This window comes from Rhinolophus sinicus, linkage group LG02 (assembly GCF_036562045.2).
Source record: "Rhinolophus sinicus isolate RSC01 linkage group LG02, ASM3656204v1, whole genome shotgun sequence".
NCBI lineage: Eukaryota > Metazoa > Chordata > Mammalia > Chiroptera > Rhinolophidae > Rhinolophus > Rhinolophus sinicus.
In genome coordinates, this window is record NC_133752.1 from 195164047 (window position 1) to 195296967 (window position 132921).

The window sequence follows — 132921 nt, forward strand, 5'->3', positions numbered from 1 at the left end:
GCCTAACTTTTCCCTAAGCCTCCTGTCTTAGATTGGGTTCCTTGGAAACAGAAGCGGAGTCTTCAAGATGTACATGCACAACCCTTGTTGGGCAGCACCGTCAGGAACCATCCCATGAGCCAGTAAGAAAAGCTGGACTGTCCATAAGTTGTACTTTGATACAGCTGGGAGCCTTAGCCAACTCCACAGGGAGCTCAGGAGCTGGGGTAGTCCTTCAGAGTTGCCCTAATTAAGGTAAGGGGGCCAGCCCATTGTACCCATGTATGGACTGGCCCATGGCAGAGGAGAGCACAATCTTAGGCATGGCAGCTCCTCCCTTCAGGGACGGGAGTCTCAGGTAAGAACTCAGCTGTGAGCCGTCACAGTGACACTCCCTGGCAGCTGGAGACATGGCACCTCAGCCCTGGCAGGATTCTGGGTGATGCACCACGGCACCCACTACAGTCGTCGAGGGCAGGCAGCCTGTTTCATTCTCCTCTGCTCTCTGCACATCTGATTTTTTCCCCCTGCTACTTAGGCGGCAGGGGTGGGTGATGGTCATACCCACAGCTCCATTCTAAACACAAGCCCCACCGAAAAAACCAACAAGCCAGTTTTAAAAAGCACAAACAACTTGACATTTCTCCAAAGAAGATATACATGGCCAATAAGCACAAGGAAAAGTGCTCAACATCATTAGTCATTGTGGAAATACAAATCAAAACCACACGAGGTACCATCTACACCTCCTAGGATGGTTATAACCAGAAACACAGAAAATAACAAGCATTGTTGAGGATGTGGAGAAATCGGAATCCTGTGTATTATTACTGGTGGGATTGTAAAATGGTGCAGCCCCTGTGGAAAATAGTTTGGCCGTTTCTCAAAAGATTAAACACAGAACAACACTTGACCCAGCAATACCCCTCCCATGTGTATATCCGAAAGTATTGAAAGCAAGGATTCAGACAGACGGACTCGTACACCAATGTTTGTAGTTGCATTATTTACAATAGCCAGGACAGCTTTGGTTTGCCCAAGAAATACTGCTTGTACACATATCTTGACGCACACGTGCAACAGTTTCTCTGGGTTTTATACATAGGACAGGAACTATTAGGTTACAGAGTATCAATCTTTAGCTTTAACAGTTGATGCCAAATTCTTTCAAGTGTCCCAATTTATACACCCCTTCAGTAGTTTCTTTTCTTTTTTTTAAATTTATTGGGGTGACAATTGTTAGTAAAATTACATAGATTTCAGGTGTACAATTCTGTAATACATCATCTATAAATCCCATTGTGTGTTCACCACCCAGAATCAGTTCTCCTTCCATCACCATATATTTGATCCCCCTTACCCTCATCTCCCACCCCGCAACCCTTCAGTAGTTTCAATCGCTCCACATACTACTCAATACCAGTGTTACCAGACTTTCTAACTTTTCCCGATCTACGGGAAATGGTATGAACCAGTCTCTAGTGAAGTAAACAGAAAAACTCTAGGTATTGGAACAGAGGGAATTTAATAAGGGAATCTTACATAAGGACCATGTTGGCACAGAAGGAGCAAACTAAGAAAAATTGCAAGATTAATCCTTACAAGAAGCTGACACAGCTCCTGGGACTGAAGCAACAGTAGAGGTCTCCTCCATCACAGGCTGCTGGGAGCTGACTGAGGCGCACCTGACGTTTTTTTGGGAAGCACAGAAGGGGGTCCTCTTTGGTGCCGTTACTATAATGCTGGAGGTACTCTCACTGTTTCTGGTACCTTCGCTCTAGCCTCCGAGAGCACCTCTTTCTAGCCTCTGGCTCAATGAACTTTTACTGTTTACTCCTAACTATTTCCTGTCCTCATCTGGACAGTACACACCAGTACCACTCACCCAGGTCAGAGCCCTGGAGTCACCCCGAGGCCCTCCTCTGCCAAATTCCTCTCCACTCCTCAGCCTGTTCTATCTGTGCCCTCTCCTTCTTGTCATTATGGACTGCCCAGTGAAAGGGATGGCGTCTCTCTGGTCCAGCTCCCAGCAAAAACCACCTGCTCAGGAAATGTTTCTTTGATGAATCTGACAATATAAGGGCTGGGGACAGATGAACCACAAGTTCCCTTCCAGTTAGACATCAGGCACAAAGAGAGAGAGTGGCTTCCCTTTCTACCACGAGGCAACAGGAGGACAGTGGTGGCTGTGCTGAGTGTGGTTGTACCGGGTGTTGAACTGAAATGTTTTCATACCTGATGGTAAAGAGCCTCTGTGCGCCCTTCCCCGGGGGCTCCCTGGGACCCTCCGCAGCAACAATGGGTCAATGGGACCTGAGCCTGGAGAGCGATGGCCGTTTGAATATCACTCTGAAGGGTGACTTTAGGAGGAGAGTTGGCCTCACTGAGTCCAAGATCTGTTGGTTTTGGTGAACTTCATTTTGTGACTTTTTTGTTTTTAAGGAGGGTGCAGCTCACAGTGGCCCATGGGGGGATCGAACCGGCAACCTTGGTGTTATTAGCACCCGCTCTAACTAACTGAGCTAACCAGCTGCCCCTATTTTGTGACTTTTAAGGTCTAATTGAAATGAGATGAAAACCCAGGGTCCCTGAGCAAAAGAACTAAAAGAGCAGCCGTGGATATTCTCAGAAAGGCCTGCTACTTAGCCCCTCGAAAAAGAGCTTTTGTTGCTTGAGAAGAAAGAAAGAACCGTCATTTCCCTCCACCACCTCAGTCACCTTAGGACTCTGAGGAAACAGGTTAGGCGCACTGCCACGGGGGTGTGATGAGACAAAAAGGAGAGGGAACAGCTAGCCTGCCAGAGGGTGCTTAGGCCACTGTGCCTTATGCCAGTAAGACAGGGCGGGTGGCAGCCACTGCCTGAGGGCAGTGGAATATGGAGAGCTCATATGACTATGCATGACAACCTGGGGACTGGGTATCAGCAAATGATTTTTAGTAATTCCAGAGTGTTTGCCCAGCTGCCCTGGAGTCTGTCACTCACCCTGAAGCCACTGGCACCAGGACCAGGAAAACCACAGGGACACAGCATTTCTGTCCGTTTGTCACTTTCAGGCATTCAATGTCCTCCCCTGTCCCCACAGGCTCACCAGCCACTCCTTCTGTCCCCTCAAGCTGGGCCATCACCAAGTGGCTTCATTTCTGGCCATACACTATATTCCCGCCTCAGCACAGGCATTCTGGAACCTGCGCCCAACCCAAGAGGATCTGCTCAGTCCTTTGTTTCTCTTCTTTTTAATCTTTGAATAGTTTGGCATGTGTTTCTTAAAATCAAGGACAGTCTCTTACATGATCACAAAGCAAACGTGTCAAAATTGGGAAATTAACATTTGATAAAACAGTTATCCAACCCACAGACTTTATTCAGATTTCACCTGTTGTCCTCGTCCACTGTAAAACGAATTTTTCAGGTCCAGGATCCAATCCAAGGTCACCTGTTACATTTCAGTTGTCCCGTGTCTTCAGCCTTCCTTTTTTTTTAGGTGTAATGCAACTTCATCACTTTATTCAAATCTTCAAAATAGTCTTTAGTCTACATTTTTAGTATAAAAAAATCCACAAGTTAAGTGCACCACAGTGTAGAGAGACGTACGATGCTGAACTTCCGTAACAGTCAATGGTACAAACATCACATGTACAGAACATAAAATTTAGATGAACTGAAATTATAAAATAAAATCCAATTGCTGAAAACAAAAATCAAGATATTAATGATCCCTGAAATATTCTTAACCCTAATGAGATTTCACTGGGCCCAAGTCATTTTGTAGTGGGCCATTCACAATATCACCCCATTAACCCAGCTTAGGAATTCTGGGGAACCATGAGGGGCTGCATGAGACGCTTGGACAGTAAAAGGTAACCAATTTTTTTTATCTGAAAATTCCCCTTAATTTGGCTGTGAAACCATCAGGCTTCTGCAATGCGTCCTCCTCCCTGCCCTCCCCTCCCCCATTCCAAAATATTGTTTATAGTAGTTTGCTTTGCTATCCTTTGTTCAAACAGGCTGAGTTTTTCTGGCACCAAAGCAAACTTGGGTTTGATTCACGTGTGAAAAGACAACCTAAGAGGAGGGTCCAAAAGGCACCCTTCAATTTTGCTTGAGGAGATGCAAAAGCAGAAGTAATGGGTCTGATTGGGGCCCAGAGGGGGTTCAGAGGATCCTTGTGAAAGACTAGTTACAAGATGACAAGTGGGGTGAAGTGCAAGGAGAGAAGGAAATCAGTCTGACTGGCTTTCTGTCCTGCACCATTGATTCAATGGAGATTGGCGGGAGGGCATGGAAGACGAGGGTTGAGGGTGAGATGTGGGACCAAGGATGGAAAGGAAAAGGCAGGCCACTAATGCGTTTCCTTTATAACAAGTAATATGCACCAAAGACTTAAAGGAGATTAAAGACCAATCAGAATAATTTGGCAACTTTAATTCTTAGGAAGATCAAAGTTCCCTCCAAACCTAATTTGATGTTTTATTACTAAAAGCAAAGACCAGTATGGTACAGTATTACTCCAGAGGAATTAAAGGAAGAGCCTTAGGGCTGCTTTACCCACATTCATTTTATGAATGGATACATCCCTTACCTCAAAATGCTTTAGGGAGGTACTGCTACCATTACATGGTTCCTTATTAAGTTTGGAAAGTGCCTGAAAGTTTGGGCACCAGAAAGACACCTCAACAACATGTGTCTAAACGGCAACTTCAGGTTAATATGACAAAAGCAGTTACATTGTGAGAAGTGTTGAAGGTAATGTGATGTCTTTCTCGGCACAGAGGTGGCCTTGGTTCTTCACCAGATGGTGTAGCCACCATCTGTGCCACCCATGAAGTAGTTTCCCTTCCACTGAGTTACGAGGACATTGGCTCCCTGCATGACTGCAAGCTGAGCAGCATTGGGAGGGCATCCAGGGGGTGGTGGAGGAATGTTGCCAGCAGTAGCCCCAGCTCCCAATCTGGCACCTGCGTCATACCCTCCTTCCACCAGCACTGTGGAACCAGGTGGGTGGATGGGGCCAACTGGATAATAAGCCATGGGGACTGTGGAACTTAAACGTCCCACAGCCACAGACTGGGCCATGGGCAGATACAGGGAGGCGCCAGGAAATGCAACTGACATGGTGGGGATGGTGGCAGCCCCTAGGTGCACCAAGCTCCGACGACAGAGCTCTGAGGAGGCAGGTGAAGCATCAGTACAGGCTGGAGCCTGAGGGAGATGCAAAGTCTGAGGCGACACAGGATGGCCAGGAGGCTGCACAGGGAGGTTGGCTGCATTGGATATTGACCTTTGCTGTTCATGGTGGCTGCGGGGCTGGTTTGGTTTGGCGTCGCAGACGGTTATTTTTTTCGTTCTCTTCCTGTTCGTGTTCACTTCCGTGTCACCTCTTCAGCGTTCCTTTATCTGGATCAATCTTAGTGTTTCTCGGTCCTTCTCAACTTTGATATTTTGAAAAGATGGGACCAGTTATTTTATAGAATGTTCCGTCCCTCGATTTGGGTTCATCTGATATTTCATTCGGTTCAGGTTACACGTAGGTGGCAAGAACACCCCAGAAACGACACTGTGTTCTCATTGATCTTAGAGGGCGGCAGTTGACTGTGACTTGTTCCCATACTGGGGATGTGTTGGAAGATTAACAGTTTCCCTTTGTAATTAATAACTAACCTGGGTGGAGATTATCTGAAGATTATCATGTGAATATCCTGCTCCTTATAGTACATTGAGGGTTCTTGCTGGAATCAAATTACTAAAACGATTGCCTGATTGTGATTTTTAAACTCAATCATTCCTTCTGCATTTCTTAGTTAACATTTTACTGTAAGGGCCTTTTCCTTCTCCCTGACTTACTTAGTTCTGTCAATATGGGTCCATGGATTCTGGTTTTATTCAGTGGGTGATATAATCCATTACTATCATTACTTATTTTGATGCTCAGATTGTTCCAGATTTGGCCAGTGGGAGCTCCTTCAAGCTGGTTTCTGTTCCCGTCATTCTTTGAGCACTGAGCTTTTGCTTGTGAAACAAGATGGTCCAGGCTTACTCTCCCAGCTCCAGCCTTGGACTCAGTCATTTTGCTAAGGACCCTTGATTCTTGTTAGTGGGGAGTGATATTAAAACCCGAGCTCTGGAAGCGAGGTGTGCTCATTGCGACCAATGTGTCGTCACTCTTGTCCTTTCAGTGGCCAGACTGGGGAAAATAGCCATTTCATATAATTCTTGCCTTTCACAATTTTATATTTGTAGCTCCTTTCTCTCACCATGAGAAGCCTGGCTCCCAACAAAATCAATATATTTACTCCTTTGCTCAATTCTGCAATGAACACGAATTAGCCTCAGAATTACCACACCCACACCACCATTAACCAAAAAAACCTACTAACCTATTAAGTAAAACTTAAGTTTTCTTTGCAGTTCTTTTGGTCCTTTTATCTTCAGACTGAGGGGAGTGAAAATACTGTGGCTAAAAGCTACTTGGACTCTTTTCCATTTTTCTTTAATATGGTTGTTACCCATTTGATATACAGTTAAGTTTATTTGTTTCTGTTTGTTTCCAACTTTGAAGTTAAAAAAAAATCCTTGTTGATTTAACCTTTGGCATTTTAATTATGATGTGTCTTGATGGGGGCCTCTTTGGGTTCATCTTGTTTGGGACTCTCTGTGCTTCTGGACCTGGATGTCTGTTTCATTCCTGGGGCTGGGGAACTTTTCAACCATTATTTCTTTAAATAGGTTTCTAGTCCCTTTCTCTCTTTTTTCTCCTTCTGGGATCTTTATGATTCGAATGTTGGTGTACGCTTGATGTTGTCCTAAAGGTCCCTTAAACTATCCGCATTTTTTAAAATTCTTTTTCCTTTTTGCTGTTCCGATTGGGTGTTTTCCACTACCTTGTCTTCCAAATTGCTGATTCAATCTGCTTCATCTAATCTATTGATTCCATAACATATATTCTTCATTTCAGTTATTGTATTCTCCATTTCTGACTGGTTCTTTTTTATGTCTTCTGTCTTTCTGTTGAAGTTCTCCCCGAGTTCATTGAGCATCCTTAAAACCAGTGTTTTGAACTCTGCATCTGGTAGATTGCTTATCTCTGTTTCATTTAGTTCTTTTCCTGGGGTTTTTGTCCTGGTCTTTCGTTTGGAACGTATTTCTCAGTCTCCTCATTTTGGCTGTCTCTCTGTGTTTGTTTCTATGAATTAGGCAAAACAGCAACCTCTCTCGGTTGTGAAGGAGTGATCTTGTGTAGGGGCTAACCCTTTGTCGATGTCATTGTCTATAACCTTTCCTCACCTGTGGGGGATCCTCCATGTCCCCAATTTATACATTCATTCATTCACAACAAATATTAAGGCTGGTTTGCAGCAAGGAACTGCTGAGGACAAACGACATGGTGGGAACACGGTGGATGCCGCCAGGGTGAACATTAACCATTAAACAGTCACCCCACCGTTAGCCCTACAGTGCAAGCCAGTGAGCACCCAGGGGGTGTCCCGGGGCTGCTCCCCAGTCCTTTGCCAACTCCTGGGCCCGCAAGGGGCTGGGGGTGGCCATGGGCACTGCCCTGGGGATCCTGCCACCTGATGAGACAAGTGAAGAGTTAACAGGAGCGAGCTTGTGGGCTAACAGGAAGAAGCTGACCGGTAGCCGCTTGGCTCTGAACCCCTGGCTAGCACTGCACCTGAAAACTGACAAGCGCTTACACCCATCATAGAGAGGAACAGAACAGTTCCCAATTGCAACAGCAGCCCCCTGCAAGCTGACACCCATCATAGATGGGAATAGGACATTCCCAGGAGAAGACAATTGTAACGGCAGCCCCCTGCAAGCTGGCAAGCACCCTACATCATTTTTAGAGAAATATAAAACTCTAGCTAAACAGAAACGGGTGCAGCTGTTTCTCTCAGACTGCCCTGGCAAAACTTCTGCTAGTAGCTACAAACAGAAATCTCTCTCTCTCTCTCTCTCTCTCTCTCTGACTTTTAATACATCTTTTCTTACTCTTGTAGAGTCCTGTAAATTCTTTTACATTCTGCGACGACCAGGGGTTAATTCTATGCCAATACACCACCCACAAGTCAAACTGAGCCTTCTCCACTCCCTGCGAAACCGCTCAGGTGTAACCCCCAATATGGATGTCCTTTGGCCACTGACCCCAGAATCCCCAGCGGCTCTGCTCACGACTCCGCTGAGCCAACCTTTTGGGTGGTTTCCCTAACGCAGGCGGTGCCTCGGAGAGCGCCCAACTCCTGCAGGCGAGAAGCTAGGGCCAGGTCACGTTGGCGGGCTGGGAGGGAGCCTGGGCAGAGATGCAGGGCAGGCCTAGGGCTGGCGAGATGAGCTGGGCCTCTGTGGGGCAGGGGCGGGGCCTCCGTGGATACGGGGCGGGGCCTCCGTGGGGCGGGGCGGGGCCAGATAATGATCTCCCTGTCCCTGGGCTCGACTTTCCAGCGTAGAGTGACTGCGGCTGTACCACCAAAGGACGCGTGCGATGGGTGAAGACGTTGTACCCAGGGGCCGTTAGACAGAAGTGGGGGAGGCTACGTGCGCTTCCATCCGTCCATCCACCTACTTGGGACCAGGCCTCCCTTCTGGGAGTCACGTCTCTTTCTTCAGCAGCCTGGGAAGCGGGCTGAGCCCCACCCGCGGGGCTGGGGCACGGGGTGGGAGGGTAATGGTGGCCCCAGTACATGGCCGCAGGTGGCCTCGCAGGGTTCTGGGAGGCCCCGGTTAGAGAAGCAAGCCCATGGGGGCTTAGGGGCGCGCAGGTCTCCAGCCCATGGGGAGGGCCAGCAGGGTAAAAAGGGAAGCTCTGGACCGTGGAGAATGCAGCCCGGACCAGAGTGGACCTGAGACAGCGTGGTCAGGACAAGGGGTCGGGTCACGTTAAATCCTCAATCCGCCTCGTCCTTCCTGGGACGTTGGCCATGGACTGCACCTCCCTATGCCTCAGTTTCCTGGTCTGCGAAGGGAGAGTAATAGTGATCCAGCTTAACTGTGAGGATGTGGGGAGAGGGACCACCCCATCTGGCCCTCAGTGAAGACTGAAAATGTTGGCTGTTGTTATTACTGTTTACTCCAGTTTTACAGAAAAGGAAACAGAGGCTGGGATTTTGTTTTTGTCTTTGTTTTTCAGTAATTTGCCCAGAGTCACGCAACCAGCAAGTGGCAGAGCCCAGACCTAGCCAAAATCCCTAGCCTATTCTAGAAAGTTCTGCTGTGAAACCCTCCCAAGGTTTTCCTCACCCAGTGGACCCAGTTTATTTTTCCCTCCTCTGGGGATCCCCACACCCACCTCTGGCTCTTTCCCCATAACCCCCTGGAGGTGGCCCAGGAGACCTGAACCCCTGCGTAGCATTGGTGCCCTGGACATATTAGGGCTTAGGAGGGGCTCAGGAAGGGGGGCTTCATGACTGAGTGGGTGGCTCTGTCTGTTGTCAGGTCTGTTCTCAGAGCTGAGGCTGGCTGTACCCTGGGGCCACATCGCTGCCAAAGCCTGGGGCTCCCAGCATGGCTCCCCTGTTCTCTGCCTGCACGGCTGGCTGGGCAATGCCAACTCCTTCGACAGACTCATCCCTCTTCTCCCAAAAGGTGTGTTGGGGGCTGAAAGGAAGCGGAGAGGCCAGGTGGCAGGACAGCAGGAGAATGACAGAGGGGAAGACAGCTGACCTAGACACCTTCTTCTACCTCCTTTATCTCTGTCTCAGGCTTTTATTACGTTGCCATGGATTTCGGGGGTCATGGGCTCTCGTCCCACTACAGCCCAGGTCTCCCGTATTACCATCTAAACTTTGTGAGTGAGATCCGAAGAGTTGTAGCAGGTGAGTAAGAGGTGGAGTGTGTGTGTGTGTGTTGGAGGGGTGCTCTGGGACACCCCCTCTTATCAATGAAGTGGGGTGTGGTAGCCAGGAAACAACACTGGCCTGGGGGTGACCTGCCAAGAATTCATGGGTAACTTTGGGAAAGTTGGAGAAGGCTGCCAAGAAGACTTCACTTTCTCCTGGGGGCTCCACTCCTAAAGTGGAGCTAGGGCCCCGCTAAGCTGGTCTCCTGAGTGGGGCACCCAGGTGCTGGGGAGGGATTTCCCGAGCACAGGGACTGCAGGACAGAGGGTGGGGGAGGCGGGGCCCATGCAGACCTGCTCTGTGTGCTTTCAGCCTTGAAATGGAATCGTTTGTCCCTCATGTGCCACAGTTTTGGTGAGTTCACTTTGGCCAGTTCACCTGACCTGGGCTCCCATGGTGGGGCTGCGAAAGAGGGAGAGGAGTTGGGGCACAGGTACCTCTCCCCTGCACTTCTGGGAACTGCAAGGAGAGATGAGGAGGTTCTTTAGACACTGACTTTGGGTCCCCATTTGCCCTCAGGCCTCTCCTCTGAGGAACATGTGGCCCCCGTAGGTAGCTATCTCCCAATGTGACCTTCTGAGTGGTCAAGTCTGATGAAGGGGCCACCTGGCCCCAGGGAGCCCCAGTTTGACAGCATATACAGAGCCTGTCTACTGACGGGAGAGAGGAACCAGGCCCCTGGCCTGAGGGTGGGTCAGCCCCTGGGAGGAGGTTCTGGGAGGATTTTGATTGCTGGGGCGCATCAGCCAGACTACTCTTCTGTCCCCCAGGTGGCAGTGTAGGTGGAATGGTGAGTAGATGGCTTCACAGTGACCACCGCTGGCCCCCGAGGGTGCGCCTTGTGGGGTGGGAGAACAGGAGGAAGAGGGGGAAGTTACCTGGGAAAGGAAGTGCCTCCTCAGATCCGTTTCAAGCCAACATTTTATTAGCTAGCGCTGGTTTGCTGTGTAGATTGCAGTAATAATTCCTATCATGGAGCGGTAAGTGGAAATGCAGACTCTGGTGGAGTTCAGAGCTTTGACAGCCCCCGGCCCGTCACAGAGAACCCTGGAGTCCAGCCATTGCCAGGGCTTGGAGCTCTGTGCTGGGTGTGGATTGCGTGGGGGGGGGAGGGAGGGGGGGAGGTGGGGGGCGGGGCACAGAAGGAAGGTCCCTGGAAGGGATAGAAGAGTTTTGTTCTAGCCTCTTGGTCAGCACCCTCCCCCCAGCCTGAGAGATGTTTCAGGAAACACCAGTGTCCCCAGAGAAGAGTTTGAGTCCCTTTTCCTTCAAGTTCCTCTCCTATTCATTCTTCCCTTTTTGTGTCACATCCTAGTTTTCCTGTATCTTCCCTGAGATGGTAGATAAACTCATCTTGCTGGATGCAGTCCCTTTCTCCCTGGACTGTAATGTAAGAATGGCGGCTTATGTGCATGCCCTCAGCCCTGTCTCTTTCAGTGGATACCAGGGAGGTGGGAGGAGGTGGCAAGAGGGCAGACAAGGGGAATCAGGGGGCCCCCCAACAGAGAAAACAGGGTGATATTATACTGCTTGTACCCTTAGGAGTGGGCAGGGAAAGGGTGCTGGGGCCTTTGTAATACTTGGAAGCCCTGTGTGTGGCCTGGGATCTGCAGAATGCCAGGTCGATCATGAAGTGACGGGGTGGGAGAGGGTAGGAGGAGTGGGCTGAGGAAACTCTGGGGGCATACAGCCTGGCCAGCCCATCCACACTCAGGCTCAAATGGCTTTGTGATGTGTGAACATTGCACAACTGCACACAACAGCCCTGAGTGTGGGCTGATAGCAAAAGTGCTGCCCCCCCCCATCCCTTGGCACCACCACCAATGACAACAACCAGGGCTGTCCCTGCATCTGAGTGCTGGCTCTGCCCTTTACCTGCTGTGTGACCCTGGGCAAGTCACTTCACCTCTCTGGGCCTCAGTTTTCTCACATAAAATGAGATTGGACTAGATGACCTGGGAGGTGCAGGTGCCCTGCCAGCTTCTGTCATTCTATTCCCGAGGGCTCAACCTTTTCGGTTGTGACAACTCCTTCATCAGTTTCAGTTTTCTTGTCTGTCAAATGACCACAAGCTCCATAAGGGCAAGAACCATCGCTGTCTTTTTATCACCACGTGCCCAATCCTGGCACATAGTAAGTGCTCAGTAAATGTTCGTTGAATGGATGGGTGAATAAGTCATGAGTTATTGTGAGGATCCAATGAGTCTGGGTCTCACTTCTTTACGTGTTTCACCCACTGAGTTGACAAACATCCCACGGCTACTCCACGCAGTGCACTGTGGACAGGGCCAGGCTGTTCCCAGAGTGAGCTGGGCTGGAAAGGGGTACCCTGAGGGGAGGCTGGAAGCCTCTGCACTGCACTCCCCGCCAGCCTCTGCGCCACTGTTCAGAGTGATAACATTAGTTAAACCAGATGAAACGGCCAACCCTGGATAGTTCCTGACTTATGGACCCTAATATCTCACCTTTGCAAGCACTTGGCAGTTGACAGAGATTTCCTTCCCCCTCCTTCATCCAGTCTGACCCCTCCAGCTGTCCCCCGCCGCAGGCAGGGCTGGGATGCCTGTGACTAGGCAGCCAACTTGCTCCGGACCACAGTGCTAACTAGCAGGGGCTTGTCCGGTGCCACCCCTCACTGGGTCAGAATGAATCACCAGCTAAGAGGGTGCACAGCTGAGGGGCTGCTGAGGGCAGAGGGTGGAGCTGGGGGAGGGGCTGGGTCCTTTTATCTGCAGGTGAGAGCCCCGCCCACCCAGCAGAACCACGAATATTTAGGAAATAGAGAACTTTGTCATCTACAAGCGGAACCTGATAGAGCACACACTGCAGATGGAGAAATCAGCCAAAAAGCCCTCAAGCGTTATCAGCCGGGAGGAGATGCTACACAGGTGGGTGCCCTCAGGTGAGAAGGGGGTGAGGGGCGGCCTGGGGGGAACTGCAGGACACCAAGGAAGGAAATCTTTGGGGCCCGGAAGAAGCTTCTTTCTCCTACTCGCAAATCCAACTAAGCCTGTTGCTCTCTGCCCACCCTGGGCGTCAGGCTTCCTGGCACTCCTCAGATGCCCAGCTTTGGCTTTATCAGCCATTTGTCCTCCCCACTCTATATCTGTGCCCTGGAGCCCTGTCCACCCACTTGCTGGTCCCCCTTCCGCTCCCTTCATGCACACTCTCTCCTTCCACAGCTTTCCTCCCCGCTCTGGCTCCCACCTGGACCTCGCTCTGCGCCCCTTGCTGAGGTCCCTGCTCCTCCTTTGGGCCTCAGCTGCTGGCACTTCTGGAAGCCTGCCCTGACTCCACCTCCCTGCCCTGTAGGTCATCTCAGGTCTGTAGGTGGTGGCTAAGGCTGCTTGGTCACACTTGTGCCTCCAGCATGCGCCAGTGTGCCTGGTTGTCAGGGCTCTGTAATGATGTGTTGCCTAAAGGAGTGAACACACACACACACACTCCCTGCTGATGTGAACGTCCCCTCCACACACGCCCCTGCCCTCCTCTCCTCTCCATCTGGCCTCTCCTCACACAAGGCTCTCAGTGTCCTTCCGTCTCCCCCAGGTTCCTGCAGAATAACAGCCAAATAAACAAGGAGTGTGGGGAGCTCCTGCTGCAGAGAGGAACCACACAGGTGGCCACAGGTAAGGCAATCACCGTCCCAGGCTGTGCTTATTGGCACTGTTCTTGGTGAGCAATGACAGTGACTAAGCTCGCTTTGGATCAGGCATAATCTATGTGCTTGCAAACAGTATCTCATTTAATCTCCCGACCACCCTATCACATCCCCTTTAGAGCAGGACGGACTGAGGCTTGGAAAGGCCAAGTGACTTGTGCCAGGGCAGACAGTACTGCACGTCCCAGGAAGCCACGTCCTGTGGGACCTTGGTCAGGCTTCTTGGGACCAAGTGTTGGGGAATGTCAGCCCTGCTGTACTGGTCCTGTGTGGTGGGCACCGGTGTCCAAAGCTAGGCTGTGAGGATGCCCTGTGCGGCCAAGCGACTTCGAAAAGGTTTTACAAAACGGAGAAGTGGAGTTGGTGGTCATCTGGCTTCAAGCAGTGTCGACCCGTATCTTCTGCACTTTGTTCTCTGATATGTTCCTCCACCAAGAGCGTGCTCAGTGCCAGGCCTGAGCTGGGCTGCAGGGAGCAGGAACTGACACCGCCCTCTCCTGGGGGGGTCAGTGTCTCTTCCAGCACAACTCCAGAGGGTGCCATTCACAAGTGACCTCGCTGGAAATGACTCTCCCAGGACTTGAGCAAGGAGGAGGCCGGGCAGGAAGCACATTCTAGGAGGAGAAATGGACGCTAAGTCAGTAAACAGACAAATCAGTAGATGTTTCATTATAACTGGAATAAAAGGAATGTAGCAAGTGCTCTGGAAGACACCCGTGGGCAGGCCTGCTCCTGGAAGGGACTCTCAGGTGAAGGAAAAGCCCAGGCAGACAGTGTGGTAAGATGGAACATGCACTAAATTGAGCGCAAAGACCAGGGTTCGATTCTTGACTTTGCCGGCTCAGCCATCTTGGCGAGTCCCTCCTCCAGTTAGACGCCTCTGGTTTCCTCGGATGACAGGTCTTGTGGTTTTTGTCCTCCTAGGCTGATTGGATCAAGCAAGGTGGTGAATGTGACTTCAACCAAGGAGGCAGGGGTCAAAAACCTAAGAGCCTATGGGAGCTGGGCAAGTTATGGAATAATCCAGCGGCAGCGAGCGAGGCAGTGGGCAGTGGAGGGGATTGTGGAACTGGCCCAGCCACGGCTTATCATGTGGAATCAGTCTAGGATGGCCCAAGTCCTCAGCTGCTCCTCTGTGCTGGGTTATTTTCTAGTAATTAACAATACTCTGTGAGGTCAACTGGACTACACGGTACCTAAGGCTGTGTTGGCCTCAGCTGCCAGTTCGCAAACTGTCGTGGGGGCCTGTCGTCGTTATTATTTCTGAGACTCTGTCCGCTCCTCCTCCAAATGCATCTTGGAAAAGGGAGGTCCAGGGCACAGGGCCATGGGTCCAGTCTTCCCGACGTGCCCACACAGATGGGTGGCTCAGAAGTGGGCTAATCTGGAATCAGACGTGCTCTGGCCAGGCTGCGGAAGCCGATTAGGCCAGGCTGGGCTCACATGAAATGGTGACACTGAACCAACTCAACTGTCAAGGAGAGTGGGAGAGGAGGGCGGGCTGGGAAAGGGGTGCAGGGGGAGTGAGCAGGTGACTGGATCGTTGTGTTGCAGCCTTTGTGGCCCTTTAGGGCCCGGGGTTAACTTAAAAGACTGGGGTGGGTTGACACTGGGGGAGCTGATGTTCCAGGCTCCCCGAGTCCTTTTCCTCAGGCCCCAGAGAGCCCCCGACAGCCCCCATTCTGTTCTGGAGCAGGGCAGAGGACTGGGAACTTCCATCGTTCAACCTGACGTCTCCAAAATCCGCATTCACCTCCTAGGGCTGCCAGCCCGCAGAAGTGCGCTGGACTGGACAGCTTAAACAGCAGACATTTTACTCCTTCCCTGTCCTGGAGGCCAGAAATCCAAGGTCAAAGTGTTGGCAGGGCTGTGACAGACTGTTTACGCCTGTCTTCTGGCGGCCTCACGTGTTTGTTGGCATTCTCCCCAGTCTGTACGGAGTGTGTTAGGTGACAGCAGGCTGACGGGCTCCGCGTGGGGCACAGCTTGCAGTAGGCTCTCCAGATAGGACACGCCAAAGAGGTGCAGGTGAGGGAGCTGGTCACACAGAAATCTAGCAGGAATGTGATCCAGGCAAAGGGAGCCACCGGGAAAGGCTTGGGAGGCTTGAACTTGACCCTGCGGGTGGGTGAAACCAGGAGGCAGTGAGCCAGTGTAGGGAGAGGCCAAGTCCTTATCTTATCTGCATTCTTATCTGAGTCCTGTCTTAATACTGGCCTAGACCTTCTGGAAACAAGCTGGTGGTGTTGGCTTGAAAGAGGGATGAGTCCAGCTCTGGTTGGGGTTCCCTAATGACAAAGGACACGCCAGTGTCAGCATCCGGGCCCTGCAGCCTGCCCACCTTGGGGGACGCTCAATCCTCACCACAGGCTGGATGGGCCTGGGGTTGCAAGCAGGATTTGTTTGGGTTGTACAGTTTAAACACAAAATTTTGGCATGAGGGGAATTTTGAATAGGTTGTTCATATTTAAAATAGAAAGATGTTATGTAAAAATGGAGATTTTCAGCTTCTTTTGAAAAATGGGAAGACCTGGCAACACATTGTGTGTTCTCCACAGGCAACAATGGCTGGCAGACTCCGCTGCCATGGCGTGTGAGTGGGCACTGCACTCACTCTGCCCGGCTTCTGCTGGCATCTGAGTCTGTGACCATGGTAGTTCCCAGCAGACGAAGGGGGAGGGAACGGGTTGAAAGGTTCTCTGAGGTTTCCATCCAGGGCTGATATCATCCAAAGAGTCCTACGTTGAACCACCAGTCCTGGACCCCTGCCCCGGGCAGCCTGTGTGCTCCTGCCTGGGGATGACTGAGAGAGCAGAACCGGCCTGCCGAGCACTCCTAGAGTAAGCCTGGGGGGGCTGGGGACAGATGCTAACCAAGTCACATCACGTTCATGGTTACCTAACCTGGGGGAGGGGCGCCCAATCTGTGGGAGCCCTGCCCAGGGGCCCAAGGATAGTGAAGGTGTGCCCAGCGAGGTGAGGAAGACAAGATGGCATGGGGAGCGGTCCAGACCCAGGAAACACAGGTGCTGACATTGGCCTCTGCGTGGTTGTGGAGGGAGCTGGCAAGACAAGTTAGTGGGAAATCCTGCCCGTGGCAGGAGGAAGCCATCCAGTTTGAGGACCTGACAGAAGGTCAGGAACTTCGAGAGGGGAGGCGAGTGGCTGCCATGGGGGGTGGAGGGTAGAGGCTGGACGGGGCAGGGCTCAGTTAGCTACCATTGGTTGATGGTTGATTGTGGTGTTTATTCCAAAAGCAAAGGGAAGCTCTTGGAGGGTTATAACTGGACGGTGGGAGGTGGGGAGGAAACAGCCTCCAGCCCTGCTCTACTCCCCCAGGGCTGGCTTGCTCTTTCTGCTGACCAGCCCCCATCCCGAAGCTCTCCAGGAGACCACCTTGAGTCCCCTCATGAGAACAAAAGACTCTCCTGTCACCCAGGAGATTCCAAGGAGCTCTGTGTCAGGTACTGGGTTCAAAGACCAATTAGAGTAAAAGATGCTCCTTAGGAAATACAGGTTTAGGAGCTCTGCCAGGAGCCAGGGACAAATACTAAGATGTATTTCTTATCCTATCTCACTATTACAGCCTCTAATTATTGGCTGTGGCGGGAGAGGGGGTCTAGGGTTCTGATAATATCTCCTGCATTCAAAACTCTATTCTTATAAAATGTTCCGTTCATGTAACTTTTCGGGGCTCTTGAAACTCTTGGAGGTGGCGTGTCTCCTGAGCCACCGGCAGGCCTGAGGAGTCCAGCTGTGCTGGTGCAGGGTCTGTCCCTCCGGCCCAGGCCCAGCCTCCCTCCTCCTTTTCCTTCTGGGGAAACAGAGGTGCGGACCTCGGCCTCTGCGTGGCTGACAAGACAAGTTAGTGGGAAAGGCCAGTTGCACGGCTGCTGGCACGTGGTGTCCCTGGGATCTGAATCTGATTGAGAAAAGGACTGAGCACTAATGTCTCTCACTCCACAAACACCGGGGCCACTTGCTCTTCGATCTGAGGGCTGGACTCCTTATTTAAGGGACGTCTGGGCTGGCACGCTGGTCTGAGAAACAGTTCTTGCAATACAAAGGCCACTGTCACAGGGGAGGCAGACAGAGAAGCAGCTGGGCTGTGGGGGTGCCCGGGCAGTTCAGGATGTGTCAGAGCAGGAAGAGGGGTCGCAGGGAGGAGGAGCCAAGGCCTCAGGACCGAGCAAACAGCACAGTGGGGGTCCCCAGATACTTTGGGGTTCACCCCACCCCCAAGAGAACCCCCACTGTAAGCTTTTTCACATCCTCTGAGTAACTGGAGCCCAGGCCCAGAGGAAGGAGGAGGGCAGCGAGACCAGGCGTCACCAGGGTCCTGCACAGACAGCAGGGGCCTGTCCTTTGTGCAGGGAGGTCATGGCCAGAGCTGAGGGTGGCCCAGGGGCCTCAGCCTTGGTTCATTAGGCGGACATATCTAGAAGTACAGTGACCAGAAAATCTTCCAGTTACATGGTCCTTCCAGTTACATGGTATTTTGAGTCACAAATGCCTGACCAAGAACCTCTGTCAACAATTAATCATCTAGATGTATCATCTAAAAGTTCCATCATCTCTAGAGGGGGGACCTAATCATTATGGGAAATAGCTCGCCTTCACGTTTCCATAATTGTTTCTTTCTTTCTCGGAAAGCCACTTCGCATTCAAACATCAGTCTTGCAGGGGGAGTCCCAATGCCTCTACCCCGGTGGACCCTTGCCCAACATGTCCCTCCACCTGAGGGGTTGATGGCATGTCCTAAGGGCTGAGCAGAGCTGCCCTTCTGTTTTTACTTCTTACTCTGATATTACTTTCTGAACAGGTCCTGGATCACAGGGTTTAAAAACCACTATATAATTACGGGCCCGTCTTGCTGGGTCTCACCCCATTCCCATCCATCTTGTTCCTCAACTCACCCCTTTTAAATTGGTTCCCATCCTTCCAGAGTTTTCTTAGGTAAGTACAAACGTGCAAATATATGCCCTCATTGCCCTCGTTTACGCAGCAGGTCCCACTGTAGCCAGTTCTGCGGCCTCCGTGCGCCTCACTATAGATCCGGGAGACTGGGCCTCATCCTTTGCACAGACGCAGAATGTCCCCCACATGACCTAGAAGCTAATTTAGCCAGTTCCCTCCAGGGAGACACGGGTGGTTTCCAGTCTGCCTTGTTAGGAGCAGGGCTGCACTGCGCAGTGGAGCTCCTGGTTTCGCAGGTTTAACAACCCATAGAAGGTGGGCACCACACAACTGAAAACCACACTGAGGTCGCACTTCTCCCCTGGTGAGGGTAAAGGCATTGCCAGGTGCCCTCCAGGGCTGTCCCTTAGCTGCCCGGCCTGCGATGGATGAGAGACCTATGTCCCTGGCTGTCACACGATTGGAATTTTTCCCATTTGACAGGTGAGATCTCAATGTGGTTTTAATTGGTTTTCATGGTAAGGATTAGTATCTCTTGTATTTTTTTCTGGCAACTGTATGTTTCTGTTCTCCTGCCCATCTTTCTGTTGGGCTGCTGGTCTTTCCTCAATTTTTAGGAACTCTTCATATGTTGGGGAGATTGAATTACAAATACTTTTTTCCCAGGTTGTCATTTATCTTTTGGCTTTGCTTAGAATATTTTTTCTCTTGTTTTTTCTTGCAATGCAGAATTTAATGTAATTGAGTATGTCTTTTTTACGGTGTCTGCATTTTGAATCTTGGTTTAAAGCTCATGTTTGATTCTAATACTGTTTGAGATTGAGTGTCTGCATTTAAATATTTGCTACATTGGGTTTTTATCTAGTGTACAGGGTGAGGTCTGGATCTGCCTTCATCTTTTTCCACACGGCTCCTCAGGTGCCTAACGCCAGTTTTTAGAAGTCTCTGTCTTTGCCCTCATGGACGTAAGCGGCTGCCGCATCATACCCTGACTGCCCATCTCTGGAGCTCTGCCTTGCGATGCGCCTGGCAGCCTTCTTAGCAGGACTACGCAGTTAAATTAGTGAGGTCTCACCGCGTGTTTTGCTATCTGTAGGACACTCTTCTTTCAGGCCTCTTTTTCAGAGTTTTTCTGCTATTGTTGTTTGCTTAGTTTTCCCTATGAACTCCAGAATTGGGTACTTTACTCCCCCCTCCCCCAAATCTTGTCGGTGTATCATGTATGTCTAATACTAATGTTAATAATAGTAACAACACTTGTGCCCATCACCCAGCCAAAACCACAGAACAGCACCCGTTCCTTTGTACCCTGACCTTCCCCACCCCTGCCACCCAGAGGCAAATACCTGCTTATTCACTCAGCAAGCACTTTTGAGCCCCTGCTGTGTGGCAGGTTCTGGGGACCCCGCTGTGAATACGAGACCAAACCCCTTGTCCTCAGGGAAGCTCCGTCCTAGCAGAAGAAAGAAGAAGCAGAGAAGTAAATGACAGAGTGTGTGAGAAAGTGCTGAGTGTTATGGAGAGAAATAGACCAGAAGGAGATGGGGAGGCTGCAGTGAGATGGTCGGGGAGGCATGGCGGGAAAGGTGGTATTTGAGCAAAGACTTGTGGAAGGGACGGAGCCGCCTGATTCTGGGCGGCACGATTGTGGGTTTTACCCAGTTGACGTCTGCCATCTCCCCACTGGAGAGGGTCCCAAAGGACCACCCCACAGCTCACTTGTCCATCCCGCTAACAGCAGGCAACCTGCACGGTCTGTGCTTCTATGCCCTCCGTGACACTCCTGCAGCCATTTCTCAAGGGGACATTTCCCAGGCGTGGCATTGCTGGGTGTCTGCCGTCCCTAGTGAGGCCAAGCTGTCCACCATGGGGATTGTGGCAGAGAACCAAGGCTCCACCTGGACCTGGGACCACCCAGGCCTCTCAACCCCTCCAGCCTTCCTTTTACCTCTGTTTCTCTTTGACAAGTGAACACTCGACTCTTAGTTACCGGTTATTTCCTGGTGTTTAAAGATCTGCACAATCATTTTAAGGTTCTCAGAGGACACGTGTTAACTGTTCCCACCACCATCCTCCTGGGCCGCAGGCACCTGTGTGGGCCGCACTGGTCCACAGCCACAGGGCTGTGGACAAGCTCTGAACCCCGAGGACGTCAGGGATGGTCCCTGCCAGTCCAGGCTGAAGAAATGAGCCCCAGCTGGAGGCCCCAGGGTCCCCAGGGAACTCACCCCACCAGGCGGTGCTGAGGTCAGTCTCTGTGCTTTCCTCCCAGGTCTGACGCTCAACAGAGATCGGAGGATCACGTTGGTGAGTACAGCTGTCTTCCTGCTCCATCCACGCTCTGCCTGTCAGCCTCTCTTTTTCTTCTGTGGTAAAATATACGTAGCATGATACTTATTTTTTAAACCATTCATAAGTGTACAATTCAGTGGCATTAAGTACATTCACGAGGTTGTGCACCCATCACCCTCCCCCAAACCTTCCCTCATCCCCAATATGAACTCCATACCCATAAACACTCACTGCCCATCTCCCGCCCCCGCCCCTGCCCACCACCATTCTGCTTTCTGTCTCCAGTGTGACTACGCTAGGGATCTCATGTAAGTGGAATCATGCAGCGTGTAGCCTGTGTCTGGCTTCCTTCCCTTAGATAATATTTTCAAGGTTTATCCGTGTGGTAGTGTGGGTCAGCATTCCTTTTATGGCCCAATAATATCCGGTGGAGGGATGTGCCGTTCATCCATTGGACACGTGGGTTGTTCCCGCCTTTTAGCTACTTGTGAACGATGCTGCCGTGAACGCGGTGGGAAAGCAGCAGTCCGAGTCCTCTTCCAGGTCTTTCGCATCTACATCTAGGAGTGGAACTGCTTGTCCATGATAATCCTGGGTTTTACCTTTTGAGAAACCACCAAATGCGTCCCCAGTGGCTGCACCATTTTACGTTCCCACCAGCCACATGAGGGTCCCAGTCTCCCCACAGCCCTGTTAACACTTGTCATTGTCTGTCTTTTTTGATGATAGCCACCCTAGTGGGTGTGAAGTGGTGTCCGGTCTCTTCTGAATCCTCGCTCTCCTTATGGCAAGGACTGGGGGCGAGGGAGAGGTCCACCAGCCAGCAGATTCCTGAAGTTAAGATGTGTCCCAAACCGGGCAGGAGTGGGGCTTGCTCTGCACCTGGGAGAATGCAGGGCTGTCCAGGCTTGGGGCCCCCGAGACGGTGCCTCTGGTGTGTGTGCTAATCCACAGGGCAGCTCCAGAGACAGGAGCTGTTGTCACCCACATTTTACCACCAGGAAACTAGGTTGAGACAGCACAGCTGGCGGGAGGGGCTTCACACCCAGGAAACAATTTAAAAAACAAACCATGACTGACACACAGGTGTCCACAGAGCAAAACGTGAAAGTTGGCTGCATAGATTGTGTCAGGTCATGTCACAGGTCAACTTGCAGTCCCATCTGTGTGTTGTCATGTGTGTTGTTATGCAGGGTGTCCTGCAGGGTCTCAGCTCCCGCTCCCCGCACAAGAACACAGGACATGGTGAGGCCAAAAAGGACCACGGAGCCATAGATAGGGGAGTCATACCACTATAGTCTCGCTGGCGGCTGGGTTGGAGACACAGGAAGCAGGAGCCACAATATCGGCAACCTTCCATCCACTTCTCTGCCATCCAACCTCACTTGCTACCTGCAATCCGCCGTGCTAACTGCAATCCGCTCTTGCTAGCTCAGCCACCATCTTCTTGCTAGCCCCCATTTGCTGCTAGCGTAGCCACGGCAGTTATATTAGTGGCCAATGGCTCACTGGTTACAGCTGACGGCCAACTAGCCACAGCTGATGGCCATCCGATCACAGTTGATGGCCACTTACTACCTGAGCCAGCACCTTTCCACGTGAGGCCGAGAGCCTGGAAACAGCACTTCTGGCTGTCCCCACACGTGTCTATGTACATAGACACGGACTTGTTTTAGGGCCTTTCTGGCCTTCTTTAGGTTTTTACATAAATGGTTGCAAATGCGTAAATGAATTAACTGAAGGGCAGCCGAGAAGGGTGTGGTCAGGAGTTTCTTAGAGCAGGTGGGACTTGTGCTGGGCCCAGGGCGGTGGGATCCAGGTGGGTAGAGAAGGGGAACATTCCAGGTACTTGCTGTCACAGTGGCAAAGACTGGGAGTCAGCTCAGTGCATCTGCTGAGTCTGCTGAGATGTAGGTGGGGTGGGGTAGGGGATTCCTCTAGTGAAGACTAAAAGGAGAGGGGCTGGATAACAAAAGGACTTAGGGCTGGAGGTGTGACAGGAACACTTGTAGAAACTCAGCTGTGTCCCCCACAGGGAGGCTGTGTGACCTTAGGCAAGGCACTTACCCGGAGTCTCAGTTGTCTTGTGGGCAAAAAGGAAGTTTGTTCATTTTACTCATTATTCACTCATGCTGACAGTTAATGAGCAGCTGGGAGGTGCCGCCCCTGGGGTCGCTGACAAGCCGAGGTCACGGGGACTGGCCTTAGCACAGTGCTGTCACTACAGGTGCTCACAGATGCTGCTCTTACTGCAATTGTTTGACGGTGAAATGCTTTGCACGAGACAGTCATTAGAGGTAGGAAGCTCTGGCCTCCAAGGTCGCTGAAATCTGCTGCCCAGACCCGGCTTGGACGTGAGGTGTCCAGGACATCCACCAAGCGGATGGGAAAGTTTGAGTTTTGTTTTTGAGCTGACTGGGATTTGTTCTTTTTCTTTTTTTTTTTAGTTTTTAAATGTTAACCATTTTCTTTTTTTTTAAGAATACTATTTTTTTTTTTGTTTTTAGATTTTATTGGGGAAGGGGAACAGGACTTTTATTGGGAACAGTGTGTACTTCCAGGCCTTTTTTCCAAGTCAAGTTGTTGTCCTTTCAATCTTAGTTGTGGAGGGCACAGCTCTGCTCCAGGTCCAGCTGTCGTTGCTAGTTGCAGGGGGCACAGCCCACCATCCCTTGCGGGAGTCGAATCGGCAACCTTTGTGGTTGAGAGCACGCGCTCCAACCGAGCCATCCAGGAGGCAGCTCAGTTCAAGGTGCCATGTTCAATCTTAGTTGCAGGGGGCAGAGCCCACCATCCCTTGCGGGACTCGAGGAATTGAACTGGCAACCTTGTGGTTGAGAGCCCACTGGCCCATCTGGGAATCGAACCGGCAGCCTTCGGAGTTAGGAGCATGGAGCTCTAACACCTGAGCCACCAGGCCGGCCCTGGGATTTGTTCTTAAGAATGGTGTGAGCATGGGCCAGTGAGCTGCGCCCTCCACAACTGGACTGAGGGACAATGAGTTGGAGCTGATGGGCCCTGGAGAAACACACTGTTCCCCAATATTCCCCAATTAAAAAAATTTTTTTAAATGAATGGTGTGAGGTGGGAGCATTTGAGATCTTGCTCCCCAGCATTTGTCAGTTTGGCTCAAAAACCTCTGCCGTAGGGAGTGGGGCAGAACAGCCAGGCTGGGGGCCCAGGCCGGAGCTGAGTCCTGGCGCCATCTCCTGTTAGCTGCTGACTGTGACACAGACTTTCTGATCTTCGCCGAAGCCCTTCACACAGGCAAGACCCACCTGTCATTTCCTCATCAGGCGCTGTGCCTTGGGAGGGGTGGTAACATGTGGCACGTCCGGGTCCTCGGTAAAGCTTTGCTCATCTGTTGCAGACGATGTGCGAACCTGTTGCTGGAAAAGCACCCAAGGTCATTGTGGCCTGAGGAGCAGGAGATGGCTGGGAGGGGGGTCAAGGCGGAACAAGGGCAATGGGTTTTGAGGGCTGTGACCAGAGAGGTGTGCGCACGTGCGAGTTTGTGTCGAGTTTTATATCCACTGCGATGGTGTAAGAGTATTGGGCATGACTTAACAGTCAATCCTTACGGGAGCTTTCCTGAATGAAGCCACTCAATACACATTTATCCTGTCAGGCGCGAGCTGAGAGCTGCGGACTCAGGCCATTCTGGTGCCATCAGAGGGTTCTCAGACGCCAGCACAGTCCAGTAGACGAATAATGTGACTTCATGTAACTTTACGTCTCTAGTAGCCGTATTAGAGGAGTAAAAAAAAACAGGTGAAATCATGTCCAGTACATTGAAAAATCAGTATCCAAGATGTTATCATTTCAGCACGTAATCCGTATAAAACACTATGAAGATAGCTGACACTTTTCCCACTAAGTCTTCAAATTCCAGTGTGCAGTCTACACCGACAGCGCATCTGTGTGGACTAGCTCCATTTCAGGCACTCACAGTCACCCGGGGCTGATGGTTCCGTGGCACAGCACAGCACAGCCCATCTTAAATGGTTATGATGGTGCTCAGGGCTGATGGAGGCCGGCAGGGACCGTGAGGGCATCATGGTGCGTGCATTCTACAGTGGCTTAAGCAAATCTTTCTATGGAAACTGTGCAGGCCCGGGGCTGGCTGGGCAGCACTGCAGGGCAGCCTGTGGATAGGGAAAGGGGCTGTGCAGGGGCCACACCTCAGTCCTAACTCTAGGCCCAGAAGTAGCCCGAGTCCCTTCTCTGCATTTAGTCGCAAGGCCACACCTGACTGTAAGGGAGCCTGGGAAACGGCATCTGTTTGGGCAGCCATGAGCCCAGGAAGTACAAATTTAGGGAAAAGTCTGGCCCATGGCAGTCAGAGGCCTCTGTTGGGGAGGTGATGTGGCTCCGTCCTGGGGTAGATGGTGAGGTGGCCCCACCAGGCCCCCCACTGTCCCCAAGAGACAGGCTTTGCAGCCACAGCAGTGCCTGGTGCCTGGCCGAGAATTCACTATGGTTCTGTCTCTGCAGCTGGAGAATGCCTTCGATTTCATCAGCAGGGAGCAGTTTGAGCACTACATCACAAAGCTACCAACCCGCACCCTATTCATCAAGTAAGTCTGCACCTAGCGCCTCAGAGCCGGAAGCGCCAGGAACCTCCGGTTCTCCGGGAGACCTCGCTGCCACCTTTCTGGGGAAGTCCCCAGCCGCTGGTGTGTGGAAGGCAGGCACAGCGCTGGGAGGGCTTGGGAAGCAGGGGCAGGGAAAGGACTACACCCCTCTTGACGAGGTGTCTGCAGGGCCCATCGCAGGGCAGTCTGGCTAACAGTGGTCTGGCCCTTGCCCATCCGTCCTCCAGTTACCCCGCACCCCTCCGCTCCCCAGGCCGATGTGGTTCCTCCCTCTGCCTTCCTCCCCTCCCCCACCCAGCCATAAGGCCACCGCCTCTGGGTCCCACAGCAGTGAACCCCCTTTAATGTGGCAGAGACACCACTCCCTACTCCACTGCAGCCATTCTGGCCGTGGCATGCCTGAGGCAGGAACTGTGATTTCCAGGGACACATGTGTGTCGCTGGTACTGAGCACACGGTTTAGAAAGCATGGACTCCAGACATGCAACACACACTGCACACCCACTCAGACGGCTAGACTCAAAGTGAGAGAACAGACGGCAAGCGCCTGGAGGAGGCAGAACACTCACGCTGCTGTGGGACTGCCAAGTGGTGCGGCCACTTTGGGACACAGTCCAGCAGCTTCTCAAGCCAGTAAGTTACCACGAGACCCTCTGCCCCAGCAGTGCCACTCCTAGGTGTGTACCCAACATGTACGCGAAGGCTCACAGCAGCATTATTCACAACACCCAAAAGGTGAGGCGACCCAAACGTACGTCCGTGAACAAGCGAAATGGGGTCTAGCCGGCCAGTGGACTCCTCTTCAGCCATAAAAAGGAACGCGCACTGTCGCGTGCTGTAACATGCGTGAACCTTCTTACGCAGTCAGACACAGAAGTCCACATACTGTATGATTCCATCCGCATATAAGTCCCAACAGGGAAATTATCTCTAGAGACAGAAAGTCAATTAGTGGTTGTGTAAGACTGGGAGGTGTGTGTGTGTGTGAGAGAGAACAGCTTTGGGATTTTTCTTTTTGAGGTAATGAAAATGTTCTACCGTTGACAACTGACTAATTACACAACGGAGTATACTAAAAACCATGAATCATACAATTAAAGTGGGTGAAATTATCTCAGTAAAGCTGTTAAAAAAAGAAAAAAAGCATAGATTCCAGAGCCGTTCAGATCCTGACTCTGCCATGGAGTGGCCGCGGGTGGGTCCTGGGACTCTGCTGAGCCCAGCTGGTGCCGGCCATGGTGGGCCCTGAGTGCGAATGGGTGTATCTGAATTCAAAGGGACTCAGCCGTGGGCAAGTCAGAGGGCAGCGCAGGCCCGGGCAGAGGGCACTGCGTGGAAGCAGACCTGAGATGAACCCTGGTTTTCCAGAGCAAACCAGGGATATCATGGTGTGAGAGAGAATGCCGCTAACAAGGAGACCCTGCGTTTCATGCTTGACAAGTTGAAATCTGTTTTAAAAGAGGTACGTGCAGGGGGCTCAGGGTAGCTGGGGTCTAGGAGGGGGGCATCAGGCACTTGGCTCCACTGCACCCGTCTCTTGTCTTGCACTGGGATTCCCGGTCTGGCTCAGCTCCAGGCCTAACAGCTGGCCCCGCAGGAGCTACCAGTCCTCAGTCCAGCTGGGGCCCATGTGAGAGAGCGCAGGTACACTGTTCACTGGCAGAGTCTCCCAGTTTTACTCACATATCCCCGGACCAAGCCCAACTCAACCAGAGGCCATCCCACAATTTTCTAGGGTCCCAAATGGGAGCAGTTGACTAGTCCCCTCAGTGGGTGCTGGCTGTAGGTAGGGGTGGGCATCCAAGTTGGAAGGCTGGGATTTGTGCTGTGACTTTGTCCCTGGGAGCACCTGGCGTTTTATGATCACGCAGCACAAACACCTGACCCTGGGGCCTCTGCAGACACCTTGGCGTCCCCAAGGAAGGGAAGCCTGCGTGGGGCTGGTTGGCCAGCAGGTGGCGCCTTCCTGTCTTGTGGGCCGGTATCCCAGGCAAAAGTGACCTTGGAAAGCTGCTCGTTCTTTTCTTAAGTGGACCTCATAGAATTATCAGAACCAGCAGCAGTCTGACCCCTGGCCCCACAAATTCACAACTCAGAATGGCCCAGAACCCCAGCTTGGACAATCAGGCCTTTCTCACTGACTTAGAGTCAGGGCCTGACTTGCCCATGGGGTACTGTGAACAGACTGGGGTGCAGGGAGGGGAAGGGGCACAGACCAGAGGGCCGGCGGAACCACCTCTCTGGGCCACCACTCACCACGTGTCCCCTCCCTTCTTCAGAGGTTCCAGTATGTGGAAGTCCCAGGCAATCACTTCGTCCACATGAGCCATCCCCACCACGTGGCCGGTATCATCAGCGCCTTCTTACAGAGCAGGGACAGGATCCCAGCCCAGCCGTAGCCCTGGGCTACTGAGACCTCGCACTCACCACTCAGCACCCAGACGCCCAGCTCCCAAGCCCCCAGCCAGGCCAGGCCTCACGGTCTTGAGTGGCAGGGACGAGCAGAGGGGAGGTGTGGGGGTGAGGCTGCAACACTTGTGACTTCACAGGGGAGGCTGTCTGTGGCTGCAGGAAGGGGCTGGGACAGGCCGCCCGGGCCTGCATGCAGCCCCACAGCTTTTGCAGCCTATCCCTGCTGCTGACTGGATGAAAAATAAATTGTTCTTGTAGTCTTACTGCTTTTGAGGCTTTCACTGCAGCGGGGGCTTTTCCACTGAGGGACAGGGGAGAACAGAGCAGACACAGCTTTCAGAGGATCCAGAGACAGGCTGGGAACACACACTGGGGTGGGAAGGAACTACTTGGGCTGGTGGCCTCGCCAGCACTGAGCGCCAGGACGGCTGAAGCACAGGTACCGGGGTGACACTGTCCTTCACCCGCCGTGTGGACTCAGATCTTTGCCATGTGGCGGCCCCTCGGCCTAGGCAGGTACAGTCTGCAGCGCTCCTGGGCCTCACGTCCTCACTGGCCACGTGCCGCCCCTCCACGCTGGCTCAGTAGGGACGGAACTTGCGCTGGGCTCGCATCAGCTCAATCCTCTGCTTGTCCTCCTCGAACTTCCTACGCAGCTGTGCTAGATCTGGGCACGGGGCAGGGGGAAGGGCCAGGATCAGACGCCTGCTCAATGGCAGCTGCGCCAGCGCCCCCGAAAGCCCGCCCAGTTCCCACCCCCAGCTGGGAGCTCAGCATTGCCTCCCCGCTCGGGTGTGCTTTGGGAGTGGTCTGGATGCTGCCAGGAAACGGAACTGGACTGCAGGCCCAGACGGCGGGCAGAGGCTCAAGCGGAGAAGAGAGCGTGCCTGAGTTCTCAGATGGGAAATGCACCAGGAAAACGGCACTTGCTCCCTCACTACCCCCCACCCCAGCACCCACACATCCACAGGTAAAGGAAGAAGGCTCTGGGGGTGCTGAGAGACCCCTGGGGACACTGGGCCCAGCCCCTCCCCACTGCAGCAATCAGACTAGGGAGGACATCAGGAACAAGTAAAAGGACTCCGCCCCCCGAGGGCCAGGATTCAGATGGCAGCTCTGGTCCCTGGACGACTGGGTCCGAGGGGTGTGTGAGGCCGGGAGGCAGGGAGGAAAGCCTGCTGTCCAGTGCGTCTAGGGGCCACGAGGACAGGAGCAGTGGTGCCGCAGGGGGTGGGCAGTGTGGGAGGAGCAGCTAGCAGGCGAGTAGTGTGGGTGGTAGTTCAGGGCTTGTCCCCACTGCTGGGCCCACAGGGAAGCTGTCCTGCCAGGAGGCAGCTCAGCATGGCCACCACCCAGAGCCGGCCACAGGTGACCAGTGCACTCCAGGGCGCTCTCCATGTGCGTGCGCACCCCCCCCCCCACCCCCGGCAGTGACCCTCTCTGCACCCACAGCGAGCATCTGACACCCGTCCTCTGCAATCTGGCTCCTGTGGGAAGCTGACAGTTTCCAGCACTAACTGCTTAGGGGTCTGGGGGTGAGTCCTACATCCCAGGTGCCACTGCAGCTTCTAAGTAATCCAGTGGCCCCCACAATGCCCTTTGGGGACCAACAGGGGAATCACCACATGGGGTGCTGCCAGGCTGGGGACCCTAACCCCAGAGCCTATTGGGAAGTCTGTGCCTAAGGACACCGCTGCCCAACTGCCAGGTACAGCGCCCGCCCTCTGGAGCTTTGTGCTCTGGCCACAGGGGTGGGGACAGGGGCTGGGGGAGCTCCCTTACGCTCCATCTTGGTCTCGCGGTGCTGCCAGGCATAGAAGTTGAGCAGCTCCTTGCGGGCACGCTTCCGCTTCTCCCTCTCCAGCACCCGCAGGCTGGCTGCCTCCGTCCGGGGGAGCACGGGCCGCCGGCCGCGGCGGGTCACCTTCACCCAGCCCTCCTCATCGGGGACCCCGTCCTCCTCCTTGGCCTTCGCCTCCTCCTGCAAGGAACACAACCGTGCGGGCAGGCGCCTGGGACCGGCCCTGCAGCCTAGGAGTGCTTCTCCCCTCCCACTGTACCCAGAACCACCCGGGGCACCCGCCAGCACCTGCTGCTCCCTCTGCCCCCAGTACGGTGTTGGTGCCTCAGCTGGGGGCCGGGGGGTGGCACAGATATGCCAACACTGCCTCCTCCTCCACCCTCAGACCGTTCATTCCCTACAGACCGTCTAGAGACTAGACGTCACCTAGTTAGATGGCCCAGGACTCAGCAGGGAAAAAGGGAGCCTGGTCTCTACACGGTGACCTGGCCAGGTTACCACGGCCCCTCCCCCCGGGAGCCACACCACGACACGCGTAGCGCCACCTTCCCCATGGTCACACGGGATGAGCAGCCACCTGTGTGGAAGCCCCACCTCAGCGATCCTTTTGTCATACGCCTCCATGAACGTGTCCACCTCCACCCTCAGGGCCTCGGGGTCCAGCACGGAGTCTGTGTAGTCACTGATCCACTCTAGCGAGAAGGAGGGAGGGACACGGGGCTTCCTCAGGCCGACACTCAGGCCAGCTGGGAGCATCTTATACAGGCCCAGGCACGGAGACTGTGGCCCACGGTCCAGGGGGGAAGCTGGGCCCTCACCTCTGCCCACCCGAGTGCCAGGCTCAGGCCTCGCGCACGCTGCTCTCAGGGCAAGTGAACATGGCAGATGCTGCCCCCATAAAACCTCCCCCTCCAAACCAGGGCCAGGAAGGGGGCCCCCGACCCTCCCACAGTACTGACTGTGAATGCCACTCTTCACGGGGTGACTCTCTGTCGACACCAGCAAAGGGCCCTTCAGGGCTAAGGCAGCCAACACCCCACTGGGCTTCTGGAACACCACGTAAGCTACCTGGAACCCCTGGAGGAGGGAGAGATGTCCCAGTGCTGGAGCCTTTCCATCCTCCCAGCCACCCACGCCAGGCACAAGGGCTGCCGCCTGCCCTCAGCCTGACTTGTCGCCCAAACCGTGAAGATAACCAGGAGATCGTCTGTAATCCAGGGGTGGGGACAGCGGCGATCTGAGCTGGCCAACTTCTGCAAGAAGTGACGCGTTCCCACCTCTTCCCTTTACAGGAGGGACTCAGTGAAAAGCGCAGGAGCGGACGGACATGTGGAACACACACTAGGTCAGACGCCACTAAACCAGGAGGAACTGTGGCCTCAGGGAACACAGGGAAATGAGACTGGGCCCACTGAGTGGGGAAGAATGGACTTCAGTGGGGGAAGCAGACTGGGAGCTCAGGGAGGCCCCTCGGGCAGAAAGCTTTCACCCAGGACAAGGGAAAGAGCCAGAAGGAAGCTAAAGGATGTGGTAAATCCTGGGAAAGGAGTGCAGGCTGATTACCTGATTCCTCCTAAACCCCCGCACAGCCAGGACTGGCCAGGGCCCCAGGAAATGCTCTGCAAGTCCCACTGCCACCCGACTCCACCGTCCCCTCACACACTGGGGACGCTGCCCTAGCCCCACCCCACGCCCCCGTTCTAGCAGACCCCAGTACTTGGAGGCTTACTGGAACAGGCTTGGGGTGAAAAAACTTCGACTTTGGCTCCTTTGGGCTCTCGGCGAGGTCCGGCTTCTCCTGTAACTCCACTGACCGGACAGGGCCACAGGGGGAGAGGAGGCGGGACAGGCACTCCTGCCATGGCCGAGGAAGCCGTGTGAGTGGCCGCAGGGCCTTCCCAGAGCCTCCCGCTGCCCCTGAAGGTCGGGGAGCCCGTCTGCGCCCAACCTGGGAGCACGCAGGGAGGGCCTGGCGGGCCACATCATCCTCTGCACGGAGGTCACAATCCTGCCCTCCCAGAGCCGGAGGCAACAGCTGGGTTCATTTCCCATTAAAAATCGTGGGCAAAAAGCCACCCATCCACTGGCCAGGGGACTTGGGAGGAGATGGAATGTGAGATGGAATGCAGGTATCAGTTTTTTTGCTTTGCGGCAGGACATGGTCCCCGAAAATAAGACCTAGCTGGACAATCAGCTCTAATGCATCTTTTGGAGCAAAAATTAATATAAGACCCAGTTTTATGTTACATTATATAATACCCGATCTTATATTATAGTAAAATAAGACTGAGTCTTATGTTAATTTTTGCTCCAAGAGACGCAATAAAGCTGATTGTCCAGCTAGGTCTTATTTTCGGGGGAAACAGTAATTATTACAAGAATAGGTGGGGATATTTTTGGTGCTATTATGATTTTTATGAGACCACCAACTACCTGAGTCAGCCATTTAAAAACTGAGTAAAATCTATGCTGTTGGTGTCAGGATAATGGCTGGCTGTGGTCGCGGGGGCGCATGAGGGGCTTTCTAGGGTGCGGGTGACGCTGTTTCTCCATCTAGGAGCTGATTACACGGGTATGTTCAGTTTGTGAGATACCAGAAACTACACCTCCGGCCCGAGGTCACCTCCATACATACACTATTCTTCAGTAAAGGTTAAAAACGACATTCTCTCCTCTTAATGGTTCTTTCTCTCTGTAACTATAATCTCTCAGGAATTTGTATTTCTTTTTTGAAAAAAATTCATCTAAAGTCCAGCAATTTTCTTAGTTTCTCTTCTGTAAATTTACATATTAAGTTTAAGAGTTTTGAAAAAAGTTGGCATGTCTGGATAGTTGATTTAGAAGTCATTTTATTATATTTCCTTATACATTTCCTATTTTTTCCTATGGACATGCATCACTTTTATAATCAGGGAAAAGCAATATGCAATTTAAACAATTATGGGTAAATAATAAAAAGCTTTGGGCTCCTTAAAACTGTATTTTTAGAAACACATCTTTAAAAAGCCTATTTCCTGTCACGGGAGAGAGGCAGCCCTCTGGATACCTTCCCTTGGGGCTTCAGTTAGCTGCTTCCATCTCACCAGCAAGGACTTGGTGGGGGCCAGGGGAAGCCCAGCTCTACCTGAAGCCCACTTGAGCCTATAGGTCCCCTCTCGATACCAGCTCACCTCTGTGCAGTACGGGGGCACATTGAGGATAAAAAGGGTCCGCTTCTGAGGCCAGGAAGAGGTGATGCCTTCTCGAACTCTGTGCTCTCTCACATAGAGATAATGACATGCCTGCTGCTTTTCAGAGAACTTGATAGGAATGGCTGGAAGAGAAATGGGGTGGGAAGGGACTGGCATGAAAGCCAAGTTCAGGCTGCCCCTTTCTAGTCCCATCTGTCTGTCCACCTACCCATCCATCCTTCACTGAGTCCGTCCCCTAGGTAAGGCCTGTGCAGGGTGCTGTGCAGTCTATGAGAGTGAATGAACAAAGAATCTGCCAGAGAGGTGCCCCCCAAACTGGTGGGGGAGACAGAACATAACCGGGCAGTTATTACAGGTGGGAAGTGAAACAGGAGGGAAGTTGAAACCCTACTTGCTCTTGGGGTAAACACCAAAATCCTTATCCTGGCTGGAGGCCCTGCTGACCCTGACCACTTCTGTGGCCTCTTCTCACACCATATTCCGCCCACCATCTGGCACCCAAACACTCTGGCTTTCTCTCTGTTCCTCCATTAAGCCAGGACCTCCCCATGCTGTTCCCTCTATGTGAAACATCAACCCTCTTCCTTCCACCCGTTCAGGTTTTAACTTCACTTCCTCAGGAGTGCCACACATGCCAGGTTAGATTCACCTGCTCTGTGCCTGTCATTTCTCATGGTCTTAAGTCTGTATCTGTCTGATCATCTGGATAATCACTCATTTCCATAAATTTTAACCCTCATAAAACTAGGGACTCTTTCCTGTTTTTCTCAGCACCTCCTTCAGAGCACAGGGGGCACAGCTGCAGTCCCTGCACAGGAGAAAGACAATGGCCGAGCACACACATAACAAGATTGTATCAAATACAAAAGAAACAGGGTGAAGTAGGTGGGGTGAGGGGTGGCAGAGGCCTTTAACTGTCAGAATGGCCTCCGAGGAACATTAAAACTTAGATGCGAACGACACAAAGCTGGTTGACAGTCAGGGCATAGCTGTTGCTGGAACTCTGGGGAAGAGGGCACTGCAAGTGCCAAACCCCTGAAAGTGTCAAGAGCTTGGTGCTTCAGAGAAACAGGAAAGACTGAGCTTTAGGTCAGCACCAGCCAGAGCGTGTGGGGCCGTGCAGGTCAACGGTAAGAAGTCCCGATTTTGTTTTAGGTGCTAACTTTAGCCACTGGAGGGAGTTCAGTGGGCATGGGGGGCATAGGTGGGAGTGTGAAGCAAAATCTGATTTAAATCTGACTTTAGAAAGAACATTCTGGCACCTGAGTGGAGAACTGAAGGTAGGAGCAAGAACAGAAGCAGAACCAATTGGAAAGGTACACAACTGCCAGGTGAGAGCTGATGGGACCGGACTAGGAGCTGCAAAGACGTGATGGGAAGTAGATGTGTTCACTTGGCGGGGGGAGGGAAGGGAAGGGTGTAGACGGACACGGGTTCGCTCTGGGGCAGAGGGTGGACAGGAGAGCGTTCACTCAAGAGAAGCCAAAGTGGGCTCGTCCCGAAAGAGTATAGTCAGACGAGAGCAGGGGGCCGCTTGGATCTTGAGGGCCCGGAGCCTCACGACCTGCGGGGCCACCGCCGACCCCCGAGCCGCCTCCGGGCGAAGGCTGACCGTGCCCGGCGCCGCGTCCCGCACCCCTCACCTGAGTAGCCCGGCGGGCTCGGAATCTCCTCCCGAGAGTCCCGCGCCGCACGCTTCCTCCTGCGTGCCACCATCTTGCCGACCGGAAGCCGCGGGGGCCGCTGGGAGTTGTAGTCGGGCGATGGGAACGGCGCGTTTCTATGACGACGGCGCCGCGTTGCTCCCCCCAGTCTCGGTTACACGCTCTCCTTTCTGGCCCGGGTCACGCCAGGGCCCCACTTTCAGCAGCTCGGAATCAAGTCAGCGCACGAATGTGGGAATAAATGTCAGCGTGGACGCGGGCAGTTCACGGGTGTGAACTCAACTCTCCACTCCCCAAATAACAGTGAATGCTCCAGGCACTTTCTTAAGTCCTAGAGATACAGAGGTGAAATAAAAGCCAGCCTTCCTGGAGGTTTTATTCTAACGAGGGAACGAGGCAATCAACACACAAAGAAGCAAAATACAAAGCACACGCATCAGAGCAAAGTGCTAGAGAAAATGGAGGAGAGGGAGCGTGGTGACGGGTGGCATTGCAATTTTAAATAAGGTGAAGGCCTCATTGAAGTGACATTTGAACAAATACTTGAAGGAGGTGAAGGAGCAAGGCGTTCAGGTGTCTGGGAGAAGGGCATTCTGAGCGGAGGGAAGGGAGAGAGCAAAGACTCTGAGGCTGTCGTCTCCCTGGTGCGGTAGAGCAACAGCAAGGAGATCGCCGCTGCAGCTGAGGGCGAATCTGAGGGGGGCAGGGGCCTGGCCGGTCCCTTGGACTCTGATAAACTGCCAGAAGCACTGTTACTCCACCTGCGTGTGATGCGGCCACATTTTGAGCGGAAAGGAGTGATGTGTAAACAGCCATTTCGGCGGTTACACTGCAGTTAGATTGCGGGAAGGCCCTGGCAGCAGCATAATTGTTTAGGACACCATTGCAACAATCGACGGGAAGATGCAGGCTTCATCACCTTCATTAAGTGAAGGAGGAGGTGATGAGAGGCAGCCAGAGCCCGGGTATGTTCTGAAACATTGCAACAGGATTTGCTGACAGGTTGGGTATGCAGTGTGAGAAAGAGAGGAATCCAGGACCTGTGCTAGGTTTCAGTGTCTGAGCAGGTGGAAGCATGGTGTTCTCACTTACAACGCTCCTGCTTTCCCCCTGTGCCCCTCGCAGTGCAGACAAGTCACGTTCCCGCTAGCTGTTGCTTTAAAAGAGTTAAAATGGTAAGTTTATATATTTTACCACAGTTTTTTAGAAAAGGAATTGAACTACTGATACAACCTACAACGCAGATGCACCTTGAAAAAATTATGCTCAGGAAGCCAGTCACGAAAGACCACACATTGCATGATTCCATAAATGTGCAATGTCCAGAATAGGCAAATACACGAAGACAGGAAGTTAGACTAGCGGCTACCAGGGCCTGGCGTGGAAGGAGGGGAACACGGAATAATTTTAAGTATAGGGTTTCTTTAGGATCCTGAACATTTTCTAGAATTAGTCACACCCCAGGCCTATAACTAGTGTAAGGTTTGGTTTATCTTTGCCTTAAGCCAGCCTTGCCCATTGTTCTTGTGAATCTAGGTTAGCTAACACACCTTCGAAATGCCAGAATAATCCTCTTTTCCAGACCCCACAAGGAGCACATGATCTTGTTACTAACAGTATATCATCCCTATTTACTGTGAATGTTCTCTCCATTTGACTTTTTATCCAGTCAGATTTCCCACCTTGCTGTCTCCCTCTCTCTAACCTACTACCAATGGATTTCATGTAATCTTCCTTATATTCCCTGCTCTGATTCCAAATGCATAAAAAGAACTGCCAAACTTCCATTCTCTGGAGCATTTTCTCAATCTGTTGAGAGCTTGCTTCCAGGCATGTCCGCAGTTTGGCTCAAATAAACTCTTAAATTTTTCTATAGGTTCGGATATTCTTACGTCGACAGGTGTACAGACCATATATTCATTCATCTGGCAGCGGACATTTGGGTCGTTTGCACTTCTGACTATTATAATAGTTACAAACATTCGTGTGCAGAACGTGCAGACATGTTTTAATTTCTCTTGGGTATATATCTAGGAAAATATCTTGGTCACTGTTTAACTTCTTGAGAAACTGCCAAACTGCTTTCTAAAGTGACCCCACCATTTTATAATCCCACCAGCCATGTATGAGGGTTCCAACTTCTCCATATCCTCGTCAACAGTTGTCATTGTCTGTCTTTTTAATTATATTCACCCTAGTGGGTGTGCAGTGGTGTTTCTTATGATTCTCATTTGCATTTCCCTACTGACTGATGATATTGAACATCTTTTCATGTGCTCATTGGCCATTCATGTTTTGTTTTGTGTTTTTTTTTTTAATAGAAATGTTACTCAAATCCTTTGCCCATTAGGTTCTTTTTACTGTTGAGTTGTAGGAGTTCTTTCTGGATACAATTGCCTTGTCAGATAAATGATTTGCAAATATTTTCTTCTATTCTGTGGGTTGTCTTTTCACTTTGTTATAGGTGTCCTTCAAAGCACAGAAGCTTTGAATTTTGATGAAATCAACTATTTTTTGTGGATGTCCAGTTGTCTTTGAATCACTTATTGAAAGGACTATACTTTCCCCCAATGAATTGTCTTGGCACCCACATTGAAAATCAATTGACAAGACCTATGAGCTTTACTTCTGGACTCTCCAGTCTATGCCATGGACCTATATTTCTATGCTCACACTAGTACCACATTGTCTGATTACTATAGCTTTGTAATTAAGGTTTGAAATTGGGAGCTGTGCGTCCTTCAACTCTATTCTTTTCAAGAGTGATTTGGCTACTCAGGGTCCCTTAAGTTTTTTTTCAACAATGTTTTGTCTTCAAAACATAAGTTTTACATTTATTTTGTTAAATTTATGCATTTTACTTTTTGATGCTATGCTACGTGAAATTGTTTTCTTAATTTGATTTTTAGATTGTTCATGGCAAGTATATCAACTGATTTTGTCCTGCAACCTTGCTGTTTATTGGTTCTAGTAGTCTTTCAGAGGATTCCTTAGCATTTTCTATACACAAGACCATATCATCTACAAATAATCTACTTTTCTTTCCAATCTGGATTCTTTTCCTTTTGCCCTAAGTGCCCTGGCTAGAACCTCCAGTAGTGTTTAATAGAAGTGGTGCAAGTGGACATCCTGGTCTCTGTTCTTAAGGGAAAGCTTTCAATCTTTAACCCAGGAATTACTGATTCTACCGTGACCAAAGAACACACTGTATGATTTCAGATTTCACATTTGTCGAGACTTGTTTTATGGAGCAGGATATGGTCTATCTTGATGTAGGTTCCATGGGCACTTGAAAAGAATGTGTATCCTGTTGTTGGGTGGAGTCTTCTATGTTGATTGGATCCTGTTGGTTGATGGTGTTAAGTTCTACATCCTTGCTGATTTTCTGTCTAGTTGTTCTCCAATTGTTAAGAAAGAAACGTTGGAATCTCCAAGTATAGTGTGGATTTGCTATTCTTTCCATTCTACTAGAACTTGTATCATGTTTTACAGCTGTTATTTGGTAAATCCATATTTAGGATTATGTCTTTGTGGTGGGCTGAGCTTCTGTCCTTGGTACCTTTCTTTGCTCTGAAGTCTAACATATCTGACATTAATTTCAGCCACTTATTTTTTTAATGTTTTCATGATATTTTCCATTTTTCCATCCTACTACTTTCAACCTACTTATACTGTAACATTTTGAGGTGAGTTTCTTGTAGACAGCATATAGTTAGGTTGTGTTTTTTCATCTACTCTGCCAATTTGTCTTTCAATTGATATAGACCATTTACATTAAACGTACTTATTGGTATGTTAGAGCTTAAATCTCCTATTTTTTTATTTTATTTTTTCCCCTTTCTTCCACCTCCCCCACCCCCACTCTGGTTCAAGCTGTTCTCAGTCTAGTTGTGTAGGACACAGCTCCCTGGCCCACATTTGTATTATGAGCCTTGCGCTCCCCCTGGCTGAGACAGTCGGTTGCCAGTTGTCAGTCAGGCTGCTCACGCCTACGTCCGGCTGCTCCCAGCAGCCCAGCTCCAGGGAGAGCTGTTGTTCACAATCTTAGCTGTAGAGGGCACAGCCCACTGGCCCATGTGGGAATCGAACCAGCGACCTCGGTATTAGGAGCGCGGCACTCCAACCACCTGAGCCACCAGACCAGCCCCCGTTTTATCTTTTGTTTTCTTTTTTCTGCCTTCTGGTGGGTTACTTTAACTTTTTTTGAAAATTCCATTTTAATTTAACACTACTGTTTTTGGGTGCATTTCTTTAGTAGTTGCTCTAAGAATTACATTATATATACATAAGTTACCACAATATACTGTTGTCCACATTTTACCAGTTTGATTGTAGAAAACTTTCCTCTCTTTGTATCACTTTGCTCTCTCCCATTGTAAACTGTTTTAAAGATTTCCTTTACATACATTGAGAACCACATCAATGTTACAACATTTGCTTCAACTATTAACCATAATTTAGAAAACCCCAGAGGAGGAAAGTGTTTTATTTACCCATAGTTTTACTATTTCTCTCCTTTTCGGATGTTCCAAATTTCCTTCTTTTATTTTTTCCTTTATGTTTAGAGAACTTCTTTAGCCATTCTTTCAAGGTAAGTCTGCTGGCAACAAATTCTCTTAGTTTTCTTTCATCTGAGTAAGCCTACATTTTCCCTAATTCTTGAAGTGTATTTTTGCTGGATATAGAATGCCTATTTGACAGTTTTCCCTATTTGAAAAATGTGTTGTTCTTTCCGCTCTGTTTTCTGATGAGACATCTGTTGTCAAATTGTTTTCCCCATAGATAAGGAATCATTTCTCATGTGCTGCTTTTAAGATTTTTTTCTTTAGTCTTCAGAAGTTTGACTATGACGTGTGCTGATGTGCATTTCCTTAGGTTTATCTTGTTTGGGGGTCCTCTGAGCTTCTTGAATCTGCAGGTTTCTACCGTTTTCACCGAAAATAAGATCTAGCCGGACAATCAGCTCTAATGCGTATTTGGGAACAAAAATTAATATGACTCGGTCTTACATTATGTAAAGACCAGGTCTTGTATTATAATAGTAAAATAAGACCATGTCTTACACTAATTTTTGCTTCAAAAGACGCATTAGAGCTGATTGTCTGGCTAGGTCTTATTTTCGGGAAAAGACATGGTATCTCGTGCCATTTTGGGGGAGTTAACAGCCATTATTTCTTCAACTACTTTTTCACCCTTTCTTCTCTCCCTCTGGGACTCTGACACAGGCTTTAGATTTTTTTGTTATAGGTCCCAGAAGTCCTTTATTATTTTCTAAAGTCTATTTCTTCTCTATTGTTCAGATTGGGTAATTTCTATAGTTTCAACAGCAAATTCTGATTCTTTCCTTTCTCCTCCAGTTTTATTTTATTAATTTTTCAACTCTAAATGGTTTCTTATATTTTCTATTTCTTTGTGGAGACTTTGAAGTGTGTTCATAATTGCTTGTTGACACATCATTTTTATAATGGCTGCTTTTAAAGCCTTGTCAGATAATTCTAACATCTGTCATCTCAGTGCTGTTGTCAATTGTCTTTTCTCCATCAAGTTGAGATTTTCCTGGTCCTGGGTATGAGTAATTTTTGACTCAAACATGGACATCTTGGGTATGTTATGAAAAATCTGGATCTTATGTAAATCTTGTTAGAGCACACCTCCTCTGATGGGGATGGAAAGGCACCACTTCATTACTGCCAAGTGTGGGTAAAAGTTCAGGTTTCTTATGACATCCGCCGACACCCAGGGTGGCAGTGTCTCCTAGTTACTGCTGGGTGGCAGTGACTTCCATCACCCTACAGCTCTGCTGTAACACCCTAGTTGGGAGGGGTTGGGGTGCCTCATCTCTCCTCCCGAGGCCTCCACTGATGGGATCTGAAAGTCCCAGCTCCCTGCTTGCCCCTCTGACATCACCCCTGCAGGGATTCTGCGGTGCCCCCAGTACATTAAGGCTGAAGTCCAGGCCTTTGCTGATGAAGTTGATGCTAGTTTTCAGTCTACTAACCTATCTTTTTTCTGGTCCTCACGTGGGGCTTTGCTTTTTTTTGCAATATGTGAAGCAAAAAGAAAACCCGGGGAACTCAGTGAGTCATCCCATAGGTCCCGAGGTTCCGAGCAGTCTGCCTTCTTCTCTCCACCTTTCAGTCTTATGTTTTTATATAGAAAATGTCCAGGGTTGTATTTTGTGAAAATAGGGGTAAGTACTTCCATTCCCTTTTCCCAGAAGAGAAAGTGTTTCACTTTTAATACCATAACACAACTATATAGGAATGTCAAATGGTGCAGCTGTTGTGGAAATTGGAATAGTGAGTCCTCAAAAACTTAAAAATAAAATTTACCATATGATCCTGCAATTCCCCTTCTGGGTATATGCCCAAAACAACTGGATGCAGGGTCTGAAATATGTATATCCACACCCACGTTCACAGCAACGTTATTCACAAGAGCTAAAACATGGAAGGAACCCAACTGTCCATCAACGGATGAATGGATAAGCAAAATGTGGTCTATATACAAAATAGAATATTATTTAGCCTTAAAAAGGAAATTCCGATACATGCTACAACACAGATGAACCTTGCCGACATTATGCTAAAATAAGCCAGTCACAAAAAGACAAATACTGTATGACTCCACTTACGTGAGTAGTCAAAATCATAAAAGACAAAGTACAATGGTGGTTGCCAGGGGCAAGAGAAGAATGAGGAGTTATTAAGACAGTAAAATTTGTATGCATTTTACAATAAAAAACATCAACTAGTTAATGTTTATCTAATGCATAGTGGATCTAAGAGGCATATTTCTGAGTTGAACTTCTTCAAACCACAGCAAAAGCCATCAGTCAGACTCCCTTGTTCCCCACGCACAGCCCCACCAGCTGCCCGTGCTGCACCCCCGTGAGGCACTCAGGCCCAGGAGGTACTGAGTTACTACTGCGCCAGCTGCTTCCACAGCCATGAGTGCTCACGCTCACTCGGCTGTGCAGACTGGCTCAGTGAGTCCCAGGAGGAACTGTCCTAAGTCAGAGCTGATGAGAAGGAAAGCAGAGGCTAATTCCTGTTTCTGGTTTCAAGTCCTACAAGGCCACTTAATAGCATCTTTCAAGAAACGACAGCTCAGAGGTAGGAATAACAAATGTTTATTCAGAAATGGATAAGTAACAGAGTCTCCTCCATCTCTTAACGCTTCTTCCTCTCCTTTTGAACAAGAGACACAGACGGGGAATACAGGGGAATGGGAGATAAGGACGGACACAGGGACTGGCCCAGCACCTTCCCTTCTGTTTCCCACAATGACATCCTGTCAGCAGGGGAGGCAAACAGGCTCCAGCCACAACGCACCATGTGGCCACCCAGAGGACTGGGTCCAGACGGCCAGGCTGCTATAGCTGCGACACCCAGAGAAGCCTGGTGTGGGATGGGGCTGGAGGGAGGTGAGGGTAACGCCATGCAGGCAGGACCGTAGCATCTCTGCTCGGGCAGAGTCCACAGTGACCAGATCGTGCGTGCTCAGGACCTCAGAAACCAGGTCCTACCGCCCTGGGTGCTTTCTTGGGCCAAGAAGGGAAAAGTGTAGGAGGAATGTCTTCCAGCTGCCTAGGAGAACTAAGTTTGCACCTGTTCAAAGGGGAGGAAGGGAACAGAAACTGCATTCTTGGGCAACCTCCGAGCTGGCGGACTGAGCTGGGTTCAAACCTTGTGTCCTTCTGCCTGACAGATGTAACTGGGAAACGAATTTCCAGGATTTTCTTCACTGGCTGGAGGAAGGTCATGAGACGCTCTTACTGTCTCAGGGCCCTCTTTCCTTTCTGGGCTTGTGCCTTTCACAGCACTTGCTCCTGGTTCTACAGAGCTCCAAGAATCCTGCTCCCCAACTCTCTCCAGCTCCGTCAGCCTGGAGACTCTCTGCTGTCCCAACAAACCGGTAGGAGACTGAGAATGACCGTGGAGCAACACTGTCTTGGGGTTCAGGGACTGCCCCTGGGTTCTAGTTTTGCCCCAATTCCCTGGTACCACACCGAGGGAACAACATTCCCTGGAAGGGAACGTGCCTGGAAGGGCTGCTTTGTTTTCTCAACTCCCTCCCCAGCACCCACCACTTCACTCCCACCCACTGCCAAGGCAGGAAACTCCCCCTCTGGTCATGGATGATGGGTCCCTTACAACAGTGGAGACAGTGCCCCTTGGTGGCAGCTGGATACATGCCTCATGAACGTTGTCCTGTTCATCCGAGACCAGAAAAAGGGCCAGGAGCAAGCCAACATCTGCCCTTTCAATAGTCCTCCAAACCCAGTGTCACAGTTAGTGGAGAGCTGGCACTGACACTAAAACCAGGCTGTGACAAGTGCTGGGCTGGTTAGCCCTGGAAGGGCTCACAATGCGAGCCCGTAGCACTCAGACTCAGAAGCCACGAGCTGGGGTGCAGCACTCGGCATAACCCAAGGGGAACGGGAAACGTGAACTCTCAGGATTTCCTCTGGGCTGCCTGGGACAGCACAGGCCTCCAGACCACGAGGGGTCACTCTGGGGGGCACTCTTCCCAGCAGAGCAGCAGCCTCTCCCTGCCCTTGCTACAGTGGTCTGGAGCCAACTGTGGTGAGGGGACAAGAGGCCTGTGACCTGACCCCACCCAGGCCATCTCCACTGACCAGACAGGTGGGTGGCACAGCTCTGGAACTCACCTGGCTCCCATTCCCCACCTGAAAAGTTTCAAAAAGAAAAAGGAGAGGCAACCCCTCCCCCCTGGAGAAAGCAGTGTCCTTCAAACAGCCCCTGGAGCCACAAGAAAGCCACGCAGACAACTGAGGGCACCATTTTCAGATAAGGAATCAGTATGTGACTGAGGTTGGGGGAGAGACTCTCTGAACAACACACCTGCCTTGGTGCTGAGGAGGCGGGGGAAGAAACACACTACAGGAAACGTTAACGTAACACTACACAGAGAGTGGGTCCCATCCAGTGAGGAAGTGCTCCACCCCCACCCAGGGTCCTCCAGTCCAACGGCCCATTGGTCACAAGCTTTGCTTTGGGAAACAGCCAACCCTCCTCTGCTCCCGCTCCTGGCTGTCTTGCTCCCCACTCAAAGTTTGATTTTGAATTCTGTGGGCTGTGTGGTCACAGAGGCCCCTGAGGACTTGAAGAGCGCCTTCAGGATGGTGTCGGGGTCCACTTCGGCAGGAGGGCTGGGCGAGGCGGCAGAATTCACCCTGCGAGGCAGCTCACTCTCCTTTTTCACGGACGGGCTGTCACTCAGCCGTCTGTGGAGCAGAGAAGACTCAAAATCCTTGTCAGCTTCACCTTACAGGGGACGGGCCCCACTACTCACTGAGCAGCTGCTATAAACCAGGCACTGAACGTAGTGATTTCCGTACTCCTTTATCTCATCTCATCTGTAGCAAACTATCACCTTTTTAATTTGCTGACGAGAAAACTGAGAGGCAGCCTGTTGTGATCTGGGGTTTTAAGTTTAGAAAATGCATGGCCTTCATGGATGGTCACACACATCAGCAGATTATATATTCTGAGATGTCTTCAAGTAAAGAGATCAATTTAACTCTGTTTAGTCCAATGGTTCCCAAACTTATTAGGTCACAAATACATGTTTTTCAGAAGACAATTTAGTCCTGGAATACAGCTTACAGAACTTGTCCAAATCACACAATTCAATATGCGGGTCAAATTTGCTCTTTCTAAATTTAGGAGTCTATTTCAGGCCTACCTTGCACCACCCTGCCCACCCTGGCAAGTTTAATAATGTCCCTGGGTCTCTGTCTCCTTGTCTGTAAGAGGATGTCTTGCCAGTCTTGACATTTTATGCATCTGGCTCCCAAACAATCCTCAGTTCTGGGCCAGGCGTGTACGCCCAGGCGTATGTAACAGAATGAGGGGGAGCAGCCGGCACCATCTCCTTCAGAGTCCATCACAAGGAAGCAGCCCATTCCCTTGGACAATGCGCACAGCTGTGCAAAGAGGGCACAACAGGCCTGCTCTCTGCTTTCTTCTCAGGTGTCTCTGAATTATATGGCTGGGACTAGGTCTTAATGCCAGCCCCTGTGAGGTCAGCTCCCTGCAGCAATGATGAGACAAGCCACTCTGTACAAATTTCAGCACCCCGATCGACTGCCTGTCACAGAGCACAGACCATGGAATGGAGCTGTGGTGCAGGCATTTACCCCTCGGAATAAACAGGCGATCGTGCAGAGTAAGCGAGAAGAGACACCCCCCCCCCAACCTGGTCCGCAGCACCATGGCCTTTGCAACTTACAGCAGGATGGGCTGGTCCGAGGTGATGACGTTCCCATTCATGTGAAGGTTGCACTTCATTGGTTGCCCTGAAAAACCAACGAAAAGGCTCTGCCATGAGACCATGGATCTCACACAAAAGGACAGGGGCTGCCACCCCCATCAGCACAGGTCAAAGCACCCACCACCGTGGGGATGGGGATGCCAGGTTTCAGCAAAACCCAGCACTAAGAAAACCCCAGTGTGTGAGGTCCAGGAAACCTTGGCAATGACAGCACTGAGAAGCAAAGTGGCAGCTGACCTTGCTTCGTACAGGAGGACATGAGAGTGAAGTGGACTCTGTGTGAAGCCATCCAACCTTATTTGTGAGGCAGTTAGTTTATGGGAATGTTTATGCTACAAAATTAAATGACAAGAGGATTCAAACGCGTACGTACAGCCTTCCACTTTGCCCATGGAAGGCTAACTGCTACGGAGTACTGCACTCCCACTGTACAGAAAATGTGATAAGGAACGAAATGACAAAGAAGAGTAAGATAAAGAAAAGAAACTTAAAGTTTTTAAAGATTAAAAAACAGAACAGCACAAAAAGCTGGAATAGAGCCACACAAAAGTAACGTTTCTCTCTCTCTCACTGGAATTATGTTAGTATTAATCTGAAATAGATTCTAATATATTCTGTCTGTCGAAGACACATTCAAAGATACAAAAAGGTTCAAAGTAAAAGGAGATATGTCACCCAAACAGCAACCTTAAGAAAGCTTTCCAAGCCTCAAATACATGGAGCAAAAACTAACAGAAGCGAAAGGAGAAGTAAACAAACAGTTGAAGATTTCACTACTTCATTTTTAGTAATGTGTAGAACAGCCAGGCAGAAGATTAACAAAGAAACAGAAGACCTGAACAACATGATAAACCAATAGACATCTACCCAACAGTGGCAAAATACATATATTCTCTTTGAATACTCAGAAGGAAATTTGGGAAATTCACAAATATATGGAAATTAAACAAAATAATCCTAAATAACCAATGGGTCAAAGAAAAACTCACAAGAGAAATTAGAAAATACTTTGAGATGAATGAAAATACAGACACAACATATCAAAACGTATGCGATGCAGCTAATGCTGTGCTTAGAGGGAAATACATTGCTCTAAATGCATATATGGAAAAGGAGTGAAATGACAAACTGTAGAATGGGAGAAATTATTGTCAAAGCATCTATCTAAGAGACTTATGTCAAGAATATACGAAGAATTCTTACAACTCAATAACAAAAGACAACTCCAAAAGCAAGCAAAGATTCTGAACAGACATTTCTCCAAGATACGCACATGGCCAATAAGCAAAGATGCCAACATCATTAGCCACCAGGGAAATGCAAACCAGAACCCCACTGTTTTATTAGTCTCTGCATCTCTAGCTCTAGTTCAGAGCCTTGGTTCACTGTAGGTATTCAACAACACTGGAGGAACGAATGAGTGGATATGAGGAGCACGATGGACAGAATTCCTCTCTACAGGATATCCTGAGATGAATGAACCTGAAGTCAGTGAAACCAGTAGTTTACTCACTAGAAGCAGTGGTCACACAGTTGCCAACATTTAGACAAGGTTCCTTAAAGGAATCCGGGTCTTAGCAGTGAGCAGAACACCTGGAAGGGGGAGGCTATAGCTCTTGGCATCCTAGACAAGACTCCCTATGAGAACCGTCCATGGAGAAATGGTGTTTCCCCACTAGCTAGCAAGTGCTAGGGCTAGGTGAAAACCCAGGGCCCTGTGAACTGGCAGCTGGCAGCTCAGCACTACCCAGAGACTGCACCTCCCTGCCTGTTCTTGGTACCTAGAAGGTTCCAGCCATCTCAGAGGAAGGCTTGTTCCGAAGGCAGGCTGCCTGATAGGAAGCAGTGAGGAGTGGGAGCGTGAAGTGGGTGATTTCTCCCTGACTCACCGTCCAGACACCGGTTGTTGTATTTTTTATATGCAGTGATGGCATCGTCCTTTTTCACAAAAACAACCTCTGCTACCCCAGGATGGACCAGCCGAGCCCGCTTCAGGGCTCCACATACACAGAAAAGCTCCTGCAAAGAACAAGAGGGGTTAGGGTTGGGGGAGAATTTCGGACCCTCATCCTGTCTGCCTTCCATTCACACATTCCAGAGAGCTCTGCGTTGACTGATGGCAGTACTATGGCTGAATATACCCAGTTCCCAAGATTTCAGGGAGGCTGTTTTAGGTGGTGTTCTTGGAACGTCCACAGGCTTCAGCATGGACCAGAAGAGGGGACAAGCTGTGCTGGCAGTGAGAAATGGGCCTGGACTTACAAGCCTTGGAATCCCTGTGACCTTTAATAAGTTACCCCCCAAAGTACTCCTGCTTCAGCGCCTACTTCCCCAACAGGGATAACAGTTGTGGAATTTCTCTCAGAGAACTGTCATGAGAATGAATGTGTAAACTTATCAAAGCAAGACAGTGGCTAATATGTCACATAGGAATCTGTTAGAAATAAATTCTGGAGTTTTATGCAGAGTGACCAACTGTCCCAGCTTGGCTGGACTGATGTGATTTCCAGGACATGGGACTTTTACTGATAACCAGAGAGTCCCCAGCAAAACTGAGACAGCTGGTCACCCTCAGACAGACCTGGGTGCGATCCCTGGGGCTCTGTCTCTTCTCAACTGTGTGACCTCCAGCTCCAGCAAGTTACTAACTTCTCTGAGGGTGAATTTTCTCTTCTGAAAAGAAGGACCAGTCTACCCTACCTCCCAGGGTCGCTGTAAAGCTAGAATGAGCTCGTTTTTAAGGTGGTGCTTTGTACACACATTATCACCATCGTTTACTCCAATCCCTCCTCATTTCACAGACCAGGAGACTGACCCAGACAGGGAACTCAAGATGGAGCTGGATGCTAGTGAACTTTTGTGCTCCAAGCCATTTCTTCACATGCAACTGTCCTCTGCAAGGCTGTTATGAGGCCAAAGAGACGTGTAAAAAGGTTGTTGAAATGATTCGTTTTTAATGATGAAGGAGACTATACAAATATCAAAAACCAAGACATGGAACTGAATACTAGGCGTGATCCCCACTTCACTGCTGTTGTTCTTTCAGCTTTTCCTACTTGGGGAGAAAAGAAGCGAGGGTGGCTATTTGGGGCAGTTTTCTCTGAGTGGTGGCGATTAGAGGTGATTAGTTTCTCACTGTTCTATATTTTCAAAGATCCTGCATATAAAGAACCTGGCACACAGGAAGTGCTCAGTAAGTGGTAGCTATTATTACTTTTATAATCAGGAAGAAATTTTTTAAATTCCTGATAACTTGTCAAGTATTACACGAAGTGGGCTATAATTTCCATTCTCGTGTGCACTGCTCGCTGGGGTGCCTGCTTAGTACTAAAAGCAATCACACAGCACTTGTGTGTTCCACAGAATCATTAACAAACACAGTGGCCAGCGTGGGCTGTTCCAGAACCTGGAACTCAGCTGCATTCATTCTGTGACCTGACAGCTCAGACTTAAAGGATGCCTGGATTTCTAAACTAACAGCTTTTCCTAGTGCCTGAATGAAGGTGAGGTTGAAAAGAAGCCGCAGCTGCATCTGGGCCCCCAGGTTTGCCCGTGATTGCCAAGGGTGGAACACATCCAGACCAGGAGCGAATCCAGAGGGCCAACCACCAGATAACACCAATCCATCTCACTCCTTTTCCTTTGGAATCATGTGAAACCCCTGACAAGGCAGAAGTTCTGAAGACTCACAGGAAATGTGACGCACTGGGTGTGGCACCCAGGACAAAGGGATCCCGTTCAGGACCCGTGCCAGCACAAGCCCCGGGCCCCGGTTTAGAGGCTATGTGGAAAAGGGCAAACAGAGCCGGCCTGACTGCTATCCTTTGAAAGGCCTGCTTCCAAGGTTGGTTCTTGGCTGGTGTCTGGGAACTTGGATTTTGGGAGGGCTCCCCCATCTGATAACAGTGGCTCATTGTGCCTGAGCTATTTGTGCAAACAGTGCAGTTTATGCCAAACACCTGCTTTCCTTCTGGGAGTCTGGCACTTCGGTTAGGTGCTACCGAGGCAGAGGCTGCCTATACAACTAGTCCCTTACAAACAAACAAACAAACAAACAAAAACCCTGGGAGTCTCTAATGAGCTTCCTTGGTTTCACACGTGTCGTCACAATGTGGTGCTGGGGGAATCAAGCACATCCTGTGTGACTCCACTGGGGGAGGACTCCGGAAGCCTGTGCCTGGTTTCCCACGGCCTTTGCCCAGGAACTTTTCCCTTTGCTGATTTTGCTTTGTATCCTGTTATGAATGAACCTTAGTCCTGACACGACGCTATGCTGAGTCCTGTGAGAATCAGGGACCCTGGGGGAGGTCTCGGGGACCCGACACAGAAGTAGCTGAGACTGAAAGTTCGGACAGGGCACAATACTCACAACAATGTCCTCCTCGGTGACGCGAGGGTGCAGGTTATTCACAGTCATCTTGGTGCCTTCCAAAGGGCTGAGGACAGGCTGCCAGAGACAAGCGCGTTACTAAAGGCAGAGGACAGCTACGTGCTCGGGCAGCAGCACTCACTCCAGGCAAGTGAGTGGGAGGGCCCAGCTCCGGTGAGGGAACCTCAGTGCCCACCATGCCCCCACCACCCCATGCTAAGGGATGGAGCCTCGTTTCCCAAAGACGCTGGGCCCTCTCAAGCCTCTGCGCCTCTGCCTGGAACGCCACCCAGCTCAGATGGCACTCTCTCCTTAAAGCCTCCTGGCTTTGCCCAGTGGAATTTGCTGCTCTCTCCTCACTGCTCCCAGCAGCTCTCCTCTGGGCAGAACCGCTGTGTCACCAGACACAATGCTCTGTCTGCCTCTTTTTCCTACTCGCCTGTGAGCTCTGTGCTCAAGGGCCACTGGATGTTGGTTTGCTCGTTTGTAAAATGGGGGTGGCAAGGCCTACTTCAGAGAGGCGCTGAGGACGCAACAGGGTACATCCAGCACATGCCCACCCGGCACAGGCTAACTCTCCACTGCTGTGGTCACTCCCTCCCCTCACCCTCACCTCACCTCAGCAGGCGGCAGCTCCTTGGGGGACTCCTCCTTGTTCACGAGTGTCCGGGACATGTTGGTCAAGGCTTTTGTTCGGACAGAGGAGGGGAGGGCAGGAGCTGTGTACGCGTCATTCTGAACCACTTTGGTGAGAGGGAGGGCCTTGGACATGGAAAGCTTGGAACTGCTCAGCCCGGCCTAAACGAGGAGGCAGACAGGAATCTGAGATGCCAGGGACCTGGATACCCCTCTGTGCTGACACCCCCACCCTTGAGGCCTCCTGGCTTCCCATTAGCAGCCTGAAGCTAAAAACACTGCCAGTGACATCCCACAGGGAACAGGTGGGAGGGAGCAACACAGCCTGGTCACCACTCACAGGAGCCTCTTTCCAGCATTCGAAGCCCTTGGCAATAAGCGTCCACGCAGCCCTGACCAGGCTCCACAGGCTCACCCACTCCATTTCGACTTGATAAAAACTCAACAATTTGGGGCTGGTCAGAAGGCCAAAAGCTTGGGGTCAGGTGCATTCCAAAATATGCTTCTATCCCAACGGACTCGTCATCAGCTCCAGGATGGCTGGGCCTAAGAACCCACTCATAAGAAGGCCCAGCCTCCCGGCTCTCTGGTCCCGGATCTGGCACACGGCACATAGGCCTGGCCCTATAACTGACAGACTGTGCCCCTGGAGACCAGCAGGAACAGTTCCCCCTCCCCCGCAACCCCTAATGGGGATGTGGTGCCTTGGAAATACAAAGCGGTCAAGTCCTCAGTATTAATGTGTCCGCAGAAAGCGATGCATGAGGGAGAAGCGGCAGGTGGCCGGGCTGATTTAGGGCAGTGTCTACCAGGCACTGACTCAGGGAGAAGAGGAATGCAGCAGCCAGAAGGCAGAGGATGGGGCAGGGTCACAGTTTAGATGAAGCGTCCTCCCCATGCTGGATTCCACATTCCTCAAGCTGCTCTCTGAGTCTTGAGAGCCAGTGCAGCGTGGTGGTTAAACACGGCCCGTGAGCAAAGCTGTTTCCGCCTGAATCCCAGACCCATCAGTTACAAGGTGGGTGATACAGGGCAGGCTTATTTAACCCGTGCTGATTCCTCACAGTAAAACGGGAAATAATGACACCCATCTCACAGGGTGGAAGGAGTCTTAAATGAGTTAGTATAAACAAAGCATTTTAGGGTCCTCAATTAGGGTTAGCCACTGAGCCAGCCGACATCACCCCCTGCAGCAGGTGACCAGTCTAATTACTGGAAAGGCCCCGCCCCTTTGTAACAAACGGATGTCATTCAGCTTCACATATCACTCAGGAGCTTCACAGGGGATCGATTGGTCCACACATTCAGTGCAGTGACCAAAGCTGAGTCTTTGGGCCTCTGAAGGCAAAACAAGGCACTTGGCTTGGGTGCCCACCAGCCTCCTATCTATAATTTGGCTCTATCCGCTGAGCGGGGCAGTGCAGACCTGCCGATGTTCCCAGATGCTGCTTTCTTTCCTTCTCTGCAGGTGTCTGAGGAGCACCCTGCTCTTTCAAGACTTCCCTGCATGCAGGCTGCACCTCGTGGAGCCTACAGGTAAGGTTCAGACTTTTCTGCTATCACATCAACCAAGGGAATTCAAGAATGGGCCTGGAGCTGCTGACCATGGAGCAAAGGGGAACGTGTAGGATGTCCTGCCACAAAGGAAAGAAAAGGGGACTCCGTCCTGTGGGGTCACCCACATTGCCCCCAACTGTCTCAAGCACAGCAATTGGGAGCTGCAGCTCCACACTTCAAGGCTGTGGGACCTTGAACTGGTCACTAGACACCCTGGACTCAGCACTTATAAAGAGACAGGTTGAACTAGTTCTGATTCTGAAAATCTTATGACCCAGAAGAAGAAATGTTTCTGAATTGAAAGGCCCTACTCTCCACCTCCTCTTGCATCCACCTGATCAGACACACACAGCAAGTGTAGGAAAAACGTAAGATGCCCTACCATGTGGTGGAGAAAGCTGCCTGAGGCTGAGAACTTCATCTGTTTACTAGGAACGGGAGCTGCAACGTCCTCGTCTTCATCCAGGTCGTACAAATTCTGAAAACAATATGAGCTAATGTGGCATGCAGGCTCTCAGTAGACGTTTGGAGCAAGGAGAGCAGGGAGACAGCGACCGGAGTGAGAGAGGTGGCGGGAGAAGCAGGCGTGGGGCTGGGGGTGCCAGGGAGACTGGCCTCTGAGGCTGGGGTTCAAGTCCCGACAGGCTGGCTCCCCACCCACGAGAGCCCCAAGAAAATGCTCCAACTCCCAGGAGCCATCGAAGTGCCTTTCCACAAGGGGGCGGCGCCCAGGAAGAGCCCCTCAATGTCTGTTTATATCCATTGGCTTGGAAAGCCCATCCAGCAATGTGACCTACAGAAATAAACCCAAACCCCAGAACGAGTTTTATCCACAAAGATGTTCAGAGAAGAATTTCTAACAGTGAAAAGTACAGTCACACAGTTTAAATGAACTGGAATGTCAACTCAATGGATTATGCAGTTATTAAAAATGCTGCTTACAGTAAATGTGACTCACAGAAAAAGGCTTGGGTTATAAAGTGAAAAAAGAATGATACAAAATTGGATTAAGGGGTGGCCAGTTAGCTCAGTTGGTTGGAATGTGGTGCTAATAACACCAAGATTGCAGGTTCGATCCCCACATGGGCCAGTGAGTTGCGCCCTCCTCAAAAAAAATAAAATAGCATTATAAAAATTGGATTAAAAATATAACCCCACTGTAACTATGTGTTAAATAAATAATAATGACATTTTTAAAAAACAGGAAGGGAGGTGGCCGGTTGGCTCAGCTGGTTGGAGCGTGGTGCTGGTGGCACCTAGGTTGCCAGTTTGATCCCCGCATGGGCCACTGTGAGCTGCACCTTCCTTAAAAACAAATAAAACAAACAAACAAACAAAATTTTGAAAAAAAATAAAAATAACAGGAAGGAACCAGGGCAGAATTTCAATAATGGGTGGCTTTACAAAGCAGGAACGTGAAAACTTTGTCTCATCTTAATCTTTCTCTATTTTGTAAATTTTCTGTATTATGCCCATATTAATTGTATAATGAAAAAATAATACTTTCAATTTGCCTCTCTGCTCCTTACGTCTCCTCTCCTCGGTAAAGAAATCTTGCCTTAAAACTCATAAAATACAGTAAGTCAAATGTGATCCCTCCCCAGTTCTTCAACTTGGGAACCTTGGGCTAGGCTTAGTTAATCCACCCAGGAGGCCCATCAAGACACATGCATGGGTCCGGGTGCATGTTTGTGTGTACACGCACACACACGCACACACACACGCTCACACACGTACACACACACTCTCACATACACTCACACACTCACTCACATACATTGACACACTCACATGCTCACACACACACTCACACACACGCACGCTCACACACGCACTCACCCATGCTCACACAATCACTCACATACACACTCACACATGCTCACACACACTCACACCCTCACACACATGCTCACACTCTCACACACTCACTCACATGCTCACACACACACTCAGACACACACAGTCTCTCTCTCTCTCTACCTGTTTGGCCTGGTGATTATTGACAACGTTGATCCTCATTCCAGCAGGATGGGCATGAGGTGGTGTCATGGCCTTCTGCTGTGGAACCTAGAAACACCCGCTGGTCACGAGCCATCCCACAGGCTCCACCTGCGCTCTCTATGACCACTGATGCCCACATGTGGCGGGCACTCAGGTTTGGTCTCCGGTAGACGGCCCCACAGAGTGCCTCAGACCCAGAGCCGGAGAGTGACGGGAGGACGCGTCATCCCAGAGACCACTCGACGATGCCTGCGCAGGGCTCGCTGAACCTGATAAATGCTCGCTGCTGCTGCTGCAGCTGCCGTTCCTACCACAAAGCTGCCGGCCAGTAAATGATACTGTTTCCATTCCCTCGGGGCAAGGCCACGCGCACGCACGCACGCACGCACGCGGAGCCAGGTCTGCCTGGGCTCCTACCGGGTCTTCCCAGGGACTGGCTGTGTAACTCTGGGCAGAATACCCCACATCTCTGAGACTCAGGTTCTTCTTCAGTAAAACTAGGGCTGCAGTGAGGAACCAGTAAGGTCACATATGGCAAGTGCCTGCCACACAGCACATGCTCAACAAGTGTTTTGTCCTTTCCACCCTCTTCCCTCCACCACAGTCTCACTTGGGAAAGTCACTTAATTTCTCTGGACCCCCCCTTTCTTTTACATAAAACCACATAATACTTTGCCTTCCTCATATGGTTACGACACAAACACCTGGGGAACTGTCATTTTGCCCAAACATTCCTGACCCCTGCTCTCGGTCGGAATCCATAGCTGTCACTGGCTTCCTGAAATGTACGACAAGAGCCGCACCTACCTGGATGGTCTTAGTGAGCTTCAGAGCGGGGGTGACTGTCCCGACGGGGGGGCTCATGAAGGCAGCAGGGGAACCCCGCTTCAAGCTGAGCTTCTCTCGGGCATCGGCCATCTGGCGGGGCTTCTGGGGCGGCGCTGTGCTCTGCTGCTTGCGGGAGTTCAGCATCTCTCTGGCATCCTGCACTTTCCCTTTGATCCGGAAACGAGCATCTTTCTGCAAAAGCTTCTCCCGGGCATCTGTGACTCCCAGCTTGAGCCGGGCATCTGAGAGGCCAATCTTTTGCCGGGCATCAAACCGCTGCTGGAAGGTGGCTGTGCGCGCTGGCTGGCTGAGGAGGCTCTGCTGGCTCCCAACACGAGAGCGGACACCTCCAACGCCTGGTCTCACGTTGAGCCTGCAAATAGAAACCGCAGCATTAAGTGGGTCTGGGTATCAGCAGCAGCCCGTGGATGTAGAGCCATGGTAATACGGGAACAGAGGAGGCTGGAGAAACCAGAAAGTTGCTCCCTGAGGAAACAATTAAGCCTAAACAGAGGCTTCTTTCCTAGTCTTATGGCTTTTAACTTGGCACTGTGAACAAAATTAGGAAGGAGGGCCCGGCGGTTTCTATCACTAGGTTGAGTGTCTTGCTCCCCAGACCAAGTGTTTTGAGACTCCATTAGGGACAATAACCTCCAAACAATGCCAGTCAAATAAAATAAGCGTATCCCCCAAATCTCACAGCCCCACACAGCTGAAGAGCAACTTCAGTTTTCAAAGTTCCTGCACACCCATTTTTTTCAGCCAGCCTTCTCAGCACCCCGTGAAGTGGGCCAACAGGCTGGAAAAGGTTAACTGATTAACCAAGGGTGCCCAGCTGGCCTCTGGCAGCCTCATTCCTCCAAGACTGGGCTGGGAAAGCCCAGGAAAGCCAACGCGTGGGTCCGATCAGGAGGCAGAGGAATAACAGACTGCAGACAGAAGGGCTTGGAGGAAAGAAAAAGAGCCACTGTCAACTATTCCTCCTCACGACACTGTGGACACCAAATATGTGGGTTTTTTCCAATTTTCAAATTCTCTAGACACAAACGGGGTGTCCTACAGTTAAGTCTCACTCTGGCCACCTGGAGTGGGCACAGACCCCACAGGTGAAGGGCTCCTTCCCACAAGACAGCCCTCACTTCAAATGCCAAGCCCAAGTCCTGGGCTTCCCATACTTTTAATCAATTGGCTATAAATCGAGGGGACCCACAACCCCCCTCCTCAAGGTCAGTGATTCGCAAGAACAGCTCACAGAACAGGAAAAACAGTTTACTTACTCTTACCGGTTTACTATAAAGCATACAACTCAGGACAGCTAAATAGAAGAGATGTGTAAGGCAAGGGGTGGGGGAAGGGATGGAGCTTTGAAGCCCCTGCTTGGCGTCCCACCTCCCAGAGATGGGGACGTGCTCCCCAACCCGGAAGCCCTCTGATCTGCACTGTACAGGGTTCTTCTGGAGGCTTCACTCTGTAAGCGTGACTGATCAATCATTGGCCATTGATGACTTACTCAATCTCTAGTTCCCCTCTGCTGCTTGAGGTCCGGGGGGGGAGAGGGGGGAGGCTGCAAGTTCCAACGGGCTGTTCATGCCCAGGTCTCTCTGGTGACCAGTCCCCATCCTGAAGCTATCCACGAGCCCACCAGGAGCTGTCATTAGATCAAAAGGGGCCCCTATCACCCCTATTACTCGGGAAATTCCAAGGGTTTTAGGCTGTGTGCCAGGGACAAAGACCAAATATATATTCATTGTCATCTGCAACAACAAACATGTTAAATTCAGAAACACTTAAAATCGGAAATGAACTAAACTCCATTAAATAAGCCCCATTCTCTTCCATGGTTCCTCTGTTGGCCCTTCCATGGCTTGAGAGTAAACAGAAGCCCCTTTCAAGACCAATGCTGGCATCTGCAGGCTTCTGCCCACCTCACCTGCCCACCACACCGGGAGGCCTTGCCACTCCAGTTACCACAAACACTACTCCAGTGGCAGGCGCCCTGTCTGGGACCCCCAGCTCCCACAGCCACATCTCCCCTTGGGGGGAAACCTCTGCTTCTTCCAGGACAGACCTCCTCTGCGCCTGTTATTACATGTTTGTTTCCTCTCCCCACCGTGCCCGGGCAGGGCAGGGAGAACGAGTGGGGCTCACTGCTCCCAGTGTCTCGTCCTTCTTCCACCAGCTCCTGTGCTGACAGCAGCCCATCCAAAGGTGAGTAGGCCTGGTACCAGTAAAAGAAAATCCGGACCTTCACCTCATTATCATCAGAATAAGCCTTTGGTAGGCCAGACCCTTCCCTAAGGCAGTGACGTACAGTACCATTTTTCTGTGAAAAATGGCAAATTACTTTAGGATTTAAATACTTTCCTGCGGGTTTACACAAAAACTGGGTAGAACAGAGAGTGGAAAGGGTCATTTATAGAAACCATCAGACTAGGTTTAAAGGGGGTGGGGCTAGAAAAAGCAAGGCCAAAAAGAAGGAGGCGTTCAGGGAGGCCAGTAAGCCCAATGGGAGTGGTACACAGCTGTGTGTGGCAGAAGCATCCACATTCCCTGGCCTGGGCCACCCTCGGCCTGCTGGCCTGTGAAGTCATGGGCAATCGTGAGGCTATGCTTTTTGGCAACCACAGAAACCTGCAGCTTCAGATGGGCTTCATAACCAAGCCCTACCCCACGATCAACTGGCAGATGAAGGGGACCAAAGTTCTGCCGCCTTGAAACTGCCTTTTGGGATCCTGATTTTAAGCTGGTCATTACGAAACAAAAGACTCAGACAGAACCTCCGACCTTACCCCCTTCCTGCCTAAGAGACTTGGCTGGAAGAAGGGAAGCCACAGTCACCTTAGCAGAGGACAGGAGACTCCAAGCAGGAGCCGGGTTACCAGACCCCCCTCCCCCACCAGCCCCGCTGGGTCTCACTGTTTCTGGGTGGCCTGGCCTTGTATGCTCAGCTCTTCCTCAATGACCCGCAAATCGCCTATTCTCACTTTTAAAATCTCAGACCCCCTCCCCTCCCCGTTTTCTCCGAAATGACATATATGTTCAGCGTTGCCTCAGAGTCTTTGGAATTTGCATGCTTATATGTATTCCCCACAGGCATGTATTAAAATCTGACTTGCTCCTGTTAATCTGCCTGTTCATCTGATTAGCCCAGCGAGAATTGAGAAGGTGGGAGGAAAAGTATTATTATGTATGTTTGTTAGCCCCCACACAGGTGAGGCGGCCCGCCCACTGGCGTTTTTTCTTTAAATGCTTTCAACTCCCTACATCTTTTGGTGATGCCCATTAAAGTGTGGGCGAAAAAGAGGCCACATACCGAATCTGACAAGCTGGGGGGGGCAGGGGGGGACAGGGGGCTGCATGGAGACCTCACAAACTCAAAGTAACCACACAGGATGGTCTGAACACAAAGATTCCTAACTAAAAGCGAGTCATGGAGGGTAGTCACGTCCCGGGCCAGTAGCTTCCTTGACAAAGGTCAATCTTTACCTCACCTGAGGCGGTCTATTGTCTTTTTGCATCGAAGGTAACACACCCTTAGAACGTCAGAGTAATCTCCTTTTCCAGACCCCTCAGGGTACAATTTCACACCACTGCAGGAGACCACAGAACCCCTCATCGTTAGCTTGTTCCCCTGAATACCATCTCTGTGTGCTATGAATGTTAATTATTAACTATCCTGTACCCACCTGTGTAAAAGAAGTGTGTGTCTCTCCATTTTATTTTTTATCCAATCCCAGAGATTTCCATACTTTGCTTCCTCCCGCCCCCTCAGTCTACCACCAATGGATTTCATGTATTCCTTGTGTCTCCTCCTTTGGTCCCAATGTATAAAATAACCTGCAAAACTGCCATTCTCAGGAGCCTTTTCTTAATCCATTGAGATTCTGCTTCCTGGAGATTGTCGACAATTTGGTTCAAATAAACTCATAAAAATTCTCTACAGGTTTGGACGTTCCTCACATTGACAAAAGAAAAGCAACAGGTTATCGGTTCAGACCAGGAGCTGCTCATAAAATGGGGAATGGATTTCATCAACATTTAAGGTCCAGATCCAGATGAGACCACAGTTAGTGAAAAGCTCTCCAGGTGAAATCCTTCACTCATCATAGACTGGACCCCTCTGAAGCCAGAGGCCTTGGGCTGGGCAAGCAGGTCACCAAAAAGAGCATGGTGAGGAAACAGCCCCCTGCCCCCCGGCTCTGACCTGGGGGTGGAGGGCACAGATACCCACATCATCACCACACTCCTCTCTGGGAGTCTGACTGTGAGGCCGGCACGAGCAACTGGACACCTGGAGGGCGGCGGGGAGGCTGCGAGGCCCAGGGCTCCGGGAAAGCGTGTAAAGGCGTCTAATTCTAGGCAGACTGAATGGAAAGCAGCCACTGCAGCCCACAGCTGGCGGCTTCTTTGCTCTTGCAGCCCTGGCAGCTACCCGAGGAGGCACTTAAGCTCCCCTCCCCCCAAGAGCATTCCTTCACCTCTCACCCACCACTTGCACAGCAGGAGGCTCCCTCCTAGGAGCACTCAAGCGCAGGAGGAAGCTTCCATTAAGGCACTTAGCGTGGGCCTCACGGTGCTTTTCCTTTACAGGCCTGCATCTCTCGCAGGACCAAGAGCTTCTCAGGGGCACACCCAACAGCTCCTCACCTGTGTCAACCCTGCTCCCGGGGAATGACAGAGGCTCCAAGAGCTTTCCGATCCCGAGCTCCTGCTGAATGTTAAGGACCCTACAGGGCTCTTACCTTCATCCTCCCAGGCTCCCAATCTCAGTTAGTCGCCATCACCTCCATCTTACAGAGGAGGAACCAAATCATCGAGTTAGTGGCACGGCTCGGCCTCACAGGCTCCAGAGCCCACAATTCTTCCATTGTAACAGGACCCAAGCTTCCCTCCTTCCTACTCCAAACCCAGGGGAGGTAAGAGGGGAGAAGCGACAGCTGCCCCAAAGGTCTTCTCCTAACGCCTGTCTCTGCAAAGGCAGCCCTCTGTCCAGCCGCCACCGACTAGGAGCGCCCTGCTAGGACCGGGCCACCAGTCCCTCTGCCCGGCTCCCACCCACACAGGCAGGGTACAGGACCCCCCTGGCCCTGATCCTAAGCGTGGGAACCACAAGGACCTTGCCTGTCCCCAGGAGGGTGAGTTCCCGGCCCTCTGCAGGAGCTTCAGGAAAGGTCTCTGACTGAGAGGACATGACGGGTGGAACCAGGCTGCACAAATGTCAACACTGGAAGACGTCACTGACGAGTGCATCCACCAGGCAGTGGCGGGCAGACACATGGTAACGCAAAGCTGAGCCTGTCCTGAAGGTTTCCTACCTTCCTCTGTCCGCTTCCTCCAAACCCCACCTCCTCCACTACCAGGCTACTCTCATTACCAAAGGTTCCAGTTATTTTTAACGAAAGGAGGTGGGATGACCTTACGTGATACTCCATGTGATTTTGCAATACCATAAAATTGGGCAAATCTAGACCCCAAGGCATCAGTTATGCTTTCAAAAAGTTGTCACCCAATTTCACCAATCATTCGAGAAAGAAAACATTGCCCGTAAAATAGGAGAAAAAAGGATAACCAACTGGAAGTGATTATTCTGAATAACTAAAGGAACAATGAAATTCTTTCGTTTTTTTCAGAGTAGCTTTTATTCACAGCCACCAAAATCTGAAATCAGACCAACCGCCCGCCCATCATCAGGTAAATAGGCATGTGTTGTAGGACATCCGTACAGTGAAACATTACTCAGCAATGAAAAGGAATGAACTAGTGATACATCAAACAACACAGATGAGCTCAAAACCACTATGCTGAGGAAAAGAAGCCAGAGTTCATACTGAATGACTCCATTTCTATGAAGTTCTAGAAAAGGCAAGCATCTACAGAGACAGTAATCGGATCTGTGGCTGCCTAGAGAACAATCAGATTCTTGAAAACAAATTTCACATCCCTGAACAGGGAAGGGAGAAAGGGGCAGATTCGTAAACCTTTGTAGGAGGGGAGGGGAGATTAGGCCTCTCTAACCTTACTTATTTTCCTCAACAATTGCCCTCTCTGATAATCAGCAATGGCTGTCTGAAGTGCTCTAAAGAGAATTCACTGCAGTCTATGGTTGGTAAGTAGGTGATAAGCAGTATCTGCCATGGCCACATAAGGGGCAATTGGCTATCAGGGTGTGCGGAAGATTTTATAAAGCAAAGGACCTCAACGAACACGTTTTTGAGCACTTAACTGAAGGTCCATAGACTTTGACACACCTCCTTTAACCCTCACGACTCTTGAGAATTGGGTTATTATCCACATTTTATAGAAGAGAAAACTGAGACTCTAGGAGAGAATCCTAAATCACAGAGCTACGATGCTGAGGCTGGATTTGAACTTCACTGTATCTAGCGGAAGCTCCACTACATTAACCATGGTCAAAAATAAAGACCAGAACTTGAAGAGTTAAGGAAGGGTGAGTACTGCCCCCCCCCTGCTAAGGGAAATCTTAGGACCCCAGTCACTCCAGGCCAAAGCGCACTCTCTAGTGACCAGCGGGTGAACACACGCGAGGGTGGCTGACAGTGTGCTCGCTTGGGACCCACACAGCATACACTCGTCAGGAGAGAAAGACCAAAAAGTACCCGCCTTGTGCTACAGTATTTTGTCTACAGGAACAAGGCATGAGTACCTCTGGGGGAGGGGGTGATGCCGTTGTCTTGCGGACGTCGGAGACGCCTCAGCTACCTTCCCTCGATTCCACGCATTCTGCTCTGGTTTACACCAGTTCTTTTCAACTCCGTTCATGAACAGCTTTAGGGGGTTCCAGAGCTCAGCTTTTTTTTATAATCACTGTTCCTCTTCCTGCACAAAAAGACAGCTATTCGTCCCAGCAGGCAGCAGTACTCGTTACAAGGCAGGTATTAGTCATCAAGAATTTTTCAAGTAAACACTCCTGCTAGGGGCAGGTCTCTAAAACACAGTCCATTATCTTAGCCTCCTGCTCCAAGAACTGCTGAGGGTTCCAGAACAAAGCCCAAGCCCTCAGCGGAGCTTCTGGTCTGGCCCCAACCTCTGCCCGCAGCCTTGCCTCCACCTGCAGACGATCTGATGTTCCCGAAACCCATTCTGCACTTTTGGCCTCAGTGTTTGCCAGGCGGGGAGAGGGAGGTTTTGAGCAAATCTCTTACGCTCTTACGCTGTCACCCCCGAAGCGGTGCAATTCCGCACTGCTTCCAGACACTCGCCAGGCACTCCACGGGGACCCGGCAAAAGTGCTGTGTGTGTGTGGGGGGACTGCCCCACGGGAGCCTGAGCTCTCTACCCCAGACCCCGACTGGAGCCTGGCACCCATGTGATGACCAGCAAGGGTCTGTCTAGGGCTAGGAATGCCACCCTCTTGGCTCTATCTGTGGAAAGCACAGAGGGACCCACTCTGAATAGATGCCCAGTCCAAAGGCTTCGAGCCAATGATGGGGGCCTGGATTATTATAAAGTGGGTTTTAATCCAGGGGGGGGTCTCTGAGTTAGAGCACATATGTGTTAAGGTTATCTTTAAAAGGAGAAAACACGGTTTGGTTCTATTACTGAGGGTCGTTTCTGAATTAGGTGCTTTAGAGACACAAAGGAAAACAAGACACTATCCCCTTTCCCTCCCCATATGGAGTCTTGTGCAGATGTTTCATTTTAAATTGTAATTCTCCACCCCACCCCACCCCAATTATGTAACAACTAATTTTCCTCCTCTTTCTTTTAGGTCAACACTTCCTTTATCTTATTTCAACAGGGTAACAAGCAATGAGTACCAGGACCTACCCCCTCCCGCCATGACTCCAAGGACCCCCCCAGACAGGGCATGTGGCCTAGGGCTGCCAACTCCAACACACTCAAGGCCCAGCTGTCCCGCTAAGGAAGGCTGCCTGCCCCCATAACCTCACTACAGGGAGGCAGCAGACAGACAGCTATTTCCTGCGAGTTAAACTGATCAACCCAGAGGGCGCCCTGACTGACTTCATCAGCCTCCTCTCACATCTGATGGAAGAAAGTGACCAGAGGGCAGGCCACACTGCAGTTGCTGCCCGTGCTGACCTGAGGAGACCCATCCACGGGTCTGGAGCAACTGAAGTCACTCCAGATGTGCTGGGCGTGGGAAGAACGGTGCCTCCCCACAGCCTGGATGAAGCAGCTCTCTAAACCTCCCCTCCCTTTCTTTAATTTTTGCATTCATCAAGGACCCTTTGATAATTGGGGCAAAGAACATGAAACAGAATGGCTGCTCTAAAGAACATTCCATGACCTGTGGGGAAAGGTTATTTACACTTCCACAGGCTCAGTCTTTTGCTATTTTCCCGAAGAGGAAGGACGTTTTCTGAGACAATCACAGATTCTTCCAAAATTATTAAGCTCATGGGATATCCATGTCACATTAAACCAAAATTTCCAGTAAGGAGACTTCTAGTAGGCATGTAGAATAGACTGTATTTACTGTAGGAAATGACATTTATTCAGACCTTTTACAGTTCTTGACAGGGCCCCCCCCCCATCTAGTTTTTCTCTGTTAGCTCTGCAAATAAAATAAAAATGGAATTTCCAGGAGGTTTAACACAGACAGCATGCAGTCAAGTTTCTTCTACACTAGTCTCTTTACCTGTACTTTCCCCCAATCCAATCTGCACATTAGAGCAAAGCAAGTCTCACCCTGGAAACTGGATGTTACTTCTTTACTTAAAAGCTTTCCATTAAAAAATAGCTAACAACTGTTGAACACTTAGTACCCATCAGACACTTTTTAAAAAACAATAACTTTTCTTTCTTTTCTTTTTTTTTTTAAGTTTTATTTATTTTTAAGTGTGTTTTTCCAGGACCCATCAGCTCCAAGTCAAGCAGTTGTTTCAATCTAGTTGTGGAGGGCGCAGCTCACAGTGGCCCATGTGGGGATGGAACTGGCGACCTTGTTGTAGAGAGCACTGCGCTCAACCGGCTGCCCCCCATCAGACACTTTTGTAATACTTCAGCTCTATTAATTCACCTAATCTGGACAATAACCTAATGAAGTATAACCCATGTTTTATAGATGAGGAGAACAAAGGTATAAAATAGTTAAGTAACTTGCATAAGAGCGTATGGAAAGTGGGAGAAGCAGGAAATTGAACCCTGGCAGCCTGACAACAGGGCCCCAGTGCTCACCTAGCATGTCCCAGGGGCGGGGTTCTGGCTTCCATTCCTTTAAGGGAAGGTCTAAGACAAGGCCATCATTTGTTGAACACTTACTACCCGGTACAAATTTTAAAATACACATTCTTATATTTAACCCTCCCAACGACCTGCCAGGAACCATTGTTACAAACTGCCCAGCTCAGAAGTCATCTGGCCAGGGGGGCACGGAACCCCACCACTGGGCCTGCCAGGACACCGGGTCTGCCCGGCTGTGTGCACAGTCGGTTTTCTTCCCACCGACGCACACCCCGCCTTGCCTGCAGCCCCACCCGCTGCCCAACCCACGACTGCACACGTCGGCCAGAAAGGTACAGACCCAATGGACACAGGCCACCTGCAGTAAGTGAGGGGAGAGACTGCACAGAGAGCATGTCCGGGGAAACCGGCTTCTTCAGCAACTGTTGAGCAAATCTAAGAAACCGGGACACGTCCGGAAGCGGCCAGAGGGCCCAGCACCAATTCCACAGCAGTTACCAGAGGGAAGACCCAGGACAGAACTCCTCAGGCGTGGCTGTCATGAACCAGAGGCCCGGCGAAGCGCTGGCCGGTGAATTACCAACGTGGCGACGGACGGCGGCAGCAGCTGTAGTGGGAGGAGGGCACCGTTCACACAGCAAGAGGCAGCATCTGTTCTCTAGCCAGAGGCACACGGGGGGATTAACACACATGTGCGGAGTGAACGCCTGTGCGACAACACAGTATGTGACATCTTTGCAGCCTTGCTGCTTACAGACATCTGAACTCATTTCACGTGTCCACCACTCCTTCACGGGTGGACGGGAGCTCACGAAGGCTGGAGGTAAATAACAACACGTGAGGGCCCAGAGGCAGTCTGGGGCACATACTGCAAATCATCTGCACAGCTCCTCACGCAGAGCCCAACAGTCCTCTCTGAGAATCGGGGAACCACAACCGACCCAAAACGGCCCAACTCCGCCGTCCCACCTGTTTTTCTGCCCACGCCCGAGGCCACTCAGCCAGAATCTCAGCGCACTCAGCGCCGATCTCTGCTCCCTGTGGCCTCGGGCAGGTCACTCCGCCTCGCCCAGCCTCAAGCTCCTCATCTGTAAAACGGGGAAACAGATGGCCGAGGGCACTGCGACAAGAGCGACTTAGTATGCACAGGAAAGCGCGGGGCGAACCTAAAACGCCGCACCAAGGAAGGCGAGTGTTAACAGAGGATTCGGGGAGGGCGACAGGGCGCAGAGCGTGCAAATTAAAGGTCTGGGGTTGGGTCTCCGCGTCAGCAAGGGACACCCGGGCAGAGTCCGAGCGAGTCACTTCCCCGCTAAAGTTCAGTCGCCCTAATTCTAAGGCCGCGCTGAGATCACGAAGAAGGGAGACCCACGAAGAAGCGAGACCCACGAAGAAGCGAGACCCGAATGCCAGTTTTCTCAGGGGAGGGGGCTACGACGGGGAGACCGCCGAGCCCCGGAGGGCAGCTCCCCCGCGCAAAGCATTCCTCCGGCCGCTCGCACGAGCCGGACGCCCCAGCCCCGCCAGCCTCCCCGGGCCCGCCGGAGCGACGGTGCCTGCAGCCAGTGGGCGGCTGCACGGTCGGGCCCGTGGCGGCGGCGGCGGCAGGGCCAATGAGGAGAGCGGCTACGGAAGGGGCGGGCGCAGACGGCCCTCCGCGTCCCGCAGGGCCGCTCCCTCCTCCACCCCGACCCCCCGCTAGGCCCAGAACCCCGAAGGGAGAAAAGGCCACTTACCGCCCCTTCACAGCAGTCCCGCGCTTCCGAATGAGCTCGTCCAAGGAGATGTCCGCCATCTTGCACTACCGAGCAGCTTAGCTCCTCTCAGACCTCGAGCCCGCCCCTTCGGCCGCAACGGAGCAACTATTTCCGGCGTTCGGTCGACGAACTCTCGCGACAGCTCAAACAAGGCAAAGACCGGAAGGGGCGGGGAGCTCCCGTGAACCTTAGCGACACTGACTGCTTATCTGCATACGGCGGATCAGAGCACTATCGTTCCCGCTTCTCTCCGGAAGAACACATGAAATGAAAAGCGACATAAAATATTAACTAATGATTAAGGCCAACTTCAATGGAACGTAGCTCTCAATTCAACGGTCAACTTTGATACTCACCGTAGGGTAAATGAGAATGAAATTCATAACCTAGGAAGTAAGACGTTAAACCCTTTATGCCTTAAACTTATGAGTAAGGAAAATAACGATTCGGGGTGACGCCCGAATCCTCACTGCTAATGTGAGAAGAATTTTTGAGCGGGTAAAGGTTGCCCCTAAGGTGACCCGCCTACTTTGCGGGATGCCTGGGAGTCGCGATCTGCCCGTCCCCGTTACGCTCGAAGAGCAGACTGTTAGACTGGTCCTTGTCGTGTTTTACTTTATGTAGTCGTTAGTTCATTTAACAAACCTATGAGACTGAGCCTTTATTTTATGTGACAGACACTGTTTTTTACTGTAATCACGTCATTTAAGAAAGAAGTTTGTTAATCTGCGTTTTGTTCCCCCAGGTAGGTGTACAGTAATTCCTTTTCTTGTTCATGTAAGTATGCCGGATTTTTGTCTAGGAACTAGAGATCTCATATCATGGCCTTTAAAATATTGTAATAAAGCAAAGTAATATTTGCTCCTAGTTTACCGGTTTAAAAAAAAGCAGACTAGTCTGAAGTTTAATAGCAAAGCTAAATTGGTGGGTATTTCCTCTAAACCAGAAGAGTGTATGACTCACCGCCTGAGTCATGGCCCCAGTGTTGTCTTGACCACCTTCCACGTTGGTTGGACCTTACAAAGTTGCTGACAATGGTTATTTGTGGCCCATGAAACTGTCCATTTCTATGCCTTTCATGAACCAGAAGTTGGCGAGTTGAGCCAGTTTTCTGAAACTTCCCCCTATAACTACAGAAAGTGTCAGCCACTTATTTGTGGTTGAAAAATAAAGACACGTGTTGCTCCCAGGTGCACACAACGTAGGCGCTCACTGTGTGGTTTAAAATGCAGCGCTCATGGGGGTGAGCTGGAGGACCGCCTGGCTCACGTCCCACGGGCACACTTCTTGGCGGCATGACCTTCACAAGGAAATCGATTCACTTTTGTGCCTGTCTTCCTGATGTGTAAAATTGGGCAAATAACACAGGTCGTTGCGAGGGCTAAATAGACTGATTCATTACAGTGTTCCATACTTGGAATTGCTTTGATACAACCCCAGCCTCCAGCACCCAGCTTGACATGAGGTAGGTGTTCGATACATGCTTGTCGAATCAATCAATACAAACAAAATACACGCAACGTCTCTAGAACAGCGTCGAGCATGGACTAAGTGCTCTCTATGTGCTGTCATTTTCTAAGTCCAACACTGCGAGAGGAGTTATGTGCTCTTGGCAGAACAACACACCACAATTAAAAATCTGTTATCAGAAGCTCCGTGGAGAGACTGGGCAAGAGCTGGTAAAGCCAGAGGGTGTGGGGTTGGGCGCCAGATAGCGGGGATCCAGGTCCCACCGGGCCGTGATTGGGTGCAGATTGAACCGCGACCACTATTCCCTCCCTCCCAGGGGTGTGGGAGGGGCGCTGTGACCGCGGAAGAGGGAGGGAGACCTGGGTTTGGCCTCAGCCTTAGGCGGCCGTACTGTGGGGACAGGTGCAGAAGAGCCAGGAAGCAACCAGAGGACCGTACGAGTTAAGGTCCTGTCGTCCTTAGTGAAAAGTAAAAAGTCACTTAAAGGATTTTTTTAAAGCCAGCACAATAAGGTCATTAGCTGAGATCAACTTTTTCTGGGATTGTCAGCGGGATGACCCTCCCCCAGGAGGCATTTCGGAGCTTTGTGGGTGTTTGGTTGTCAGGACGACATCCGGTCACGTGGAGGTGGGGGCTGGGGTGGGGCGGTCCCCTGCCCCTCCCATCGCCAGCGACATTCCTGGAGTGGACAGGCCCATTACTATTCTCTGAGCTAGGGTTCACTCCATTTCTCGTGTGAACACGCAGAATTTTTTGCCCAGTGCGAAAAAACATGGAATTGCCAGCAACGCAGGGGCGCAGTTAGCCAAAAAAATTGGGCTCTGCTTTGTTTGGAAATCGATCAAGGATTGTGCCCCGCCTGGGAAAACCACACCCATCAGCAGAGCCCGGTATCCGGCTGTATTTGGGGCTGTGACAAATACAAAAATCCGGGGCAAAACCCTGCCCTAACCTCCCTTCTGGAGGACAAAGGCATTTACAGGCTGAAATGTGCATCATTTTGTAAATCCCTTTCTTGTTATTTTATAATATATTGCTCTGTGTGTGTTTTCAAACAATTATTCTGTGTGGGTTGGTGACAACAGAAGTGAGGCCTCCTGTGTCCAGAGCTCAGCCGTCCCTGGCACGTAGTGGGTGTGGAGAAAGGCCTTCGGGGCTGGGATTCCCAGCGGAGTCCTAGTGCCGCCCCAGTATGTGTGAGGGCCAGGATGTGGGCACCTGGCACAGAATGGAAGGTGAGAATTGATGAGAAAAGGGTTCCCCCGGCTCCCAAGGCTCGGCCTCAGGCGTCCCTTCCCGTGAACTCCCCCATCCTACCCTTCCCCCCACTCCACTCTGGCCTCCACTGTCCCCTCAGCCACCTGCCTCCTCTGCTCTGTCTGGAAGTTTGTTCCAAAGCTTGTTCCAACCTCTGGCTGCTCCCGCCATCTTGCACACCTTCCCCAGCAGGGCCAGCTCCTTCCTGTCACATCCCACCACAGATGTCATCTCTGACCATCCGTCATCTGTTCCTTGTCCAGTGCCTTTCTCACTAGCACCCCAGGAGCAAGGGAGGGTGTGTTGGGGCAGCCAAGGCCGAGTCCCCAGCACTTGGAACAGTGCATGAATGGATGCCGGGACTAGTGAACACCCTTTCCCCTTGGTACCTTCCTTCCACTGGGCAGAGTGACACTGGCCTCACCTCGGGCCGAACTCCAACCTGAAAGCCATTCACTGCCAAGCCTCAGTCTCTCCAGCAGAAAATGAAGTTACTGACTTCTCCCTCTGCTCTCAAAGCTGTCAGCAGGAGAAAGCAAAGACACTGGAAACAGGCAGAGTTGCCCAGAGACAGGTCTGGAGACACCTCTAACAAGGTGAGATGACAGGAATAACGTTGGGCTTGAGGGGAGGGTTTAAACGCTGGACTCCCAGTGTCCCGAGCCCCTGGCCCAGCCTTCTGCCTCCAGGAAGCTATTCTACAAGAAATCATCTGGAAGGAGGGGGAAGATGGCCACTGTTATTTACAAAATTCACAAACTGGAAACAGCCTGTCCAACCACAGGTGGGGACTCCCTACGTGACGAGAGGCAGAGAGCTCATCTGACATTAGGGGAAAAGCAGAGGCCACATGGCAGATCACATGGTTTCATTAATGTTATCAGTGTTTGCCCCTGGATGTCCGACATTTTTTTTCCTGTGTATACTTTTCTGTACTCTCCAAATTTCCTACAATACAAACACACATCAGAAATAAATGCGAGGCCTTGCGCAGCCCTTTCCTGTCCCCCCTCCCTGCCACCCCACAGTGACTCAGGTCACAGCCTCAAGGAACCACAGAAGGGTTAATATTAGCAAAGTTTAATTTCAATGTTTTTTTCTGCTCATAAATGACACTGAAAAAGCCGGTATGCAAGAGGCCAATCCACTGTTGTCTAAAAGCAACATGGAGGCCACTGAAAGTGTCACTCAGACAAGAGGCTCTGCTGAAAATCTCCCCCACGGTGGGGTGCAGGCAGCAGGAGGGGCAGCTATGCGACAGAGGAATAAATAAACATCGTCTTAGCTCTGCCATCAGGGCTGGTGGCCCTGAGGTGCTCGATTGACTGCTGGTTGACAGCTTGGAACCCCCCAAACTGCCCAAACATTTGGGTGTGTTGGGAAAAATGTGGAGGATGCAGGAGGGCCCATGTGCCAACGGGAGGGGCCCTCAGTCAGTTCCCCCCTCCCACTCCAGCCCCAGGAGAGCCAAACTCCCAGCTGGCCTGGCCTGCCTGGGCCCTGGGGCAGCCACTCAGCCCCAGAAGCCCCTGCCAAGAGGACTTTTTGGTGGTACCTGTCATGTAGTGTCACGTGCTGACACCTGTCCTGGCCCAGAGGCAAGTAGTGAGGAGTGGCGGGGGTGGGGGTGGGGGGTCCCTGGCACCTGCAGCTCTGGGCTGACAGTACATTTCCGTTTATTTCCAGACTGTGGTCCACTCTGGCAGGGGAGGGGGTGGGGGGCTGAGTGGGGCATGGTGATGCCAGCCTCGCCCCAGTAGTGTGGGAGGTGCGGGGTGAGGGAGGGACAGGGCCTGGGGCCGGGCATCACTGGTGAGAAGCAGTGAGAACCAGACAGGACCTGCCCTGAAGATGACCCACCTGTAACAGAACTCTGCTCCCAAAGGGTCCCCTTGGGGGCTAGCCCAGCGGGGTGACCACTCAGGCATGGGCAGGCCAGGCTGAATCCAGGACCAAAAATGGGAGATGTGGGGGAAACTGATGTAAAAGAACGATGGCAGGAGGGGTGGGTGCAGACAGGGCACGTGAGGGCGCAGGGCAGGCGCGTGAGCAGCCAGTGCCCGGCCATCAGAAGGCGAAGCAGCGCTCCTTGGGATGGCCCACGCGGTCCAGGTTGGGCAGGCAGGCGTACTGGATCATGGGCGGGGGTCCGCACATCAGCATCAGCGGCTCCTCCTCCGGGGGCGGAAGGTGGTCCCGGATCATCTCCTCGTTCACGAAGCCCTCGCTGTAGTCCCAGGCTGCGGGCGGGAGACTGGGTGAGCCCCGTGTAGCTGACAACGGTCCAACACCCCTCTCCCCGCTGCTGGGGCTCCTGTGCTGTGACTTCCTCCCACCTTCCAGCAAACACTGAAGAGTGAAGAGGCTGATCCAAGCAAACGCCCACCCTGACGCCTTGCCCTGCCCCAGACTGGCTCACCCAGGACACGCAAGCCCTTCTTGGTTTCCCAGTTTGTAAAGCCTTTCACTTCTCTTTGGCCTCTCAAGGGGCCCTCAGAACCACCCTGTGGGTAAACAGGGAGGGGGTTAATGACCCCATTTTATAGAGGTGGGAACTGAGGCCCAGAGTATCCAGAATTGAGTTGTCCAAGGTCACACAATGAGGCACGCATACTGCTGGGAAGTGAGCTCCAGGTCCACGAGGGCCCCAGGCCGGTGTCCAGCCTCAGGCTGGTCAAGGTGACATTCTCTACTGCCACCCCCTCCACAGGCCCACTGTCTGACTCTGCCACCCCCAGGGCAATGGCCCGTGAGGAGCCCCGTCTGGTCCATAGCCGTGTTCCCGGTGCCTAGATAGCTCGGCGCATACTGCGTTTCCCCGAAAATAAGACCCAGCCGGACCATCAGTTCTAAGGCGTCTTTTGGAGCAAAAATTAATATAAGACCGGGTCTTATATAATATAATGTAATATATAATACCAGATATAAGACCCGGTATTATATTATATTATAGTATATTATGTTATATTATATTATATTATATTATATTCATACCTAAGTCTTATATTAATTTTTGCTTCAAAAGATGCATTAGAGCTGATGGTTTGGCTAGGTCTTATTTTCGAGGAAACACAGTAGTAGTTGCTCAATGAATAATGAACAAAGGAATGTGTCCCAAAAAAGCAATTGACGAGCCTGAAAATAGCAAGGCCTGGGCACAGACTGAAGCTCCAGATGCAGTGGCAGCGGCTCCCTGAGTCCTGCCTGCCTCCCTGTCTTGCGCACAAACAAATGCACACAGTGTGTTTCTAGGTTTCACCTGAGATCTGGAACCTTCTTTCATTCCTCCAAGTGACTGACAGTCCCTGTGTGGAGAACCTGGCACCCCGAGGCTGCCAAGGGTTCTAGTCCAACAGGGACCCTCAGGGACTGACCTGCCACAGGGGCTGCTCACAGAGCGGGGACCACCCAGCCTGGGCACACAGTGGGACCAAGGTCTGACAGGAGTCTGACAGGAGAACAGGGCTCTGGCGACTGGGGCCATGTAGGGGCAGAAGAGAGGAACAGGGGACAGAGGCCCACCCTGGCTCCTAATCTGCTGGGCAAACGATCCCTCTATGCCTCAGTTTCCACATCTGTACCCATGGTGCCATCCCACCCACCTCACAGGGTTATGAGGTCCGGGTGAGAGAAGGTCTCCCCGCCTTCCTTCAAATGCATTGCCTAACAAGTGGCCTCCTCTTTTGGATGAGCAAGGAGGCTGACCCAGCGTGAAGCTTGCCTCCCTTCTCGGTCCTTCAGCGTCCAGTTGGGACAAACACTACTTTGATGGCCGTCCAGCTACGGTCCTCTCAAATGACCCCTGCGCCGAGCAGCTCAGCCCCAGAGGGACAAACGGAAGGACCTGCAGATGCCCACCACCCCCTCTGAGTCACCACGGCCATCTCCTGATCCCACTGGGGGTGTCTGACCCCAGGCCAGCCTCTGAGCTCTGGCCATTGGGTGGGGTGACCAGCCAGGCAGCTCCTCCAGCTTGGCTCTGGAGGGGCGATGGGGGTGGTCAGAGAGAAGCCGCAAGTAGAGATCCGGAGGGCAGGGCACAGGGCTGAGCAGGAATGTGGGGAGCAGATGGGAGTGGCAGGAGAAGGGACACAGGGACGCTGCCTCGATCAGAGGTGCCCAGTGCACCACCAGGACTGGCTGAGGCCGAGGGATGGCTTCGTGCCCTGAGTCCCTCCAGCCCTGAACACCCGATTAGCTGGCTTATCTCTGTTTTTCACAATCTGGAAGAGCCTTGCTAAAGCCCTTGACACCAACAGAAATGCAGCTGTGGAAGCCCAAGGATGCCTAGATGGATACCACTCATTGCATCACACCGTGTCCACTCTATCGGGGTCCCCTGGGAGGGGCCAAGACAGCCCCAGCCGGTCTCGGGACCAAGAGGAATCTCCTGTGCTGAGCAATGGAGTATTTCTCTCATGGACACTGAACTAAGTAACTGAGCACATCTCCCTTTTCACTTTGGCTGCTGGGAAGCTCAGAATGATAAGCGCAGCCCATCCAGGGCAAGTGAGCATCCTAATCCATGTTTTTGTGCAGACCTCATTCCAGATTCCATTTTATGTCCCTGCCCTTGTTTTTCTCTGACTGCTGCTTTCCATTTGTACAACTCTGACTCACTCTATGAGTCTTTGTAAGCTCCCTAAAATCCCTTCTGGAACAAGGCAGGGAACAGACAACATTTTTATAGCGGGGCAACGGATTGGAAAAAACTGTAAAAAACTGCCTGGGCCTACACTGTATTTGCTAGCAAATGAAATGTGCAAGTATGCAAGACACATCTCAATTTTACAAGAATTTTTAAAGATAGTGTATTTTTCCTTATACGTGTACCGAAGGCAGCTTTGTGGAGACATAAGTCAGCTGCACTTGCCCCATGAGCTGGCCCCTCTACCCTGCTCCTTCGCGTGGCTCCACGGCAGCCACGCTGGCCGGTTACCATTTTTCCTCAACATCCAGAATTTCAGCTTATACCGAACGTTATAGAAATACCTCCACTAACCTTGAATTGTGGGTCAGGGTAATAATACACGTAAGTGTAAAATGATGAGAGACCACTACCCAAACGTACCTCCCTCGGCCGGGACACTGGTTACTGGTAAAACAGTCCCTAGGAGGCGCCACTTTGGTCTTGGCATTGCCATGTGCAACCGCCAGGGGTCAGTGTTTCCCCCCCGCCCCCCCCCCGCCCCCCCGCCCAGTTGACGGGGCCTTCTATCTGCAAAAGGACGGTCCCACCATGGCCAAGGAGCCTATCCTACCACACTATCAGGGCCTGCAACCGGAACAGAGCTAAACCACCCTCACTTCCCTCCTTCTAATTGAGACGTGGGTACAAGATAAATGTTCTTTTCTTTACCGGAAGAACAAGAGTGGCTCTGACTCCCAGAGCCAGTGGCCCCTGCCCAGCCTCCACTCCTGAACCCCTTGCTGGACTCCACTGTGTCTTTCCTGGGTCTCACTGACAACCAGCTACTCTGCTCTGTAATTTACTAATAAGCCTGTTTCTGTTCATCCCACTAGAACATTAGCCCATGCGGCCACGTGGCTTCATGAACACACAGAGCAGAAGGTGGGACCAGGAGGGAACCTGCCTGGATCAGATGGGCTGGCCCAGGACGGCCGGTCCAACCAAAGGCCTTGGGACACGGCCGTCAGGGGCATCAATCCAGCTGGCCCAGGTATGGCTCTCAGGGGGGAGGCCCAGGACCCGACCTGGTCAACCCAGAAGGGTGGTTCCACTCTTGCGGATGGACCCAGATGACTTAGCTCATGAGATGGGTGCCAGCCCCCAGAGCCTATCTGCTCATTTCTGGGGGAAGCAGAGGGTGGTGTTCCCCACATCGTGCTTGAGTCCCAGGGAACCGTGCGGCTGTGTGAGGAGCGGGAGGCAAAGCAAGGGCAGGGTGGCAAGACACAAATGGTACTACAAGCTGGTGCCCACATGGGTGCTTTGAAAATGTCATTTCTAACATTTAGAAATTTCCCACGAAAATGCAGACCCAGCTCCCCTTAAGAGGTGGAGAGGCCTGGCCCACAAGGCTGTATTGCTCCATAGCAGGACCACTGGGGCAGATAGGGGCTGCCCCTCTGCACAGGACAGATGCTCTCCATTTGCCACAGTCCCCACCACTCCATACAGTCTCCCAACCTGGGAGCAAACTTCAACGGTATTATCCCTTAAGAAGCCTGAGTGCTGCTTTTCTCACAGCGAAGAAGATGGTACTTTTTGTATCCATTTATACCTAAGGCAGCAGAATAAAGCAGTTTAGCTCCCAGAGGGCAAACCCCAGGGCTGATGACCAGAGAGAAGATGCATGTAAAGTGCCTTACAGCGTACAAACTGCAAAGTGGGAACAATCACCCCCCGCACAGGCCCCAGAGACCTGCCCCAAAGTGGCATGGGGTGGAGACCTACTCCACCCAAGGGGAGAAGGCTGGCCTCCTCTGCCCAGCCGGGGGTAGTGCAGCCAGGGGAAGGCCTTGGGCTCTGGAGGAGGAGTCCATGAGTTCAAGTCCCTGCTCCAGTGCTTTCTAGCTGTGTGACATGGGATACTTCCTTCCCCTCTCTTATCCCTCCTTCCTCATCTGTGAGATGGGGTCACACCACCTCCCTCTCACAGGGCCACGGCAAGGGCACGCTCCAAAGGAGACCATGTAAGAAGGCTCAACACCACGCAAGGCTCAGCACAGGTGAGCCGTGGGCCAGCACCGCCAACCCAGTCCGTCCTGCCTGGGACTTCCCTTGCTCACCTTCAGGGGCTTTGTCCACCGTGTACCAGAGCTTGAAGCGCGCAGAATGTTCGTTCCTCAGTTCCTCCAGCTCGGGCCGCAGCAGGATGTCCTTCTCTGTCTGTGGGGGACAGGGCCCAGCCGTCAGGAGGGATGGTGCAGGGACTGCGCTTGGAGACATTTGTTGCCGAATGGCTCATCAGCCAGGCCCCCAGTGGGCCACACATTTGACAAAGCTTCCAGGAAAGCAGACTGGCATAGCTCACCCAGACCCCTAAATACACTCACCCCCTTTCTCCTCATCTCGCCTCAAGAGCAGATCAAAGCTGCAGACGAAGATGTTCGTTACAAATGCAGTTTACAAACAGTCTTTAATGTTGTGGGGAAATGTTCCCCATATAATGGGGAGTGGAGAAAACAGAAAACAAACTAAAGATGGGAGCGCTCAACTAGAGAACGGAGGGAAGACACAGGAAGGAAATGTGCCAAACCATTCATCGTGATTATCCCTATGGGGTGGTTATGACACTAAAAATAAATGGTTCAGTAAAAGGATCAGACTTGGGCCGGCCGGTGGCTCAGGCGGTTAGAGCTCTGTGCTTGTAACTCCGAAGGCTGCCGGTTCGATTCCCACATGGGCCAGTGGGCTCTCAACCACAAGGCTGCCAGTTCAATCCCTCGAGTCCCGCAAGGGATGGTGGGCTCTGCCCCGTGCAACTAAGATTGAACACTGCACCTTGAGCTGAGCTGCGCCCTCCACAACTAAGATTGAAAGGACAACAACTTGACTTGGAAAAAAAAGGCCTGGAAGTACACACTGTTCCCCAATAAAGTCCTATTCCCCTTTCCCAATAAAATCTTTAAAAAAAAAAAGGAAGGATCAGACTTCACCATCCTCATCCCTCAGACAAGTCTTTATGTTCTGGCTTCTCAGGTTATACATCCCTAAATTAGGAAATACAGACAGCTGGCAGTCCCATATGGCCCTACAGAGTTCAGCCCACTGTCATCTCCTCCAGGAAGCCTTCCCAGACCCTCCAGGGAGTGTGTCAGAGTGTCCACCTTCCTACACCTTTGCCAGCACTGGGTAATAACTGTTTAATCTATGCCAATCAGACTGATGGAAAGTAAATCTCATGTCATTTTTTATTATTAATAAAGAAGTTTGTCACTGGTCTCATCATATCTTCTTACTAGTTGTAAAAACTCTTTTAATATTAAGGATAGTAATTTTTATTGGTGATACATTGTCTGTTGTCTTCCTAGCTATTTATCTTTCTACCTTATTCATGTTTCTCCCCCCATGGGGAGCTTTAATTTTTCAGCAGAGGCCTCCGTCAGTCTTTTCCTCTACAGACTCTCCTTTGGTGTCTTGCTTAGAATGACCATCCTCATTCATTCATTCATTCATTGAACAATACTTCTTGTAAAAATGCTCAACTACTATTTTAAAACTTTTTTTCTTTACATGTACATCTTTAACCTAAAGTTCATTTTTACTAGAAGGTAAAGTAGGGATGTACTTAGTTTTTTCCAAATGTCTAGCGACAAACCCAGCATTCCTTTTCCTGTCTCTCGTCAGGCTTGAGGTGTTACCTCCATCACAAAGTCCCATGTATACATAGGTCTGTTTCTAGGTCAGACTTGTTCAACAGAATGTTCTGCCCTGATGGGAATGTTCTAGATCTGTGTTATCCAATGTGGTAACCACTGCCCACATGTGGCTATGGAACCCACGCAATGTGGCTAATGAGACTGGGAAAGTGAGTTTTTCATTTTATTTAATCTCGGTGAATTTAAATGTAAATAGCCACATGTTCTAGCATATTCCAGCACAATCTAGACTTTCATGTGTTATCCAGAAATGCAGTTAAGTCCAGTAAGCCCAGGTCTCACATGTGGGTCTAGGACCACGTCTAATGTGCCAAGTTTCTCCTTGTTACTCTTCTTTTTCAAAACTTTCTTGGTTGTGCACGTAAGCTTTGTCTTCCAGACCATTGTGCCTTATTTTGTCATATGACAGGGGGGAAACTATCCCATTAGGACTTTATTATTTTATAAAGAACCGACACCTGTCCAAGCACAAGGCGTGCCTCACTGTTACTAACTCTCCCTCAGTGTCCTCTGAAACGTCTTTTAGGTGAGGCTGGGTGTGGAGCCCCTAGTTTTCTTGACACAAGATGGAGGAGGAAGGGAGGGGCACCAAGCTAGCTGCAGCAAGGTGGTGGTTCTCAGAGTGTCGCCTGCAAACCCCTGGGGTTCTGTGAGGTCAAAACGATTTTCATATAATACTAAGACTTTATATGCACTTTTCACTCATGTCCCCTCATGAATGCACAGTGGGACTTCCAGAGGCTACGTGACTTGAGTAACTGAACTGACTGAATGCAGAAACAGATGTGGAATCCAGCTGTTTCTATTAAGCCAGATATTACAAAAGCTTTGCAAAAATGTAAAACAAAACAAAGTCCTCTAAAATACAGTGATTTTTCATAAAATATGCTCTGGTTCGAGTCCTGGTTCTACCACTTCTGTGACACACGTACTATGTCAAGCCCGTCTCTGGGCTTCCGTGTCTTACAAAAGTGGGGCAATTTCACTGCCTTGGCCAACGGGCTAACAGGCACGAAGATGCCCTGTATAGGTGACAGGTGGCTGACAGCCTCCACAAAGACCAACCCAGCACCGCTAAGTGGAACCGCTGCCCGCCCTCCCACCCCACCAGCAGCTTGGGATTTCTGGCTCTTTCCACCCACCCCTGGGCCCAGTCAAGGCCACCTTGGTCAGCCACGGGGCAATTTTATGCAGCCGTGCGGGAGTCCAGGGTCCCATGTCCAAGGACCTCAAACAAGCCCCTCTCCCTCCCTTTGGGTCCGAATAACGGGCCAGACGGACCCCAGGGCAAGCTGACCTGAACTGTATCTGACAGGCGCAAGGAAGGGGTATCTCATCTTGGCTTCCCCCTAAAGGGGCGTCACTTTACAAAATCCACATAATCAGTCCACGAAACATTGAACCAGGAAAGACCCTTGTGATGACTCTGCTTTATCAGCTCATTCCAGCTGAGGGAGCAAAGCCCAGAGGGAAAGTGACTTGTCCAAGGCCACACAGTAGGCCAGAGCAGGCAGGCAGCGGGCGGGGGGAGGAGGACATATACTCAGGAGTGAGAGAGGCCAGTTCTAAACCCTGTCCCAACACCCCCAGCTCAGGGACCTGGTGCAGATGTGTTCTTGGCACCTCATCTGTGGAAACGGCCTCTGTGTCTCCAGGCTGGCTCCAGCCCAGGCCAGCATTTGCCTATTTCGCTGGTAGGTTCTGAGCTCTGTTCACAGAGGGAGCTTTGAGGTTTAAGCAGCAGCTGGGGAGCAAATCTCAGGTGGGAGGCTGCTCCAGGTGCCTCACCCTTCTCCACCCCCATGTGTCAGGTCAGACACTCTGGGCTCTGGGCTGAAAAGCCCGAACCCCACCAGCGGCTGTAAAGGCAGCCTGTGCACAGAACGTTCAGAGCAACCCTCACATTTTGGGCATCCAGAGCATCTCCACAGAGCCATGTTTACCCTTGAACATGCCCCCCAGGCCCGGCACCCCCTCTCAGCAGGAGCTGGTCTGCACATCTCAGGAACAACCACTGACCTGGTTGGCAAAGAGCAGGTGGCACACAGTGTGGTCGTTACGGTCCTTCATGATGGCACGAATCACCTGCAGCATCGGGGTGATGCCTGCGAAACGGCAACCCCCCCCCCCGTGCATAGTGAGCGCCTGCTGCATACACACAGGCAGGCGCCCGGGAGGAGGTGTCCGGACCACCGGGCCTGGGTCCCGGACCTCGGGGGGGCTAACGATCGCTCGGAGTTGTGCTGTTCCATGCCCCGACGCCCACCCATGACATTCGCTCGCTGGGGCCTCTGTGAGAGGCTCCAGGTCCACATACCCGTTCCTCCAGCAATCATGCCAACAGACTTCACCGTCCTGATGACAGGGCTGGACTTCTTGTCTGGACGGATGGCAAACTTTCCTGGGGAGAGGAGCAGGGGTGAGGCCCAGCTCCCAAACATGCCATGTTTCGGGTCGGATGGGCTGGAGAACCTGCCCCTGCTTTGGGGCCCGAGATCCAGGCAGCCCCCCTCCAAGCCCAGCCAGTTATGCTGAGGGAGCGGATGGGAAGGTGGTACCAGGACCAACTCAAGTGCCACAAGGAGCTCAAGGATGAGAGCCTCATGCAGACGGCACGCGGAGCAGTGCAGAGGCTGGCGGGCAGGAGGCGTCCCAGCACAACCCTTTTGCCTGTTTTCAGCCAAACGGGCTAGTCGGTGGGCAGGATTTGGTCCCCAAAGGCAGCCAGTTTGCAACCCCTGCACTGGCCAACTTATCCCCTATACAGCTGAGGCCCTGGAGAGGCGGCAGCTTGCCTAAGAAGTCCCCCATCTGGGGCGACCGGATGGCTCAGTTGGTTAGATCAACAATAAGGCTGCCAGTTCAATTCCCGCATGGGATGGTGGGCTGCGCCCCCTGCAACTAAGATTGAAAACGGCAACCGGACTTGGTGCTGAGCTGCACCCTCCACAACTAGACTGAAAGACAATGACTTGGAGCTGATGGGCCCTGGAGAAACACACAGTCCCCCAATAATCCCCAATAAAATTTATAAAAAAAAAAAAAAAAAGAAGTCAGCAAGGCTCCTAATACCAGCACGGATCAGGGAGCTGTGTTCTACACAACTAGACTGAGAAGCAACGGCTTAAACTGGAGTGGGGGAGGAAGGCGGAAAAAGGGGGGGGAAATAATAAGTCACCCATCCAGAGAGCAGCAGAGTCGGGCCCTGCACCCAGCATTCACCGCGCCTGCTGGGTCATCAGGGGAATGCAACTCGACTCACCTTTGCCCTGATAGACCAGCAGGCCGTTCGGGCCCCGGAACTCAATGGTATCTCCAATAGCCATGCTTTCCAGGTACTGAGACATCTTCCCTCCGGCGGGAAACTTGGGATGGGTGTCTTTGAAGTAAACCTGCAAGACACACGCACAGTCCTGTGCCTGGTTCCCAGCATTGCAGGGGTGAGCTCTGGGCCACAGCGGGCAGGAAGCGCCTCCTAGCGGCTCCGCTGCAGCCTGTGTGCGGCCTCCTCCTGCAGAGCCCCAGCCACCATCAAAACTTACCCGTGTGCGCCATACCCCAGGAGTCTGCCCTCCCCCAGCGGGGCCTGGAACACAAGGCGTCAGCCTGGTGTATACAAGGCAACCGACTCCAGGGCTTGATTTGCTGTATAAACATCTGCCATAACCCCCTCAAGCCCCCTTCCCAACGGGAGACTCTGACTGCTGTCAGTCAGCACAGTAAAGGCTAAAGGCTTGGGAAGGCGGCTCAGCCACCCCCTCCTGAAGGATGTTCAGTTCTTTCCATTCTGTGCTGTCATAAAAACATCACTCTTGGAGCAACTTCCTGCCCTGTGCCCTTTGGGATTTCAGCTTTGGAAAAGACGAAGTGCTGCAACCCTCATACAGAGAGATGGGGTGACAGGAAGAGCAGGTCAGCCTGCCCAGAGCAGGGATGGCTGCACGGCGGGTGCGTTTGCACTGGGCCTTGAAGGGCAAGCAGGAGTGATGGGCAGAGAAGGGCAGCTGAGGAGGGACAGTGTGTGCAGAGACCGCGTGGCCTGAAAGGGCTGGGCCTCAGGGAGGGAGACGAGCTCGACGTGGCGACAGCACAGGGGATGTGTCGGGGAAGTGCAAGGAGACGGAGGCAGTCAGAGCACACTGTGTGCCAGGCCAGGGCTCTGACCTTTGACCTGTGCCCCAGGCCAGTGAGGGCTGGCAAGGTCTCCAAGCCAGGAGGTCACAGTGAGGTTCTCATCCTTTCCTTGAATCCCAGCGTGTTCTCCACATCTAGCTGGAGTGATTTCAACGAGAACAGATGCCTCAACGAGAACCCGCACCGCCTTCCCTTTGCTTCTGGGCAAAGCCCCAAACCTTCCCAGGGCCTCCAAAGCCCCGCCTGGCCCCGCCGACCGCTCCCACCTCTACCCCACTGAGCCACTGCCCTACCTGTGTCTACTTCTGACTTCAGAGCCTTTGCACCTGGAAGGTCCTTTCCTCCCTCTTCACCGGGTGGCTGCCTCCTCACCTGCCAGATCTCACCTCATCACTGCCTTCTCAGGGAGCAGCTCTCATCCCCCCACCCCCGCCCCGGGCCTGGTGCCCATTCCAGGTGCTCAGACCCGTGTGCTTGTCCCTGGAGGAAGCACTGACCTCTGTGAGATGTGTTCAGTGTCTGCTCTCCAGCCAAAGACAGGCTCGGAGGCCAAGCCTGGGTACCCAGCATAGGTCTAAATGACACCAAGCTGAGAAGGGACCCAGGCCAGAACCAGGAGGGACAGGCCCAGCTCCCTTCCTTCCCTCACAGACCCAGCGCCTTCCCCAGGACTCAGCAGGCGGCTCTGCCTCTGTCCCTCTACTCAGAAATGACCAGTGAGGGGGGTCCTGGGGCCCCACGCAGTGGAGTTAGGACAGTAAGCCTGGCCCGCAGGGGGCCGAGCCAGGGTGGCCATGGGGGTTTGGGCCTTGACTGGGGACGGCCTGACACCCACACCCACCAGCCTGGGCTGGTTTGCATCTGTTGGCTGTGTAATCCGAGAACATAGGTCATTGCTACAAAGCTTGTGTTTCTAATTTTCATAAAAACGTCCCATGCTGCAGTTGTCATTTCTGTGTACTCGGCACAATGTTTTTACGATCCTGGATAGTTATTCTGTGTCTCTGTGGTCTGTACCTCTAACGGCTGCATCTTCTCCCCAGCTCGTGATGGGTCCCAGAAACCCCTCACCCCAGCTCCGCAGACGATGCCCCATGAGCTCCTCACACCGTACCCCTAGTGAGTTTGTGGATGTTTCTGAGGGAAACACGCTCAGGAAAGGACCTGTGGGTCACAGAGCTCATGTGACCAAATGCAGTGGAGCGGCGCCCCAACCACCACGCAGGCGCCCAGCTCTGAGCAGGAAGGTGAGCTCTGTCCAGCCAGAGGGCCTTCCCGGTTCCTCTTCTGCAGATGAGCTGTCTTGCATGACGACGCTCAGTCTGAGCCCCAGCCTTGGCCCTCTGCTGAGACCTGAGACCTGAGACCCCAACACATGGCTTTTGCTGGAAAACTACAGTTTGCCTGTCACTCAGAAATCAGGCACAGGGAGCCTTGGGCCTTCAGAGCCCAGGCTCTGAAGGGGACATGGGCTCCCTGGACGTTTGGTTGTGACATGGACATCCCTGCCCTGCATGGTCACACGAGCAAGACCTCACCTTGATGACCAGGTCCACAAATCCCTTGTCGTCATCGCTGGAGACGGGCGTGTAGGGCCGAATGACGAGGTTTCCATCGATCCGAGCCGAGAGGTAGATGTGCTGGCCTGCAGGACGGGGAGGGGTGACCCTGGGTCAGGGACTGTCCCTTCAGGGTCCGCTGGGTCTTGTCAAGCCACTGCCTTGTGCCCCGTGCCCGCCCAAAGCCTAGCCTGGCTCGGCTCCCGCTGCCCTCTTCCTGCCCCTCAGGGAGTCCTGTCCTGTCCCAGCATCCTGCCACCACACCTTTGCTTGGGCAGGTGCCACTGCCAGGGACACCAGGGCACTTCCCCTTTCATTCTAACACTTACGTTTGAAGGCCCAGGGTGGCTGTCACCTCCTCCTTGAAGCTTTCCTTGCTGTCCCTAGCTGAAGTACAAAGTTCCTACCTCTCTAGCACCCAGCTCCATCTGGGCTGGGTTGGGGCACACTTACCAATAGGGAGGCCCAGGATGTGCTCGGGCGATGGCAGCGCGAAGCGGAACCGCCGGGTGTCATGGCTGATGACCTGCAAAAGGGCCCGAGATGTTGGACAGCACCCAGGGCAGAGGGGCCACCACATCTCAGTGTCCCCCATCACTGAGAGAAGTGACACTGATGCCCACCGCATGTCGACACACAACCTGCCCGCACGTGTGTGAGGGCAGAGGGCAGGCAACGCTGGCCGAGAGCAGGGGAGTGACCCGCCCAGGGCCACACAGGAAAGTGGTCAGAGCAGCAAGTATACTCAGGACCCCAAAGGGAAGCTGTCAGATGTCCCAGAAAATTCCAGGGGCAGGCGGGAAGGATCCACCTCTGCCATCAGTTTGAGCAGCGTCCTGGGGTGGCAGGATGAACATGGGGACTGGGCTGGCAAACTAGGGGAAGAGCTGAGACAACGCCCGACGTGCCCAGGCCTAGCCTCAAGGGAGGGTCTTTAGAAATCACTACACTCAAAGCCACCAGAGAACCAGGGCAGCCATGACGTGGCTGGATGCACAAGGCAGGAGGTGTGGCTGTCTGGGAGGTCACTGGGGCTGGCCAGGGCCAAGAGCCCAAAGCCAGGCCACCACCCTGCACAGGGTGGGCACCCAGGGTCTGGTCCATGGGTGGGACGGTGGCAGACATTTCTCCTCTAGGGTGGGGTGGAAACTGGTAGAGAGGAAGGAACTGGGATTAAAGCCCCAGGATACCCACTAAGTGGTCTTAAACCAAGGCCAGAGAAGCTGTGGTCAGAGCTGGGAACTGACCCCAGCACCCTGACTCCTGACTTGGGCTCCGGCAGGCCGGCCCCTCTGGGGTCTCCCCTGCACCTGGTAGAGCCAGGAGGGTGGGTGTGGAGGGGCAGCTCGGAAGGCAGGCAGCTGTCCAATATATGTTCACATAAGGCTAGATGAAATAGCGAGTGGACAGTGTCCTCAGTCGGAACGGGGGACACAGATTTCTCCAAAGGGACAGTATCACTCTGAGCACCCCTGAAGTATGCGAGCAGAGGCAGACGGCCTGGATCTTGGGAAAGACGGTGCCCAGCCACCACTCAGGACACAGGTTTGTTAGCAGCAGACGGGCCTCTGTCCCAGCAACACGAGCCTGAAGCTGCCTCCCCCAGAAGCCTTTGCACTCTGGGCAAACGGAGTCCCAGGGCCTCCCGGGGGGCAGATTCCAGCATTATCGACTGGTCCCGGGGCTCAAGGTCAGAAACCCACACGCCAGACAATTTTTGGAGGAAGAAGAGAAATGAGGGAAAGACACTGATAATTATTGTGCTGGACGACCTCCGGCAGGGCACAGCATGGCGCTGGCATCCAGGAGGCTGCTGGCCATCAGGATCTGAGCAGTGGGCTCTCAGAGCTCTGGAGGACCTTGTGATCACCTGGTCCAGTCCAGTTCAGAGAGGGAGGGCAGGCAGCAGGGGCCTGGCCCGGGCCCGTGGCGGAGCACAGCACAAGTATAAAAAGCAGACCCACCTGCTGACCCTGCAAAGCCACCATTAGGCTACAATCGGGGGGGTGAGGGGGGCAGATTTAACTGCTAGGACGTTTGCCACATGTGCAAAGGGGACTGGATGTCCATTGTGACATCCCTATGATGAAACACTAGACAACCGTCAAAAAATAAGGAATCAGCTTTGCGTTAAACATGAAAAAATGTCCATGTTACATGGCTGGGTAAAAAAATCAGACTATTGAAAAAGAGAAATTCGGTATATACACTCCTAAACCTCCACTCATCATGTACATATGAACGTGACACCCAGAAAAGGCTCATGCTGACCCCTGAATGGGACCCTCTGCATGGAGCGCAGGGGTGGGGGGGTGGGCAGGATGGGGGAGGGGATCATTCACACTTCAAAAACAGAATTTTTATAGTGAGCACATATAAATTATACATTAACTTCTGGAATTAAAAAGCAACAAGGAAAATGAATTTTAAAAAGATTTCAAATCATTATGATTTCATTTTTATAAGAAAAAGATGTGTATGAAACATATTGAAAGGATAAGTGTGTCCTCATCTGGGAGGGGGTGACTTTCTGGGGGATTTTTTTGCCTCTCTCTGGCTTTTAGCTCTTCTGTGAACTCCTGGTACAATTATAGACACACATGCCATCAGTCACAGGAAACCCCAGGTCTGTGCCCGGTAGATTTGCGACTCGTGTGAGGCCCGGAGCCTTGGACAGGGGACTTTCTCTGCTCCACGACCCAGTTTTCCCTGCCACACTTTTCCTGAGGTGACTGCAGAAAGGGCTTTGATAGGGGAGAGTAAGGAAGAAAGCAGCCTTTAGGGGCACAGGACAAAGGAGGGAGAAGGTGGTTTAAATCGTGATCAAAAGTTTGAAAAGGAAAACATCAAACCAGGTGACAGGAGGGAGCCTCTCGGAGGGGCGGATGGAGCCACCAGTGAGCTCAGATCATGCAGGGAACCCACACAGATGTAACAAGCCAGACCCTGAGCAGATGACCCTGGGAGGTGGGGGTGTCGGACAGGGGAGGGGCAGGAGGAGGGAAGGCGTCCTTATCTTCCAGGAAGGGGCCGTGGGATGAGAGGCACCCAGGACCTCCAGGAGGCCCGAGCCTGAGTCCTGGTTCTACTTCTAGTTTACCATGTGACCTGAATGCCCCCCACTCCTCTCTTGCCCTCTGTTTTCACACCTATTAAATGGGTGCTTAGACCCCAAAGTCTGAGGGGTCCCTCCTGCTCCGACCTTCTATGGGATATGAGTGTGGCTCAGAGAATGCGCTCTGTGCTCAGAGACCTGGGTTCGAATCCTCGGATACTTTCTGGTAGCCACAGAAATGGACATCGCCTTGTTTTACCCATCAGTAAAATGAGCAGATAATAGGACCAACTTCAGAGGGGGCCATGTCCTGAGCACATAGTCGGTGCCTGGGAAATGCTGTGACGCTGACAAGTAGGTGCCTCTGCTGCCCACACCCTGTGACCCCGGAGGGGCCTGGCACTCACCTCCTTGTCGACGAGCCGCAGTGGGTACTTGATGTCTGGGCTCTCGAGGGTAATGGCCGGGGTGGAACGCTGAAACATCTTCATGAGCAGGTTGTAGAGGAACCAGACTGGGGAGAGGACCACATGGCCCAACTGAAACAACAGGGACAGACCCACAAGGTCAGTGGGGGCATGCGGAGGGGCCTGCCACCTGCCCTGCCCTCAAACACACCAGCTGGTTCACACCTCCAGGCCTCTGCTCTTGCTGTCCCGTCGGGAATGCCCTCTCCTCACCATCCTCATCCCGGGAACCCAGCATGCATTTTGGAGCCAGCTGGGAGAAGTTATAAAAACCAGACTCCTGAAACCCATCACTGCGTTACTGAGTCCATTTCCCCTGAGGAATGGGGACGAAGAAAGCTACATAACTGAGCATGTATCTGTTTTCACTTTGGCTGCCAAGAAGCTCAGAGTAAAGCTCACAAGTGACCGTGCGCTTATTCTTGAGCGCTGTTCTCCCTCCCTCCCTTTCATCCTTTAATCAATTTCTCTGCTATTCAGCTCCATTTAGACAAACAGACAAACCCCTGAACTCTGGGGTTCTGCCTTCAGAGGCAGCTAAAGCACTGAGCTGGGCACTGGAAAGCTCTGCTCCCTGCTGGCTGTGTGACCTTGGGCAAATCCCTTCCCCTCTCTGAACTTAACTGAACGAGGTGATCTTCAAGGTCCCCGGAAGCTCCAAGAGGTTCTGCTCAACACCACGCTGAGCCCCACCCAGGCCTTAACCTCATGGCAACTCTATGAGGTGGATACTGTCATCACAACATGGCAACTCTGTGAGGTGGATACTGTCATCACCATCACTTTACAGGTGAGGAAACAGATCAGAGAGGTGAAGCAACTCCTCCAAGTCACATAGCTGGCAGGTGGGAGCTGCAGTTCGAACCTGAGTCCACCTGCCTCCCCAGTCAGCCTTAAACATCAGGCCCACGCACACCCTGCGTGGCCCTGACAGGCTCTTCCTTGCCAGCCCCCCGCCTTCTACATCTCAGTCTCACAAAGACCCCAAGGAGTGGTTTGGATTTTTTTAAAAACAAAGAAAACCCCAAACCTATGGCAGGGCAACACTGCTCAGGATTACCTGGAGAGGACACCCTTGCAAAGAAAGACAACTGGCCTCCTGCCCTTTCTAGCTGTTTTTGTCTGCAGGCAGATCACTTAGCCTCTCTGAGCTCAGTTTCTCCATCTGTGAAATGGGGATCATGAGCCTACTCCTTGGGTCGAGAAAGTGGAAATAAGCCCTGGAAAGAGCCTACCCGGGGCCGGCCCCCAGCAAGCCCTTGACTCTCCAGGGCGTGTGCTGTACAGCAGCCACCCCTTGGCCATCCAGAAGTCGGTCCTGAGCAGCCTCCACTATCTGGACAAGCGAGACTCACGGCCGAATCGTGCGGCTCCGGACACGCTGTGAGAAGGGCTCAGCAGTGGCCTGTGGGCTTCCTTTAGAAGCACCAACTTGCCTCTAACCACGAGGAAACACTGGGGGCCATTCTCCAGAATAAATAGCCACGACTCTTCAAAATGTCAAGGCCACAAACCACAAAGAAAGGCTGGCAACTGGTCCAGATTAAAGGAGGCTCTGAAGGTTGAATGGTGGCCTCCTACATCTACCCAGATCCTGGGGGTGGGATCTCATCTGGAAAAAGGGTCTTTGCTGATGTACCTAAACCAAGGATTTGAGATGAGATCAGCCTGGATTATCCCGGGGCGGGGCTAAACCCCATGACAAGTGTCCTTATGAGAGAGGACGGAGAAGACTCAGAGAAGGCCATGTGAAAACAGGCAGACGGGGGAGATGCAGCCACAGGCCCAGGAAGCAGGAAGAGGCAGGCAGGACCCTCCTCTCAACCTCGCGGCCCGGCCCACACCTTGATTTCGGACTTCTGGCCTCCAGAACCGTGAGAGAGTTTCTGTTTTATGCCTCCTAGTTTGTGGTAATTTTCACACAGCCTTAGAAACTAATACAGAGGCCAAAGAGATGGGACAACTGAATGCAGTGTGTGGTTTTGGATTAGATCCTGGGCCAGGAAAAAGCAATTATGAAGGACAATACTGAGACAATGGGAAAACACGAAATCAGGCCCAAGGATCAGACAACACTGTATTTCAATGTACGGTCACCATTTGCTCGTTGGCCTGTGGTTAGACAAAAAAATGTCCTGCTTCTTAGGAGAAAGACCCTGAAGTAGTTAGGGGCAAAGGGCCACCATATCTATAACTTACTCTCAAACAGTTAAAAAAATATATACACACACACAATAAAGCCAACAGGATATGTTAACACTTGGTGCGTCTGGGGGAAGAGTCTACAAGAGCTCTTTGTACCTTCTTGCAAATTTACTGGAAGCCTGAAATTATTTCAAAATAAAAAATGGGGTGGTATAGGGAAAGACCCCTCTAGTGGTTCAAATAGCGAGGCTGAGACCCAAAAGTTCAGAAAACACTGGTGCTCAAGAAAGCTGTTTCACAGCCAGTTCGCTCACCACCCCCGACACCTCCCCGACTTTAATCCTCTCAGCAAATGACAGTGTGCCTTCTTCTTATCAGAATCCTGCAAGTTCCCCTTTTTGCCTTGGTCGCCAGGAAGCTTAGAGTCAATATCCTTGCCTCCATGGGGGCCTCTCTGCTTCCTCTGTGGGGTTCCTGAGGTAGCGTGTTCTGCAGAACACAGACCTGGAAGAGGCCCTGCCCCACTGAGGCTGGGGAGATGATCTTCACCTCTCAGGGCCCAGTCCCTCTGCTTTCTGGAAGCCCTGCCAGGAGCCTCCACTCTCTGTCAGCCTCGGGGAAGGCGCTCCAGCTGAGCACCCGAGGACCTCTCAGTCTCGGCGCTCTCTTCTACAGAAGGAAGGTGACTGCCCATCTCCTAGGGGAGCTGGGATAAGAGATGAGATGGGGGTGGCCCAGGTCACAGGGGGGTCTATAACCTGGGGGTTGTGGGTGCACACAGGACCTTTTTCTGCCACCAGCATGGGGCCACTACCACCTGGGAGTTGGAACACCCAAGTGAAGCAAGGGCAGAGGCACCACGATCTCACGCAAGGCCCAGCGGCTACTCCCCAAACCGGCGCAGTGGCTTCAAGTGGCTGCGGCTGCAGTTACAGGCCCTTTGTTGGCTCAGAACAATGGCCTCTCCCAGGCAGGGCCTCCAGGCTGGGAGCAGCTGGGTTCTTGCCCACAGGGCCCGTCTGGGACGGATGGGTCTAAAGGGAAGGCTGGTGGGAGCTGGCCCAGACTCCCTCCCTGCCTAGGGCCACCTGCCCAGTTAATGAGCACCTGCCATGTTCCAGACACCATGTGGCATTTCACCCATCCTGGGTCTCATTGACGGCCCTGGTTAGCAGCCCTGGTTACGGTCCCAGCTCAGGAATTCACAAGAGACTCTCACCTCACCAGGCCCCACCTTCCTCAAGATGCGGACAGTCCCATCCAGGGCTGGGGAGGAAATGAGGCAGGAAAAGGCCATGCATGGAGCAAATGTGGTCCACGTCCCCAAGCTCGCACTGCTCCAGGTGTGGGACATGAGTTCCCTCAGATAATCCTCCCTTTAACCCTAGACTATAGTTACAGATAAGGAAACCGAGGCCCAGAGAGGGTCAGTAACCCGATTCATACCAAAGCCAACTCTCTGAGGACCACACTCAAGACAAGTGATACTATTGTCCCTGTTTCTCAGAGAGATTAAGTGACTTGCCCGTGGTCATGCAACAAGTCAGGGGTGGAGCCAGGACTCAACCCCAGGCCTGTCTAGCCCGAAGTATGGCCTCTCCAGAGTCACCTCCCAGGACAGGTGCCCTCTGTGTCCCAGAGCCCACAGCCCAAATTCCCCATGCGCTCCCCACCACAATCCGATATCCTGCCTCCCGCAGTGAGGCCCCAACTGCTCAAACCGACAGGCTGCTCTATCCCTTCCTCTAACACCCCCATGGCTCCCCACTGCCTGCACTTGGGCCCTTATGGTGCGGCCACGATCCCTTCTTGCCTCAGGCCTTTGCATATTCTCCCTTCTGCTCCAATGCCCTTCCTCTTCCCCCAGCAAACTCCTGTTCATCCTTCAGAACCCAGATCAAATGTCCAATCTTCCATGACTGGCACCTCCCCAGCTAATCAGGCTGTCAGCAGACTTCCACAGTCCCCGCCCCCTTCTGTCCACTCCCTGGGGGTGGGGACTATTCTGATGATTCCTTTGCTACAAACCCCTCCCATGTCAATCAGAGAAGCCACATCCACAGCAAACATTGTTTAGGGAAAAGTTGTGTGAAGTTACAGTCGCAGGAAATCACCATTGTTGGAGCCCTGGAAATGAACTTACATGGCATTGAGAGCCAGGAGTCCACGCACTGAGCCCAACACCACACGGCCACTCTGTGCCCACGGACACCATATGGCCATGGAGAGAGCAGAGGAGGACTTCGTACCAGTACAAATTCCTACCTGGGGAGGCAGGTGTGGGGAGACCCTCACTGTCAGTCGGTCCTTCAGGCCCACAAACCCCAGCGGGCACACCTGCCAGGGCGCGTGCTAGATGCAGGAGACACAGGCCAGGGGACCCTGCCCCTGAGGCGCTCACGCCAATGGAGGAGACAGACACGGGCAAAGAAAAGGGTGCAGTGGAGGGGCGAAGGCTTTGTCTCCAGAAAGTTGAAGGCTTTACAGGACGGACGCACAAGGGGTGGGGATGCCCTGTTCCCACCACCAGGGACAGAACAGGCTCTGTACACCCCTCTCTCTCTACAGGACCACACCCACTCCTGCAAGCAGTCGGCAGAGTAAACAGGAGGCAGATGGCGGAGGCCAAGGCCTCACCCCAGCTCTCCTTAGCTGTGCTGCTTGTACACACACACACACACATTCACCTCATCCCAGCCACCCAGGGGATCTGGAAAACAGCTGCTTTCCAGACCTTGACCTGATGCTCTGCAGGCTGTGCTCTATCCCACCAAGGAAGCCACCATCTGCCTTTCCTCACTTCTGATAACACAGGAGGGAGAGAGGGAAATGGGTGCCAGAGTCCCAGAATGTCTCCTGGGGGCCCCCAGCTCACCTACCACAGCTGAGGGGCTGGGTAACCCTGCTTCCCTTCACCGGGAGCCCTGCGCAGCCGCTCACCTCACCCCCGGGAGTTCCCCACTGGGACCGTGGCATCCACTCTGCCCAGGTCAGGTCGGGCTGGACAGAGGGATCTGCCAGGACTCCCCACCTGGCAGAACCAATCCTCCCAGTGCCAGCTCCTTGTGCTGAGGCTTACCTGACTGCTGCCTGCCTGCCAGCTGTCCTGCTGGGATCTGAGCAGCCACTTCCCTCTTGGGAAATGGGTGGAAGTGGGAGGGAGTGGAGGAAGTTCTATGGGTGGAGGGGTTCCTGATTTGCAATTGCGGGACAGGGAACCCAGGAGGAGGGGCAGGTGGACAGCAGAGCCGCCCTCTGCAGGGGAGACACGGCCCTGCTTCCCAGGGGCCACAGGTGAGGCACAGAGCTGCCAGAGGCAGAGGAAAAGCTTGGACTCTACCTGTGGCGGTGGTCTGTCAGGGCCCACTGAGCACTCACGACTGCGCTAGAGGCTGGAGAGCCACAGTCCAGGACGGCAGGTCAAGCCCCCAATGTTTCCCCCAGCTGGCTGGTAAACTCAAGTGTCAACCCCTATGCCGGGCCCTCCGGAGTGTGGGAGGAGGCCTCCCTCGGAGTCTGCATGTGCCAGATAAGATGCCTGCTGTGCCAGCCCGAGCTGGCCTCCCACAGACTGCATGGAGCCCTTGCGCAAAGCAGCCTGGCTGGGGTCCGCTGTGGGTCTTCTGGACCCAGCGGGGACCCAGCAGGGCCTACCTTATGGACAGATGAGGTATCCTGACCCCCAAACAGGGCTCTGCCCCTCACAGAACGGAGCTACCAAGGAGCTTTGGCTGTTCAACAACAATATATAGAGCAGTCGCCTGCTGGGAACACGGTGACAAATCCAACCATCGCTGGCTAGAAGGTGAGAAGCACCATGGGAAAAGAGCAGTGGTGGGAGTCAGAGGGCTGAGTAACGAAGAAGGAAGGTGATTTCTGGGAACATGGTCGGGATGTTACGTTGCGGGGGTGATGCCCACATGTTCGCCTTGAGCAAGGCTGCCCCTTGGTCTGAACATCCAGAGTGCTGGGCGGGGCCACACGTTCCTGAGTAAACAGCCAGGCCAAGCAGCCTGGAGGAGCCTCACAGACTCAGAGGGAGAACACAGGCGCCCTCCAAGTCCAAAGGCTCTGCAGTAGAGGTGAAGGCGCCGGGCCTAATCTTCCCAGTACCAGCCTCCCCTCACCCAGCCAGCACTAGGGGGCCAGAGTGCGTGTGGGTGGGGGACTGGCCTCTGGCTACAGCTCCCAGCCCAGCCACTGTGGCTTTGAGAAATCCAAGAGAGGAGGTGGGCCGGGGGCAGAGAAGGGCAGCCCTGGACCCACCCAAAAGTGACAGCAGGACAGTGGACTTTGGAGCCCCACAAATCAGGCTCGGCCACAGGTCACTGGCCAAGTCTGAACTGGATTTCTACATCTGTACAATGGCCAGAAGCATGGGCCTCCCAAGTCTGTTAGGTTACCAGCACAGCTTTGGGGGTTAATGGGAGAAGGGCCCAGTGGTTGTCGGTGTTGCTAAAAGATGCCTAAAAGCCCTGCAACCCAGGGACATCACACGCACACACACACACACACACACACACTCACACACATTCACAGATACACACATTCACATTCTAACACGACTCCCACGCCCACACACCTGCTCATTCGGTCACACATATTCAATCTCATTTAGTCTCATCCCCCGCCACACATACACACTCATGCACACTCACACTTCACACCCACACACAAGTCACCCTTCATAGTCACAGTGACACATATGCACTCTCACAAGCTCATGTGCATTCATTCATACAGATAAACTCAAGTTCACACTGCACACATTCACACTTGCTCAGCCACCCTCTCACAAGTCACGGTCACTCATTCACAGTCACACGTCACACACACTGTCAGAGTCGCACACAAACTTTCCCAGTCACAGACATTCTCACACTCGCGCGCGCACGCACACTCCTCTGCTCCACTCCCGGACCCGCAGGGACGAGGGCGGTGGGCGGGGCCGCCTCTGGGTGCCAGCCTCTCGCACGCTCCCGGGGCAGGAGGGCTGGGTCCCGCCCGCGACAGAGGCCAGGGCGTGAGTCACGGCGGCCACGACCACACCCGGCCCGGGGTGGGGTGGGGCGGGGTGCCGCGGGACGGGGTGCGGCTGGGTGGGGTCCCGCACGCCCGCCGCCCCGGCCCCCGCGTCCAGGCCCCGCCATCCCGTCCCTCGAGACCGGGTCGCAGTCGGCGCCGCCCGAGCCGAGGCCTCAGGACCGGCCGGACCGTAGCGACGCCGAGCCCCGCGCCCGGCGCCCCTCGCCGCCTACCGTGCTCAGCTGGGCCCCCATGGTGGCGCCGCACTGCGCTCGCTCAGTCGCCGCCGCCGCCTCCGCTGCTGCCGAGACAGTCGGGCCGCCGCGCCCAGGGCCCGCCCCGTGGCCGCGTCACCCTCGGAGGAGGGCGGAACCCAGAGGGGCCCAGTCCGGGCGCGGGGGCGGGAGGCCGAGCTCTGGGCCCCGCCCCGCAGGCGTCAGTTTGCGGGGAAACAGCGGTGTGGGGCACCCCGCGCACCCCGCGCACCGCGCGCCCGCGGCGGGGCCCCGGCCTGCTGTGTGGCGTCGGGTGGGTCGCTGGCTTTCTCTGGGCCTCTCTTGCCATCATAAAGGGAGAAAGATGGCGCCCCCCTTGGTGGCATCTAAAGTAAAAAACGGACATTTCACAGCACCCTCCAAGGCCTGCTGGAGCAGGCCCCGCCAGGCTCGGCCTCAGATGGCGCCGCTGAACACGTTGCTGGGCCTCAGGGGCATTCCTGTTCCTGACGTTGCTTAGCTGCTGGTCCTACCTCCAGGCCTTTGAACACACCGTTCCCTCTTTCTGGAACTCCATCCCCAGCTGCCTCAGGGCCTCCCTTGCTTATCAGATGGGTATAACATCACCTGTTTCTCAACGAGGCCTGCCCTGACTCCCTATTCAGGCAGTCCCTGTGGTCTTCCTAGCTCTTGGTAGTAATGAGCTGGCCCCAGCCCCACCCCATCCCAGTGCACTGTGGGCTCTGTGAGGGCAAGACTCCGCTTTGAGGTGCCCTGCACACCTGGGGCCTAGCCCAGAACAAAGCATATAGTAGGTACTTAATACTAGTTGAATGGGTGAATTTGACAGTGGACGCCTCCTCTGTGTAGGCCCATGCTGGCCCCAGGGGCACTCTCTGGCCTTGTCCTTTTGGAATGATGGTTTTAGACCCAGATATGAGTTCCTGGTATTCTGACTAGCCTGCCTGCAGTGGGTGATGTGTTCCTGCAATGTGATGCTGGCCAGGCAGGGAACTGTTGAGCCTTCCGGGCAGAAGGAACTAGGCAGAGCCTGGAGGTGGGAATGAGGTGGACAGATGCAGGGTCAGCGAGGCCAGACAGGCTGCTACAGCCAAAGCTGGGAGCACAGTGGTGTGATGTGAGGTCAGGGTGAAGAAGTGTGGGGCCCCAATTCAGGGGGGGGAACTGGCATGTGGGGGAATGTGGGAAGCCCTGGAGGATTTAGGTTGATGGTGGTGTGACTGCTGGCTTAAAAGGGAACTGGGGACAGCGTGAAGGGAGGGACAGAGAGAGGGATCTACCACTGTAGAATACAAGGGGAAACAAATGCACAGATCACTTAGGTATTATTTCAGTTGCAATAATCACAATTTTAATATGACAAAGGAAGTAATCAAATCGGAAAGCTTGACTCCAGTGCGCGTGTGTGACCAGTAACTTCTCACTGCTACTAGGTGCTTTCTAGGCCAGCCACTGCACATGTGCCCTTTCCATAAACTCTCCATGACACCTTCCACGGAGGCCTGGGGAGCAATCATCCCGAACCCCCTCATTTCTCCCCATCGTGACTCTCCTCATGTTCCTTATTACACCTGGATTGATAATTATCACGGACGTGGACATGTGATGTTGGAATTACTGTTCCTTGTGAAATTTGGAGGTGATTAAGTTGGCTTTCTCCTTTAATCATCCTCACCAGCCTGGAAGACTTCCCACACAGGGCTTTTCCTGGAAAGATTCATCACCTAAATGGCATTAAATAAACAAAACTTAAATACTGTTTAGATTAAGGCTATAAATGCAAGTCCAGCAGATATAGCTACAAAATCAGAATTAGGTTGGAATCTGTTTTCCTGCCTTGTATTGTCATTTAAATTATTATATATCTGTAGACTCAAAAAAGAAATAGCTTTCCTCCTAAAGTCATATTATTGCCTTTCTTAGGATCATATTAACTGTCTATTTCTTTCCTTGTTTACCTGTTTGAACTTCTTTACAATTGTTTCTGTATATAAAATTGAACATCGTTCACAACATAAATTATTGAAGCATTTTGCTCTTGCTGTAATAAATCTTGCCTGTGTTTATATCTCAATCCACTGACACCCTTCGCTGAGTAAAAACACAAAAGATTTCACTTCTGGTAACATTTGGAAGCTTCCCTAAAAAGTGACCTGCCAGTCAGGCCTGGCCTTGCACTGTCATTGGCTCCTGCTTGGTTGTGTCACCCAGTCCATGGCCACATGTGAACTTGGGGAGGCCACACCTGGTATACAAGTGGACAAAGGCCAAAACCGAAGCCAAAATTGGAGGCGGATTATCTGCTTGGGGCACCCACGTGGTCAGGACAGCTGCTATGAGCTCTGGACTGTGGTGACTCCAGTGTCACGGGAGACCCCTTGCAGTTGCACCCTCTAGTCGGTTTGGTCCCAGGCCCAGTAATCCTGTCCTCCGGCCGTCCCCAGCCCTGGTGTGGGACTGGCCCAGGGCTGTCTATTTTGCCCAGATATTGATCAGGTCCTCAACTCCCAACAGAGTTCCTTCCTGGGGTTTGGACCTGCTTGCAGCGCTGAGTGAGACCCAGGCCTTGTTGCTTTCCAGGGATGCCGTTACACACAATTGCTCTCAGCCTCCCTTTTCTCCCCTCCTGTCTGATCCATCCTGAAGGCAGGATGTCTCTTCAGGGTGGTGGTCAGTGCAGGTAGAGGGAGGGTGGTAGGGCGGCCTCAGGGGGCGGTACACGGGGAGAAGAACCCGAATGACATTGATCAGGTGCCCCCGACCCCCGACCCCACCCCTGTTCTTGGGACTCAAACCAAGTGGGGTGGGGTCAGCTGCCATTTGCTGTGTGACCTGTTCTCAGGCGTCTACTCCAAGAAGGGGCTGTAGACCGCAGGGTCTTTAAGACACTTCCACTTCTGATACATTTTTATGGGTGTGTGTTCCCTCAGACTTTTTATTTGGAAAAATGTCCAAACGTACAGAGAAGTTGAAAGAATAATACAATGAACTCTCAGATTCACCAATTATCATTTGATATCTCTCTCTCTCTCTCTCTCTCTCTCTCTCTCCCCCTTCCTTCCTTCCCTCCTATTGATCTGTTTGCTTTTACTGAACCATGGAGAGTAGCAGATATGCGACTCTCTGTCTCCAAACACTTTTCACCACGTATCTCCTGAGACCAAGGTCATTCTCCTACATCCCACAGTGCAATTATCAAATTCAGGAAATTTCACATTGATACAACACTATTACCTAATCTCCAGGCCACATTCCTCTTGCCCCAGTTGCCCATAATGTCCTTTCTAGTTATTATTTTTTTCTGGTCCAGGCTCTACTCCCAGGTCAAACCACGTTTACTAGACAGGTCCCTTTAGTCTCCTTTAATCTGGAGATGGATTTTATTAGAGGGCAGGTGATAGGGTCCCCAGTTGGCGCCTGCCAGGTCTCCCCACTGCCAAAGGAACTTTTACTTTGATACCGTGTGAAACTTTCATCAGATGTTTTACCATCCGTTGATGTTCCTTGCCTGAATTAATTATCCCTGAGGTGGTTTAACCGGTTTACAAGGAGCTTTGGGAAACAAAAAAAGACCTTTGTGCCCATCATTCCTCAAGGTCCTTCAGCAAGCCAAAGAACAGAGCCACCCCAAAAGCCCATTTGCCTTCTGGGCGTTCTGTCCACTGAGAAGCCCCTACTTTACTCAGCTGTTTGATCCTTGGGAGAGGCTGGGAGGGGGCAGAGGAACCATTAGTTTCATTATATGGAGGAGGAAACTGAGGCCCGGAGTGCGGAGAGAAGTGGGCGGCAGTGGAACAGCTCCTGCCCAGGAGTCTCTGGGTTCCCACTCCTTCCACGCCTGCAACGGGAGTTCGGAAAGGAGGCTTTCAGGCCGACTAGAAGGCAATTTTTCGGGGTCCAGGTTGGGGCTCTCTGATCCCTCTCGTCCCTGCTACCTGTGCAGGACAGTTTGCCAGGTTTAGCAAAGGAAAATATAAGATGTCCAATTAAATTTGAATTTCAGGTAAACAATGAATAATTTCGTAGTATATCGTATAAGTAAGTAGTATAAGTATGTAGTATAAGTAAGTAAATGTTGCACTTAAACATACTCGTATTAAAAACATTATACTAAAACCTCACGATGGCTGGGGTTTGCACTGATACGAGGGTTGCCAGGTAAAATATAGGTCACCCAATTCAATTTTAATTTCAGGGAAATGATGAATAATTTTTTTCACCCAGATGTGGGGAATTAAAACACGTTTGGCAGGTGTCATCTGATGTAAGAAGTGAGGCAGGTGACGTTGGTGGGGCGTTGAATGCTGGGATGAGCTGTCCTCCTGAGAGGCTGACAGCCCTGGGAGGCCACTATCAGGCAGTTCTAGAAAGTTCCCTCTGGCCAGGGGATGGTGTGGAGCATGGGAAGAGGGACTAACGGCCAGGGACCAATCAGGGGGCAGCTGCAGTGACCAGTGATATGCCACGAGGTTCCAGCCAGTGATGAAGAGAGCATTCAGGAGGCAGGACTGATGGGGCATGGGGCCCACCTGGGGAGGATGGGCGGGAGGCTTCTGGCCTGGTACGGAAGGGGGCAGGTTTAGGGGGACTGTGGGAGTGGGCCGGGAAAGCCTGGGAGGCAATGGAGTCCAGTGTGCGGAGTTCTGAGGGGCTGGTCCCCAGGAGGAGAGTGGACCTCGGGCGGGGAAGGAGGGACGACGTAGAGGTAGGGCCGGTGGCAGGCTGTGCAGTGACTTCCTAGGAGGTATTTCTGCCCAAATTACTCCCCCTACCTCATTTTTGCTATAGGAGGAGATGACTGAACACCAGAGCCCTGGGAGGGGAGGGGAGGTGAGGTGCCAGAACCAGCCAGCCCACCTGCCCACGCCTAGCTGTGTCTGGAGATGCGTGTGAAATGATTTGTGGGGAGCTAATGTATTCATCCCCTCCGGCATTTACGATTTGAAGAGGGAGCTTGTTAACAGAAGAAGGTGCAGCTCCTGGGCCAGAATCTAAAGCATTAGGGTAGCATGGCAGGCGCCCGCTGAGTCTGCGAAGCAGCTTCCCCAGGGAGGGGGCACTGGGACGGAGGTCGGTTCCTGTGCCACCGAGCCTGTCCTGCTGAGGCCTCATTGGAAGCCACACCGTCTGCAATGGTGCAGTCTCATGCAAGCAGAGCTGGGAGGTTGATGAAAAGGGCACTGGTGCCATGCTTGCTTTATGTGGCAACCACATCGGGAGTTCCCCTCGGAAGTACTGGGGTCCCAGCTAGAGGACCCAAACCCTGTGGAGTGAATGCAATGTGGCCAGGACTCTGGGGCGAGTGAGGGAGCACTGCAGCAGCTGAGCTTGAGAGCGAGTAGCCCTCACCCAGGGCATCCTGTCTCCATCTCAGAGGCTGCGGCTCAGAGAGGGGAGAGCCTTGCCCAAGATCACAAAGCTGCTGAGAGTTTGAACTCAGGTCTATTTGCGTCTGAAACTCAGCTCTTCCCATGGCTGTGTGCCCTTGGGATTGGCATCTGTTTTCATCTTTGTTGTTGGCAGGGGCTGCCTTACTGTGGATGGCAGGGACTGACTTGGGGGTGGGGGGCTCTGTGTCACTTCCCCAAATCCTCCTTTTCCCAGACCAGAGATTTTCAGATCTTGGCTCTTGCTGTGTGACCTTGGGCAAATCACTCCCCTCTCTGGATCTCAGTTTCCTTGGCTATAAAATGAAGGATCATCTAAAATCCAGACATCATCTAAAGCAAAAAGGAGGCCACGGGAGGTATCTAGCCCATGGGAGAATCTGTTCTGGGTTTTGGTTTCATTTGAATCAATTAGTACAGGGAAGGGACATGAGGACTATTTTCACAAAAGAAGAAACTAAGAGGTTGGATTCCAAGCCCGCTGCCTGTGTGCTGCCAGACACAGAACTCAGGCCGGCGTTAATTAATCACACAGAACAAACCATCCGAAGACTATTAAGCAGAGATTCCATTATGGCCATTCCCGTAGTTAAGCCCACTGCAAATAAGACACAGGTTGTGCCTCACAAAAGTTGAGGCAGACAAACCTGCCCCTATTCCTCTTGCAACATACAAACTTAAGGATAAGCTTACCATTGGTCTTCTTTCCGCCTTTCCCCCATACCGATAAGTTTGCCATGGAGACAGAAAACACAAACTCTTGCCCAAGGGATGGAGGGCCTCTCTTCCACTAGTGATTAGGCACTCTGTCTGCGGGGTGGCCTTTCTTTTCTTACTTACTCTCTGCTAAATAAACTTACTTTCACTTTAAATTCTGTAGCGGCTCACATTTGAATTCTTTCCTATGTGAAGCCAAGAACCTTCTTGGCTGAGGGTTTGATCCCCACTCTAAGGGACATTCACCCCCACGCCGGCATCCCAATTACCAAGTTAGGATTTCCGGCTTCTTGCGACACATCTGAGACTCTTGCAGTACCAGCTCCCAGCTGAGGGCCCTGCAGGTACTGGATCTGCAACCTCTGGAGGAGCTGATTCTAAGGCTGAGTCTAAGGCCCTCGCAGGTGCCCCATCCGGTGTAACCCTCGCGCGTTGCTCCCTGGGAAGCAGGAGACTGGCATTCTGGGCCTGGCTCGGCCTCACCCAACTGTCTGATCTTGGCCAGCCAAGTTCTTCTCCGGGCTAAATCTGTAAATAGGAGTCATTATACCCACCTCAGAAGGCTGCGGTGGCCATTGAGAGATATTTAGCTTTGGTTTACACCTGAGACACCAGATGTAAAGCTGCTTTACAAAATGGATCTGTGGATATATGGAAACTAGCTCTAGATGGTGTGCCAAGGGCTACGCTGGGGAATCGGAGAAAATTATAGTTCATTGCCCAGAGTACACACACAAGCACCAAGCTGAAAACAGTGGGGAACCCCAGGGCCAGGGGAAATCAAGGGAGACTCAGCGAAGCTGACATTTGAGCAGATTCATTCATTCCTCATATCTTTACTGAGCACCTACTATGATCCAGGCACCATTCTAGATGCTGGGGGTACAACACTGAGCAAGACAGACAAACATGTCTTTGAAAGTTGACATTTTAGTGGGGGAAAACAGAAGAAACAAGAAATTTCTTTAAAAAGGCATGTAGTGTCAGGCAGAAGAGGAAAGGCAGAGCAGGACCACAGGGACAGAGGTGGTAGGGGCAGTGGGTATTTTATACAGGGACCAGGGAGGTCTTCCTGAGGTGATGACATTGAAGCAGAGACCTGAAGGAAGTCATTGAGCAAGCCCTGTGGATAAATGGGGAAAGAGCATTCCAGGCAGTGAGAACAGCGAGTGCAAAGGCCCTGAGGCAGGAGTGTACTTGGCCTCTTTAAGAAGGAGCCACGATGTCGGTTTATTCCATTCCTGTGATGCTAGCTTTGATCAGTTGGCTCAGCCATGTCTGCCAGGCTTCTCCCTATAAAGATCCTTCCCTCTTTGTATTTAATAAGTCATCGGTGGGGTGATCTTTTGAGACTGGGATTACATGTAGCAATCCCCTGGCCGTTTTAAAACACGTCTTTGACATTCCACCAATTGAGGGGGGGGGTCTGGGTCCATTCCCCTTGCATCTGGGCTCTGTGACTTCTTGACCAATAGAATATGGCAGAAGCGACACTCTGCTATTTTAGGGGGGGCCAGGCCATAAGAAAGTGATGGCTTCCACTTCCTATCTTGTGATGCTTGCTGTTGACACCCAGACACTCTGCTGTGAGGAAGCCCAAGCAGCCCAGAGAGAGGCCCTGTGGAGAGGAAATGAGGCCTTCGACCCTCAGCTCACCTGAGTCCCCAGCCACCAACCTTGCCAGTCATGTGAGTTTGCCGTCTTGAGGGTAGGTCCTCCAGCCCCCAGCTGAGCCACCCCAGCTGACTTCCTGTGGAGCAGAGACGCACCCTCTGAAGTCTGCTCAAATTTCACACCCATGTGCAAATTAAAAAATTGTTATTTTATACCACTAAGTTTTAGAGTGGTTGTCTACACAATAATAGTTAACTGGGAAAAAAACCTCATGAAGAAAGTCTCCCCATTTTGCAGATTAGAAACTGAGGCCCAGGAGGTTGAAATAGTTCACCCAAGGTGTCACAGCCAGTTAGTGGGGGGCTGGCATTTGAAATCAGCCTCTTAATATTGTATTTTGATGAACAGAAGTTCTTAATTTTAATGAAGTTCAACTTATCAGTCTTTTATTTATGGTCAATATGCTTTGTGCAGAGATACTGTTTTGAGACTTTTTTTTCCACATATGACTACATAATCGCTTTTAACGCTTAACATAAAATGGTCCTGGTGCGCCGGCCCATGGAATAGTCATTCATCTGCTGGAGGGCCATTGAGAGATATTTAGTTCTGTCCTAACTTTTCACTATTTTGGACAAACCTGTGGGGCACATCCTTGCATGTACATCTTTGCATTGTTCCAATTATTTCCATAAAATAAATGCTTAGAGGGAATTGCTTGGGCAAAGAAGGAGCAAAGTTTTAAAGACTCTTAGTAACACAGCCAAACTGCCCTTGGGTACACGTGTGAGCAGATGTGAGCTTTCTGGGCTGCCGTAACAAATTACAACACACTGGCAGGCCTCAATAAACAGAAATTTGTTCTCTTGCAGTTCCGGAGGCCAGAAGTCAGGAATCAAGGTTGGTTCTCTCTGGAGGCTCTGAGGGAGACACTTCCTGCCTCTCTTGTAGCTCCTGGTGGTTGTCAGCAATCCTCGGTGATTCCCGGCTCGTGGCAGCAAAACCCCAATCTCTGCCTCCATCTTCTCCCTGTGTCTGTGTCCCCTCCTCTTCTTATGAGGATGCCAGCCATTGGATTTGGGGGTCCACCCCCAATCCAGGATGATTTAATCTTGAAATCTTTAAATAAGTACACCTTTGAAGACCTATTTCCCAATAGGTTCACAGTCTGAGGTTCTGGGGGGATGTGTCTTTTTGGAGGACACTACATTGCTGTTCCTTCTTTGTTCCTCGCCACATGCAGCCCGGTTGTTGGTGGAAGACAGGACGATCCCCGCTGGAGCACGAGTTGTCGGCATCCCTGGGGCTCAGGCAGATCTGGGCAGGTCTGGGCAGACCAGTCCTGGATGGCGCAAGCCTGTCTGACAGCTGTTTGTGTGAGGGACTGAGCAGGCCCCTGGGAGGGAGCTGTCCTTGGGAGCAGGAGCTGGGCTCCTGGCCACGACCATCTCTGCCCTCCTGAGTACTTTCCAGTGCTGTTCCAGGTGCCATATGCGATGGGCTGGACCCCAACACAGTTAGCCATGGAGGGAAGAGGCATTCTGAGTCTATCACACGGTGTCCGTCGCTGGCATTGGTCTCCGAGCCACCCTGAGGCCTAGGCTGCCCACCATGGAAGGCCAGACGTACACGCTCTACTATCTTGCCTGTGTGAAAACAGGGCCTGTGCAGGCCCGTGGGGGCAGGCCTGACTAGTGCAGCCTCAATGACTAAGTAAAGCCAGTGTCCAGCTTTCAGCAAGAAGCCGGCCTGCTCTGATGAACAGACTGACTATGGGCACCACCTGGGAGGTGCCAAGGGTCCCAGAAGCTGTGGGATCCAGAATGCTCCTGGTTGAAGAGCTGGTGTTATTGAGAGCTTCCTGTGTGCCAGGTGTCATTATAACTCATATAAGTCCCACAATAAGCCAATGTGGGTTACAGCTGGGGAAACCGAGGCACAAGCTATTCCATAACGTGCCAAAGGTGGCACAGCTAGTGAGTGCTGGAGGGGACTCAAAGTCAAGGCTGGCTGGCTCCAGAGTTCCTGTTCTTGTGAGGCATCACCGCCTGTGACAGGAACCTGATTCAAGCTACGCAGGAAGGAATTTACTGAAGGCCCCTGGAGTGGCTCCCCAAATCAAAGGGGGGGCCTTGGGAACGGCTGCAGAATGGCAGAGCCAGTGCCTCAATGCTGCCAGGGCTCCGCTCCCCCTCTTTTCCTCTCTCCACCACTGATGAGTGCCTCCCACCACCTACCAGGTGTGGTCTGAGTAGAGAAATCCTAGGGAAGCCCCCTGAGTGGTTTGTTTCGTCACGTGTCCATCTTTGGACCAAAACTCTCCAACTGGCCCAGTTTAGGTCAGGTCCCTACTCTTTAGCCAATCACTCTGGTGAGGGAGACAGAGTGAAGTTGGGGAAGGGGGTTGGTAACTTCCTGTGGGATCACATGGCTGGCGTGAGGTGGATGGAGGAGGGTCCCCAGGACTAGGGGACAGCTGCCTGTGGGGAGTTGAACTGGCTGAGTGGTGGGGATCACTACTGGGTCCTAGAGTTGGAAAAGGCTCCATTCCTGACTTGCTGCATGACCTGGGGCAGGGAAAGGAGGGGAGGCTTCTCTGAGAACCTCAAAACGCTGTGTAATCTTATGCAAACAAAGGAGGAAGGCCGTCACCCTAGGACACCTGTGCCAGATGATTTGCATGTGTGGAAAGAGGATAGAGATGTTAACCTGGGCTGTTTTCTGTTTCCGTTTCCCCCCTTCCCTTTCCTGTGCTCACTGCCCCGGGGGACAATCCAGGTGACGGAGAATGCCAGCTGTCTGTGTGGAGTGGGGAGAGGATTCCCAGCATGGACGAAGCTCCTTGAGGACACACACAGGAAGAAAGGCTCCCAGCCCTGACCAGGACAGATGGGCAGAGCCTAAGGGAAGTTTGCAGATCCTGGAGCCAAGGGGCCTGCCCACAGCACGACTGCCAGCCAGTAGGATGTCTTGTGCGAGTTCAAGAAAGATGCCCCCTCTGGGAGATGTCCCACGCTGGGATCCAGGGCTTGCTGCGTGGCCACACTGGGTTTCAGACTTGGTTTCCATTCCCACCCACCTCTGCTGGCTTCTTGCACAAGAGGACAGGATGGTTCTGACTGCACCGCTTCCTGTGTGGGCCATCGCCGTGTGTATGGACCACTAAGACTCAGGCAGTCTCCCCAGAATTCTCCCTGGCATAGGGAAGAGGAGGCAGCAGGAAGCTGCTCAGTTTCAGCCACCCTATGCTGATTTGTGAAGACTGGAGTCCGGCAGAAACCTATGAGGACCGGTACCACCAGTCCCTCACCTAAAATTCCTACGATTCTGGAGCTGACGCTGTTTCCCACCATCTGGGCAGTCAGGGCTTAGACTGAAACTGCCTTTTAGAAAACAAAACAGCTGTGTGCATTGAGTGAGATTCATATCCAGCATACACCAGTGACCTCGTTTTATTCTCACATCGACCCTACGAGGCAGGAAAGCCAATCCACCTCATAGTAGATGAAGAAAGCGAGACAGACTCAGAGAGGTCAAGGAGCCTGCCAGAGTCACACAGCCCCACAGTAGTGGTACCAGGTAGCACCCAATCTCCAATTCGACCTCTTTCTCTCCACTTCTGTCCTCTGCTCTCTGCTTTTTCCTTCTTTCACTCATCCGGCAATTTTATTAAGTACCAATTACTTTAATACCCTGCGGGGTCCTAGGGCACACGGCGTGGAACAGGACAAGGGAGCTGAAAAGTGTACGTAGAGCCTGGCCTCTGTGAGGCTCAGTTGCCTCATCTGTAAAATGGGGATAATAATGTTGTATACTTACTAGCATTCTTGAAAGGGTCCAGTCAGATAATCTGTCCTCTGTGGAAGCAGTTTCTTTGCATGGCCACACTTGAATAGGGTGTTCTGCTCCCCCTCATGGAGAGTGGGGTGTCTACATAAGTTACTTGGAATTCTTCTGCATGGGGATTTTTCTCCTCATTCTGTTTATTTATTCAATCATTTATTTATATCAGTATGGACTCACGGGTTATATTTTTTAGAAATTTTCCTACTTTGCGTTATCATCCAATTCTCCCTTCCTTCCTTTCTCCCTTTCTCTAGCTCTCTCATTGTTCTGTCTTTGGCCACTGGTAGCTCTTTCCCTTGGCCCGTGGCCCTTTACATAGTATGTGTGTGTTTCAGCACTTCCTTAGTATCTGGTTGCTGGCACACGGTATTCCAGGCTCATTTTGTATAATTCCTGCCCTAGTCCTAGAATCAGCCGTTTTGCCAAGGAGCCTTGGTTCCTTTTCTTGGAGTGCGGTGTTAGAAACCAAGATCTGGGTGAATAATATTCCACTGTATGGATAAATACTTTCTATCCATTACCCCGTTTATGGACGTTTATGTTGTTCCCACTTTGGGGCTATTATGAGTAATGCTGCTTTGTACATCTGTATACAAATTTTTACATGGACATGTGTTTTCCTTGCTTTGGGGGTAATATACCTAGAAGTGGAATTGCTGGATCATACAGTAACTCTAGGTTTACCTTACAGAAGAACCGCCAAACTATTTTCTACCATTTTACATTTTCCCAGCAGTGCCTGAGGGTTCCAGTTTCTCCACATCCTCACCAACACCTGTCATTGCCTGTCTTTTGGATGATAACCATCCTAGTGGGTGGGAAGTGGTGTCTCATTGTGGTTTTATTTCATATTCCCTAATGATGAGTGATGTAAACACCTTTTCACATGCTTGTTGGCCGTTTGTGTATCTTCTTTGGAGAGATATGTAATCAGACCCTATGGCATGGTTAATCAGGTTGTTTGTTTTGATTACTACTTTTGGGCACTCCCTTCAATTTGAGGCCTCAGGAGATTGCCTCACTCGCTTCACCCAGTCCCGACCTTAATCTGAAAGAGGAGAATGGGCTGCCGTGAGCCTTGGTTGGGGCACCTCCTCAATTCCCAGAGGTTTTGGTGGTAAAGTGTGGGATGAGAATAGGGCGGTGACAGGATGAGGAGGCCTGATTCAGGGTGGGCATGCGTCCTCGTGTGGGGAGGGGAGGGGGCTGGATGGCACCGTGTCATCTGTAGAGCACCAGGAGCGGGGACCACTGGGGCACCTGTCTCTGCATAGCTGACAGAGGCAGAATCTGCTCCCACAGGGTACCCAGAATGCCTGCTTGGCCACGTTCCACCTGAGCGCGCTCCAAGGTATTTGTTCCCAAACGAGTTTGTGCCTGTTGAGTCCTTGCTGTCTTAACTCCTAAGGTAACTAAGTGTTACGCAAACTGCTAAAACTCAAGGGCAAACAGAAAAATCATGGGGGTTCCTGTGAAAATAACCTTGAATCCCATGGACAAGTTTGACATAGGCAAATCACTTTAAAAACCTCTGCAAATTAGGTGAGTGAGATGACTGCTAAACACCAAGAGGAAATCGCCAAAATCTAGAAGGGCTCTGCGCTCAGATGGCTTCGCAAGCCTCTGAAGGTTCTAGCTCCACTTTGGGAGCCTGCCTGGAAGTCACAGATGCTGCCTAAGGGGTGTGAGTGAGGTGAGAAGCACCATCCTGTCCCCAGGCAGCAGCCCCAGTTTCCAGAAAGGTCTGGGGGTCCTCATCAACAGATTCTGAGGGGATGTCCACTGACACAAGTTAAAGTACACTGTTTAAGGCACACAGGAGCATTCGTTAATAATGGCCCTAAGGCCATGAACTTCAATAACTGACCATCCAGTCTCAATTGCGTAGGACAAAAGATCTTGACTGTGGTGTCCTATGCTCCAGATGCTATGTGAGGGAGAAGAGAGACCCACTCTCGTCAAGGAGAGGAGGGACAGAGGTGCCATCTTGTCTGGGACCTCATTGGACCCACCCAGCAGTCCTGTGTGGGATACAGGCAGGTGAGTGGCCCCATTTCCCATGGCCCCTACCTGAGGTTCACAGAAGGGCGGGAGTCACCCACGGCTGGCTGATGGACTTGCAGTAGGAGCTCTTTTCATGCTTCTGGCTGCAGCTGCAATAAGGAGCATTCTAGGAACAAGAAATAAACCCAGAGAGGGCTCTGGGCGGGACCCCGCAAGTCAGCCTCCAGGATTCAGATCTGTGATACAGCTGGAAGTTGGGCAAAGGAAAGAACACAGGTTCCAGTGTCAGATGGACCCGGGTTCAAGACACAGCTCCTCTACCCACTGGCTGTGTCACCTTGGCTGGAGTCTGTCTCCCATCTGCAATGTGGAGGTGATGACACCTGTGTGACACATGCCCCTCTGTGGGTCTGTGCTCCCTCCTCCATGAGGGGGTATCTCGCAGGGCTGTGTTAAGGAGCACACAGACCAGTGGTGAGTGCTTTGGAGATGATCAGGCCCCTGACACTCAAGGGCTCTGCCTTCCAAGCCCCCAAGGCCCAGGCTGCCAGCCAAGGTGGGCTCCTGGCCCCATGTGAAGGGGCGCAGGCTCTGGGATGCCAGGTGTGGGCATGCAGAGTGGTGGGGTGAGGGTGGCAAATTCCCACCCAGTCAAGGGCTTCCTCTGCCATGGTTACTTCCCCTGTCAGAGCCTCAGTTTCCTCATCTGTGCAAGGGGGACAATACCCCAGGTAAGGCACCTACCAGGTGGTTGGGAGGGTCAGAAGAGCACATTCTGTTTCCCAAACTTCAGTCATTCCAGGGCACTGGAGAGGTTTGTTCCATCTGAGCCCCACCTCTTCTGTTATGTCCTTAAATTGAGTCACTTTTTTCCTTAAAAAAGAAACTTACGTCATCACAAATAGAGAACAAGTATCACTTGCCAGAAATAGAAAGTGACCATAAAGAGAAGCACCATGGAAATAATGGGATTAAATCCTAGCTGGATGCTGTTGGCAGCCAGAGGCCCGAGCGGGGCCTGCTCTCCTCTGAACAAAATGAGTGCTCACCCGGAGTCCTGAAGGCGGCCAGGTGTCCTAGAACCTAACCCAGGCTTTCTCCTGACCTAATCAGAAGGCTGGAAGGAGACTTGAAAAGGCAGGACTTTTCTCCCCGTGGGAGTCTACATTAGTTAATGCCACATCCACGTAGCACTGAATGACCCAAGGACCCCTCAGCCCCAGTGGGATGCACCTACACCGAATGGAGTGGGAAAGGGCTTGCTCGGTGAATCCGAAAGTGCCTTGCACACAGTGATGTTGGGCTTGTGGCGTAAGGCTTCCCACCGCCCTGAGCAGCTCACCTGGGTATCACCCCCACAGGTATGGCCGTCTGCATGAATTAAGACTTGGCCGCCCTGGGTTCTCGGTCAGTTTCTTGGAGTCTGGTTAGCAGAAAGCCACGTCCATTCCTGTTGGGAGTGCTGGGGGCAGAGGACCCCACCACAGGCCCCCTGTGAGGTCCTGTCCCCCAGAGGCCCTGTCCCACCTGGACACACCCCTCTGCCCATCAGGGGACCTTGTGCTGTTCACGCACTTAGCACATTGCACAGAGGCCTCCGTAGGCCTGCTTTCAAGGAGCTGAAGGCCTGGGGGACTCAGGCCCAGAAACAGGTGGTTAGAGAGAGAAAGATGGGGGGAGGGGCGCCAGAGAGGAGGGAAGGCTGAGGTCCCCCTGTGAGCCTGTGAGCCGCCCTGTGAAGTCACAGCCACTCCTGACCTGTCTGGGCTCCTGGCTTTAGAGCAAAAATGGAGAAGAGAAAGGAGGATTCTGGAGCTGGAAGGGGAGAGGGGCGTGGCTGAGGGCCCGGCTGGCCAGGTGAGAGGCCAGCAAGGCCAGGGCGCCAGACTCCAGGTCCCGATCTCAGCCAGATGTGCGACCTTGGGCAGCACAGGCCTGACCTCCCACTTTCAGGCTTGAGGAGAGTGAGCCAACGATGGCACTTGGGGGTCTGCCCGGGCTCCTGGGTGGGCATGGGGGAGGTGTGGGTGAGTGGCACTGGGAAGGAACCAAGCAATGGAGGGAAGACATCCTAGGCCAGCCTTGGCAGAGATCTCTGCAAAGCTCACGTCACAGCCTTGTTATCCAGTGCCCCCAGGTGGATAATTTGAGAATGGCGAAAACACTGAAAAAGGAAAAAGGAAACCAGTGTTGTCCTTACTTCCCAGATGGGGACCAAGTCAGCACGCGGAGCAGAGTCAAGCCACGGCATCTGATTCTGGCCTCCACCACCCTCCTGCTCGAGGACCTAAGGCAGGTAAACTTGAGTCCTCACGTTTGTTACATGTAAAATGGGGTTCAATCCCAGGAGGACCTCAGCTAATTGAAGGTACCCCCACCCCCCACACTGTTTATTTTCACTGGCATGGCAAACTGGTGACGGGATGACAAAGCCACATGGTGACCTTGCAGGTCTCAGAAAATCTAGAGAAGGCTGAAAAACTAACATTGCAGTCAAAGGCGGGGACACTGGCTCTGACTGCCACCCCTGCCACCCCCCGCAAACAACTCTGGGTAAGTTATTTTCCCTCCCTTTACCTCAATCTCCTCATCTATAAAATGGGGTGAATGAGCCGGTGTATGAAGCACATAACACTGAGAAGATTGTATTCTTCCAGCTAGGATTACTCTGAGGATTGAATTACAATAAGTAAATTAAAGTGAGACAATGCATGCAAAACATGCAGCCTAAGGCGGTCTCAATAGTAAGTGCTGGTCCTGCTGGGGCTGTGACACCTCTAGGCTCAGCTGTTCCACGTGGGGGCCAGGGAGGTGGCACCCAGAGCGGAAAGCAGAGTGAGCCAGCCCCTCCCCTACTGCCTGCCTTGTGTGCCAGCCCAGACCCCTGAGGGTCCTTCTCATGGGTCTCTGAGCCTCAGGGCAGCAGGGGCAGGGGACTAGGATGACGAGCATGAACTGGAATCAAAGCCTGAGGCTTCTCATCTGAACCCAGATGAGATCCCCACCAAAAACTGCCTTCTCTGTGCGCACTTTAAATCTGCCCCCCGAAACCATGCCTCTGCCTAGATGCAGCCACACACTCCTCCCTCTTTTATCAAGCCTGGCAGAAGGGAGGGAAAATGTCTTTTTCTTCTTCTTTCCTAGGTCAGTGAACCTGGGCCTGCCCAATACCTCCCATTCACCCAAGCCTGTCTCCTGTGGCTTTAAGCTGTGTTCATGGGTGGCTGCTGAGTGGAGCCAGCTTCTCCTGTATGAGAATGGGGTCATGGGGACCAGGGGCTCCCGGGTATCCCAGGAGCTGCAAGGTCACAAGCATCCAGAGCGGGCAGCAGGGGGGCAGGGACAAAGAGCATGGGCTCAAAGAAAGAGACCCTAGCTTTGCCACCTGCCCACTGTGTGACCCTGGCCAAGTGAGTTGACCTCTCTGAACCCCATTTCCTGAATTGTAGAGAATCTATCTTTCACCCAATGTAATGATTGTAGGAGAAACACCAAATGAATATCTCATAGATGCTAAGAAGGTATTTAATAAAAATCCAACATCCATTCCTAATTTTAAAAAGAGTTTACTAAAATAGGAATAGATTTTAATGCTTTCACGTGATAAAAATATATAAATATATGACACCAAAGCCAGTATTATATTCACTGGGGAGATACTAGATGCATTCCCATTAACTTCTGGAATGAGACAAAGATTTCCTGTCACCCCTACTACTTAACGCTGCTTTGGGGGAACTAACCCACACAAATAGACAGGACACACAAACAAGAGGAGTAAGTGCTAGAAGTGTGGAGGGAAAATTCCACTGTTTCTAGACTATTACCTAGAAAAGCTAAGAGAGTCTATTAGAAACTTTAAGGAGATTAGAAAAAAATTAGTACTTAAAAATCAAGTGAAACTAGTCTGTGTGGTATTGTAAAGGTGGATACATGTCATCATGCATTTGTCAAAACCTATAGGATGCACAGCACCAAGAGTGACCCTAAATGGACTTTGGGTGACAATGATGTGTCAATGTGGCTCATCCGTTGTAACAAATGCCCCTCTGGTGGGAGACGTTGATAACGGGGGAGGTGGTGCATGTTGGGGTGCAGAGCATATAAGGGAAACCTCCATACCTTTTGCTCAGTTTTGCTGTGAGCCTAAAACTGCTCCAGAAAAACAAAGTCTATTAAAAAATCAATTGCCAGGGGGCCGGCCTGGTGGCTCAGGCGGTTAGAGCTCCATGCTCCTAACTCCGAAGGCTGCTGGTTCGATTCCCACATGGGCCAGTGGGCTCTCAACCACAAGGTTGCCAGTTCAATTCCTCGAGTCCCGCAAGGGATGGTGGGCAGCGCCCCGTGCAACTAAGGTTGAACATGGCACCTTGAGCTGAGCTGCGCCCTCCACAACTAAGATTGAAAGGACAACAACTTGACTTGGAAAAAAAAGTCCTGGCAGTACACACTGTTCCCCAATAAAGTCCTGTTCCTCTTCCCCAATAAAATCTTTAAAAAAAAAAAAAAAAAATCAATGGCCAGGGAGACCGGTTAGCTCTGTTGGTTAGAGCGCGGTGCTCTTAACAACAACGTTGCCAGTTCGATTCCCACATGGGTCACTGTGAGCTGCGCCCTCCACAACTAGATTGAAACAACTGCTTGACTTGGAGCTGATGGACCCTGGAAAAACACACTTAAATAAATAAAAGCTGTTTCTTTTTTAAATCAATTACCTACATATAGGTATATAGTAATCAATTAGAATATGTCTCTGAAGAAAAGACCTTATTTATAATAACATTTAAGAAAAAAAAGTAAAATGCTAAAAAATAAATTTAGCAAGGATTGCCTAAGTTCTATGTGAGAAAAAGGTACAAAAAGCAAGTCTTAACTAAAAAGACAGGCTTTATTCTTAGATAAGAAATCCAACATCCTTAAAATGTCTGCTTTTTTCTAAATCACTCATCATTTAATAAAATCCAAATAGGATATTTAAAAAATTAATCAAATGACTCATCTAGGAGAGTAAACGTATGAAAATAACCAGGAAAATTCTGAGAAGGAAAAGTAATGAGGAAGGATCGACTCCATTAAGCTATTAAAAGATGTCATGCTTGTTATTATAATTATCTAAGGTAATTGACCACTTAATGTGTTCCAGGCCCTGTTCCAAGGGCTTTATAAAGACTAAACCATTTGATCTTCATTACAACACTTGAGGTAGTAGGTGTCAGGGTTTTAGGGGCTTAATATATGTACCCTTTACCCCTGCCCAAGTTCAAATCCACTGAGAGGAGGACAGCGAATCAGGGACGTAGAGATCAATGTATCCTCCTCCTTCTCATGATGACAGAAGCTGTGTTAGAGGGTGCGGTGTAGGTGGCGGCAACGATGGATTTCTTAAAGCCGCACTCCATCAAGAGAATGAAAAGACAAGCCACAGATGGGGAGAAAGTATTTGCCAAATACATGTCTGATAAGGAACTTGTATCCAAAATATACAAAGAACTCTTACAACTCAACAATAAGAAAACAAACTACCCAGTTTAAAAATGGGCAATAGATGTAAACAGACACCTCACCAAAGGTGACATACAGATGGCAAATGAGCACATGGAAAGATGGCCAACATCACATATATGAGGGAATTGGAAACTAAAACAACAGTGAGGTCAACTGTAATTGAAAAATTAAAAAGCGGTGGGGGGAAGATGAAGGGGAATAAGAGGTTCAGATTTCCAGGTATAAAACAAGTAAGTCTTGGGGATGTAATGTACAGCATAGGGAAAATAGTCAATAATATTGTGACAGGGCAGTGTGGTGTCAGATGGTTGCTGGGCTTATCATGGTGATCACTTCTTTAGGTAAATAAATGTTGAATAACTATGGTGTACACCTGAAATTAATATACTGTGTGTTAGCTATATGAGGTATTATCAAACAATACGGTGAATGTTTAAATTAAAAAATGTATTACAGTAAAAGACACATTGCCATTAATCCCCCTCAAAATGCCCCCTGCCCCCACTTCGAACACACTTATCACATCATGGCACAATTTAAAACACACCTTCCCTCAACCGTAGCTCACACCCAACTGACTGCACTCATGAAAGAGGGCTTTCAGAACTGCTTCAGAAAGTGGCAAGAACAATGGGATAAGTGTGTTTGAAGGGAGGGGGGGGGTATTTTCAGGGAGAATAATGGCAATGTGTCTTTTACTGTAATACATTTTTTAATTTAAACATTCACCGTATTGATCACACCTCGTATAGTAATAAAAACCTTTTAAAAAAAGAAAACAACAACAAAATGGCTAAAATCTAAAAAACTAAACTGAAAAATTCCAAATGCTGGCGAGAATCTGGAGCAACAGAAACTCTTATGCTGGTGGAAATGCGAAATAGTACAGCCACTTTGGAAGACAGTTTGGCAATTTCTTACAAAGCTAAATATAATCTTACCATATGATCTAGCAATCACACTCCTAGATATTTACCCAACCGATACGAAAACTTACGTCCACATAAAACCCTGCACATTAATGTTTATAGCAGCTTTATTCACAATTGCCAAAAACTAAAAGCAACCAAAATGTCCTTCAATAGGTGAATGGATAAGGGAATGTACATCTAGACAATGGAATATTATTCATCGCTAAAAAGAAATGAGCCAACACACCATGAAAAGACATGGAGTAACTTTAAATACATATTGCTTAGTATGAGAGGCCAGTCTGAAAAGGCTACACGCTGTATGATTCCAACTATATAACATTCTGCAAAAGGCAAAACTATAGCAACAGTAAATAGACCAGTGATTGCCTAGGGTTCTGGGAGATGGGGAGAAGGATTGACAGATGGAGCACAGAGGGTTTTAGGACGGTGAGACGATTCTGTGTGGCACTGTAATGGTGGATATACAACACTGTGCAAAATCCACAGTGTACAACACAGTGGGCTCTAATACGAATTATACAGTTCAGTTAATAATAGTCTATCAATACTAGTTCATCAGTTTTAACAAAGTATCACCCTAATGTAAGATGTTAATAATAGGAAAAGATGTGAGCAAGGAAGAGGGAGGGTATATGGGAACTCTGTACTACCTACTCAATTTTATGTAAATCTAAGACTGCTCCAAAAACATAAAGGCTATTAATTAAAAGAAAAGAAAGGCAACCCAGAGATGGACAGACCATCCCCAATCAGCCACAAGCAGCGGTGAATGCCTCCAGCCCCCCAGGTAAGACCCCAAGGAGCTCTCTGGGGACAGTGGGGAGGGTACTGGCTGAATGTCCAGTTCCTCATCCCAACTCCCTAGGCAGGTGAGCCTCTCTCCCTTCCCTGGGGCTAGAGACACTCCCTTCCAGGTGAAAGGGTTCAGAACTCTCTCCCCCAAACATGCTGCTTTGATATGTTGATTACTTTGAGCTGAATGCACTTGAGAAGCAGCTGGTGCAGGAAGGGCTCTCTGCCCTCCTGCTTTTACCTAAAAACAGGACATAAAATTTCCCACGAGATAGGTGCCCTCCCTTCACCACGAAGAGAACATTCTTGTCACCAGAGATTGGGAGGGTCGATGCCAAAATGGATCTGTACAAACAAACCTGCTAAAAGAACACTTATCGTCTATTAGTTTCCCCGACATATTTCCTAGTCACTGTCCCACAACTTACTACCCCTAACTGCTTTATCTTACCACATCCCCATACATGTATTTGTTCTTTATATAAAAAGATATATCAGCTTTGGGACCCAATGGCTTCTTTGGGTCTTCATTTTTCTTCTGAAGTCTCCTGTGTACACTTAAAAATGTTAAATACATTTGCATGCTGTTTTCCTGTTAATCTGTGTTATGTCCATTAATTCTCAGGCTAGCCACAGAACCTAAGAGGGTAGCCGGAAGTTTTTCCCTTACACAGGGAAAGTGCTGCAAAAGGCTCCCAACCCACCCCACAGAAAGTTCTGTTGTTATCTCTACATGAGGAAAATTGCCTCTGTCCAATGCAGAATAAGCATCAACGGAACATCTGTGAGTCCAGAGACAGTCCTAAGTAGAATGATGGCATTTCACACTGGGGAGGGGAAAGATGAATTACTCAATAAATGGGTTTGGGAGAGGCTGCTGACAGAGCTCCCCCAGCTCTACTGGACCTGAAATTCCATCACAGCCACGCACTCTGGATTAAGGTATGGTCACAGTAACCCACCACCAACCCACTCTCATGGAAGCACTAGCTTATCCCATCGGTGCTACCCCAGGGCCTGGCTCATGAGTCGGTTATGTGTGAGTGGGGAGTTGAGGGGCCTGGTGGGAAAAACGAGCATCACCTCGGGATTCTGGGAAGCTGGGGATACTGCCTGTGCCCTGCAGCTGACCTGAGCAGCAAGAGGGATTTGAGGGGTCAAGGCCTGGTGGGGACACAGCCCCATCTCTAATGACGGGGAAGCACCAGCAATCCCGGTGATGAACCAGGTGAGGGAGGTGGGCAAAAAAATGGACGCACTTACAGACCGGGCAGTGTGTCTGCGTGAGTGTGTGTGCGTTCATGTGAGTACCGGTTTGCTTGCGTGCGGTGGGCCGTGCGTCGAGTGTGTGCGCCCGGCACGTGTGTGTGCCCCTGTGTGCTCGTGTCATCCACCATGTGGAGAGGAGGAGTCCCGGACGGAAAGGTCTGGTCGGCCTCGGCGGCTTCGGATCTGCAGGACCTTGATTCCTCCGGCTCGGCTCGCTCCCTCCCTTCGTCCCCAGGTATCCATGGAGGAGGCGCAGTCTTCCCAGACCCCCTCGTCCCCCGCCCCCCCCCACACACACACTAGGTCCTCCCAGACCGTGATGAAGTTGGGGAGAGGCGCGGGGAGAGCTGAGCAGGGAAGACCCCACGTAGGGGGTCTCAGGAGGCGCCGCTGGCCCTGAGATCAGATGTGGGGCGCGCAGAGCCGGGTACTTGCCTGATGGGGACTCCGGCCTCCAGGGGGCGTCTCGGAGCCAGGAAAAGACTCCCCGCGTCCGCGCGCGGTCCTGCAGTCTTTTCCATTCCAAATACCCACCCTTGGGACGGGGTGTGTGCGCGAGTCGGTGGGGGCTTATCCACCTGCCGCCGTCTCCGCTGCTCCGGGAGATGTTCCAGTTCATTCGGCGCCTGGTCACCCGAGCCCTGCGCTGCGCCTGCGGGGCCCTGCAGACCCCGGGGCAGGGAGGAGAAACTTCGGGCCCCCGCGGGCGCGGCTGAGCCCTCTGGCTGTGGGGCTCCGGGGAAACCCGAGGATGGAGCGGAAACTGCCCAGAGGCGGGTGGACGGTCTGGGGAGGTTGCCCGGGAGGATGAGGAGGAGTTTAGTAGGTGAAGAAAGTGTTCCAGGCCGAGGGCACAGCTTGATGGGATGCCCGGAGGTGGGAGAGCTGGGTGCTGGGAGCACCGAAGCCCGGGATGCGGGAGGACGGCTGGGACGTGCGCACCAACCTCCGCGGCCTCTTGTGGAGGGCGCCCTCAGACCCCCCCAGGGGCTGCGAGGCGTCCTCTGGAGCCACCGGGCCCGCCGTGTCGGTCCCCCACGCAGCCTCAAGGCGGCAGCACCCAGCCTTCAGCGCTCACGATAAAATACGCCCCATCTCCCTCTCTGGGTCCTTCCCTCGCCATCCCTTTATCCGGGTTTCCCGCCCCCGCTGCACTCAGCACGTCTAGCCCCGTCCCTCGAGTTCTCCAGCGCCCAGGGGTTCCACATGTTGGTGTGAGGAAGTCCTTGAACAGAGGGCAGGGCGTACGGGGTGGGGGTGAGGGGTGGGGATATCCCCTAGGACTCTCCACCTGATGGGTTCAATGGGGTCGTGCTGGTCACTGCTGAGGACAGAACCTGACACAAAGAAGGTGCTTAATAAACGTGAGCGTTTCTTACTAGCAGTCTCCCCCAAGCCCCATAGGCGCCATACAACTGCCCTCCAACGTTCACACTCTGAAACTTTCTTCCTTTCCTTTCCACCTCCCTCCCTTCAAAACAGACTCAGCTTCCTTTTACTAACAATCAAGAAATTCACCCAGCCCCTCCCTTTCTGTCTTCTACCCGACTATTAATTAAGGACTCTTAATAGTCTCCCCTCAGGGTAACATTTCTATTTTATAAGAAAGTTCTAGCTACTCACACCTTAAACCCAAAGGAAGGGGTAATGGTGGAATTTCAGGCACAGTGCCAGGCCTCTAATCCAGCCAGGTGAGGGTGGGGTCCTGGGGTCTATAGGTCCAGCCCTCCCCTTCCATTCCATCTGGGTTGGGCACAGGTGCTGAGCCCAGCATGGGGGCGAGGGGCTTTCTGGAGTCATTTCCCAGGGGACTTCTGCAAAGCCTGAGCAGGTGAGGCCCAGGCAGATTCAGCTGGAGGATACAAGCTACTGCAGGACCCATACCACCTCAGGCCGCCGGTCCTCCCGGGCAGTGGTGATGAGAGCTACCTGTGCCTTCTGTAAACCCCTTTCCAGTTAGTGCAAAATTCCAAAGAGGGGCATGTTACTGAGGGCTGAGGTGGGGCCTGGGGCTGGTTTTGACACTGACTCTGACCTTGAGCTTGTTACTTGAGCCTCAGTTTCCTCCTCTGTGAAATGAGATTAATTATCCCTGTTCTGTCTCTGGCAACCTTTTGAATGCCTCTGAGCTTCAATGTTCTCATCTATAAAATGGGGTTAATTATAGTCTTGTCTAATTTTACAATTAAATCCATCCATCCATTCATCAAATAATAATAATAAGGAATGGAGAGTGCTTCTCCCTGGCACTGTGTACACGCCTTAGCCCATCCATTCCTCCTGACCACTCTGGGAGGGATATGTCTGTATTATCACCACTGCACAGATGAGAAAACTGAGGCCAGTGATCACTCAGCATCACACAGTTGAGTGTGATTCAGGCCCATTCAGTCTGGCCCCACGGGAGCCTCTCTGCACAGCACACTTGTACCAGGGACTGGAGCATAATAGCTCCAATAAATAGTGGTTAAATGAATGACCTTGCAAAAGTACCCTGCAGAGAGCTCTGCTGAGGCTGGGGCTTGGGGGAGTGTCCACACCCCACCTTGCTCATTGATGCAGATGAGTGTGACAGGGTTTTGCATTGTAATATGCAAAGGATGGCATTTGCCATGCATTCTCATCCCCCTCTGAGATCTGGGATTTTTTGGGGTCCTCTGAGTAGTTGCAGAGAGACAGCTTGGGACTCCCGAAGGTGGTTCAAAGAGCGTGAGTTTTATGCTCAAATCTTGACTGTGTGACTATCTCTCTGAGCCTCAATGGTCTCATCTCTAAAATGGGGACTATTTTTGACAACTTAGTCAGGTGGTCCTGTGAATGAAACAAGAAAACGAAGGTGAGGAAGCTGCATGTGCATCAGGACCACGGCCATCCGAATCCATCTAGCCACTTCCCGCTGACCCCTGCAGGAAGACCACAGAAAACAGCCCCCTCCCCTATTTGGTGTCACAGACCATGTTCTCTGGGGAACAATACTGTGGCCGTACCAGAAAGAAAGAATTAATTTTGCCTGGAAAATGCCTTCTTGCTAGGTTTTGATCATCTCAGCTTCCCAGGTGCCCCGCTTGTTGCTGGGGTCCCTTACTGTGCTTAAGTAAGCTCTTCGTGCAAACAAACGGCATGTGTACAGGTGAAGGACTTGGCTAAACCACGGCTGGCCAGAGGCATTGGGTGGCATTTGTTCAACTATCGATACCGTCAATGAGGACCCTGGCAGCCTCTGTCCTAGGCACAAAAAAGCCAAGGTTTTTTTAAAAACCCGAAAATTTACATTCTAAGATTCATGTTATTATAAAAGGAACCAACCCCATTGTTTAAAAAGATGAAATTACATAATACTTTATATTTGAAGCCAGCATGTCCTGGCTCCTTTATGTTTCCTCTTAATTCTACTTAAAACCTGAATGGTTCCTTTTTTAGATCCTCATTCCTCTTGCATTTGATCACAGGCAGCTAAGACAGCTGGCATTTTCCACATTCTGCCTGGAAATCATTTTAACTAGATCTATAGGTTCATTACACACCTTTTCGAACTTCTCCTCACCACAGGCTAACACCACAGGCTAACAGTTGTGCTAAACGTGATGGTATAAAGACTAAAATGAAGGCCCAATATTATATGCTGCCTTGAGTTCTGGTAAAATGTGGAGGACCCCAGTGGCCTAAAGGCAAGTCTCCCTTTCAGGTGTCGGATCCCAACTCTGCTCCTGTGGGTAAAGTCCCCCAGCAAAACGTGCTGTTTTATCACATGGACCAGACACAATGCCTGTTTATCCCTGCATTGCAGGTTTTAGCTCCCTGCCAGCTGTGGAATTATACAAACAAGCCCATCATATCCTCCCAAGGGAACCAGGGGCACCATACTCTCTGGTTACTGTACAGCCTGCCTCCCAACCCCCCTGCTTGTTCACTCTGTTCCTGAGTGCAGCCCCAGTGTGGCCTTGTGTGGCCTGTGGTGTCCTCTTCCCCTGGGGCTGTGAATATATGTGACTCATAAACTGCTGTCCCTTTCATCTTGTCCCACATTGGGTGTCATGTTTCGACCATTCCCTCATCCTAAGGTGGGGATCCCTCTCTCACCAAGGAGGTGAAGAGGAGGAGATTAAAACAAGTGTCTGCTTTCTTCTAACTTGGGTTACCTAAATGGGGTCTGATTTCTTTCCACACCCAATAGCAATTTCCGCACTGCTCTGTAAGCTTTCAGTTTCCTCAAGGCCGTTTCTACCACCTGGCCCAAGACCAATGCCACATGTTTAACATTTTGTTTTGACGGAATCCTACTTCTGCATATCAAACTGTCTTCTGGATACCATTGCTGCATAGCAAACCACCCCCTGTGTAGGAGCTTAAAACAACCATCGTTTATTTGTTCAGTTTGCAATTTCATGGGCTCAGCAGGGTTATCACTGAGCTTCACATGGCATCCATTGGGATAGTGGAATGCCAGGAAGATCCCCTCCCCTCCGAGCTCAAATATTATATTCAGGAAGAGTTCATTCTAGTGGAGCCTGGGAGGAAACACGGGGAAAAAAGGATGACGATGATGGCAATAGCAACTAACCTTTTTTGAGCCCTTAGTCTCAGCCCGACACTATCATAAACACTGTGTATATATGTTAACTCAATCCTTACCTTCCCCCTTGGAGGAAGGGGCTATATTGACTCCGCTTTGCAAGATGTCAAAGTACCTACTAAGCCAGAATGATTCACTGATGGTCAGTGTCATGTTGACTTTGACCTTTAACGATTTTCCACTTCTGCCATGTTTGGCCAGTCTTACCCCTGACTCCTCCAGGAAGGCGTTACCAGGCATGATCCCTTGGATGGGAGCACCCCATCTGAGAGAGAGGTCCCGTCCCAGGCATTGAGGCTGTGCCGCTGGAAACAGCTACCTGCTCTCTGCCTCAGACCTCTGTCCTCAGCCGATGCTGCCCTATCACCCTCTCTTCCATTTTTGTCTCTGCCCGAGCCTCTCCGTGCTGGGGCTCCAGGCTCCATGCCTGGCAGCTCTCCCCCATCTCAGTGCTGCTTTTGTCTCCTCCAAACCCTGAGACTCCCATCCTGTTCCCTGTCCCAGGGAAGTCCCCAGATGTCCACTGAGCCTGAGAAAAGCCAGATAAACCCGAATATTTCTTCACCGGGAAACTCCACACCCTAGCTATGCTGGGAAAACAAAGCTTTTTTTTTTTTTTTAAATCAGAGTCAAAAAAAAACAAACAACAACACAAAAAACGAAATGACTCCATGATGTTTTGGTAAAGGAAAAAAAACAAACACACACACACACACACACACACACACACACACCAAAAAACCCCAGCATTTTACAAAGTGGATTTCTAGCCATTGCAAAATGATTATAAACTGTCCTGACTCCAGAGAAATTGAAAGGAAAATTCATCTGCAAACAGCTTTTTACTTTCCATTTGGGTTTTAAATGCAGCCCAACCCCCAGTTCAATTACAGAAGGTCAGAACTGAGGTTGAAGGAAAATAGTTCGTATGAAGAAAGGAAGGAAAAGATCAGATTCAATCCACTGCCTAGAAACTGCTGGAATTTTATTTCTCCCTCATGTAAGAGGCCAGAGGTAGGCAGCCAAGGCTCAAGGATTTAGCTGCTCCCCAAACTCATCCAAATACCCCAGGCTTCTGCTACTCTGCTCTGTCCCTCAACACTCAGTTTTCATCTCATAGTCCAAAGCAGCTGCTCCAGCTCCTGCCATTGCACCCAAACTCCACCAACAAACCTGACCCAGAGATCGTCCCCATTACTTCTGCTGTTATCCCACTGACTAGACTTTACTCCCCTTAATTACAAGGGGAGCTGGGAAAAACAGTTTTCAGGTGGGGAGCCAAGTGCCCAGCTATAAAGTCTACTGCTATATAAAAGAGAGGAGTGGGTTTTGGGGAGAAACTGGCCATGTCTCCACAGAGGGCTCCTCTGGGAGAATATAGACCCCTCTATGGCAAAATTTTCCAGAATGCACTGTGGTGAAGCATAAAGAATGTCGCGCTTTGTTTTGTTTGGAACTCGCAAATATCTTGGGCACAGTTCCACCTTGTTGTTAGTGCCAAAACCACGTCCCAAGACAAGAATGTAATGGTTTTTGGACTTTGCTGCTGGTTCAGGGTGGGCTCTGGAGCCACACTGCTCAGGTTTGACTCTGGGCCCTCTTCCTACAAGCCATAAAGCTTTGGGCAAGTTATCTACCTGCTGGTGCCTCAGTTTCCTCATCTGTAAAATAAATGCTGTTAATTGTGGTACTTCTCTGCCGCTGAGCCTGCAGCCCTATGTCTGAGTGTTTCCTCGTACGTAAAATCACGGGTGTATGGCTGTAAAAGATCCCTCCCCTCTCTGTGCACATATGCCACCCCACCTATCAAGATGTGGAGCTTAGTTCTCACCGCGGGAGTCTGGGCTGGGCGTAGGACTAGGCAGGAGTGCTGATGTGCCACTCTGGGTCTGACTCGTAAGAGAACAGGCAGCTTCCACCTCCGCCCTCTTGGAACCCAAACACCGTGCTGTGAGGAAGCCCAAGCAGCTGCCTGGACAGGCCCACATTTGGGCCTTTAGACCAAACTGGGGTCAAAGCTGACGCTCCCCTCACTTGTCCCCAGCCCCCAGCCCTGCTCTGCAGCTGGAGAGCACAGATGTGTGGACTTCACCTACAACCCAGCAGGGCATCTCCAAGGGCACAGTGGGCCTTCATTAAGCTGTTGTCTCTAGATGCCCCACCTGCCCCCCAGAAACAATAGAATGGGGCATGACCCACTGAAGACTCGAGTTATGTCTCCAGTTGGGAGGCAATACTTAAAAAGATGGGGTTCTGTCTTACAGGATGCAGACAGCAGCATGTCCCACAATAGAAGGCACAGCTGGGAGGCATGATGACACCCAGGAATCGCTCCTGGAATTTTTGTTTCTGATTCCTGAAACTTGGAAGGGGGAGCATTTCCACTAGCGGATGGGACGACGGCTCCACCAAACTGAAAGCTGAGATGGACACTGCCTCCTGGTCATGCTGGGCAACTTATCCACTGAACCAAAAAAAAAAAAAAAAAGTATATATTATATATTTAAAAATAATAACATTATTCAGATACCGTAGCGTTGGCCTAGTGGCTTTCCCATCTATTCACAGAGTTGTACAAACATCACCACTAATTTTAGGACGTCTTCATCTTTCCAAAAAGAAACTTCCTACCCATTAGCAGTCACTCCCCTTCCCCTGGCAACCACTGATTTACTTTCTGTCGCTATAGAGTTGCCTATTCTGAACATCTCATGTAAACGGAATCGTGCACTATGTGGCCTTTTCTGTCCGGCTTCTTCCACTGAGCATGTTTTCAAGGTTCATCTGTGAGGTAGCGTGTGTCAGTGCTTCGTTCCTTTTCCTCCCTGAAGAATATTCCATTGTACGGACATAGCCTCTCATCCACAGAGGGACACTTGGGTTGCTTCCACCTTTAGGTTATCATGAATAATACTGTTTTTGTGTGGATATATGTTTCCAATTCTCTTGGGTATATACCTAGGAAGGGAATTTCTGGGTCATGTGGTAATTCTATGTTTAACTTTCTGAGGAAATGCCAAACTGTTTTCCACAGCGGCTGCACCATTTTACTTTCCCACCAGCCATGTATGAGGGTTCCAATTTCTGACATCTTTACTGACACTTGTCATTGTCTGTCTTTTTGATGATAGCCATCCTAGTAGGTGTGGAGTACTGTCTCATTGTGTGTGTGTGTGTGTGTGTGTGTTTTAAAATTTTATTGGGGAAGGGGAACAGGACTTTATTGGGGAACAGTGTGTACTTCCAGGCCTTTTTTCCAAGTCAAGTTGTTGTCCTTTCAATCTTAGTTGTGGAGGGTGCTGTTCAGCTTCAAGTTGTTGTCCTTTCAGTCTTAGTTGTGGAGGGTGCAGCTCAGCTCCAGGTCCAGTTGCCATTGCTAGTTGCAGGGGGTGCAGCCCACCATCCCTTGCAGGAGTCGAACCAGCAACCTTGTGGTTGATAGCCCCTGGCCCATGTGGGAATCAAACTGGCAGCCTTCGGAGTTAGGAGCATGGAGCTCCAACCGCCTGAGCCACCGGCGGGCCCCCTCCTTGTGGTTTTAATTCACATTTCCCTAATGATAAGTGATGTTGAGCATCTTTTCATGTGCTTGTCCATTTGTTGTCCATATCTTCTTAGGAGAAATGTCATTGCTCATTTTTTAATTGGGTTGTCTTTTTATTTTTGAGTTGTGAGAGTTCTCTATATATTCCAGATACAAATTCCTTATCAGATAGAAAAGTTGCAAATATTTTCTCGCATTCTATGGATTCTCTTTTCACTTTCTTGATGATATCCTTTGAAACACAAAATTTTAAAATTTTGGTGAAGTCCAATTTAACTACTTTTTTCTTTTCTCATTTGTGCTTTCGGTATCATATTTAAGAGACCATTGCCTTATCTAAAATCATAAAGATTAATTCCTATATTTTCTTGTAAGAGTTTTATGGTTTTTGCTCTTACATTAAGATCTTTGATATGTTTTGAATTGATTTTTCTATATGGTGTGAGGAGGGGATCCAACTTCATTCTTCTGCATGTGGATATCCAGTTTTCCATTATCATATGCTGAAAAATGATTCCCCCCCCATTGAATTGTCGGCACCCTTGTAAAAAAAAAAATCAATTGACCATAAGTGTAAGCGTTCATTTCTAGGCTCTTCAGGCAGCAGTGGCACTTAGTTGCACAATTTTCTGCACACTCTGAGAACCAGCTGCATCCCACGTCCTCACAGGCTGTGGCACCAGCGGATTGGTGCCCCACCTTAGAGGTCTGCGAGACGGCTTGACGGGACCATCCTCCAAGCTCCTGAGGCAGGAACACCAGGTGAGCAGCATCTCCTCCTCGGGTAGGTTCTGCGTTGTAGGAACTCCCACCTTTTCCATTTGGTCCCCAGCTCTAGATTTGGGAGCTGCTTCAGGGGGGTGGCCACCTCTGCTTACCTCAGGGTTCTCTCTGTGGTTTTTTAATTCCTCTTTAACCAACTCCTGATATAAAATTCTTTATGATAAAATAACTGGTAAGGTTTCTATTTTCCTGACTGGGCGCTGGCACATACGCGGGGACTAGGCTTCCTGTCTTTCCTTCATTTATTCATTCATTCACTCATTCACTCAGCAAACAGTCACCTGACACCTCCTTTGTGACAAGGCCCAGGCAGGGTGATGGTGGGGTCTCACGGATGAATCAGACATGGGTCCTCCCCTGGAGGAGCTCACAGTCTGAGGGGGGAGGCACTGACTGGCACACAGAGCGAGTAGCGAGTGTGGCTGCAGGGGGAAATCAGGGCCATGTGAGCCCTTCCTGCTTCCTTCCTCCTCCCTGTCCAGCCCCAGGGGACTCAGGGGGACGCTCCACCCCTGCAGCTACTGTGGGAGTAGGGGCACATGAGAGTAGCCTCAGCCCAGCTGGGGGTCCTCTGCGGCTGTGGAGCTGTTCTGTTCTAGCCAGCACCTGCAGAGGGGGAGCTGAGGCCTCTCAGAGGAGCCGGGGGGCAGGCCGGACACTGGGACGGCTGCCCATAGGGGAGGGGGCTCCGCTCCACCTGGATTCTCCCATTCGAGAGCCAGGCTCTTGGCTTAGAAGGCCCGGAGGGAATGGACCTGACAGTGGGCTGTGCCTGACGGTGGAAGGAGGGGGTCCTGTGACCCTCCCTGCATTTTCCCCCCATGAGTGATTTAGCCCTTCCTGGGTTTTCTGCAGGAGGGCAGGGCAGCGCAATGGCTGGGCTGGGGTCAGACAGACCTGGACGGCGTTCCAGCTCTGCCTGCACCAGCTGTGGACTTTGGGCAAAGTCTCCTCGGGGCATCCGATGTGTCCTGGGTAAAGCGGAGATCATATGGCCTCATGAAGTTCTTGTGCAGGTGAGGGATGGGGGCACTTTGTGAGACGTAAAATCCTGTACCTGTGAGAGGGGTTACTCTACCGTCTTGTCTGGTCCTTGAGGATCTCATTGCCGGCAGGGGAGACAGAAGTGATCTGTGCATGAAGTGGCCAGGGTGGGCAGAGAACGGTAAGTGACCGCTGGGTCACGCTGGAGGTGGGGGCATATCTGTGCTCAAGCTCCAAAGCCATCTTGGGCCTGTAAGGGGACTGCATCGCAGTTTAACGCCTTCTCTGCGGCTGAGTTGTCCTATGACTAAATTCTTGCCAACGACATGAAGTACAAATACCACATGCCACTTTCAGGCACTCTCTCCAATGGGCAGAGTGCCCCATGTCAATCCTTCCTCTTTCCTTCTGGCTAGAATGCACCTGTGATGCTCGCGCTTGAGCAGCCATCCAGGGCCGTGAGGTGGAAGCCATGTGCTGAGGGTGGTGGAGCCACCAGCTCATGGGAACCCTGGTTCCTGATACCGTGCAGCTGCCACACCAGCCCTGAGCTGCCCGCCTCTAGGCTTCTACACAAGTGAGAAATTCATTCCTGTCTTGTTTAAGCCCCTCTTTTTTGTTGTCGCTATTTACGAAAAAATCCAACTGATATCCTCACAACAAATGGTGTCAGCACCAACCAGTCCTGGGATGAGCAAGGGGCCAAAACAATAAAACTGTGTGCTCATTTAGTAAAACCGATATCAAAGGACAATTTTGCAAAGAGCCTTAGGGTCCTGTGAAATGTGCATTCAGTTTCAACGTAGGATAAAACTTGTGTTTCTACACAAATCCTCTGCCAGTTACACCACCATGAAATATTTCACAGGTTCTAATTCTTAGAACTAAGGAGGGCTGGTCACAGGACTTCTGCTGGGGTATCCTGCAGTGGGAAGGAGACTGGCTTTATAGTTAGACACACGTGGGCTGGAATGGCAACTCTGCCAGGTGCTGGCTGTGTGGCCTTAGGCAAGTCCCCTAACCTCTCTGAGCCTCGATGTCCTCATATGGTGTCCTACTCACAAGGGTGAGATGAATGAAACCATGCGCAGGCAAGAGTCTCCTGCTGGGCTTGGGGCAGAGCAGATGAGCAGGAAGTGCCAGTTACCATAGAGGGTCCTTACCACAGGCATCCCCACCCCTCTTCTTTCTTGCTAAAGGATCCCTGATTTTCTTTAACCCTCAGGTGATTTTGTGCTGTAGAGGAAGTGTGGCCCTTCCCAGCCCCTGGTGAATGTCAACTGGTCTAAGCCCGTCATGCTCATTCCACTTCCTTTGCTAGGCATGTGATATTATCCTGGCCAATAAAGATTAGGGGAAGTCAGTTGGAGAAAGGAGCTTCTGAGAAAGTTTTCCTAGACACAGGAGAGGAACATTCTCTTTTTTGTCTTTTTGCATTAGTGCATTAGGGTGTGATGCTTGGAGCAGTGGCAGCCACCTTGAGGCCATGAGAGAACAAGCCCTCGACCAAAGTCAACACACTGGGTCCTTGAAGATATGAAGATATTGATGAACTGCTGAATTCACTAATCCTGGAAGTCTCCTTTAACCAGGTTCCCCGTGTCATGCGGGGTGTCATGTGGGGTCTCTGGTCCCGATCCCCGCATAAGAACACAGGACATGGTGACACCAGAAAGGAACACCCACGGAGCCACAGATAAGGGAATCATACCACTATATTCTCGCTGGCGGCTGGGTTAGAGACACAGGAAGAAGGAGCTACACAATCTGCAACCCGCTGTCCGCTTTTCTGCCAACCAACCTCACTTGCTAACTGCAATCCGCCGTGTTAACTGCAATCTGTGCCTCTCTGCAATCCACAATCCACAATCCATTCTTGCTAGCTTAGCCATGGCAGTTATATCAGTGGCTAATGGCTAACCGGTAACAGCTGATGGCTAACTAGTCACAGCTGATGGACATCTACTACCCGAGCCAGCACCTTTCCACGTGAGGCCGAGAGCCTGGAAACTGCTCTCTGGGACTCTGTCCCCACACCGGGTTACGTATGGCAGACACGGTTAACTATCCTCTAGTGTCCATTCTTCCTGTCATCCACCTAGAACATGAGTTTCAGCTCGACATTTGCATCCCCTCCCCCGCAAGGTGCTGACTACACTTCCCAGCATCTTGGCAGCTGAGTGTGGCCATGTGACTAAGTCCAGGCCAATGGGATGCTAGCAGAAGTAAGGCTTGCAACTTCTGGATTATCTCCTTAAAGACTTACAACCCCCTCCACCACCTTCCTACCAGCTGGAAAATAGCGACAGCTGGAGCCCCTTGGAAGCCCCATCTTGGGGATGGCGGCCTGTCCCCATGGGCCTTGGAGCACTCACCTTGGGGCTGTGATGTGAGAGAGAAACAATTTTCTACCTTATTAAAGTGGCTCTGTTTTGGAGCCTTTTCATTACAGCAGCTTCCCCAGTGCCTTAGCCGATATATCGTGTGGGATAATAATGCCCTCATGGCTGCAGCCACCTGAGTGGTTTCTAGCAGCCAGAGGCCTCCTATCTTCTTTCACTCCTTGGAAGTCGGTGGGGACGGAAGCTGTGTTCTGATTTTTGTGGGTGGGGGACAATGGCTATGAGGAATGTCTTCCTGTTTGGGGGTACCCCCGCCTTCCTCCCCCCCTGGTACAGTCCCACCCACCACCATGATTCCTTCCAGCCGCTGTCCCCTGCCCAGGGAGTAGATGTGTCCCCCCACCCTCTAGGTAGCCCACATCGCACCTGTATCCATGGCCAGTTGTCAGGTCCCGAAGCCACGTCCAGTCCTGACCGCCAACCTCAGAGCGGAATCCCCAGCATGCCTTGCACTGGCTGGCCCATGTTAGGACAAGCAGAGATTTAGGAACAAGCGAAGCGTGAAACCTGACTTCCAGGAACACAGCCCCAAGTTACTCACTCATCCGGGGTCTCTGTGGGCACTCAGATGGAAGACATTCCAATGTAATATTTAAACAAGAAGTTGAATATTGATATAGCGGCAAGAAGAATTATCCCCCCCACCCCAGAGCTGCTGGGAAAGCTTGACCAGCGGGAAGGTTTATTACATAATTGACAGCATGCCTGCCTCAGCCCAGCAGGGGCCACTCAGCCGCCTCCCAATAAAGGGCTGGGTCTTCTTCTTCCCCAGCTCTCAGACAAAAGCACATCTGCAAGCACACCGCCAGAAACCAACCTCAGGGTTCCTAGGATCTGATTACTGTCCCCAGGGCAGAATTCCACTGGAGCCAGCCCCTCCCTTCCCCTTCTCCTTTCCGAGAACTGGAGTTCCGGCTTCAGCTCCTACTCCAAGGAGGGGCAGCCTGAGACTACAAGGGCACAGGGCCCTGGCCTGATGAGTTTACGATGGGACACAGCGCAGGGTCTCTCTGGAATCAGGCCCAGGCAGAGGGGGCCCAGGGAGGGCTCTGGGCTCTGGTCTATGGGTGTTGCACAGGGAGGTAAGGAGGCCTCTCCAGCTCCCCCAGCCAGCCTCCTTCCTGCCCTGAGCTCAGGCCCCAGGACAGCCAAGGCCTGGGTTCAAATCCCAGTACTGCCACCTACTTGCTGAGCCTGTGTCCCATGTAGAAAGTGGAGGTGTGCTGTAATAGTGTGCTCCATGCCACGTGCTGTACGCGCTTATTTATTGTCACAACCACACTAGGAGGTAGGTACCATCCATCTCCTCTTTGCCAAAGAGGCAACGGGCACAGCTCTGGCCAGGGCACAGCCAGGACGCAGGGAAAGGGGACCTTTGGGCTCCCTCGCCCTGACCTGGGCATTCAGAACTGTTCCTGCCAGCTCAGAGGAAGTACAAGGGGAGGGTGGAGGCTGGGGTCCTCAAGGCTGAGTGGTGAGGGTAGCAGAGATCATCTGGAATCAGGCCTGAAGATGACTCAGCCTTTCGCATTAGGCCACACCTATCCTCTTAGCCTCTTCTTTCCAGGCTGCTGCTGTTATTTCTAGCCAGCTGGGTCCTGATTGGTTTACAGCTGCTGCATTAAGAGGCTGGCTCCGCGAGGTAGAGCACCCCTCTCCCCCCCATCCTCCAAGCTGATGGACGTGGGGTTCTTACTAGACAGTGGAAGAGGAAAAATCAACCCCTAACCTCTGTGTCCCCATGCCCACTTTCTCAGAGACGAGGATGCCAGGAATATCTGCGAGTTCTTCCATTCGTGGCCCTGCCTGGCATGATGTGAGGAAAGTCTGGGGCCAAGGCTGCTTCCTGGACTGTTTCCAGACCAGGGTCCTCTGGGAAGGCGTATAAACATTTGGGCAGCCTGCACTCCTGCAGAACTGCCTGCAGTTGCTCTGGCCTGGCCTAACCCTCTAGGTTAGAAGCTGTTGGGGTAGCTGGAGGCTCCCTGGGGACTGGGGGTCCAGAGCTGGTGCCTCTGGGCCCTCAGCTCTGCACAGACTGACAGGAACTTCGTGAGGCCCCAGCAAAACTACATAGATGTGCCCACTGGGAGCCTGAGAGGGGCTTGGTATGGCTCTGCCCTTCAAGCTGTACGGAAGGACAGGCTGTGAATACTGCCATCCAACAGTCACGGTGGATGCCTGGGAGCTGTGGGCCTGGAGGAGAGGTCAGGGAGGGCTTTGTGGAGAACAGGGGAAGGAACAGGAGTGTGTTGACCAAGATTGTTGGGAAGGGCATTGCAGGTCGCAGCAAAGGCATCGAGTATCAACACATGGGCACTAGGGTGGGGTGGGGAGTCAAGAATGTACAGTTCAGTGTGGATGGAGGGCAACGCTCACGGCTGGGGAGGAACATGGGACCAGATCACTGAGGGCCTTGAATGCTGGGCCCAGGAGCTAGGCTTTGTTCCCTAGGCAACAGGGAGCCATAGAAGAGTTTAGGGTGAGGGAGTGATGTGTGTTTCATCTCTGTATGCTGACACATAGTAGGCACTCACTATACAATGGCCAAATTACTAATGAAAGAATGCTTGACCCTAAGAGGTCATCTCACTTGCTTATGTATATATAGTTATGTATTATTTGTATTATTAAGGTAAAACCTGCTCATTTAAAAAAAAAAACAACTTTAAGATAGGTGAAATGATATGGTGGTTGGAGAAATAATTGACATCATTCATTGTTTTCATCAAAAAACATCACCGGCTCTTGAATACCTCTAGAGCCAGGGAACTCACCTCCTTACCAGGCGGCCCAAGACCACTTGCAAGCAGAATCCAGAGGCCTCTAAACACCTCCCCTCTCAGCTGGCAGAGAGCAGCCTTCTGAGCTCCAGAGTTCCTGGCAGCACCCCCAGTTCTGCTAGGGAGGGCTTCTGAAGCCTGGCTGTAATGTCCAGCTCTGAGGCAGCTTCCTCAACACCACGCGGCTGGGGCGTTGCCCTTCTCTTGGAGAGATTTTCCTCTGGCCCAGCCCTTCCCATCCAGGCAGGTTGCATGACCTCAGGCAAGTGGCACAACCTGCAGCCCCAGCGCTTCCCCATCTGTAGAGCAGGCTGAAAGGGCTATGCAAGTGGATGTGCTTTATCAGGCAAGAAGCACTAGGTGTCAGTGAGTCACTTGCTGTATTTATTATTTTCCCGTGTTCATTATGGGCAGGGTGGGGTGTTTTCTTTAAATGCTTTACCCCAAGCCAAAATAACTCCATGCCCCCATGCCCCTAGAGTGGGCCGCTGGCACGTTACCCTTGCAACATCTCTGGAAGGAAGGATGGGGTGGGCAGACAGCCTCCCCCAAAATGCTCCCCAGGCCACCTCTGCCGGCCACAGCTCCTCTGAAAAAGCCAAAACCAGGACAGCAAAGCCCCCCTTCCCCAGGCACACGAGGCTGGGTGTGCACACAGCTCTCCCACCAGGGGCCTCCTCTCCTCTCCTTTCCTCTGGAGGCTCTGCCCACCTTCCTCTCCCCTTCCCTGGGCTTCCCCATGCTGCCATCACGAGCACTTCGGCCCCAAACAGCCTGGCTTCCCTGTGACGCCTGAAAGATGCTTCGCTGTCCACAGCTGCCACGTGTCGTCCCAGACCCGAATGCTCAGCCAGCTCACTCCAGCTGATTTTGGCTGGGGGCCCTTCCCCCACCACTTGTTGCTTCTACCCTGAGACAGTGTACTGGCCTAAGGGGTGTCCCTCCAGCTTCACCCTGGCTTGAAGGGAGTGGACCCCAGGGCCCACAGCCCGCCCTCCAACACCTCTCAGGCTGCCAGTTCCCTGCCACCCCCTACCTCTGCCCCAAATCCTGGGCTGCAGCAGCTCGGGCCCCCTCACCAGGGCCCCCCCATCTCGCCTCCCCAGGAAGGACTGCTGGGAGCCCTTCTCCATCAGGATGTGGGGTGTGGGGAGGTGGCCTGTCAGGCCCCTCACAAGTACATCTTCATGGCCTCGTGTGTCGTGGGGCAGTAGCGGGCATGGAGCTGGGCCAGCAGCGCTTTGGATGTGGCCTTGAAGCGCGTGCCCTGGCTCTTCTTGTTCCACACATGGACAGCGTAGGTGGCATTCAGCAGCCGGGGCAGCTCCTCGGGGCTGACATCCTCAAAGTACTTCTTCCAGTTCTGCCAGGGGATGGGGTAGAAGGCCTCACAGGGCAGGATGGTGACGCCACGACAGGCGTGGCTGTCGCCCAGGCTGCGGGTGGAGCACCACTTCTTGAAGACCCGCGTGAGCAGCTGCGGGCCCTGGTGGCCCCAGACCCAGCCGTTGTAGTGGGCCACGAAGTCGCGCATGCAGAGGGCCATGAACTCGTGGTGGCGCTCGAAGGCCAGGAAGGCGCCGTTGAGGACATAGCGGGACTGGAGGCCCAGCATGTTGGTCAGGTTCCTCAGGTTCTTGAGGACGATGAAGTCCGTGTCCAGGTAGATGCCGCCAAACTTCCACATGAGCGCCAGCCGGGAGGCGTCCGAGAGCACAGGCAGCAGGTAGGGCTCCCACCGCCGCCGCACGGCCGCGTACCAGGCCGCCAGGGGCGTGTCCCGGAACAGCTCCTCCAGGTCCAGCGGGAGCAGCTGGACGTTGGGGAAGCAGCCCAGAAGCGAGAGGCCCAGGTGCCGGGGCAACGAGGCATTGCCGCCGGGGAGCCCCTTCATCAGCACCATGACCCGGGACTCGGGGTGGGCCCTGGCGGCCGACTCCACGGAGCACATGAACAGGAAGTTGGGGTTGGTCCGGTCTGAAGTCTCCAGGAAGAAGATGTTGCCCGGAGGGGGGGTGCTGGAGGGCGGTGTGGGGGGCATCAAGCGGGGGCAGGGGACGTCTACAGGCAGGTTAGAGAACTGCCCTTGGCTCCTAGGCTCCCCGACAACGTGCCAGTAGATCATGATGGAGACCAAAAACATGAACTTGAAGCTGATGATGAACAGGGTGCAGGCCCGATGCCTCGGGATGCCCGGGAGCAGCCCCAGCAGGCAGTCGGAGGGCCTGGGCATGGTCTCTCAGAAGGAGCCTCCAGCAGGAACCGGCTGGTCTGCAAGAGACAGCGCCACATGTGGGCAGGCTGCTGGCATCCCCACCCAAGAGAAACACTCCCACAGACAGCAGCCGCAGCCAATGCCAACACTGGCTTCTGGAGCCCATGGGCTACCTGGAGGCTCAGACCCCATCTCCTTCCTCACCTGGAGGAAGAAGTAGACCACGGACGGAGTTTATGCGCTGTGACACACCTGTGAGCTCCCCAAGGACCAGGCCAGTGCTTCCCACAACATGTGGCCATCAAGGGCCCTGGGCAGGATCTGGCACATATAAGGGTTGTCAGACGTGATGCCTGGCCAGGCTTGTACCCCTGGTTGTACCAGGCAGGCAGCCCATGATTTGAGACCCAGCACACGTACTCCTCAGCTCCGTTTGGTTCCATAAACCAAGCCCGGGGCTGGTCTAGGAGGGCAGACTGTGGCGCAGCCTTGGGAACGCTCAGCGGAGTCCTGGGGCTGGCATGCAAGCTCCCTCCCAGGCAGGACGGAGAGCTCTAAGTACGCCAGGGTGCTTGCTGGGTCCTGAAGCCTTGGCCTGGACAGGCCAGGATCTCTTGGGCCCCTGGCTTCCCCAGCCCCTGCCCCGGGCTGTGTTTCTCCTAGACACAGGTCTGGAGGAAAAAGGGACGGAGGCCGCGCTGTATTCTATGACCTTGGCTAGTACCGCCCTTGGACCCTCACTCTCTCCTGGTGGTGCCCACTTGGCCAGCAGCCAGGAATGTCCCTAGGAGCCCTACAGGTGGCTGGGAGAAACAAGATAGGCTCGGGCCCCATCCCCAAGGGTGGGACTGTGGGACCCATGGGACCCCAAGTTGGCCTGAACCAGCTGTAAGACCTGGGGCAAGTCACTCAGTTC

At 51.8% G+C, this 132921-nt stretch overlaps 5 protein-coding genes, 2 long non-coding RNA genes, 1 other non-coding gene and 1 pseudogene across 11 annotated transcripts in view; 3 read left to right on the forward strand and 6 right to left on the reverse strand.

Annotated features, from left to right (window-relative positions):
• Positions 1-4577: 4577 nt before the first annotated feature.
• Positions 4578-7685, reverse strand: LOC141568852 (DAZ-associated protein 2 pseudogene; annotated as a pseudogene).
• Positions 7686-8402: 717 nt separating this feature from the next.
• On the forward strand, positions 8403-27694 carry SERHL2 (serine hydrolase like 2). The gene is made up of 12 exons (XM_019715434.2): positions 8403-8464; positions 9411-9560; positions 9677-9790; positions 10127-10168; positions 10585-10604; positions 11130-11204; positions 12590-12702; positions 13364-13443; positions 20664-20698; positions 25178-25260; positions 26647-26740; positions 27558-27694. The coding sequence occupies exons 1-12, from the start codon at positions 8461-8463 to the stop codon at positions 27675-27677; spliced, it is 930 nt and encodes a 309-aa protein (XP_019570993.2). The 5' UTR covers positions 8403-8460; the 3' UTR covers positions 27678-27694.
• RRP7A (ribosomal RNA processing 7 homolog A) lies at positions 26931-34451 on the reverse strand. The gene is made up of 7 exons (XM_019715439.2): positions 34326-34451; positions 32662-32804; positions 31221-31346; positions 30451-30568; positions 30086-30183; positions 29473-29671; positions 26931-28357 (listed from the first exon to the last, which is right to left on the reverse strand). The coding sequence occupies exons 1-7, from the start codon at positions 34396-34398 to the stop codon at positions 28272-28274; spliced, it is 843 nt and encodes a 280-aa protein (XP_019570998.1). The 5' UTR covers positions 34399-34451; the 3' UTR covers positions 26931-28271.
• Positions 34452-41462: 7011 nt separating this feature from the next.
• Positions 41463-65214, reverse strand: POLDIP3 (DNA polymerase delta interacting protein 3). 2 transcript variants are annotated; one of them, XM_019715426.2, is made up of 9 exons: positions 64938-65205; positions 54016-54409; positions 53188-53274; positions 51590-51685; positions 49633-49812; positions 49015-49092; positions 46535-46664; positions 44604-44670; positions 41463-43596 (listed from the first exon to the last, which is right to left on the reverse strand). In XM_019715426.2, the coding sequence occupies exons 1-9, from the start codon at positions 64994-64996 to the stop codon at positions 43419-43421; spliced, it is 1269 nt and encodes a 422-aa protein (XP_019570985.1). In that variant the 5' UTR covers positions 64997-65205; the 3' UTR covers positions 41463-43418. The 2 variants fall into 2 exon arrangements, with proteins under 2 accessions (XP_019570985.1, XP_019570986.1); XM_019715427.2 differs by lacking the exon at positions 53188-53274 and having other exon boundaries at positions 64938-65214.
• A 156-nt stretch (positions 65215-65370) lies between these two features.
• Positions 65371-65520, forward strand: LOC141570321 (U12 minor spliceosomal RNA). Its single transcript, XR_012494319.1, has one exon. It is a non-coding gene; the product is annotated as a U12 minor spliceosomal RNA (small nuclear RNA).
• A 3229-nt stretch (positions 65521-68749) lies between these two features.
• On the reverse strand, positions 68750-92949 carry CYB5R3 (cytochrome b5 reductase 3). 3 transcript variants are annotated; one of them, XM_074326487.1, is made up of 9 exons: positions 92650-92949; positions 85187-85318; positions 82178-82250; positions 81704-81810; positions 79294-79423; positions 78349-78432; positions 78051-78136; positions 74439-74538; positions 68750-69925 (listed from the first exon to the last, which is right to left on the reverse strand). In XM_074326487.1, the coding sequence occupies exons 1-9, from the start codon at positions 92668-92670 to the stop codon at positions 69753-69755; spliced, it is 906 nt and encodes a 301-aa protein (XP_074182588.1). In that variant the 5' UTR covers positions 92671-92949; the 3' UTR covers positions 68750-69752. The 3 variants fall into 3 exon arrangements, with proteins under 3 accessions (XP_074182588.1, XP_074182589.1, XP_019570988.2); XM_074326488.1 differs by lacking the exon at positions 92650-92949 and adding an exon at positions 90770-90904; XM_019715429.2 differs by lacking the exon at positions 92650-92949 and adding an exon at positions 90471-90560.
• Positions 92950-103013: 10064 nt separating this feature from the next.
• On the reverse strand, positions 103014-109384 carry LOC109436677 (uncharacterized). The gene is made up of 3 exons (XR_002136144.2): positions 107563-109384; positions 106965-107093; positions 103014-106467 (listed from the first exon to the last, which is right to left on the reverse strand). It is a non-coding gene; the product is annotated as an uncharacterized LOC109436677 (long non-coding RNA).
• On the forward strand, positions 105211-109792 carry LOC141570197 (uncharacterized). Its single transcript, XR_012494165.1, has 4 exons — positions 105211-106256; positions 108428-108516; positions 108672-108773; positions 109365-109792. It is a non-coding gene; the product is annotated as an uncharacterized LOC141570197 (long non-coding RNA).
• Positions 109793-130156: 20364 nt separating this feature from the next.
• The window catches only part of A4GALT (alpha 1,4-galactosyltransferase (P1PK blood group)), a 22858-nt gene continuing 20093 nt past the window's right edge, over positions 130157-132921 (reverse strand). Inside the window, exon 3 of the mRNA XM_019715428.2 lies at positions 130157-132061. Coding sequence (XP_019570987.1) covers positions 130962-132023 — 1062 coding nt within the window. The 5' untranslated portion in view covers positions 132024-132061 and the 3' untranslated portion in view covers positions 130157-130961. The remainder of the gene's footprint in view (positions 132062-132921) is intronic.

Excerpts from the sequence above, each read along its gene's own strand:
- CYB5R3 (XM_074326487.1), bottom strand. The coding sequence starts at position 92,670 with ATGGGGGCCCAGCTGAGCACG. Across the intron at positions 78,433-79,293 it reads GCTGGTCTATCAGGGCAAAG|GAAAGTTTGCCATCCGTCCA; the intron begins GTGAGTCGAGTT and ends TCCTCTCCCCAG. Across the intron at positions 69,926-74,438 it reads GGTGGACAAAGCCCCTGAAG|CCTGGGACTACAGCGAGGGC; the intron begins GTGAGCAAGGGA and ends TCCCGCCCGCAG.
- POLDIP3 (XM_019715426.2), bottom strand. The coding sequence starts at position 64,996 with ATGGCGGACATCTCCTTGGACGAGCTCATTCGGAAGCGCGGGACTGCT. Across the intron at positions 49,813-51,589 it reads GCAGCTTTCTCCACCACATG|GCCGGGCTGAGCAGTTCCAA; the intron begins GTAGGGCATCTT and ends CTCCTCGTTTAG. Across the intron at positions 44,671-46,534 it reads CAACAACCGGTGTCTGGACG|GGCAACCAATGAAGTGCAAC; the intron begins GTGAGTCAGGGA and ends TTGGTTTTTCAG.
- SERHL2 (XM_019715434.2), top strand. Across the intron at positions 9,561-9,676 it reads CATCCCTCTTCTCCCAAAAG|GCTTTTATTACGTTGCCATG; the intron begins GTGTGTTGGGGG and ends TCTCTGTCTCAG. Across the intron at positions 12,703-13,363 it reads CGGGAGGAGATGCTACACAG|GTTCCTGCAGAATAACAGCC; the intron begins GTGGGTGCCCTC and ends CGTCTCCCCCAG.
- RRP7A (XM_019715439.2), bottom strand. The coding sequence starts at position 34,398 with ATGGTGGCACGCAGGAGGAAGCGTGCGGCGCGGGACTCTCGGGAGGAG. Across the intron at positions 30,569-31,220 it reads TTCACCCCAAGCCTGTTCCA|GGGTTCCAGGTAGCTTACGT; the intron begins GTAAGCCTCCAA and ends TCCCTCCTCCAG. Across the intron at positions 28,358-29,472 it reads CCGCGAGACCAAGATGGAGC|ATCTAGCACAGCTGCGTAGG; the intron begins GTAAGGGAGCTC and ends CCCCGTGCCCAG.